This window comes from Nicotiana tomentosiformis, chromosome 7 (genome assembly GCF_000390325.3).
Source record: "Nicotiana tomentosiformis chromosome 7, ASM39032v3, whole genome shotgun sequence".
Taxonomy (NCBI): domain Eukaryota; kingdom Viridiplantae; phylum Streptophyta; class Magnoliopsida; order Solanales; family Solanaceae; genus Nicotiana; species Nicotiana tomentosiformis.
This window is the reverse complement of record NC_090818.1, coordinates 35,215,115-35,335,862: the sequence shown is the minus strand read 5'-3', so window position 1 is coordinate 35,335,862 and position 120,748 is coordinate 35,215,115. Positions and strand designations below refer to the sequence as shown.

The following is a 120,748-nucleotide window of genomic DNA, read 5'->3' as shown; positions in this document are numbered from 1 at the left end:
CTATCATATCATAACGCTCCACAAAGCAATCACTTCTTCAATTCATGCTGAGATAATAGATATTCATGAAGCAAGTAGGGAATGCGTATGGTTGAAATTAGTGATTCATATTATTCAAGAAAAATGTGGTTTGAAATGTGATAAAAGATACCATAATTTTATACGAAGACAATGCTGCATGCATAGCCCAATTGAATGGAGGGTTTATAAAAGGAGATAGAATGAAGCACATTTCACCAAATTTATTCTACACACACGATCTTCAGAAAAATGGTGACGTTGATGTGCAACAAATCCGTTCAAGTGACAATCCGGCAGATTTATTCACTAAATCTTTGCCAACTTCAACTTTTGAGAAGATGGTATACAAGATTGGAATGCAGAGACTCAAATATTTGAAATAAGGTTTAGATGAGGGGGAGTAAAACACGCGATGTACTCTTTTTTTTCTTACTAAGGTTTTTTCCCACAGGGTTTTCCTTATAAGGTTTTTAATGAGGCATCTAGCAATGCGTATCACTAAATATGTGTACTCTTTTTCCTTCACTAGGATTTTTTTCCTACGAGTTTTTTCCTAGTAAGGTTTTAATGAGGCACATTATCTTTTAATGAACATCCAAGGGAGAGTGTTATGAATATATTATATTATGGATGTTCATTTAGTACTCCGTTGTAAATAAACTTCCTAAATAAGTTTATCCATATGAGACTCCGACGTAAATATATTTATCTATTTAGTACTCTATTGAAAATAAGCCTCCTGAAGAAGCTTATCATTTTGGTACTCCGTTATGGATAAACATTACCCCCGGTAGAAGATTATCTATATCTGGTACAGTAGCAGCTTACAAGTAATTTACAAAGCAGCTTACACAGTAGCAACTTACAAGCAATTTACAAAGCAGCTTACACAGTAGCAACTTACAATAGAAGCTTACACAGCAGCTTGCAGTAGTAGCTTACAAGCAACTTACACATCAACTTCCTTTCTTCTATAAATAGAAGAGTTTTCAGTTCATTATGTACATAAGTTTGAAGTTTGAATAATTTATCAGTTTCTTTCTATACTTGTCTTTACTTTACAGTCTTTATTTTATAACAATTATCTAAATGTATTATTGTCAGGTAATATAATTTTTTTTTTTAAAAAAGAAGATATTTCCTGAACTTCTAATTAAAGAATAGCCATAATCTAAAAAGGTATTAGCTAATCTTTTAATACTAGGGAACTTTACATAACTATCACACTTTAAAAGAAATATAACAAATTCGTAGCATGAAATCCAATATTACAGTTGTGGCAGGAAAATATTTATATTTGTAGCACACAGTTCCATTAAAATAGGAATATTAATTATTAATCTCTAAACATAAGTAGTTTGAATGGAAAGTCAATAATTCTTTGTACAAAAATCATGCCTTTTTTCTCTTTATCTATTAGCTTTCCTTCTTTTTCTTCATTTTCTTAATTTTATTTTCTGCCGAAGCCAATATATTTTCTAAATTTGTTCCATTCGTTTTCTTTTTAATTATCTTTCTTAAGTTTTTCTCTTCCTTCTTTCTTCCTTTCTTAACATAAAGATCTTACTTCGATAATAATATACGTTAATATATACAAAGCGTATATAAAAAAATATATATTGAATTAACACATATAAAATATACAAAAATATACATAAAAATACATCTTCAATTAAGATGACATTTAGACATGTGAAATATACATAAAAAATATATCTTAAATTTAATTAAGATAGCATATAAACATACAAAAAACATATATAAAAAAAATACATCCTGAATTAAAATGGCACTTGACATATAAAATATATTTGAAATATACATTAAAAATATATCGTAAAATAAGATGGCACTTCACAAATAAATATACAAAAATTATATACATAAAAATATATTTTGAATTAAAGTGATACTTGATATATAAAGTATAAAAGACGTATAAATCAATACATCTTGAATTTAGGTGGCAATCACATATGCATCAGATTTTAAAAAATGGAGTGAAGAAGATGAATGTTGGACTTAATTTTTGTAATATGCTAATAATGAAAAAAAGTGCTCTTTATGGAATAAACAATAAATGATGCTATTTTTTTAAATAATAGTTAAAAAAGGATCAAATGTGTAAAAACTATCGTATAATATTTCAAAATCAAGATAGTATTATGAACTTTTCACTTGTTTATGTTCGAAATTCATGACGTCATCTGGTGTTTTCCCTTTAAAAATAGCTACTTTTCAACATATTTTCAGATAATGACTATTTTCCAAAAATTAATCCGAAGAGTGGCTAGTCTATGCTATTTTACTTCATTGTCCTAAATAAATCCACGAAGATGGGGCTATTGGACATAAACGTTACTAATGCTCGTTGATCCAGCCCAGATAGAAGAAGAAGGTTTACAAAGAAGTGGGCAGTTTTGCCCCACTGTAGAGGCATTCTGAGAAAGCTCAGTGGTTGGGCAAATTGGCTGTCGCCATGTCTTTAGTCTTGTCCCAACTGATTCAAGATTCAACAACAACAACCAAGTGTAAGTGGGGTTTGGGGAGAATAATGTGTATGCAGATCTTACCCCTACTCCAGAGAAGCAGAGATGTTGTTCTATCGGCTCAAGAAGATGAAAAGAGACAATAGATTAGTAATAACAACATAAGCCAGAAAGATAATACCAGCATCATAATAACCAGAAAATAGATGGAAAAACAATAACAATAACTAGTAACAATGACGGTACTATAAAAACAAAAAAATAGTTTGATCTGTTGGTAAAAAATAATATAAAGGGCTTTTAATACGTTTGGTCTGTTGGTAAAAAATAATTACAACTGCTATTTAAATATACAAAAAATATTAACAACAACAACAACAACAACAACAACAACAACAACAACAACAACAACCCAGTAAAATCCCACTAATGGGGTATGGGGAGGGTAATGTGTATGCAGACCTTACCCCTACCCCGAAAGAGTAGAGAGGCTATTTCCGAAAGACCCTCGACTCAAAAAACAAAAAAAACAAAAGGACAAAAAGGGAGACAATATTAGTATCACAACAACAATCATAGGATAAATATGAACACCGTGAAATCCATAAGAAAGATGCAAAGCAAAGGGAGACAATATTAGTAAATATTAGTTTCACCACAACAGTCATAAGAAAAATAGGAACACCATGAAATCTAGAAGAAAGATGCAAAACAAAAGCGATAGCTAGTAAATATGACATACACTGAAAAGTGAAATAGTAAGCCACAACATTCCCACTAGCTATCTTAGACAAACACCCTACATGGCTAGTCCCACCATGATACGAAGTAAGGCATGACTCAACTACCTCCTAACCTACAACCCTAATACTCGACCTCCACATCATCCTATCAAGTGTCATGTCCTCGGAAATCTGGAGCCTCGCCATATCCTGCCTGATCACCTCTCCCCAATACTTCTTAGGCCACCCTCCACCTCTTCTCGTGCCCTCCGCAACCAGCTGCTCACACCTCCGTACCGGAGCATCTGGGCTTCTCCTCTGAACATGTCCGAACCATCTAAGTCTCGCTTCACGCATCTTGTCATCAATGGGAGCCACATGCACCTTCTCCCAAATATCATCATTACTAATTTTATCTATCCTAGTGTGTCCGCACATCCACCGCACCATCCTTATTTCTGCTACTTTCATCTTCTGGATATGTGAGTTCTTAACGGGCCAACACTCAGCCCCATACATCATGGCCGGTCTAACCACCGCTTTATAAAACTTACCTTTGAGTATCGGTGGCACTCTCTTGTCACACGGGACTCCAGATGCTAACCTCCACTTCATCCATCCTACCCCAATACGGTGTGTGACATCCTCATCAATCTCCCCTGCCCCTGGATAACCGAACCAAGGTACTTAAAGCTGCCTCTACTCGGGATGACGTGCGAATCAAGCCTCACATCCACGCCCACTTCCCCTGGCTCAGCGCTGAACTTACACTCCAGGTATTCCGTCTTCGTCCTGCTCAGCTTGAAACTCTTAGACTCAAGAGCCTGTCTCCAAACCTCCAGCCTCTCGTTAACACCCGCTCGCGACTCATCAATCAGAACTATGTCATCGGCGAATAGCATGCACCATGGTACATCCCCTTGAATATGGTGTGTTAACACGTCCATCACCAGGGCGAATAAGAATGGACTGAGCGCAAAGCCTTGGTGTAACCCCATACAAAAAATATTAATTAAATATATATAATTTTTTTTCCAACTATTATTTCGGAGAGGAGAGATGATCACCCAAATATAAATAAAAATAGGGAGTAGTTTTCAGTTCTTGACAGAAAAAACTCTACACATTGTATATCAACTCAATTTGGGCCTAGAGAACAGACAGAGAAGTTAACTGAGATTTTAACACAAATAGCCGGTCAGATATATGGATTATACAATAATTATATAAATTTATATACATATAATATTTGAATTATATATATTATATATTAGCCGACTATTTTTAATTTAAGCGATTAGATGAGCAGCTATTTGAATTAATTTTTCAAGTGATCTTGATGACGGCCCGATTGAAAATTTACAACCAAAGACGTGGTTTTTTAGGCTGGGTGATTATGGGGCTGCCCACGTTTGGTCCATTTCTCAGCGCCGTTGATACATAACGTTTGGGACTTTCCAGAAAGCCCAGCTGATTACTTAGTTCATATAATAGCGTCATATTTATTCTGTTAAACTAGAACCTTCAGACATTTTAAAATCTACAAGAAGTTATATGAATCTTTATTTAGGTAACCTTTTTTTCTCTATAATAAGTTTTCTCTAATTTAACACTTTAAAGGGCAGCTCGGTGCACAAATATCCCGCATTCACGCAAGGTCCGGAAAAAGTCGTACCCCAAATGATATAATGTAGACTACCTAACGCAAGCATTAGTGGTTGCTCGAACTCGTGACCTATAGGTCACACGAAAACAACTTTACCGTTGTTTCGAGATTCCCTTCGTTTCTATAATTTAACACTAAATCAAATTTTTTCTTTTGTTAATATCTATAAAAATTCACGTCAAGACATTCATGTGATAAGAAAAATTATCATAAACTTGTAGACAAGACTATAAATTTTGACTTTAATTGCCAAACATAACTTAGCTGTCATTAGCAGAATTAGGCGCTTGTAAAGTATAGTAATCGTGTGCAAACAAAATTTCACCTAATGCTCATGACGATTAGGCAAGTCAAGGCAAACTCTCCACTAATGTGTAAATGTTCATGACAATTAGGTAAGTCAAGGCAAACTCTGCCCTAATTGTGTAAACTTTTACAATGATTTTATATTATATTTTCCTCCTAATTTCTTGCACTTTCTTTTTCTTGTTTTCCTTGAAAGATATATGAAGAAAAGCCAGGTACGCATCAGGAAAATAGCACTAATCGCACAACTAAAAGAAAATGCATAATGAGGTAATTGAATCACTTCAACCAATGGAAAACGATATGGATGTTCAGAATATAGCACATAAATACAAATCTAAGATGCAAGCAACTCTTACATTATATTATGTTAAAGCTTAGACGTGGTAAAAATACTTTGGGTGCATTTGATGGACATTGATTTTCCTAGATAAATTTTTAAAAAATAGTATGACTTTCGTTAATAGGTATCAACCTCTTACTCAAAATAATCACCAAATCACTAGTCTTATAAATTGTTTCTATATTTTTTGCTTATTAATCTATTATCGAGTTGTTGAAACTGCTTGTTGCTATTGCTTAATTATTTTTCATATTTTCTTGAGCAGAGGGTCTCTCGAAAACAGATTCTCTATTCTAACAACATAGGAATAAAGTCGGCGTACAATCAACTCCCCAGAACCTACTTGTGAGATTACATTGATTTTTTTTTATATCAATTACGCCGTATAGTGGCATGGCCCTATCATTCAACCAACAAAGAGTACAAAAATATGAAGGGGACCTATGTTGTTACCCCGCACAAAGGAGGCAACGGCTACCCCTATTTACTAACTATTTACTGTCCTTATGCATTACATACAAAAACAAAAGTGCGTTGTGCAGTTTGGCATATACACCATTGCATATACAATCACCTACCAATCAACAAAAATTCTTCACAAAAGTTTATGCCTTAGTGACACCATCCGGATGTAATCCAATGTGTAAGGTCCAACTGCAGAAGAAGTAAGAGCATGATGGGAGAAAATAAGAAGTTCTTCATTGTCAATGCTTCATTTTGCTAATGCATCCGCAACTTGAAATGAGGAAAAAAATACTTGTAAATTAAAATATATATGGAATAACTCGTAAATTTGGTTTATTTATATGCAGTACACTTTTATGTAATGTATAGTTAATTAAATGTATACTAGTGAAGCTTATTTAAGTTTTATCTATTAAGAAAGTTCAAGGAGTGTTAATAAAAATCCTAAAAAATTAAAATTACTAATGACACAAAAAATTAAGAGTTGTAAATTGAGAAGGTAAAAGAAATGTAGTTATTACAAAGACCACTTTCTCTTTGCCCATGCCACGCAAATTTGGAACTTTTTCTGAATTTTTAGTACATTATCCTGCCATTTAAAGCATGATTTTATGAGATATATTTTTCGTTGAGTAACAACAACATTACATTAGAGATTAAAACAGAATTTAAGAAAGAAAATTAGTAAGTATTCACGTAACATTTGAATTGAAAAACCAAAATAGTTAAAATCCTAAAAGCAAAAAAATAATTGTTGTACGACTTCACCATTGTACAAAACAGAACTTTCAAAATCATAGAAGCATTAGTTGACACATTAGACTTTAAAGATGATAAGGAACCAAAACCAATTTCATTTAAATCCTAACTATAAAAGAATATAATTACCATTTAATCTACAATTTTTATTTTATTTTTCCCTCATACTATTACTAAGGCGAGACTTCGTATCCTTCTAAATTGTTAGTAGATTTGGACCCCCTCTAAAATAGCTATTGCAAATTTACAATCTGTAGCACAAATAAAAATCTTAACTACTTCAAATTATCATACAAATTTACTGGACCTACTGGCGACCTTCTCAGAAGTTTTTATCGTCTCAAACTCATTTTAGTCATATAATAATAATTTTCTTATACTCAATCAAAATATTCACAAAGCTTACCATATAAAAAGAACTAACAATGCAAACCATTCTCAGTAAATGATTTCCTCGTTGTAAATCAGAATATTAATGAATTTAGTTAAGTAATGAGTGATGTTTTATTTTGTTAAAACTGTATTTAATTTATATACTTAGATACTGAAGGAAAATTTACTCTATAAATGACATGTAACCTATTGTAACATGTTATTTTGTTATAAATTTATGACATTATATGCCTTGTTAATTTACCTTCTAACTAGCTAATTGAATATTTAAATTTCTTGGCACAACCATCACAATGTAAGAGCCTTTTTGGCCAAGCTTCTAGGAGGCCAAAAGTATTTTTTCCCCTAAAAAAAGTACTTTTTTAAAAATTGAAGCTGTTTGGCCAAGACGGAGAAGCACTTTTGGCCAGCACCAGAAGCAGTTTTTCTGCTTTTGGGAAGAAGCAGAAAATTCTAGCTTATTCCAAGAAGCAGAAGCAGAAACAGAAAATTAATTTATTCAAGACAAAACTATTCTCACTATAAATTTATATTTTTCAAATTATTCTATCACGACCCAAAATCCCAACCTGTCGTGATGGCGCATATCTCGATACTAGGCAAGCCGATAATCTCGATAAAACACAATTTCTCTTTAAGTTTGAAAATACAATAATTTAATACAATACATGATCTCACAACTACTGACATGAACACTCCCCAAAATCTAGTGTCACTGAGTACATGAGCATCTAATATGAATACAAATCTGAAAAATACGGTTTATAATAGTCTGAGACCAAATACAGTAAACAAGGAGATAGAGAAGGAGAGACAAGGTCTACGGAACACGGCAACTATCTTCAAAATCTCCTGAAAATCAACTGCGTAAAATGATCAACACCCGCTATGTCCGAGAACACCTGGATCTGCACACGAAGTGCAGGGTGTAGTATGAGTACAACCAACTCAGCAAGTAACAATAATAACTAAGGAACTGAAGATAATGACGAGCTACACAGTTATAGTTCACTTTCAGTAATTCAAGCAAAGAATAGACATACTTTCAAATCCGGCAGTTTAAGTCAAATCAATTTTTTATACAGTTCAAGTTCATGTAATCCGGATATAAAATCTTTTAGAGATTTCACAACAATGACAGATAGCAACCAAGTGTAATAACAAATGCAAAGCAAGTACAACCTCTCAGACAACAATCACTCAACTCATCACCACAACTCAACCACTCGGCTCTCAGCCCTCAGCACTCACACTCAATGGGTATCCGCGCTCACTAGGGGTGTACAGACTCCGGAGGGGCTCCTACAGCCCAAGCGCCATAATCTGCACGGACAATTCACGTGCTATAATATCCTGCACGGACAACTCACGTGCCGTAATATTCTTACCTCACCGACAGGCCCTCGACCTTACTCAGTCCATAACCTCTCTAGTCTCTCGGGCTCTTAGAAATCACAAAGATCAGCCCAAGCAAAGATAACATAATGCATCAACAAATATCAAGAAAAACTGAGGTATGATACGCAAGTAAAATCATGACTGAGCATGAGATAGAAATTAGCAAATAATTCAATAAGTACGTGACCTCTGTGGTTCCCAACAGTACTATTACATAGCCTAAGCATGATTTGTAACATGATTTACAGTCAAATTTCTTCAACACATAGAGAGCATATAGCTAACAATACATTATTCAACTATACAGTTTCCACGGAACGGACCAAGTCCCAATCCCCTTGGTGCACGCCCACACGCCCGTCACCTAGCATGTGAGTCACCTCCAAAATAATCACATGACACAAAATTCAGGATTTCATACCCTCAAGACCAGATTTATAACAGTTATTTACCTCAAAACATGAAATTCTTTACTCTGCTATGCCTTTGCCTCGCAAATCGGCCTCCGAATGCCTCGAATCTAATCACAAATAATTCGTTTCAGTCAATAAAATTTATTGGAATTAATTCCATAAGAAAAACTAATTTTCCATAAAAATCCAAAATTTAGCTCAAAAATCGCCCGTGGGGCCCACGTCTCGAAACCCGACAAAAGTTATAAAATTCGGAAGCCCATTCAACTACGAGTCTAACCATACCAATTTTACCAAAATCCGACCTCAACTCAACCCTCAAATCTGCAAATCTTATTTCCAATTTTCTAAGTTCCAATCTCCGATTTACACCTCAAAATCATGTAATCTAGTTGGATTATTCAATGATAATTCAATATTATGGAGTAGAAATGATCACAAGGGACTTACCTCAAATTTTCCTTGAAAATCTATCAAAAATCGCCTCTCCTCAAGCTCCAATTTGTCAAAAATGGCGAATGAGACGAAGTCCCATGCTTTATAATTCTGCCCAGACAGCCTCGGTTTTGCCTCGATCTTGGCCTTCGATTTTGGCCTTCGATCGAGGTCCTCGATCTTGGGTCTCGATCCTGGGCCTCAATTCTGACCCTCGATCCTGGCTCTCGATCATGGCTCTCGACCCTGGCCTTCGACCCTGCCTTCGATTGTGGCCCACGATCCTGGTCTTTGATCGTGGCCCTCGACCCTGGTCTTCGATCGTGGCCCACGACCCTGGTCTTCAATTGTGGCTTCATTTTGGGCTCGATTCTAGGCTCGAATCTGGCAAAAGAAATTTCCAGCAAAAGGAAATTACAACAATTATTGTAGTTCAATTTTTGATTCGTTAACCATCCGAAACTCACCCGAGGCCCTCGGGACCTCAACCAAATATATCAACAAGTCCTAAAATATCATACGAACTTAGTCGAATCCTCAAATCACCTCAAACAACGCTAAAACCATGAATTACGCCCCAATTCAAGCCTATTAAACCTTGAAATTTCTAATTTCTACAAATGACTCCGGAACTTGTCAAATCACGCTCGATTGACCTCAAATTTTGCACACAAGTCATAAATGACATAACAAAGGTATTCAAATTTTCGAAATCAGATTTCGACCTCAATATCAAAAAGTCAACCCCCGGTCAAACTTTCCAAAAATTTAACTTTCGACATTTCAAGCCTAATTCCACTATGGACCTCCGAATAATTTTTCGGACACGCTCCTAAGTCCAAAATCACCATACGGAGCTATTGGAATCATCAAAATTCAAATTCGAGATCGTTTACATATAGGTCCATATCCGGTCAACTTTTTTAACTTAATTTTTTAATTATGAGACTAAGTATCTCATTTCACTCAGAATTTCTTCCGAACCCGAACCAACTAACCCGATAAGTCATAAATCAATTACAAGGCATAAATTGAGCAATAAATGGGGGAACAGGGTTATAATATTCAAAACGATCGGCCGGGTCGTTACATTCTCCTCCTCTTAAACAAACGTTCATCCTCGAACGGGTTTAGAATAATACCTAGAGTCTCAAATAGGTGTGGATATTTGCTCCACATCTTCTGCTCAATCTCCCAAGTAGCTTCTCCGGCTGGCTGGCCTCTCCACTGCACCTTCATTGATGCTATGCTCTTTGACCTCAACTTTCGAACCTGCCGGTCTAAAATAGCCACCGGCTCCACATCATAAGTCAAATTACTGCCCAGTTGTACTGTACTGAAATCCAGAATATAAGACGGATCCCCGACATACTTTCGGAGCATGGATACATGGAAGACTGGATGAACACTTAATAGACTAGGTGGCAAAGCAAGTTCATAAGCCACCTCTCCAATTTTTTTAGGTATCTCAAAAGGCCCAATATACCGAGAGTTCAATTTTCCCTTCTTCCCGAACCTCAACACACCCTTCATGGGTGAAATCTTGAGCAGAAACTTCTCCCCAACCATGTAATTAACATAGCGGACCTTCTTGTCGGCATAACTCTTCTATCTAGATTGCGCCGTGCGAAGCCGTTCCTGAATCACCTTGACCTTCTCTAAAGCATCCTGAACCAAGTCAGTACCCAATATTCTAACCTCACCAGGCTCAAACTAACCCACCGGAGACCGACATTGTCTCCGGTATAAAGCTTCATACGGAGCTATCTGAATGCTTGACTAGTAGCTATTATTGTAAGCAAACTCCGCAAGTGGCAGAAATTGATCCCAAGAACCCCCAAAATCAATGACACAAGCGCGTAGCATATCCTCCAATATCTGAATAGTGCGCTCGGACTGCCCGTCCATCTAAGGGTGAAATGTTGTACTTAACTGAAACTGTGTGCCCAATTCTCGCTGCACTGCCCTCCAAAATTGTGAGGTAAACTGCGTACCCCGATCTAAAATAATGGACACCAGCACACCGTGTAGGCGAACAATCTCGTGAATATAAATTCCAGCCAACCGCTCCGAAGAATAATTAGTACCGACTGGAATAAAATGCGCAGATTTGGTCAACCGATCTACTATCACCCAAACAACATCAAACTTTCTCAAAGTCCGTGGGAGTCCAACTACGAAGTCCATGGTAATACGCTCCCACTTCCACTTCGGAATTTCAAGTCTCTGTAGCAATCCGCCTGATCTCTGATGCTCGTACTTTACCTGTTGACAATTTAAACACCGAGATACAAACCCAACTATATCTTTCTTCATTCGCCTCCATCAATAGTGCTGCCTCAAATCCTGATACATCTTTGTGGCGCTTGGATGAATAGAGTACCGCGAACTGTGAGCTTCCTGGAGAATCAGCTCATGCAAACCATCTACATTAGGCACACATAGCCTGCCCTGCATCCGTAATACACCATCATCTCCGATAGTGACTTCCTTGGCATCACCGTGCCGAACCGTGTCCTTAAGGACAAGCAAATATGGATCATCAAACTGGCGCTCTCTGATGCGATCATATAAAGAAGACCGAGCTACCACACATGCCAAAACTCGATTCGGCTCGGGAACATCCAATCTAACAAACTGATTAGCCAAGGCCTGAACATCCAAGGCTAAAGGCCTCTCTACTACCGGTAAGTATGCTAAGCTACCTAAACTCTCTGCCTTAAGACTCAAGGCATCGGCCATGACATTGGCCTTTCCGGGATGATAGAGAATGGTGATATCATAGTCCTTAAGCAACTCCAACTACCTTCGCTGCCGCAAGTTAAGATCCTTCTATTTAAACAAATGTTGTAGACTCCGATGATCGGTATATACCTCACACTGGACACCATACAAGTAATGCCGCCAAATTTTCAAGGCATAAACAATAACTGTTAACTCAAGATCGTGGACTGGATAATTCTTCTCATGTACCTTTAACTGCCTGGATGTATAGTCAATCACTCTACCATCTTGCATCAACACTGCGCTGAGACCAATACGCGATGCATCACAATACACAGCATAAGACTCTGAACCTGTAGGCAACACCAATACTAAAGCTGTAGTCAAAGTTGTTTTGAGCTTCTGAAAGCTCTCTTCACACTCATCCGACCACCTGAATGGAGCACCTTTCTGGGTCAATTTAGTCATAGGCGATGCAATAGACGAGAATCCCTCCATGAAGCGACGATAATAACCGGCCAAGCCGAGAAAACTACGAATCTCAGTAACTGAAGACGGTTTGAGCCAATTCTGAACTGTCTCTATTTTCTACGGATCCACCTTAATTCCTTCACTGGAAACTACATGTCCCAAGAATGCCACCGAACTAAGCCAGAACTCACACTTAGAGAATTTGGCATAAAGTTTCTCCTCCCTCAGCCTCTGTAATACAATACCCAAGTGTTGTGCATGCTCCTCCTGGCTACGTGAATACATCAAAATATCGTCAATAAATACCACTACAAATAAATCAAGATATGGTTGGAATACACTATTCATCAAATGCATAAATGCTGTTGGGGCATTGGTTAGCCTAAAAGACATCATAAGAAATTCATAGTGGCCATAACGAGTTCTGAATGCCGTCTTTAGAATATCCGAATCCCGAATCTTCAACTGGTGATACCCAGATCTCAAATCAATTTTAGAGAACACCCTCGCTCCCTAAAGCTGGTCAAATAAATCATCAATACGTGGCAAGGGATATTTATTTTTGATTGTAACTTTGTTCAACTGCCTATAATCGATGCACATCCGCATAGTACCATCTTTCTTTTTCACAAACAGAACCGGTGCACCCCAAGGTGACACACTAGGCTTAATAAACCCCTTATTAAGGAGTTCCTAAAGTTGCTCCTTCAATTCTTTTAACTCAGCTGGTGCCATACGATACGGAGGAATAGAAATGGGCTGAGTGCCCTGTACCAAGTCAATACTAAAATCAATATCCCTGTCGGGTGGCATAAACGGCAGGTATGCAGGAAATATATCCGGAAAGTCTCGCACGACCGGAACTGAATTAATAATAGGAGTATCAACATCAAAATCTCTCACAAAGTCCAAATATGACAAACATCCATTTCCAACCATACGTTGGGCCTTCAAATAAGAAATTACCCTACTAGGAACAAAATCTAGAGAACCTCTCCATTCAACCTTTGGCAACCCCGGCATCGTCAATGCCACGATTTTTGCGTGCCAGTCCAGAATAGCATGACATGGAGACAGCCAATCCATACCCAGGATTACATCGAAATCAACCATACCGAGTAATAAGAGATCAACTCTAGTCTCCAGTTCCCCAATAGTTACCACACACGACCGATGCACACGATCCACAGTAATAATATCGCCCACCGGTATAGATACACAAACAAGTGAAACTAAGGACTCACATGGCATATCCATATAATGAGAAAAATATGATGATACATATGAATAAGTAGAACCAAGGTCAAATAATACAGAAGCCTCCATGTGGCACACTGAAACAATACATGTGATCACTGCATTTGAAGCAACAACATCTGGCATGGCAGGAAAATCATAGAATTGAGCATGCCCACCACCTGATCGGCCTCCCCCTCTTGGGCGACCCCTAATTGCCTGACCCCACCCCGAACTGGCTGGGCGGGTGATGTAACTGCTGGTACTGGTGCCATTGGTCGAGAACTCTGCTGTGGAGCCCCACTCAACAGCCTAGGACAATCTCTCTTAAAATGACCCAATCCTCCGCACTCGAAACAACCCCTCCTCTGACGGAACTGCTGCTCCTGATAACCCGAAGAATTACTTGTAGAAGCCTGAGCAGACGAGACATGATGAGAACTCTGCGTTAGTAGTGCACTGAATGAAGACTGGCCTGAGTGAGCATTGTAGAACCGTGGCTAGCTGATGCACCACGATGAGCTAGACGACCCGCCTGAGCATGTCTGTAAGAACGGCCCCTACAGCGGTAAAACTGATCCCTGAAGGAACACCGCTGAAATCACCGGAACTACGAGGCCTCTTAGCCTCCCTCTCAACCCGCTCCTGGTTGCGAACCATCTCAATCTGACGAGCAATGTCAACAACCTCATCGAAAGTAGAACCAGACACTCTTTCTCTAGTCATGAGTAATCGCAGCTGAAAAGTGAGTCCATATATGAATCTCATGATCCTTTCCCTGTCTGTGGGAATAAACTAGATAGCATGACGGGCCAATTCTGAAAATCTCATCTCATACGGTGTCACGGACATATCTCTCGGATGAAGCTGCTCGAACTGCCTGCACAGTTCCTCTCTGCAGGACTGAGGCACGAACTTCTCCAAGAATAGACCGGAGAACTGCTGCCAAGTAAGGGGTGCTGCACCGACCGGCCTACACCTCTCGTAAGACTCCCACCATCTGAAGGCAGCCCCAAAAAACTGAAAAGTAGTGAATAGACCCCACTGGTCTCTAGAATACCCGCTGTCCGAAGCATCCGCTGACACTTATCCAGAAAACCCTGGGCATCCTCTGACTCATCACTGCTAAAAGGTGGAGGTCGAAGCCTCTCAAATCTATCAAGTCTCCTCTGCTCATCATCTGCCATAACAGGAACTACCGGGGCCTGAGCGGCTGCAGCCGGCTGGGCTGGTAGTGCTCCCGGTATATGAAGTTCCTGTGCTACCTGATCTGCAGTACGGGCAACAGGGGTATGAGTACCTCCCCCGGTGTGAGAAGTGGCAGGTGCGGCCTGAGCCGAAACCACCTGAGCAAGACCAGTGCAGGCTGCCAATATCTGGGCCAAAGTCTCCTGAAGGCCTGGAATCTCAATGGGCACAGCTGGTGCCTGAGCTGATCCTGTCGGCTCAGCTATATCCGGAATCTGCTCCTGAGCTGGAGAAATTGGTGGTACTACAGGTGCTGGCTCAACTATGGTACGAGCTATACCTCGACCTCTACCTCGCCCCCGGCCTCTACCACGGTCCCGGCCTCTCGCGGCCCCAACTGGTGGCACTAGTGGCTGACCATCCGATCCGGTAGTACGTGTCCTCAGCATCTGTGAGAGAATAGAATAGCATAAATTTAGTTTTTAGAATCAACAATTTCGCACGACAGAATACAATGAAGTGAAATTTTCCTAAGGGTTCTGCAGCCTTTCGAAGATAAGTACAGACGTCTCTGTACCGATCTACAAGACTCTACTAAACCTGCTCATGACTCGTGAGACCTATGTAACCTAGGCTCTGATACTAACTTGTCACGATCAAAAATCCCAACCTGTCGTGATGGCGCATATCTCGATACTAGGCAAGCCGATAATCTCGATAAATCCCAACCAAGTGTAACAACAAATGCAAAGCAAGTACAAACTCTCAGACAACAATCACTCAACTCATCACCACAACTCAACCACTCGGCTCTCATCCCTCAGCACTCACACTCAATGGGTACCCGCACTCACTAGGGGTGTACAGACTCCGGAGGGGCTCCTACAGCCCAAGCGCCATAATCTGCACGGATAACTCACGTGCTATAATATACTGCACGGATAACTCACGTGCCATAATATTCTTACCTCACCGACAGGCCCTCGGCCTTACTCAGTCCTTAACCTCTCTAGTCTCTCGGGCTCTTAGAAATCACAAAGATCAGCCCAAACAAAGATAACATAATGCATCAACAAATATCAAGAAAAACTAAGGTATAATACGCAAGTAAAATCATGACTGAGCATAAGATAGAAATTAGCAAATAATTCAATAAGTACGTGATCTCTGTGGTTCCCAACAATACTATCGCATAGCCTAAGCATGATTTCTAACATAATTTACAGTCAAATTTTTTTAACACATAAAGAGCATATAGCTAACAATAAATTATTCAACTATACAGTTTCCACGGAACGGACCAAGTCCCAATCCCCTCGGTGTACGCCCACACGCCCGTCACCTAGCATGTGCGTCACCTCCAAAATAATCACATGACACAAAATCCGAGATTTCATACCCTCAGGACCAGATTTATAACTGTTACTTACCTCAAAACGTGAAATTCTTTACTCTGTTATGCCTTTGCCTCGTAAATCGGCCTCCGAATGCCTCGAATATAGTCACAAATAATTTGTTTCAGGCAATAATATTTATTAGAATTAATTACATAAGAAAATACTAATTTTTCATAAAAATCCAAAATTTAGCTCAAAAATCCCCCTTGGGGCCCACGTCTGGAACCCGACAAAAGTTACAAAATACGAAAGCCCATTCAACCACGAGTCTAACCATACCAATTTTACCAAAATCCAACCTCAACTCAACCCTCAAATCTGCAAATCTTATTTCTAAATTTCTAAGTTCCAATCTCCGATTTACACCTCAAAATCATGTAATCTAGTCGGATTATTCAATGATAATTCAATATTATGGAGTAGAAATGATCACAAGGGACTTACCTCAAGTTTTTCTTGAAAATCTATCAAAAATCGCCTCTCCTCAAGCTCCAATTTGTCAAAAATGGCGAATAGGACGAAGTCCCCTGCTTTATAATTTGGCCCAGACAGCCTCGGTTTTGCCTCGATCTTGGCCTTCGATTTTGGCCTTTGATTTTGGCCTTCGATCGAGGTCCTCGTTCTTGGGTCTTGATCCTGGGCCTCATTTTTGACCCTCGATCCTTGCCCTCGATCATGGCCCTCGGCCCTGGCCTTCGACCCTGCCTTCGATCGTGGCCCTCGACCTTGGTCTTCGACCCTGCCTTCGATCGTGGCCCTCGACCCTGGTCTTCGATCGTGGCTTGATTCTGGGCTCGATTCTGGCAGAAGAAATTTCCAGCAGAAGGAAATTGCAGGAGTTGTTGTAGTTTAATTTTTGATCCGTTAACCATCCGAAACTCACCCGAGGCCCTCAGGACCTCAACCAAATATACCAACAAGTCCTAAAACATCATACGAACTTAGTCGAATCCTCAAATCACCTCAAACAACGCTAAAACCATGAATTACGTCCCAATTCAAGCCTATTGAACTTTGAAATTTCTAATTTCTACAAATAATTTCGGAACCTGTCAAATCACGCCCGATTGACCTCCAATTTTGCACACAAGTCATAAATGACAAAATAGAGGTATTTAAATTTTCAGAATCGGATTCCGACCCCGATATCAAAAAGTCAACCCCCTGGTCAAACTTCCCAAAAATTCAACTTTCGGCATTTCAAGCCTAATTCCACTATGGATCTCCGAGTAATTTTCCGGACACACTCCTAAGTCCAAAATCACCATACGGAGCTATTGGAATCATCAAAATTTAAATCCGAGGTCGTTTACACATAGCTCCATATCCGGTTCACTTTTCTAACTTAATTTTTCAATTATGAGACTAAGTGTCTCATTTCACTCCGAATTCCTTCCGGACCTAAACCAACTAACCCGATAAGTCATAAATCAATTGTAAGGCATAAATTGAGCAGTAAATGGGGGAACGGGGTTATAATATTCAAAACGACCGGCCTGTCGTTACATATTCCTTATTGATTTAAGTTTTTTTTGTTTCTAGTTTTTGCCATTCGTTTAAATTTAATGATATCATATACATGAATCATATTGTAACTTTTCAAAAATTTTATTGACTTTTTTAATTTTTTAATTTTTTCTTTGTGTAATATCTTGTAACTTTCCAAATTATCTTCATATTTTCTCACACTAAAGCAAATTATCTACATCCTTCTTTGGATTATCAATTCTCTTCTTACAAATAATTATTTATAATTTTTTCTCTTATTGGCTATTAATTCCCCAATCTTTAAAACTATTATCAAATCTAATTTGTGAAAATTACCTACAAATAGGTAATAATTTTATAATTGCATCACATAATCTATATATTATTAAAAGAAGAAGAAAAAGTCTCCACATTAAGCCAAATGGCAGCCTCGCAATAGACCACTTGGCAATTCATGACAAAGTTAGTTAGGTTAGGTAATATTTTTTTTTGAATTTAAATTTAAAAAAAATTAAATTATGCATTATGTGTTGTTAATAATTAGTTACTCTAATTGAATTTGAATTTAAACATACTTAACTATTATTATTTTACGAAAATAATAATTTTTTATATATTTAAAATTATTTTTATTTTACGCTCAATGCCATATTTCAAGTTTGACACTCAAAATTATCTTGTTACAGCTACCATAGTTATACAAAATTTTATCCGACAAAATTCTTCTACCGATAAGGAATTAAACTATTATGCTAATGAAGACATTACTGTAGATATTGAGGAAGGAGATGGGCCTTCTGGTATTCCTTTAGAAATGCAAGGCAAGTATTCTACTAATATAGAAGCGTTGTGCGATAGAATTAAAGATAAAATTATTGAGAACTGTTATAATGTGTGAGTGACTTTGCTTATTATTTCATGGTTGATTATCAATACGTAGTAATTTGTGGAATAAACTTCTAATTCATACTGAATGATGTATTTTGATTATTCAAATCATCATGTAAACAATAAGTAATTATAGTAGATAATATTATATGCTTTGGTATAATTATATATGTTATATTGATTTAAATCTTTAATATGTATGTTTACTTTATATTTTATATTTTAATAAAATAAAATAAAAAATAATAAAAGTCTTTTACAATAAATATTTAAGTTTATTTTTCTCTTTAAAATAATTATAAGACCTTGATACTATCTTTTTTGGTAATTTGACACTCAAAAGTACTTTTTAGAAAGATCGACCAAACACAATTTGTTTACCAAATGTTGCAAAATGTACTTTTTAAATGAATTGGCCTAACACAAATTATTTTTTTTCAAAAGTACTTTTGGATAAAGCACTTCTTGAAAAAAGTATTTTTCAAAATAAGCAGTTTTTGGTAGTTTAGCCAAACGGGCTCTAAGTCAAGCTTTAAGACAATGGCGTGGTGGGGTTGTTATTCTTTATTTTTCCAAGAAAGTCACTACCAAACTTGTTCTCCTCGGAATTCTTCTTCTTTTCTCATCCTTATTTGCTTTTGCTTGTTTTTCTAAAACAAAAAGGGAAAAATAAATATTTGAGTATTATGAACCAAATGGAAACAAACTAAAATTTTAAGAAAGTGTTGGAGACAGATTTTGTTATGAATGTAAAAGAGTTATGAGTATTAGAAAAGAAATAGATTAAGACAAAGAAAAAAAAATCTAAGGTAAATAGAAGAACATATATAGTCGTGAACCCAAGATTAAAAGTAGAAAAGATCTTTGTGCATTTACCTTAGCTTGTTCAAAAATAAAGAAAGAATATTAAAACTTTATCCATTTCTTGATGGCGTTCTTCTTCTGCACTCTATAGCTTTGTCATAAAGGGAAAAAAGGCATAATAATTAGGTAGAATGAAGTTGTTGCAAGAGTAAGCCGCTCTAGTTTCTTCGTAAATTTTTCAAGAACTTCCTTAGATCTTGCTTTGTCCCTCTCCACTGCCATCAGAAACTATGATGATGTTGTATATAACCGCGCACATCAGTTTAGAAAATTATTTATTAATAATATAAAAAATTAATTTCTACCGTTACAATTTTAGGGCGAAGAACGGAGAAGACTTAATTAGGATTTGGAATAGAAATACAATATGAGATTAGAGAAAGAAGCGGAAAAGATACAGATGTAATTAAGAGATTGTGGAACAGGAAATTATTTTTGCTAATTATATTGCAAGCAAATGGGCGGTTGAACGTTCAGTTAGTAGTGACGTTTGGACTTTCAAACATTAAGAGGTGTTTGATACACAAATTACACAATAAGCTCAAGAACAGTTCGGCTCAATGCCACATCAGCTTGGTAGTTAAAAGTTAGTTAGGGGTTAGCTGAAGTTAGTTAGGCAATTAGAGAAAGCAGTTAGAGAAGGATTCTTTGAGTTGTAATAAATAGTAGTCAATTCTCAATTCTTATATAGCATTGTAATTCATAGTTACATATCATAATCAGAACTATTATACTTCTCTCTAAATTCTCTCTTTCTCTCTCTCTCTCTCTCTCTCTCTCTCTCTCTCTCTCTTTCTCTCTTTACATTTCTTCTTCTTTACAACTCCATAGCTGAACTCTCGAGTTTCTTGTAACTCCTAAAATAGCTGCTCGATCCTCGAATTCCTTGCTGAATTCCTGCAATTGAGTTAACAGTGGTATCAGAGCTGATCATCCTCGGCAGTCATGGCGAAAGGTGTTCGATCAAATGACACATCAACAGAAGAACCAGGGAATTTACGTGAATTGATACAGAAGTTAATTGCAAATGTTGGGGCTTTATTTGGAGAGGTCTCAAATCTGAAATGTCTGGACTAGAATGTTCTTGAACTAAAGGAACATTTGACTCATTCTGGAGAAAATCGAAGGGATAAAACTCCTATACAATATGAAGGCGAACCATCTGATAAAAGGTCACCAAGAAAAAAGAGTCCTGCCAGTTATAACCATCACAACTCCAATTTCTCGAGTCGATCAAGGATGAAATTCTTGAGGTTTAATGGGGAAGATCTGAAGTCGTGGCTATTCAAAATTGAGCAATTCTTCTCCACGGAGAAGGTTCCTGCTGAAGAAAGAGTGGAAGTGGTTGCAATGCAGTTAAAAGGTGAAGCTATACAGTGGCATTTAGCATTTATGAGGTATAGGCAATATCTCCAATCAGCTACATGGACTGAGTATGTGGTGGCATTGGTGGAAAAATTTGGAGTGGACTTTGATGATCCTATGGAAGAGATCAAGAAGATCAGACAAACAGGTACTGTCAAGGAGTACCAAGCTGTTTTTGAAAGGAATCTCACAGGAGTTAATCTGTCACAAGAAAATACCATTAGTTATTTTTTTGGTGGACTGAAACATGAGTTGAATATTGCAGTAAAACTCATCAATCCCACTACCTTATCTCAGGTGTACAAAACTGCTAGGATGCAAGAGGCTTATTTAGCTGCTATTAGACAACCTTCTTCAGTCAGCAATACACCAACCAGTGGCCCCAGAAGGATCATGGATCAAAGAAATAATAACAGACCATTATTGCCAACTCCTAGCCAAGGTAATGCTGGGACTTCTAAAGGATTTAACAGAAGGAGTTTGAGTCTAGATGAGATGAATGAAAAAAGGGCTAAAGGTCTATGCTACTTTTGCAATGAAAAATATGTAGTGGGGCATAAATGTAAGAATTTGAAACAGATATACTTACTTGAATTAGAAGAATCAGAAGAGGGGGTGTTTTCAGAGGAATCAGTGAATGAGTTAGAAGAGCACGAGATGGAATTGTCACAACCAATGGAGCAGATGGAAATTTCCATTCATGCTCTGAATGGATCCTTGGGGTACATGACACTAAGAGTGACTGGGTATCATTCTCAAAAACCTTTGCACATCTTAGTGGACACAGAAAGCTCTCACAATTTTATGGACCCTGAGTTAGTGGAGAGATTAAAATTATCTGTGAGAGCAATTACACCACAGCTAGTAGCAGCAGCCAATGGAAACATGTTAAAGGTGGATAAAGTTTGCAAAATCTCTTGGCTTCTACAGGGAGCTGAATTTTCTGCTGAATTCTTGCTACTGCCCTTGGGATCTTGTGGGGGTGGTACTAGGAGTTCAATGGTTATTAACATTGGGGGATATCAAAATAAACTTCAGAACACTCACCATGGAATTCTATTACAAAGGAAGGAAGCATGTACTTAGAGGATTAGGAAAGCAAATTCTAACTCCTGGAGCTGGAAAGTTGGCTAGAATTTCAGGTAAACAATATGAATTATGCATGATACAAGTAATGCCTCCTATGTGTAATGAAGTACAATGTTGTTCTTTCGAAACTAAAGAGACATTTGAACAAGATCCTAGTCTACTGAACTTGTTAAATGAGTTTAGGGAGTTGTTCAAAGAACCTACACAACTGCCACCATCTAGAGGAGTGTTTGATCTTAGAATTGTCCTTCAAGATAGAACTAAACCTATAAACAAAAGACCATACAGGTATCCCTCAGTCAAGAAGGATGTTATCGAAACCTTAGTAAAACAGATGCTAGATCAAGGTATTATCCAACCAAGTAGCAGCCATTTTGTTGCACGTGTAGTTTTGGTTAGAAAGAAAGATGGTACCAAGAGGCTGTGTGTCGATTATAGGGATTTGAACAAGCATACAGTAAAAAAATAAATTCCTTATTCTTATTGTAGAAGATTTACTGGATGAACTAGGGGGATCTGAAATCTTCTCAAAGATAGACTTGAGGTCTGACTATCATCAACTAAGAATGGAAGTTGAGGATGTACCAAAGACTGCTTTTAGAACCCATGCTAGCCATTATGAGTATTTAGTAATGCTCTTTGGGTTGTCAAATGCTCCCGCAACTTTTCAAGGATTAATGAACTCAGTTTTCCAGAAGTTCCTTAGGAAGTATGTCTTAGTCTTTTTTGATGACATACTGATATATAGCAGCAATATGGATGATCATCTATTGCACTTGAAGTCTATTTTTGGAGAAATGAAGAAGCATCAACTATTTGCTGAACAGAGCAAAATGTTTCTTTGGGGTTCAAAAGATAGAATATTTGGGGCATTTTATTACTGTTGAAGGAGTTTCAACAGACCCTCAAAAGGTAGAAGCTGTGAAGGAATGGCCCTTACCCACTAATGTTAAACAACTTAGAAGATTCCTTAGGCTAGCTGGTTACTATAGGAGGTTTATCAGAGGGTTTGGTTCCATTAGCAAACCATTAACCGACCTTCTCAAGAAAGATAATTTCAAATGGTCACTTGCTGCTTCAGAAGCCTTTGAACAGCTGAAGACTGCATTAATTCAGGCTCCCGTATTGGCATTACCTGATGCTCACAAGACCTTTATTGTTGAAACTGATGCAAGCGGACATGGTATAGGGGCTGTTTTAATGCAACAAGGGCATCATATTGCTTTTATCAGTAGAGCACTCTCTCCCAGACATGCTGCTCTTTCAGTTTATAAGAGAGAACTTTTAACTATTGTTCATGTTGTCACAAAATGGTCCCAGTACCTACTTGGTCAAAAATTTATTATAAGAACTGATCATAAGGCCCTTAAATTCCTAATTGAGCAAAAACTACACAAAAATTCTCAGCTTATGTGGCTAACAAAGTTGATGCCTTTTGACTATGTTATTGAATACAAGAGATGAGTGGAAAATCAAGTAGCAGATGACCTATTTAGGGTACCTAGAGCTGAGTTATTCTCTTTAGTAATCTCTACAACTAGTTCAGGGCTGCTGCAAGCTATCTTTGATAGTTGGAATACAAATGTTGATTTGAAGGCCCTCATTGAATAATTACAGACCAATCCAGACAGTAACAGTCAATTTACATGGACTCACAATCAGTTGAGAAGGAAGGGGATGCTAGTAGTTGGAAAGAACCCTCAACTTAGAAGGAGTATTATATCATTATGGCATTCTACCCCTTAAGGTGGTCACTCTGGCATAGAAGTAACACTTAAGAGGATTCTATCACTATTCAACTGGAAGGGGATCGGTGAAGATGTCAAGCTTTTTGTTTTGGCAGCCTACCCTGACTTTTTGCAACCACTCCCTATTCCTGAGGTAGTTTGGTCTCAAATCAGTATGGATTTCATAGATGGCCTTCCTAAATCCCATGGATATGAAGTCATCTTAGTCATAGTGGATAGATTGAGTAAATATAGTCATTTTATTCCTTTGAAATACCCCTATAATGCTCAGTCTGTGGCTAAGATATTCATAGAGATCATATACAAACTACATGGATTACCAAATTTCACAGTGAGTGACAGAGATGCAGTATTTTTAAGCACCTTTTGGCAGGAGTTATTTGCAATTCAGGGAGTTCAATTAAACACCTCGACAACTTATCATCCTCAATCAAATGGCCAAACTGAGGTCCTAAACAGGTGCTTAGAGACCTATCTAAGATGTTTCTACTCTGAAGAAGCCACAGATTGGTATTCCTATTTACACATGGTTGAGTATTGGTATAACACTTCCTTCCACACTGCCATAAAACTACACCTTATGAGGCACTTTATGGAAGGCCACCACCACTTCACTTACCCTATTTACCAGGAGAATCAGCTTTCACTGAGGTTGATAACACCTTACTTAATAGGGAGATGAAGCTCCAATTATTGCAGCATCACCTATTGAGAGCTCAACTCAGGATGAAACAACAAGCTGACAATCATAGAAGTGACATGAATTTTGAAGAGGGAGATTGGGTATACTTCAATGCTCAACCTTACAGACAAGTGACCATTACCTCACAACCTTTCCATAAATTGGCTTCCAAATATTATGGACCCTTCCAGATTGCTAAGAAAGTAGGCCCTGTGGCATATACCCTCTTATTCCCACTATCAGTTAAAATACACCCCACTGTGCATGTTTCTCTCCTGAAAAAATACTATGAGTTACCTACACAAGTTACTTACCCTCCTACCAATGACATTGCTAGTCCTCATTGGTCTGAGCCAGAAGCTATTTTGTAGAGAAGGATGATTAAGAAGGAAAATAAGGTTGTTGTTCAGGTTTTGGTTAAATGGGCTGGATTGCCAGCTGATAGTGCTACATGGGAGTTTTTTAATGCCTTGAAGATTAGGCGTTCCCTCACTTTGATCCTTGTGGTCAAGGATCTTCTCCAGGAGGGAGTATTGATACACAAATTATACAGTAAGCTCAAGAACAATTCAGTTCAATGCCACGTCAGCTTGGTAGTTAAAAGTTAGTTAGGGGTCAGCTGAATAAACAATAGTCAATTCTCAATTCTTATATAGCATTGTAATTCAAAGTTACATATCATAATCAGAACTATTACACTTCTCTCTAAACTTTCTCTCTCTCTCTCTCTCTCTCTCTCTCTCTCTCTCTCTCTCTCTCTACATTTCTTCTTCTTTACAACTCCATAGCTGAATTCTCGAGTTCCATGTAACTCCTCGAACAACTGCTTGATTCTCGAATTCCTTGCTGAATTCCTGCAATTGAGTTAACAATGTTATTTTCTTTCACCAAGAGGCGTTACTGTATGAGAGGAATAAATGCCAATAAGATTGTGAAAAAAGATAGGTGTAATTCCTTATTAGTTTTTAAAAATAGCATAAAATAAATGGGAATATAAGAAGAAACAGAAGGGAAAACCCCAAAAATTTGAGAATAATAGATAAATGTGATTCTTAGCCAAAGAGAGGTGCCAACTCATCTTTTTTATTTCCTCCTATATATATATATATATATATATATATATATATATATATATATATATATATATATATTATTTTTTTCTAAGGGATGATTTTCCACTCTAAAACATTTTCAACCTCATAAACTTATAAGTTTATTGCATATATTATCATTTAAAACGCCATTATTGTTTCATAACTATAACATCATAATTCACTATTATACACCACAAACCGTTACAATTCTCACCATGAAATATCTCTGTGAAAGAGAAAGCCAACTTTTTAAAAAACAAATTTTTGCAACATGTCAAATTCTTCTTCGTTCAATGAAATTTTCATTCATCCTACCAGACATAAAGAAAGATTCAGTGATATGCCTATCATTTTCATAAGCTATTACATAACCGTTGATTAATTGAAAGTGTGCAATATTGCTATGTTGGATCAATCTTTGGCAGCAAAAAAGAATGTCTTTTTCAATTACTTTGGGTGTCAAAAACGCGGAGAGGGACACGTACTCAGTTGACCAAATGGTTTTTCACCTTCAATTTTAATTAAACACGTTTTAGTGAAGGTTCCAAAAGAGAAGATTCTAAATTCCATACGTGTCAATTGTTGTAAGCTTGGCTTAAGCTTTGGGCAGTAGTTTTAACCGTTGTATTATTTGTTGCTTTTTCTAATATGTCTTTATTCCTTTAAAGAGAAAGATAAAGAGGAAGAAAATAGAAGTGCGTAGGGTTTGTCATTTTTGTATGATTATTATGGATGAATTTTCCTCGTTTTTCTCTCTTAGGTACTAACAATGAAGTCAATTTAATTCCTTTTAATTTCTATATTTGGTTTAATGATGATAATAAGTGCATTCATATGTTTTGATGATGGTCCATGTACAAAATCTATTTAAGAAAGTAGATTGTGTAGAATTAATTAAAGAGATAACGTATGCACACACCATAACGTAACTAATGGGAGATTCTAACACTCTCCTCCTCGACATCTCTAGCATAGTAAACAAAACATGAGGGCATCAAATATCAAGGATGAGTGTGACTCTAATATCATATTAAGTAGAAAATTGATTTTGGATTTAACTCAAAGCTAATTTACAGTCTCCAACTTCGTTTCTATTCATCAAACACCTTCAAAATTAATTGACCCGCCATCTCCTTCCTTCAATTGATGCCTCGTGAGAAGACAAAGATATGCGTATCATGACAACTAATTTGGTGAAGTTTGTGGTGTTATCTAATACAATTAGTGGTAACCACACTCTAAATTAATTATTTATCCCAGTCTGAACCCATGCGTGGCATGCGTTGATGAAACATAAGATTTGATAAAGTTTTGTTAGGTTAGATATGAGTATAAATCCAAAGATGCAAGCAAATGTTGGTTAAAGTTCGACTATAAAATATCAAGGTATATAAAGTTAAGTTATCAAAATAAATTAAGTGACGAGTCACATGCAAAATGTTTAAGTTAATGACTGTAATCAAACAACAACTAAATCAATACTAAAGTAAACTAAATATCGAGGTATCCGTTTGTATGTGCATTATTTATATAAACCGGGAGCCAGGTGCGAAGCTACATATCACCCATATAGTAGCTGCGAAATTTCCTAGATTTGGTGTGATATATAAAGGCAGTGTAGATCTTTCTCACTCATTCTAGAAGCTATCACCAACATCAAAATGCTCTCAAAACCCCTTTAGAACTCCCAGAAACAGTCTAAGGCAGTCGAAAGTGAATCTAGTAGGATCTAGCATGAAGGAGTTTGAAATCATCGCTATAACCAGAGGCGGACCCAGGATTTTTACGGGATGAGGGCACATTATTCTGCTCAACTAGTGCCCCTAAATACTTTTAGTGTTCAGGGTGCCAACTGCTTTAAATTAACCATTTTCAAAGTATATATATATATATATATACAGAATTTCGGCCGAAGTTTATGGGGTCCGATGACCCCTTACCCATACACATGGGTCCGTCTCTGGCTATAACACCCATTATCTTGTTGTATTGATTCTAGAGATCTCGTCGATAAATTATATTGCATATATAGGTAAAATATTAGGTTTTAAAGGTATATAGCATATATTGAACACTCTTTGTTAGAAAACTTTTTTTATTTTTTTCAATTTTGAACACCCTTGAGAAAATATCTGGCTTCGCCGCTGCTGGGAGCAAACAAAACTAGAAGAGCAGTGGGAGATCACTGAAGTGAAAAAAAATTAATGTTGTTGAGGATAATTGTTTATCCTTGACTTACCTACCATTACTAGACTAATTAAAAAGATCTTTTAATTTAATGACATGAGCCTAAGATTTAATTAGTTGAACAAAAGTTCCAATAGCAGAACGCGTTGTATCCAATTTTCGCAAGACTTGCAAAGTAGGAATGCAGGTAGCTGTCTATTTCCAAGCTTATCTTTCCTGGAAAAAACACTTTGTTTACTTAACTTGTCCTTCCAACCAAACTTTTAATGGTCAAAATATTCCTTTTAAGGTGGATAATATATGCAGAATTTAGCTACACAATCTTTGGTGATCTAGGAAAGATCTATCACTTACCTGAAACTTCTAAATACATGTAGTTATCTACACTGCACTAGACATAGTCTTACTCTTAATTATAATATGTTTTTAGGGAAAACTGTAGAATATATTTAGTTTCTTTTTTGACAATATATACTATAACTTGATTTCCAATATATTATACCTTAGTTTACCATGATAAGTTTTAGATTGAGAAGCGCTTTAAGTTTTTCTCTCCGTATTGTATACTATTCGTCTAACAAGTAAGATATTTTCCTTCCAAGCACAATCAAAAAGCCCTTACAATACAATGGGGCGGAGCGCTAAGAAATTTCTGCGTTAACACTCCCAAATCTAGAAATCCTAACCATCCCAATATTTTCACTCAAATTTCGTGAAGATAATCTTTTTTGTTTTTGTTTATGAGTTTTCATTATAAAAAAATTCCAAAAGATTATGAAAAGAACCCCATCTACATGTCAACACAAACATCGATCATGCTATGATTCTTATCTATTATCACTTCAAGTGACTGCATAGTACAGATCCAAGATTGGACTTTGAGTTATCCTCTAGTCATATCTTACTTTCTTATATTATGAATTATTGTAGGCACTAGGGAGTGTGTAACGGGTAAGATCGATGTAGTACAAATATTGAAGGAACACATGTACTATGGTACATTGAACGTGATTAAAAAATATATAATAAGTAATGTCAAACAATAAAATATCAAAGAGCACCAAGGTCTATATATCTGCGGTGAATGTAGAAATTAAATAGATAATATAGCACAACCGCATAAAAAGTTAAAAAAGCAATTCAACTCTCTTTTACTTGGTCCCTTGTGCTTCTTAAAATTGCATCCATTTCCAATAATCTACCCATTCGTACCCTGATTGCATCATATAATTGTTGTGCATCAATACAAAAACTTTCAAATGTACCTCACGTGGCTTCGATCTCTCTACGGTTCACACTTGCCCCTAAGCCTGGCTATTTGCTATATCAAGTTCCTATGCATTATGATATGATAGAAGATTTTTTTTTATGCTCATTTTGTTGTCATACTTTTAAATCTGTGTGTCGAAGGAAGCCTTGGAACAATGATAAAATTATTTTTATGTGACCTAAAATTAAGAGTTCAAACAGTGGATCAGCTAATAATATTTGTATTTGGGTATGTTGTCTACATCACACATTCTTGAGGTGCGACCCTTCCTTGAACCATGCGTGAACACAAAATGCTTCGTGCAACGGGTTGCTCTTCTTTTTTTACTTTTATTCCCCCTACTTAATAACCGTTAATGATATAATCGACCCAACTAATTATTTGAGACTGAGATGTTGTTATTGTCTTTGATCATCAATCTCTCTTTGGAAGCTCTGAGTCTCTAGAGGATACCTCACTCATAATTCATATGTATAGGGTTTAAGTGCTTAACCACTATATATATTAAGCATTTGTTAATTGGAAATAAACAAGAAGATGATCAATGTCAATTTCGATTGGTCCTTATTTCAACCAAAGCTCACTCGTTAATTATATAACATGATATCACAAGATAAACATTTTTTATTGTCAAAGATAAACTTCTCTTGCAAAACCATTGCTTATAGAAATATAATAATGTGTAAAAGATGGAGTCTTTTCAAAAAAAGGGAAAAAATTAATACTGCACGTCTTTAGTGTTAAGTCCCATCAGTATTGAAGAGGGGGAGCAATGGCATGTTTAAACTGTTGCAATTTGAGGTTGAGGTAAGAAGACATAAACTAGTTTTTGTGTACAAGTGTAATTAACGGCTGCAACCCAAGTGTCCCCTTTTTCTCAATCGACTAGAAAAGCATCAATTGGATATTCCCCTCTTGCAATTATTAAAGTTTTCTGATAATATTAACATAATCCTTAATTAATGGTTTTCTCCACCAAAAAGTTCCATTAATTTAGCATGTAAGAAGTGGAAAAGGGTTGAAAATTTTATAATTATTTTATACCCAACATATCTCTTGTCTTGTCCATGTGCATCATTCATTATGCAACAATAAAAGTAAGTCAGACCCTCATTTGATTAATGCTTTTAGGAAAAGTTTCTTTGCAGTTGTTATTATATTGAGTAACATTGTTCTTGATATACGTTATGCAATAATTTAAAATTGGAATTCCCTCATATGCTTGTCTATTTATCCTTTTAGGTAGTTTCAGAATATTAAAAATTCTATTCAAAAAAAAAAAAAAAAGGTTTCACACATTATAAATGCTAAAAAAGAATCATTTTTATTAATTTCAGAATAAAAGTATTATCTACAAAATGTTAAGGGATTTACTTTAAGTTTTGACTTTGAACTTTAAAATGTGTAGTTCAACAACAATAACTAACCCGGTGAAATCTCACAAGTAGAATCTGTGGAGGGTAGTGTGTACGCAAACCTTATCCCTACGTTATGTGTAGTTCAAGGAATTTAAATTCATAAAATTTGTAAAACTTGCATAGAAATATTTATATGAGAATATCTTCATTCATTTTTAGACATCTTTAAAATAAAATAGTGTATTAATAGTCATATGTTTGTTTCCATTGAGAAAGAATATCGTATATGTTGGGAGAGACTGCATGTTTTCATTCAAAGTCAGCTTGTATTGGCCAATACATTGGTGAAACCCAACATTTGTGGGTCAAATAATTATGGGGCCCAAGACATTTAACCGACAAACAAAAGACCTGTCTGTGAAGCCCACTTTGACCCACCAAAGATGGTAAGTTTCATTGCCACACTTTTCCGTCGCGGCTCCAGGATTAAAATTTAATAGATTCAATTTTGTATTGTACTAATTAAATCATTAAAATTATAGGTTAACTTTAATATTTATTAAAATTTTAATAGATTTTTATATATATATGAACTTTGTGTCAAAAATTATATGTTCAGATAAACCCATAGTCCAAAAGCTACATCCGCCCCGGATAGGGGGAGTCACCATTTTGTCAGCATGCATTTTGTAAATTCTAATTCCATTGTCCATGCCTCTGCGCATTGGCAAATGTCAATACCAAAAACCAGTACCAACTTGTTTTGAAATTGGCTACCTTAAGAGCTTACTATCACTCGACAAGAGTTTAAGTGGGTACTGTTTTTTTCTCATTGTCATTGTTCATGCATTGCCCTTAATATTTGGGTAAGAAAGAAAAAGATAGCATTGTCTCGTGTAGAGGTGATAAAATGGTTAAAATAAAATAGTTATCCGTTCATATTATCCACTAAAAAATGGGTTAGATAATAAACTTTTTAAAAACATGTCAAATATGGATAAGAATCATATTATCACTTAAAAAATGAATAACCAATGGATAACTAATGTGTTTAACTTTTATATTTGTAAAGCCTCAGATTGGGGGTTCCTCAAGTTTGGGAGACTATGAATTCTCCCAAGAGTGATCTTATTCAACAAGTCATGGATAATATGAATATTCATATTATCCGCCGGATAACCCATTTTTTATCCGCCTCAAATACGGGTCGGGTCGAATAATTTATCCGTTTTCGAGTCGCTCATATCCGACCCGCCCGTTTTTCACCCCAATCTCATGTCAGCTAGGGGTTATGGTGACATAGAAAGGGTGTGGCGATATGATAAATATTCCTTTACCTTTAATCAGAGATTAATTTTCGAGTCTTCTTCCGTAGGAATTGTTAAAATCTCTAATAATAAATCTTCTACGGTGCGAATCCGCTAATGTTTTATGAACACTGGATATTTGAAGCAGAAAAAAACACTTCAAGTAATGAGAGGATGCATGTAGTCATAGTAATTAAATGCAAACATGTTCATTAGTTTCTACTCAAATTATTCAAGTTATTAATTATTTTTGTTGTCATAAAGAATTAGTGACTGCGATATTGTCAAGGCGGAAGCTGCAGATTCAATTGATTCATCTTTATTCTAACGAATTTAATAAAGATATCAATTTCAATTTATTTCTCGATATAACTTTTCAGGAGTGGTAGATTGATTAGGAATTAGGGCTTGCCGGCTTAGTTTTGAAAATCCAAGTGGCTACTTTTGACCTGCTAATATGAAATACGATAATATGGGCTGTCCACGTAAGAGTACACCTGTTCTTGAAATGTCATGACGTGGCCAACTTGATTTGCTCCGTCCAAAAACTCCAATTTTTTCTCATTGGGGTGCCGTCCGTTAGCTTTCTTTTTCACATTTCCACCAAACAATCATTTTGCTCCCAATTATTTTCATTCATTCTCACAAAAGATGGAAAGAAGAGAAAAAGGAAATGAAAAGGGACATTGTATTTTACTCGTGGCTTACATGTAGAGGACCAGCAATTAATTAATTGGGTATAGTGTCCCCAAAGAAAGGTTGCTTAGCCTAATTATAATTATAACGATGACACTTGTTCGTCTTAATTAGTCTAAAATACGTACTTTTAAGAAACTTCGTCGACAATATTGCACACGATTGCCTTAGCCTAAACAAAATTCTTGCTGGGAGTTGACATACGATATTTTGCATATTCTATGCCAAGTATAGTAATTATCTTAATTAGTGCTGGATCAAAAGAGAAAATTGAGGTTCAGATATGGTTCTAACCTAATTAAGTAATTATCTTGTTTATCTTGATCAGCAGTCTTGTGAGTCATGGATTGTTTGATTGACACGCATAGTTAACAACTAAATACGGTATAATCAGAAAAGAACAAAAAATAATTAGCATCGGCATATGTTTTGGCACAATAGATTTTGTTTTTAAATGAGATGACATTTATCTGCACAGCTTATTGAGTATTTGTTTACTCGAAAAATCGGATAACGTTGAATTTATGTATGGTTCTAAGGGTAAGTAGATTCCTTTGATCTGAAGATAACAATACACGTATTTATGATGCAAGATAGAAAATGATGAACAAAGATACTTAGTGAGCTTTAGAAAGATAAACACAATGAATTCTTAATCCCAGGAAAGATGACTTCTATTACAATCTATCATGCCTTTTATAGCCAAGGATCACTACTTTATCTATAGCAACATAATGGAATAATATTACTAGTGGAGGACCCATGATGGTGTGTCTCCTCCTTAATTCCCGCCAAGATTCTCTTCTTTGGTGCGGTTGTAACAGCTTTTTGTCTGTGAGCTCGATACCGACTCGAGCTCGGTGTCGGATCAGAACCTCGGCCTTGGTTTCGAGCTTGGTGATCACTTTCGGACCTGTATCGGTCGATGTTACCTCGGTCGATTCGGACGCCCCGAGCTCGACGCCCCATCTCGGAATTCGTTCGGTTTCTCTATGAAGATACCCCTTGACTGAGATGCCATCCTCTATCGATCTTCATGATCGAGGATCGGTTTTAACCGTATACAGATAGCCCCCTCGTTTCTTGGAAAGGAGATGACGAGAAACGGTGTGATTTCCCTAAGGTTCGACCGAATCAATGATGACGTTTCTATCGACTTTGACTATGACGTGCGTGATAGCTATCCCATCGATTTGGTTTTATCGAGGCATTTAATGAGTGTCAGTCGGTGGTCGGCCACCGCTAGAAACGAATCGCCATGCCTTATAAATAGTTTTCCCATATAATGTTTTTCACTTTTGTGCTTCCTCTTTTTTCAAATTCCCTTTCATTATTTTCTCTACTTCGTTGCTTTAGTGCCGCTTATACCAGAGTTTTGGTGTTGTCCCCTCTTTCACCTTCCTTTGCAACTTTTTCTTCTCATATTGATGGCGAAAACTTCAAAAATCGTACCTCTCAAGGAGAAAGATTCCTCCTCACGGCCGTGTGACGATAAGGCGCTGGCGGAGCCGTCCGTTCAAGATTATATTCCCGGCCCGTGTATTTTAAAAACTAATTTTAGGGTGGAGAACCCTTCGTCCGTTCCAGGTCGGTGTGAGCACGTATCGCTGTATACGTGCTCTATAGCGGAGGTTCAAGCTAAGAAAATCGATGAGCTTGAGGTACGACTTGTTGAGTCTAAGGCGGAGGTTGAGTCATCGAAAGTTTTGGCGGATAAGTCTATTGCTGTATATCGAGCTGATACTGAGGCCGCTCAGGTGGAGGCCAGGGAAGCGGCGAAGATTGCCGATGCTCGAGCTCATTGGGTTGCCGAACTTGTTAAGTGTAGATCTCGGAGGGAGACCCTCGAGGAGATACATGCTCGAGGTTTCGACCTTACCGAAGAGGTAAAAAAGGCAAAAGAGCTTGAAGCGGAAGCTGAAGCCTTGGCTTCTGATGATGATGACGATGATAACGATGATGGTAGCAAAAACGGGTCCGAGGGTGGGGAAGACCCCGACCCAAAAGCTTAGAGTCTAATTCTCCATATCTATAAATTAATTACGTAGGCAATTTTGTATATATATGACAAGGTCAATTTTGATCGATCAGATTTGGAGTGACGTTTTGCTTGTTGAGTTGATGATAATGTGGTGGTTAACGTAAACTCTGAGTAAACGTAGATTTTTCAATGTTTCAAACTCGATTGGGTCCTTGTTCGAACTCGGCAGCCCGTAGGCTTTAACATTTGAGTGTTTATTTCGAACTCGATATAGAAGTAGCCCATGGGCTTAATATTCGAGTGTTTATTTCGAACTCGAGATAATGTGGTAGCCCGTAGGCTTAATATTCGAGTGATTATTTCGAACTCGAGATAATGTGGAAGCCCGCAGGCTTAATATTCGAGTGATTATTTCGAACTCGATGTTGAAGTAGCCCGTAGGCTCAACGGTCGACTTAGTATTTCGAACTCGATATAGAAGTAGCCTGTAGGCTTAATATTCGAGTGTTTATTTCGAACTCGAGATAACTCGATATGTCTGTAGGCTGGTTGCATAATAAATCTCAAGTCATTGTACATATGTTTTGGGGCAATCTATATGAGCATGGTTCATTTTGACCATTTTGGCTCTTATAATTTTTCCTCTATTGTTGTGAGAAGACTTTGTTGCATCTGAACTCGATGTATTTGAGGGCCTGGTGCCCCCCCGGTATATTCGAGGCCGTTCGGGCTAAGGGTCGAAAGCCTCAGATACTGTTTTAAAAGCGCAGCACGATCGATGGTTGCCTCATTAAAAACCTTGCCGCAAAAACCCATTTGGGAAGAAACCGGTCTAAGGAAAAAAGAGTGCAACACGTGCTTTTGAGTAAAAGAATACTTCTGTTCTTTGTTCGAACTTCTGTACGGGACAGTTGAATAAATATGGGAAAGGTCGGACCTTAGCAGTAGTACCGTTTTAGATGTGATACATTCCAACTGCTTGATAGCTGTTTGCCGTTTATGATGCCGAGCCTGTATGATCCTTTCCCAAAGTTCTCGAGCACCTGGTACGGTCCTTCCTAATTTGGTCCTAGTTTTCCTTCGTTTGGATTCCGAGTATTGATGGTGACTTTCCTTAACACCAAGTCCCCTGGCTTGAAGTGGCGAAGTTTATTTCTTCGATTGTAATACCTTTCGATTCGTTGCTTTTGTGCGGCCAACCGGATGAGGGCAGCTTCTCGTCCTTCGTCCGATAATTCAAGGCTGGTGTTCATAGCCTCGTTATTTGATTCTTCCGTCATGAATCGAAATCTGGGACTAGGCTCTCCGACTTCGACTGGTATCAATACCTCGGAGCCATATACCAAGGAGAATGGGTCGCCCCTGTACTAGATTTAGATGTTGTTCGGTATGTCCAAAGGACTTCGGGCAGGATTTCTCTCCATTTTCCCTTAGCGTCGTTCAATCTCTTCTTCAGGTTTTGAAGAATAGTTTTGTTTGTTGATTCGGCTTGTCCGTTTCCTTTGGGGTGGTATGGGGTTTCTAGTATCCTTCTTATTTTGTGGTCTTCGAAGAATTTTGTGATTTTGTTGCCAATGAATTGCTTCCCATTATCACATACTATTTCGGATGGTATCCCGAATCGGCATATGATATGATCCCACAAAAAGTCGATAACCTCTTTTTCTCTTACTTTCTCGAACGCCTGCGCTTCAACCCATTTAGAAAAATAGTCAGTCATAAACAAAATAAATCTGGCTTTACCTGGGGTCGATGGTAGGGGCCGACGATGTCCATTCCCCATTTCATGAATGGCCATGGGGATAGGACCGAGTGAAGTTGTTCTCCGGGTTGATGGATCATTGGAGCAAACCTTTGACATTTATCGCATTTACGAACAAATTCTTTTGCGTCTTTGCCCATATCGATCCAATAATACCCTGCTCTGATCACTTTTCGAACTAACATGTCGGCACCTGAGTAATTGCCACAAGTGCCCTCGTGTACTTCCCGGAGGATGTAATTGGTATCTCCCGGACCTATTCATACCGCCATCGGTCCATCGAATGTTCTTCGATATAACGTTCCGTCCGCAGTCAAAGTAAATTGAGCAGCTTTAGTTCGAAGGGTCCTAGATTCTTTGTGGTCTGAAGGGAGCTTTCCATTTTTTAAGTATTCAATATACTTGTTTCTCCAATCCTAGGTTAAGCTAATAGAATTTATTTCGGCGTGCCCTTCTTCGATTACAGATCTTGAAAGTTGAACGACAGTTTCCGAGTTCAAATCATTCACCTCGACCGATGATCCCAAATTAGCAAGCGCATCGGCCTCGTTATTCTGTTCTCGTGGAACATGTCGTAGACTCCATTGTTTGAAATGGTTCAAATTGACAAGTAGTTTGTCCAAATACCTTTGCATTCTGCCTTCTCGGACTTCGAAGGTTTTGTTTACGTGACTCACCACCAGCAAAGAGTTGCAACTGGCCTCAACGACCTCCGCTCCCAAATTTCTAGCTAGCTCGAGACCTGCAATTATGGCTTCATACTCAGCCTCGTTATTAGTTAACCTGATAGTTTTAATAGCTTGCCTAATAATGTTACCCGTGGGAGATTTTAAAACTATGCCTAGCCCGGACCCCTTTACGTTCGAAGCTCCGTCCGTAAAGAGGATCCATGCCCTCGTCGATAAATTTGATTTTAACAGTAGTTCTTTTTCGACTTCGGGTACGAGGGTCGGCGTGAAATCGGCCATGAAGTCTGCTAAAATTTGAGACTTGATGGCCGTTCGAGGTCGATATTCGATATCATACCCGCTGAGTTCGATGGCCCATTTGGCCAATCGGCCCGATAGTTCAGGCCTATGTAAAATATTATGAAGTGGGCAGGTGGTTAATATGCTTATGGGGTGGCATTGGAAGTACGGTCGTAACTTCCTAGAGGCGCTAATCAGCGCAAGCGCCAATTTTTCCAAGTGCGGATATCTAGTTTCCGCTTCCCCTAAGGTCCGACTTACATAGTAAACAGGAAATTGCGTGCCTTCCTCTTCTCGAACCAAGACACTGCTTATGGCGACTTCTGATACTGCTAAGTACAGGTAAAGTTTTTTGTCGATTTTTAGAGTGTGCAGCAGCGGTGGGTTCGATAGATATCATTTCAGTTCTTGTAACGCTAGTTGGCATTCCGGTGTCCAAGCGAAGTCGTTCTTCTTTTTGAGTAGAGAGAAAAATTTGTGGCTCCGATCTGATGATCTCGAAATGAATCGGCCTAAGGCCGCTATTCTTCCTGTTAACCTTTGTACAGCTTTCACGCTGTTCACGATGGTGATGTCTTCAATGGCCTTGAATTTGTCTGGGTTAATCTCGATTCCCCGATTTGACACCATGAAGCCGAGTAACTTACCCGAGCCGACTCCGAAAGCACATTTTTCGGGGTTGAGCCTCATATTGTATTTCCTCAGAATATCGAATGTTTCCTGCAAATGGGTCAAATGGTCCTCTGCGCGCAGGGACTTGACTAGCATGTCATCAATATAGACTTCCATTGATTTACCTATTTGTTCTTCGAACATTCTATTTACTAGGCATTGATAAGTAGCTCCTGCATTTTTTAGCCCGAAGGGCATTACGTTATAACAATATGTTCCATATCTGGTCACAAACGAAGTCTTTTCCTGGTCTTCCGGGTTCATCTGGATTTTATTATACCCGGAACAGTCATCGAGAAAAGTAAGGATCTCGTGGCCGGCCGTGGCATCGATCAAGTGATCGATGTTGGGCAGTGGATAAGAATATTTGGGGCATGCTTTGTTCAAGTCCTTGTAGTCTATACACATTCTAAGTTTGTTTCCCTTTTTAGGCACTACGACCACATTGGACAACTATTCGGAGTATTTTACCTCTCTAATGGATCCTATTTTGAGCAGTTTAGTTACCTCATCTTTTATGAATGTGTGCTTCACCTCCGATTGGTGTCTTCTTTTTTGCTTCACCGGTCTGAATCTAGGGGACACACTTAGTCGATGTGTCGTTATGTCTGGCGGGATTCCTGTTATATCTAAATGGGACCAAGCAAAGCAATCGATGTTATCGATAAGAAATTGAATGATTTTCTTCCTGAGTTCGGGGCTCAAACCCCTTCCTAGGTATACCTTTCGTTCGGGCCAGTGTTCGATCAAAATGATTTGCTCCAATTCCTCAATAGTTGATTTGGTGGCATCGGAGTCATCGGGGGTCATGAAGGATCGAGGGATCCACTGATCATTATCTTCTTCGATGCTCTGCTTATTTGGCTGGGTCGAGGCCGATGTCTTTGGTTGCTATTTGGCGTTCCGGTCTTCGACTGTGCCTCCTTTTGAACCCGATCCATTCACCGGCGAAGACGAAGATATTGGTTTTGCTTCCTCGACGGAGAACATTTCCTTTGCCGCTGGTTGTTCTCCGTACACTATTTTGACACCTGTCGGTGTTGGGAATTTGAGGACCTGGTGTAGGGTCGAAGGTATAGCTCTCATGTTGTGGATCCACGGCCTTCCGAAAAGGGCGTTATATCTCATATCGCCTTCGATCACGTGAAACTTTGTTTCCTGAATTGTTCTGGCGATGTTTATCGGTAGGGTTATCTCGCCTTTGGTGGTTTCGCATACCATATTGAATCCGTTTAAAACCAAAGTTGCGGATACGACCCGGTTTTGTAGGCCGAGCTATTTTACGACCTTCGATCTGATGATATTGGCCGAGCTACCTGGATCAATTAACACACGCTTATTTTTAATTTTATTCATGAGTACGAATATTATCAGTGCATCGTTATGGGGTTGGATGATTCCCTCTGCATCTTCATCATTGAACGATAAAGTCCCTGAGGGAGTGTAATCTTGAATTCGAGATCGTTTTTCTCTCACAATCGACGTTTTAGTGCATTTGAGCATAGGTTCCTGAGGGGTATCGACGTCGCCGATGATCATGTGAATGTTGTGCTGTGGTTCTTCTTCTTCGTTTTGCTTGCCGAAGTCCTTGTTTTTAAAATGGTTCTTCGCCCTATCACTCAAAAATTCCCTAAGGTGCCCTTTGTTGAACAAGCGGGCTACTTCCTCTCTTAGTTGTCTGCATTCTTCCGTTTTGTGACCATGGGTGCCATGATACTCGCATATTTGATTGGGATTCCTTTAGGCCGGATCGGTCTGCATGGGTCGAGGCCATCTGGTATCTTTGATGCGTCCGATAGCCGATACGATGGCGGATGCATCGATGTTGAAGTTATATTCCGATAATCGAGGAACTTCTATAGGATCGGCATATTTATCAAAGCCTCTCTTGCTCATAAGTCCCCGAGAATTTGGCCCCTGATCATACCTGTGGATATTCCTAACTGTCTCATGTGCCGAACTGTAGTTCACCCGATCTGTGACGTACGGCTGGTATCGGTCTCTGTTTGACCTTTGTTCTCTGTTGGTTTCCTTCAGAATTTTAGTGGTTGCGTGGTTCTGACGCGTGGGATCATACGGAAATCCCAATTGATCATCTTCGACCCTGATTTTCGATTGATACCGATTGTGTATATCCGCCCAAGTTATTGCAGGGTATTCGATCAAGCTTTGTTTCAGCCGACATGATGCTGTCGAACTCAGTCCGTTCAACCCTTGGGTGAAAGCTTGTATGGCCTAGTCGTCTGTGACTAGTGGCAAATCCATGCGTTCCATTTGAAATCGGGATACGAATTCCCTCAGTATTTCGTCACCCCTTTGTTTTACTTTGAATAGATCTGATTTCCTTGTTGCGACCTTTATGGCACCAGCATGTGCTTTTACGAACGAATCTGCTAACATGGCAAAAGAATCGATAGAATTTGGTGGCAAGTTGTGATACTAGATCATTGCTCCTTTTGCGAGGGTCTCTCAGAACTTTTTCAATAATACGGACTTGATCTCATCGTCTTCCAAATCGTTGCCTTTGATGGCACATGTATAGGAGGTGAGATGTTCGTTAGGATCGGTCGTACCGTTATATTTGGGAATTACGGGCATACGAAACTTTTTTGGGATCGGTTTCGGGGCCGCGCTCGATGGAAAAGGCTTTTGTATGAATTTCTTCGAATCGAGCCCTTTCATCATGGGCGGAGCCCCCGGGATCTGATCGATCCTAGCATCAGATGTTTCAAATTTTTTATCGTTGGCTTCGACTCGTTTTGTGAGTTTCTCGAGCAGTTTAGCAATTTCAGGAGCGGTTCCTGATTCTCGCTCGTTCGATTTCACTGTGTCGGGCTCCGTTCTGGGGGTTACTTCTCGAAGAAGTGGATTGGATTTTGGATTACTTTGCATATGAGTTTGGCTCTGTAACTGAGCTATCGCTACTTGTTGGGCTTGTAGCATTTTGAAAATCATACGCAAGCTGACCCCGATTTCCTCCGTGCTGTGGGTGTCTCGGGCTATGGGTCGAGCGCCACCCTGAACGCTTCTTTCCTGCCCGAAACGCTGATTCGCTTTTAGAGCTATTCGTGAATTAATATCTACTGTTACTTCGGCTCGAATTTCGGGTTCCTCGATTCGAGCCTCGTTGCCGTTGTTAGGTAGCATTTCGGCCACGGGCACCAAGTTGTTGGTTTCATCCTGAAGGCCGGCTTCGAGGTCGATTGGCAGAGCCATTGCTGGTATGAAGTTGTAAGCTGGAGTGTACTGTATATTTGTATCAAATAATCACTTGTTATCCTTAGCCCCACGGTGGGCGCCAAACTGTTTACCTGAAAAAGCGGATAACATTTAATTTATGTATGGTTCTAAGGGTAAGTAGATTCCTTTGATCTGAAGATAACAATACACGTATTTATGATGCAAGATAAAAAATGATGAACAAAGATACTTAGTGAGCTTTAGAAAGATAAACACAATGAATTCTTAATCCCAGGGAAGATGTCTTCTATTACAATCTATCTTGCCTTTTATAGCCAAGGATCACTACTTTATCTATAGCAACATAATGGAATAATATTACTAGTGGAGGACCCATGATGGTGTGTCTCCTCCTTAATTCCCGCCAAGATTCTCTCCTTTGGTGCGGTTGTAACAGCTTTTTGTCTGTGAGCTCGATACCGACTCGAGCTCGGTGTCGGATCGGAACCTCGGCCTTGGTTTCGATCTTGGTGATCACTTTCGGGCATCGATGTTCGGGACCTGTATCGGTCGATGTTACCTCGGTCGATTCGGACGCCCCGAGCTCGACGCCCCATCTCGGAATTCGTTCGGTTTCTCTATGAAGATACCCCTTGACTGAGATGCCATCCTCGATCGATCTTCATGATAGAGGATCACATATGTTTTGGCACAGTAGATTTTGTTTTTAAATGAGATGACATTTATCTGCACAGCTTATTGAGTATTCTTAGTTTGCCAGCTCAATGCTGTCATCATCCCAATCTCAGTCCTATTGTTGCTTATTTCTTCTTGTTTTGTTTTCTTTAGAATGAAATCCAAGATAATTTAGCTTCATTATATGTAAGGCCCGTAAAAGTTTTCCTGAAAATCCAAGTTCCGTGATGCTAAAGTAGGCATGGAGGTTATTAATCGTAGAAATTCTTGGTTCGGACTTTTTGAATTGAACAGTGCACTGGGAGTTAAAGGAAAATGTTGGACAGAAGTATGCATTTTTGCGGCCGCAGAGTGGGGAAGATTTCTGGAGCATTTTTTATGCCCAATTTCACGGCCATTATGCGACCGCATAACCGTTTCACGGGCCGTATTCTTGTCGCATATCCCGCCTTGGAATTTTTCGGAGGGAGGTTCTGCAGTGCACTATGAGATTGCAAAACCGTTCTGCGATGCATTATGCGACCACAGAACAGGTCTGCGGGCCGCATAGTGACCGCATACCAGATCAGTTTCTTTCCAGTTCTGGCCCCCATTTTCGCGGTCAATTCGCGGACCGCATAACCACTATGTGGTCGTATATGCGACCGCAGAATCTGTTCCGGAGCTTCAATTTGGGGGGTTTTTAAACCCGACCCTATTCCGTTAAAACACATCCCATTGATCATTTTGATCATATTTTCATATATTTTTAGAGTGAGAGAGGGGGTCCTAGAGGGAGAAGTGATCTTCACCTAATTGTTCTTCAATTCTCACATAAAACCTTGAGGATTATCAAGAGAGGCACCTAGGTCTTCTTCCTAAGAGGTAAGATTCTATCACCCAAACTCTTAATTTCAAAATGTGACTAGAATGGGCCATTAGTGAGGTAATTCATGGGGATAAGGGTGCTTACTTTGCATGCATGTGTTCCTAAGATATGTGGGAAGATTGTGAGCTAAAACAAATGATAGAGAATGGGTTGGGGAAAGATGGAATCTTCCACAAAAAGGGGCTTAAAATATTGATGCACACCTAGTATTTGATAATATGCTCAAATGAGCTAAAACCATGTTCATCTTCCTAATTTTGGTTCAATTTTGTTATATTGCTAAAATAGATTGAAGTGGTTAATATTCCGGAACATCTTAGAGTTTTAAGAAGCTCAATTGAGGTATGTTGGCTAAACCCCCCTTCTTCTTAGAATCGAATCCCACGATGTTCGTGTAATTGGAGTAAGCCCTTGATCATTATAGAATTGTCGATTTATAATGTGTTTGTATTGAAGGATGTAAGTTCAATATTTATTCTAAATGCTTCATCATATTATCTTGTTATTGAGGATGTGTTCAAAATTGTGGAATATGTGTTAGAAATGTTAAGACTTTATGTCAAGATCGAAATAAAGGTTGTTATGCCCAATTTGTATGAAAAGCCTCTATGTGCCTAAGATTCCCAAATTGCTCATATGTGAATTTAATGTCCTAAATGGGAAGCCTTTTTATTGTTGATGATGATAATGATATTGAATGTGGAAAAGGGGTCTGGAATTATGAAATACAGCCAAGTGCCAAGAATGACTTTGTAATCTTGATCACTAGTGCCAATGAATTGAAATATATGAAAGAAGTATGATGTGAGATGGTTGAGTGAAAATGGTAACGTCTTGGGTGAGACGGCCTAGCCGATCGGGCCGTGATCGGACGCCATGCCTCACACATGGTGGTACTGTGCTGGAAATGATAATTGAAATTGTGGTTATGGTTGATGTCTCAAATGAGACGACCTAGCCAATCGGATCGAGATCGGACTCCGTGTAAGAATACAGAGGCATTGTGAATTGTGGAATATCGCCACTAAAGATCACTCAACCTAATACTGTGGAAGTTGACTTGAAAACTTATGTAACCTTTGATGTTTTAATATTATTTGAAGGCTTTTATTGAATTTTTGTCTGTTCCTCTTATATTATTATTCATTCTATTGAGTTGGTGTTTAGCTATACATACTAGTGCTATTCGACGGTACTAACGTCCCTTTCGCCGGGGGCGCTGCATCTTTAAATGGATGCAGGTGGTTACATAGCAGATAGTGCTGATCACAGATAGTGCTGCATCCTCTTCTCAGCGGACTCGGTGAGCCCCATTTCATTCAGGGGTCAAGTATTGTACCTTTTGCTTATATTATGGTCACTTTTGAGGTATAGTCGGGGCCTTATTGTCGGCACTATCTTTACTCTCTTTTGTATCTTTAGAGGCTCCGTAGACACTATGTGGGTTGTATATGGGTGTTGGAAATGTTAAACAAGTTATGTTGTGTTTGATCACTTGTTCCTCTCGAACTATAAGAAATATGTATTTTGAGACTTAAAAGGCGCATTGACCAATGAAACGATTTAGGATTTGTATGAATGAGATTCCTACTGTATAATTAATGAAATCACGTCTTTTCTTTATCATGGGTTAATTGGGTAGAAAGTATCTAACAGGCTTGCTCGGCTGGGTTCGCTCGGTTGAGCATCGGTCGCTCTTCCCGAGGTTGGGGCATGACAAACTTGATATCAGAGCCTAAGGTTTTAAAGTGTCCTAGGATGTCTCGGAGCCGTTCGGTGTGTTGTCGACCACATCTATAAGTTGGAGGCTACTTGGACATTTAGGAACAATACCCTTCTTTGATATTCTGGATCGTGTGATGAAACTAATTGTGCAATTGTTCCTCCTCTAACTCGTGCATTCCTTTAAATTTCAGTATATGGCACCTAAGAAGAGATAAAGAACTGGCCAAGGAGCCAACGCCTCCTTAGGAGTGGCAGTTGACCCTTTATTCGATGATGCGGGTGAACACCCGAGGGGTGAGGATAATTCCCCGACTGCTACACTACCTGATTCCACTACACCGGCCAAGGCCACACCTGTTCCTACACCTACTGAGGGTGCATCGGTTCCCCCTACCGATATTCCGATTCCACCTCCAGCCCTAGCTTCCGGTTCTGGTATTTCTGATGGGGACCTTAGGAGAGCTATTCAGATGCTGACTCAGATAGTGGCCTCTCAGGCCCAAAGGTCGAATGTTGCACCCACATCTTATAGCCAACAAGGGGATTCTAGTGGTTCCAGGGTGAACAGGTTTCTGCAGCTGGATCCTCCGGTGTTCACGGGTGCTAATCCCAAGGAGGACCCACAAGACTTCATTGATGAGATGCATTAGACTCTTCGGGTTATGCGCGCTACTGAGACGGAGGGAGTGGAGTTGGCCGCCTACCGCCTGAAAGGGGTAGCCTATTCTTGGTTTGAGCTATGGGAGGACTCTTGGGAGGAGGGGAGTCCTCCAGCGAGATGGAGTGAGTTTGTTGATGCCTCTATAGACCATTTCTTACCTGCCGAGACTAGGGTAGCCTGTGCCGCAGAGTTTGAGAATCTTAAGCAAGGGAGTAGGAATGTGTGAGAGTATCACATGGAGTTCGCACGCCTGTCAAAATATGCCATTCTCATGTTGCCTACTATGGAGGCTAGAGTATGCCGGTTTGTGCAGGGCCTTAGCCCCTTGGTTGTCAATGAGGCCGCTACAGCTGCCTTGAATTCAGATATAAACTATGGGAGGATGGTAGTATTTGCTCAAGCTACAGAGAACCGTAAGTTGAAGAACAAAATGGAGCGAGAGGGTACCAGCAAGGCCCGGTCCGCGGGCAACTTTGGAGAGTTATTCGGTGGGAGGAGGTCAGCTTTTAAGGGAGGGTCATCAGGGCCATCCCAGTATATTGCTCAGTCTTCAACTAGTGCAACGCCAGTAGGGCCCAGTCACCAGCAGGGGAGTCATTTCAGGCCCAATCAGGGTAGTAGGGGACCTCACCAGCAGGGCCGATCAGGAGGGAGATTCCATCAGCAGCGGAGACCCTCATGCCCTAAGTATGGGAAGATGCACTTGGCGGTCTGCTACATGAACTTACCTATATGTTACGGGCGCGAATTAAGGGGCCATATTCAGAGGGAGTGTCGTTCATCCCGCCAGGGTGCGGGCAGGGGCACAACACAGCCATCCGGTTCTGCAGCTGCTACATCTTCAGCACACCCTCCAGCTCGAGGTACTCCAGTACCAGCGGGGTGTGGTGCAGCTAGGGGTGGTGCGCAGAGTTCAGGAGGACCCAGCCGTTTCTATGCTATGAGCGGTCGCCAGAATGCAGATGCTTCTCCAGATGTTGTCACATGCATATTGACGGTCCAAACTCATGATTTATATGCTCTTTTTGATCCTGGTTCCACCTTGTCCTATGTTACCCCTTATGTTGCTATGGAACTTAGGATAGAACCGGAGCAGCTTCCTGATCCGTTCTCTGTATCGACTCTGGTTGGCGAGTCTATTATGGCCGCACGGGTTTATAGGGGTTGTGTTGTCACGGTGCGTGGTTGGGACACCGTGGACGATCTCATTGAATTGGGGATGGTTGATTTTGATGTAATTATGGGAATGGATTGGCTTTATTCATGTTTTGCTAAGCTCGACTTCCGAACAAGAAATGTGAGGTTTGAATTTCCTAATGAGCTAGTTGTTGAAAGGAACGGGGATAATGTGGTGCCGAAGGGTAGGTTTATTTCTTTCCTTAAGGCCATAAAGATGATTAACAAGGGGTGTATTTACTATTTGGTCCGAGTTACGGATACCACTGCTGAGGCACCTACACTCGAGTCTGTGCTAGTTGTGAATGAATTTCCAGAGGTCTTTCCTGATGAGCTCCCTGGGATTCCGCCAGATAGGGAGATTGATTTTGGGATTGATGTGATGCCAGACACGCAACCTATATCTATTCCTCCCTACAAAATGGCACCAGCAGAATTGAAGAAGCTAAAGAAACAATTGAAGGATTTGTTAGAAAAGGGTTTCATCCGACCGAGTGTGTCGCCATGGGGCGCATCGATTCTCTTTGTGAGGAAGAAAGATGGATCACTGAGGATGTGTATTGACTACCGGCAGCTCAACAAAGTCATAATCAAAAACAAATACCCACTACCAAGAATAGATGATTTGTTTGATCAGTTACAGGGTGCTAGATACTTCTCCAAAATTGATTAACGATCCGAGTATTACCAATTGAAGATCAGGGAATAGAATATTTAGAAAATAGCTTTCAGAACCCGGTATGGGCACTTTGAATTTTTAGTAATGTCTTTTGGGCTAACAAATGCCCCGGCAGCTTTCATGAATCTTAATAATCGGGTTTTCAAGACTTTTCTTGATTCCTTTGTGATAGTGTTCATTGACGATATTCTTGTGTATTCACGAGGTCGGGAGGACTATGCCTATCATCTCAGGGCAGTTTTGCAGACTCTTCATCAGCACCAATTGTACGCGAAGTTTTCAAAGTGCTAATTTTGGCTAGAATCTGTCACATTCTTAGGTCATGTTGTCTCTAGAGAAGGACTCAAGGTGGATCCTCAAAAGATTTTAGTAGTAAAGAATTGGCCTAGGCCTACAACGCCAACTGTGATTCGCAGTTTCTTGGGCTTAGCAGGGTATTATAGGAAGTTTATAGAGGGATTCTCTACTCTTGCCTCTTCGTTGACTAAATTGACTCAGAAAGCAGTTAAGTTCCAATGGTCTGATACTTGTGAAAGGAGCTTCCAGGAGTTGAAATCGAGATTGACTACGACGCCGGTGTTGACCCTGCCAGAGGGTACAGATGGATTTTTTGTTTATTGTGATGCTTCAAGAATTGGGCTAGGTGTGTGTTAATGCAACACGACAAAGTTATAGCATATGCTTCTAGGCAACTCAAGAATCATGAAAAGAATTAACCAACACATGACTTAGAACTTGCGGCAGTGGTTTTTGCATTGAAATTTTGGCATCACTATTTGTATGGGGTCCATGTAGAGGTATTCACGGACCACAAGAGTCTTCAATATATTTTCAAATAAAAAGGAGTTGAATATGAGGCAAAGAAGGTGGCTTGAGTTACTCAAGGATTACGACATTAATATTCTGTATCACCCGGGGAAAGCCAATGTTGTGGCGGATGCGCTTAACCGGAAATCTATGGGTAGTTTGGCTCACTTTGAGGTATATCAAAGGCCATTGGCCAAGGAAGTCCATCGATTGGCTAGTTTGGGAGTTCGTCGTACGGACTCTAATAGAGGAGGGGTAAGTGTGCAAAATAGGGCTGAATCATCGCTTGTTGTGGAAGTCAAGGAAAAGCAATACAACGATCCATTTTTGGTGCAATTGAAGGAGGAGATTCAAAAACATAAAACTATGGCTTTTACTCTTGGCATGGATGATGGTACACTAAGGTACCAAGGGTGACTATGTGTTCTGAATGTAGATGGTCTCTGGGAAAGGATCATGACCGAGGCTCATGCTTCTAGGTATTCCATGCATCCAGGTTCTACAAAGATGTATCACGATCTCAAGGAAGTCTATTGGTGGAATGACATGAAAAGAAATGTGGCAGACTTTGTGGCAAGGTGTCCGAATTGTCAGCAAGTGAAGGTCGAACATCAACAGCCTGGTGGGTTGGCACAGAACATGGAAATTCCAATATGGAAGTGGGAGATTATTAATATGGATTTTGTGATAGGATTACCACGCACTCCGCGCAAGTTTGACTCAATTTGGGTGATCGTAGACCGACTCACGAAATCAGCACACTTCTTGTCAGTTAAATCTACCAACACAGCGGAATAGTATGCTCAGTCGTATATCAAGGAAATAGTCAGACTACATGGCACTCCACTTTCAATCATTTTCGATCGAGGGGCTCAGTTCACGGCCAATTTTTGGAAGAAATTTCAGCAAGGTCTGGGTACCCAGGTGAATCTTAGTACAGCTTTCAATCCACAGACCGACGGGCAAGCAGAGCAGACTATTCAGACACTTGAGGACATGTTGCGTGCTTGTGTTCTTGATTTCAAGGGTAGCTGGGATGATCATTTGCCACTCATAGAGTTTGCTTATAATAAGAGCATTCATGCTAGTATTCATATGGCACCATTTGAGGCATTATATGGTAGGAGATGTAGATCTCCTATTGGGTGGTTCGAGATTGGGGAAGTAGAGTTGATTGGGCTAAACCTTGTACATCAGGCTATAGAAAAAGTTAAGATCATAAAAGAGCGTTTGAAAACTGCTCAGAGTCGTCAAAATTCCTATTCGGATATTCGTCGCAGAGACTTGGAGTTCAAAGAAGAAGATTGGGTATTCTTGAAAATTTCCCCCATGAAAGGTGTAATGAGATTTGGTAAGAAAGGGAAATTGAGTCCGAGGTATGTCGGACCATAAAACATCATTCAGAGAATTGTCCAAGTGGCGTACAAACTTGAGCTACCACCTGAGATGTCATTAGTGCACCCGGTATTCCATGTGTCTATGTTGAAGAAGGTAATTGGAGATCCGTCAACTATTGTGCCGGTTGAGACCATCGGGGTTAATGAGGAATTGTCATATGAAGAGATTCTAGTTTCCATTCTTGATAGACAAGTCCGAAATTTGAGGAATAAAGAAATTGCCTCCGTAAAAGTGTTATGGCAAAACCAACGGGTTCAAGAGGCCACGTGGGAGTCCGGGAGGAGATGAAGAAAAAGTATCCTTACTTGTTTGAATAGCTGTGTAATCCTTTCTTTTATGAACCTGTCGCCTATGAATTTTGTATCACTTGTTCAGTTAATGTAAAAGTGTTCCTTTTAATTATATGTTGTTTACATGAGGCCACGATTGGTGTTATTATAAGTTATATTACATTGTTGGGTTCTGTACATGTTTGTAAGATGTGTTTATGGGGCTTTCTGACAGGTGGATAGGTCTAGTTACAAAGTAAACTCTGGCGACATTTTTTGGAGATTTGGAGAGTTAGTTAAATTTGAGGTTACTGGTGTAGGGTATGAAAAGCTGAGTTGTATAAGATGCTAATATTGAACCTTGACCCTCATTCGAGGATGAATGATCTTAAGTGGGGAAGGATGTAAGGCCACGTAAAACTTTTCCTGAAAACTCAGGTTCCGTGATGCCAAAGTAGGCGTAGAATTAGGAATTTCTACTGCCTATTCTGCGGCCGCAGAACCACTCTGCGGACCGCAGACTGGTCGCAGAGTGGGGCAGATTTCTGGGGCATTTTTAATGCCCAATTTCGCGGCTATTATGCGACTACATAATCGTTTCGCGGGGCGCATTCTTGTTGCATATCCCGCCTTGGGATCTTTTGGAGGGAGGTTCTGTAGTGCACTATGCGACCGCAGAACCGTTCTGCGGTGCATTATGTGACCGCAGAATAGGTCTGCGGGCCGCATAGTGATCGTAGACCAGATCAATTTCTTTCCAGTTCTGCCCCTATTTTCGCGGTCATTTTGCGGACCGCATAACCACTATGCGGTCGCATATGCGATCGCAGAATCTGTTCCAGAGCTTCAATTTTGGGGGTTTTAAACCCGACCCTATTCCGTTAAACACATCCCATGGACCATTTTGATCATATTTTCAGATATTTTTAGAGTGAGAGAGAGGGTCCTAGAGGAAGAAGTGCTCTTCACCAAATTGTTCTTCAATTCTCACCTAAAACCTTGAGGATTATCAAGAGAGGCACTTAGGTCTTCTTCCTAAGAGGTAAGATTCTATCACCCAAACTCTTAATTTCAAAATGTGACTAGAATGGGCCATTAGTGAGGTAATTCATGAGGATGGGGGTGCTTACTTTGCATGCATGTGTTCCTAAGGTATGTGGAAAGATTGCGAGCTAAAAATAATGATAGAGATTTGGTTGGGGAAAGATGGAATCTTTCACAAGAAGGGGCTTAAAATATTGATACACACCTAGTATTTGAAAATATGCTCAAATGAGCTAAAACCATATTCATCTTCCTAATATTGGTTCAATTTTGTTATATTGCTAAAATAGATTAAAGTGTCTCTGGAACATCTTAGAGTTTTAAGAAGCTCAATTGAGGTATGTTGGTTAAACCCCCTTCTTCATAGAATCGAATCCCACGATGTTCGTGTAATTGGAGTAAGCCCTTGATCATTATAGAATTAGCGATTTCTAATGTATTTGTGTTGAAGGATGTAAGTTCAATATTTATTCTAAATGCTTCATCATGTTATCTTATTATTGAGGATGTGTTCAAAATTGTGGAATGTGTGTTAGAAATGTTAAGACTTTATGTCAAGATCGAAATAAAGGTTGTTATGCCCAATTTGTATGAAAAAACTCTATGTACCTAAGATTCCCAAATTGCTCATATATGAATTTAATGTCCTAAATGGGAAGCCTTATTGTTGTTGATGATGATAATGATATTGAATGTGGAAAAGGGGTCTGAAATTATGAAATACGGCTAAGTGCCAAGAATGACTTTGTAATCGTGATCACTAGTGCCAAAGAATTGAAAGATGTGAAAGAAGTATGATGTGAGATAGTTGACTGAAAATGATAAAGTCTTGGGTGAGACGGCCTAGCCGATCGGGCCGTGATCGGACGCTATGTCGCACACATGGTGGTACTGTGTTGGAAATGATAATTGAAATTGTGGTTATGGTTGATGTCTCAAATGAGACGACCTAGCCGATCGGGTCGAGATCGGACTCCGTGTAAGAATACAGAGGCATTGTGAATTGTGGAATATCGGCAATAAAGATCACTCAACCTAATAACGTGAAAGTTGACTTGAAAACTTATGTGACCTTTAAATTGATGTTTTAATATTATTTGAAGGCTTTTATTGAATTTTTGACTGTTCCTCTTGTATTACTATTCATTCTATTGAGTTGGTGTTTAGCTATACATACTAGTGCTATTCGACGGTACTAACGTCCCTTTTGCCTGGGGCGCTGCATCTTTAAATGGATGCAGGTGGTTACATAGCAAATAGTGCTGATCACAGATAGTGTTATATGCTCTTCTCAGCGGACTCGGTGAGCCCCATTTCATTCCGGGGTCATGTATTGTACATTTTGCTTATATTATGGTCACTTTTGAGGTATAGTCGGGGCCTTATTATCGGCACCATCTTTACTCTCTCTTGTATCTTTAGAGGCTCCGTAGATACTATGTGGGTTGTATATGGGTGTTGGGAATGTTAAGCAAGTTATGTTGTGTTTGATCACTTGTTCCACTCGAACTATAAGAAATGTGTATTTTGAGACTTAAAGGCGCAATGACCAATGAAACGATTTAGGATTTGTATGAATAAGATTCCTACTGTATAATTAATGAAATCACGTCTTTTCTTGATCATGGGTTAATTGGGTAGAAAGTATCTAACATGCTTGCTCGGTCGGGTTCGTTCGGTTGAGCACCAGTCACGCTTCCTGAGGTTGGGGCGTGACAAACTTGGTATCATAGCATAAGATTTTATTGAGTCAGAGGTATGTCGGGCCGTACAAAATCATTCAGAGAATTGGCCAGGTGGCGTACAAATTTGAGCTACCACCCGAGATGTCATTAGTGCACCCGGTATTCCATGTGTCTATGTTGAAGAAGGTAGTTGGAGATCCATCAGCTATTGTGCCGGTTGAGACCATCGAGGTTAATGAGAAATTGTCATATGAAGAGATTCAAGTTTCCATTCTTGATAGACAAGTCCGAAATTTGAGGAATAAAGAAATTGCCTCCGTAAAAGTGTTATGGCGAAACCAACGGGTTGAAGAGGCCACGTGGGAGGCCGAGGAGGAAATGAAGAAAAAGTATCCTCACTTGTTTGAATAGCTGCGTAATCCTTTCTTTTATGAACCTGTCGCCTATGAATTTTATATCACTTGTTCAGTTAATGTAAAGGTTTTCCTTTTGATTATATGTTGTTTATATAAGGCCACGTTTGGTGTTGTTATGAGTTATATTACATCGTTGGGTTCTGTACATGTTTGTAAGATCTGTTTATGGGGCTCTATGACAGGTGGATAGGCCTAGTTACAAAGAAAACTCTGGCGACATTTTTTGGAGATTTGGAGAGTTAGTTAAATTTGAGGTCGCTGGTGTAGGGTATGAAAAGCTGAGTTGTATAAGATGCTAATAGGGAACCTTGACCCTCATTCGAGGACGAATGATCTTAAGTGGGAAAAGATGTAAGGCCCCGTAAAAATTTTCCTTAAAACTCGGGTTCCATGATGCCAAAGTAGGCATAGAAGTACGCATTACTGTGGCCCATTCTGCGGCCGCAGTACCACTCTGCGGACCGCAGATTGGTCGTTGAGTGGGGCAGATTTCTGGGACAATTTTTGATGCCCAATTTCGCGGCCTTTATGCGACCGCATAACCATTTCGCGGGCCGCATTCTTGTCGCATATCCTGCCTTGGAATTTTTCGGAGGGAGGTTCTATGGTGCACTATGCGACTACATAACCGTTTTGCGGTGCAATATGTGACCGCAAAACAGGTCTACGGGCCGCATAGTGACCGCAGACAGGATCAGTTTCTTTCTAGTTCTGCCCTCATTTTCGCGGTCATTTCGCGGACCGCATACCTGTTCCAGAGCTTTAATTTTGGGGGTTTTGAAACCCGACCCTATTCTGTTAAAACACATCCCATAGACCATTTTGATCATATTTTCAGATATTTTTAGAGTGAGAGAGAGGGTCCTAGAGGGAGAAATTATCTTCACCAAATTGTTCTTCAATTCTCACCTAAAACCTTGAGGATTATCAAGAGAGGCACTTAGGTCTTCTTCCTAAGAGGTAAGATTCTATCACCCAAACTCTTAATTTCAAAATGTGACTAGAATGTGCCATTAGTGAGGTAATTCATAGGGATGGGGATGCTTACTTTGCATGCATGTGTTCCTAAGGTATGTGGGAAGATTGCGAGCTAAAAAAAATGATAGAGAATGGGTTGGGGAAAGATGGAATCTTCCACAAAAGGGGGCTTAAAATATTGATGCACACCTAGTATTTGATAATATGCTCAAATGAGCTAAAACCATATTCATCTTCCTAATTTTGGTTCAATTTTATTATATTGCTAAAATAGATTAAAGTGGCTAATATTCTGGACATCTTAGAGTTTTAAGAAGCTCAATTGAGGTATATTGGCTAAACTCCCTTCTTCTTAGAATCGAATCCCACGATGTTCGTGTAATTGGAGTAAGCCCTTGATCATTATAGAATTGGCAATTTCTAATGTATTTGTGTTGAAGGATGTAAGTTCAATATTTATTCTAAATGTTTCATCATGTTATCTTGTTATTGAGGATATGTTCAAAATTATGGAATATGTGTTAGAAATGTTAAGACTTTATGTCAAGATCGAAATAAAGGTTGTTATGCCCAATTTGTATGAAAAGCCTCTATGTGCCTAAGATTCCCAAATTGCTCATATATGAATTTAATGTCCTAAATGGAAAGCCTTATTGTTGTTGATGATGATAATGATATTGATTGTGGAAAAGGGGTCTGGAATTATGAAATACGGCCAAGTGCCAAGAATGACTTTGTAATCGTGATCACTAGTGCCAATGAATTGAAAGATGTGAAAGAAGTATGATGTGAGATGGTTGGCTGAAAATGATAACGTCTTGGGTGAGACGGCCTAGCCGATCGGGCTGTGATCGGACGCCATGCCGCACACATAGTGGTACTGTGCTGGAAATGATAATTGAAATTGTGGTTATGGTTGATGTCTCAAATGAGACGACCTAGCCGATAGGGTCGAGATCGGACTCCGTGTTAGAATACGGAGGCATTGTAAATTGTGGAATATCTGCACTAAAGATCACCCAACCTAATAACGTGAAAGTTGACTTGAAAACTTATGTGACCTTTAAATTCATGTTTTAATATTATTTGAAGGTTTTTATTGAATTTTTGACTGTTACTCTTGTATTATTATTCATTCTATTGAGTTGGTGTTTAGCTATACATACTAGTGCTATTCGACGGTACTAACGTCCCTTTTGCCGGGGGCGTTGCATCTTTAAATGGATGTAGGTGGTTACATAGCAGACAATATTGATCACAGATAGTGCTGCATCCTCTTCTCAGCGGACTCGGTGAGCCCCATTTCATTGCGGGGTCATGTATTGTACCTTTTGCTTATATTATGGTCACTTTTGAGGTATAGTCGGTGCCTTATTTTCGGCACCATCTTTACTCTCTTTTGTATCTTTAGAGGCTCCGTAGATAATATGTGGGTTGTATATGGGTGTTGGGAATGTTAAACAAGTTATGTTGTGTTTGATCACTTGTTCCACTCGAACTATAAGAAATGTGTATTTTGAGACTTAAATGTGCAATGACCAATGAAACGATTTAGGATTTGTATGAATGAGATTCCTACTGTATAATTAATGAAATCACGTCTTTAGTTGATCATGGGTTAATTGGGTAGAAAGTATCTAACATGTTTACTCGACCGGGTTCGCTCGGTTGAACGCCGGTCGCGCTTCCCGACGTTGGGGCGTGACATTATACGCTCTAAATCTAACAAAATTTCATTTTGTTTTATTTTTAACTATTTATAAGATATTTGAAGTGGAAATGCAAATCATTAACACAAACTTGTTCAAGAGCACCATCACTTTAGGCAGGTTAGTTCGAATAATTGATCATCGATAGATCGATCAACATCACAGTACAATTGTATAAAGTTGGGAATACCAAATTTTCTTTTGACCTAACTATAAGACAAAAAGGGCTATTTGTGATTTTGTCCTTACCCCTGTCATTACTCAACTATATTCTGGAATTAATTAATAAAGGACCCCACATTCTTGGCTCAAATATCCAATTGCCTTTACTAGTTCCCCTGATTCTTAATCCCTCCATGTGCCCTTCCTATATAAATCCTCTTTAAAATGGGGCCATTTTAAGGTGTGGGGAATGGAGGCACTATCTGGTTCTGAGTCTACTGCTTTTTTTGTGTAGATAAAGTTTGAAAGGAAAGAAAGAAAGAATTGTCATATTCTTTGGAAGTATGGCTTTTGCTGTTGCACATTGGTTTACCATAAAAGCATTATCATGTTAAGTTGTCAACTCTAGCTAAAAAATTATTGTCATTGACCATCTTTAATACATGAACAATTGAACATGTATATGATTTAATTTGGCCTTTGAATGGGCATCTATTGTTTTAATTTCTTGAAGCATGTAGCCTACCTTTTTGCTTTTATTAAAACCGCGGCTTCGCATTAATGCTCTATTTGTAGTATTTTTTTAATTTAAAAATTGGTTCAGGTTCTTTTTCTTGCAGTTGGTAGTTTTTTCAGGTAAAGTCGGTTGCCTTTGCACATGTATTCTTTACTTATTGTCCAATATCACGACAAAGCAAAAATTATAATTAGGAAATCCCAAGTAGCACTATTATATTTTTTCGACCAGTTGCAATATTAGCAGCTTCAAAAGATGAACGTGAAATGGCCAATAAAATTTTACACAGTCATTCTGTCGTTGCATGATTATGAGCGTGCGCACCACTTGGAAGAAAAAATTACGATTCTAAAAGTAGGGTTAAGAACGAGACACGCATTGAACTTTAACATCAATGGAAAACGAAACAGAAACAAGAGACTTAATTAAGAATTTATTTATTTATTTTTGGTCCAAGTTGGGCTTATTTTTCATTGTAAGGCAATAGTAGGATTAAATGATGAATAGATAAAGTTAGCAGGAAAGAGGAAAGGGAGATGTGTAAATGATAATGAGGATATATATATATGCATGTGAGAACATGCCTATGCAACATGGAGCTGGGGATGGGAAGATACTACATTAAGAAGCCAAGTTGCGATCTTGTCACTGGCAATTGATCGTCCAAGTTTTGAAATTAATTGAGGAGCTACTGTCTTACTTCATTACATTGGTTGGTTTTGAACTTCCTAGTCAAAATCTGTGCAATCTTACTGTGGCTTTTCACATCTTTTAAAAGCTGTCTTGATCGTACATTCAAGTGGCATTACACCATCTTGTGAATAGGCCGCTTGAAATATCATACGTTAGTGCACATAACTTAAACTTGTTAGTATATTTTAATTAGGTTGCTAGGGCTTAGAGGAAAATGGCCTTAGAGTATCCTCGAACCTTGAAAATTTGTCCCTTGCAGCTATGATTCCATGTGCAAACTTTTGATCTTCTGACTTCTGCTCCTTATCACCAAAGGATGCACATTTAATTAGTTTCAGTCCCTTGACATTAAATTATGGAAGAGTTTAAGTTCTTTATAGTAACCGTGTAAAAAAAATATTTGCATAATCATGTAACTTCTTATTATGTAATTATAGGTGATTAAATTAATCCCTTGACATGTATTAATTGGTATCATGATAAAAATGTTAACTAACATGTTATCACACCTTAAAATTTATTAATATATAATTTTGTTTACACTATAGTACATAAAACTTAAGTAGTTAATCATGAAATTAATAAGTAGTAAATTAATGCCGTGCTACATTTGCATCTTTCAAAAACCTAAAGGACGAGAGAGCAAAATTAATACAAGGCTCATGATCACTATAAATGATAGTAGATGTCACAATTAATCCCTTAATTAAGTACGGAAAATGATGACGATATGGCACATATTTGTGTCTTGACACTAACAGAATAAAAGTGGTCCAATAACTTCAAGAAACAACGAATGAAGAAAGTAAGCTTGGATTACTAAACTTAGGAGTGCTACTATTTCAATCCATTTAATTAAAAAATAAATCTTTACTACCAAGATCATTGTTATCATAATTGAACACGTAGATAGCTTGAAATGGTAGAGTTTAATATTTTGTCATCAGGATCATATCTATCAAAATCAGCCGTTTAATTTATTTTCCTTTTAGTATGGTTGCTACTTTAAATATTTTTATTTATATCATACGCCTACTTTTTGTTTGTTTGTTGGAGTCATTCATGACAAGTAGAGGACTAATACCTGTCAATCGCATAAATCATTTATTAAATACCCAAAAAGATATGGCTGTTAGCCTATTATTTGAAATCAACTGAATACTCTTTTTAACGGTAAAACAGTGATCTCTTCAAGTTTTAAGTCTATGTCCAATGCCTGGATATCAAAGAAAAAGGAATCTTCAACTGCAATCCAATTAAATAATTAAAAAGAAATTGATTGCGGCCATAATAATTGTTTATAGTATAAAGTTTTCCCCTAATACTTTTGTTTAAGAGGCAAATCTTAATACAAAGATAACGTATATGCGTAGTAACAATTTAAATATTATTGGACCTAACCATCACTTGCATCCTTCGAGAAGTGATTAGTAGTTTCTTTTCTCTTCTTTTTTTTTTCGTCAACTTTTGGTTATTTTTATTTTTTCATAGGATATCATACCATCAAAATATTCTGTCTATTGTACATTTTAGGTAGAGATTTCAGACTCGATTTTTCTGCAAGAGCAAATCGGTTTTATTAATGCAGGTTAGTTGTTTCACGAGGGGAGAATTTATTTCCATAGTTAGAGTTTTAAATTATTAATGTGTTGAGCCTAAAGGGTAGATGTGAGTGCAATTTGGTCCACTGTGTGATTCAATTCTATTCCTCTCATGGGCATTAATTTAATTATTTTTATGAACCACTTCGTGGAATTCATCTCAATTCTATTGGATAGCCAGCTCTAATTAATTATCAAACGCTCTATGTACTAATGGAACATTTTCAGGTGTAAACTAGAAAATTCCTACACCAAGGGTGACAAATGAGTGACATTTATATATATATATATATATATATATATATATATATATATATATATATATATATATATATAGAAGGATAAGAGACTTAATTAACTATTAAGAAGATAACCTTAAGACCACCATCTCCATTAATCACCATGCACCTTCATCCATTTTCATTTCACCTTTTTCTCAAGATATTATTTTCTTTTCTTTATTTATTTTGTTAGTGTGTAGCAAACTTTAATAATGTAGTGAACTTCACTCGTTTTTTTGGATCTTGCAGCTTCTACTCTTCTACTCATGATCCTTCTTCTGAATTTTTTTTTCGGGGAGGAGGGAAAGAAATTGCAAACGAAGTAACTTAACTCTCAAAGATACAACATATATACGAGTAATAAAGCATAAATATTTACCGTGTGTATATATATACGTATTTCTTTTAATCGTATTCTCATAGAATATTTAATTTCTTGAATATCGTCCGAAATACAGTCCTTATTAATCATGTTTGTATATCGCACATCTTTAAACCAACTACTCAAATGCATGAGCTTACCTCATATTGACTTTTGATAAGTTTCTAACTTAAAAGCTTTATTAACTTGCTCAACTTGCCACTTGACTATATATTAGTGAAAAAGTATTTTCAAGATATCCATCTCCTGCATGATGTCAAGCATTTACATGGACATAAATTATCCTCAACACTTGAAGTGAAGTACTTTTTTTATATATACAAAAGCTTACATCATTCATTTATAAAAGGATTAAGAATGATAACAATAAAAATGATCTCTCTTGCCTTTATTTCTGTTAATAGTAAAATGTAGACATTTTCATTCAAAAGGGTGAAGATTGTAACATGTATTTATACTCTTAATAATGGATGAAAAACATGGTTATTGGGTGAATGTGAGAGTCCACAACACTAAAAGATAATAATTGAATGGAAAAAAAATAAAAATGATGGGGGCTAATTGGATGGGACACAAACGTGTGGGACATAATGATGTGACAGAGATTTAGATTAAGTGGAGAAATTAAACCGACACGTGTTAAGGAGGTGACCCTTGTTAATTGGGTCGAACGCGGGTTTTTAGCCGAGTGGAATGGACCAATTAACGCACCCAAAACACACCCTTCACTTTAACCGAAAGTTACTTGCTTGGTCCATTTACGAAACTTGGTCTAACTTGAAACAATCAAACCCTTTCGTATGTATATTTACGCTCGATATTTATACCAAATAAATACTCAAAACAAAATTCATATATTTTGTCTCTCAATTTTTATCATTTTAATATGAATAGGTTATGTTTTTACTTAATTTGTGATTTTTATAGTTAAATTGTCTAGTTCTTTCATAAAAACACCAGTAAATATTATTTTTTGCTAAATTTCTAAAAGAAAATTTGAACAGAAGATAGCTCTTTAATTTAAATTTACATCAAACTTAACTACCTTAGTACTTTTTCCATTTTCAAGCTTTCTTTTCACATTAAATGTTTATACTTTTTCCATTTTCAAGCTTTCTTTTTTTGATGACTTTGTCTTTCTTTCTTCTACTTTTCTTTATTTTGTCTTTCGGTGTTAAATTTCTTTTCACTCTTTAACAATAAACTTTTGACTCATTTGAAAAGACTTGTACCTTTTGCAGTTTTTCTATCTTATAACTAAGGATTAGATATACAGATTTACTTGCTGCTTGCATAAACTAAATACGACACTTAACATGTTCGATGCAGATTCTTCTTCCCCTTTTGAGAGGACCTTATATCTCAAGAAATTACGTTTAAGGGGCTTTTTTTAGAATTACCATTTATATTTTGATGCCATTAAGAAATATTTTTAGTAAAATAGCTCCCGTCCGAATTTTAAATTTCGTTAATTCTTATAGCGTGCTTCAAAATTCAGGCAATATGCGTTAGAATTCTGGCAGTATGCTTCAAAATTCTGACAACATATTTTAAAATTATGCCATCGAGCCGGATTATTTTTGGAACTTTTTTAACCGGGGTAAAAAATCAACAGTGACATAAAAGTATTCTATTTGTGTCATTCTCCCCTTAAACCTTCTCTGAGGTTGTCTATTACCATTACATTAAACTACAAATTTTTCCTTCACTCCTTAACAATCACTAAGATTTTGTTGAATGTTAGCTAATTGCCATTTAAAAGAACTTAAAACAAAGAGCTCTCTTATTTGTTGAGGTTGAGGCCGTTGGTAATGAGGATACTGTTACTTGGGAGGTGGAAAACAAGAAAATTCGTCGGGTCAACTTATGATTTTAATGACAATTAACTCTTTTATTTAATTAAAAGACAACCCAAATAAGATCAAAAAAATTCTGAAAATCATACATCAGGAAAACTTTTTAAAAAATGGCGTATGAGCAGCATGTATGTGTCAAAGAAAATTCGGCGATCAATGGTTTATATTTCGAACTATAGTATTATAAATTGTAAAAGAAAAAAACTATTACTATATTAAAAATTCAAATTGTGATATCTTGACATGTGTTAGCTAAATATCAGTAACAGCGTAAAGACCTTTTATAACGAGAGTCATCCATCCTATATTGGTTGGCAAAAAGTATTTACTATTTATATTTCTTTTAGAACAATAGGTGCATGTAAGTATAGTAGATTAGTGATGCTTAAAAAGCCTTAGAACGTCTATAACTCCATACTCAAATACAAATAGAAATATAATTTGATAAACTAATATTTCTTCCAAAAAGTCTTGCGTATATGTTTCTGATTTCTTATTAATTACGAAAGAAGGAAAATAGTGGCAAAAGTTTACTATATAAAAGCATACTAATAATGATGTAGAAACAATGTAGGGGACCCTCAATTAGGGGTGTCAATGGATATTTAAAAACCGACTAAATCGATCGATTCATATCGAACCGAACCGATTTTAGGTTTTTTTTTAATAATAAAATCGTACGTTTGTTTTAATAAAAACGCAGGTTTTTACATAAATCTATAACCGTACCGATAATTAGGGTAGAATTTTTATTTTACAAAAATAAATCGAAAAATTACCGAACCTTACCGAATAAATTTACATGTATATCTATACATTAAGTTTAAAAATAATAAAATATTAAATTTTTCCTTGGACGTTGGAATTATGAAAATAGTTACAAGCCACAAGTAATTAAACTCAAAATCCTAATATCCAAACATATTATGCTACTCCTATTGAAACTAAATTATTTCCATCATATTCACTAGCAAGATACAAGTTATTCTAGCAATTATGAGTAGTAAACTACAATATGTTAGAATATGTTTCCTTTCATATGATTTAGATTTATCTTTTTGAATATTAATCTTCTATAGACTTTATTTCTTGAATCTCAACTTGGTTAATATCTTTCCACTCGTATGATATATATTTGCTTAATTTCTTTTACGCTGTTGTAGAATAGTTGATGGATCTATTATCCGGTCATCTTTCATGTTTTCTTAATTTATCACTCTTTAAATAGTAAAAATATTTAGAGAGTTTGGTTAAATCCTATACAAGTACGTGTTTTATTGCATTCTACTTCTAATAGTGACTTTTATATGACATTAAAAAAGATACCAAAAATTAATCGAACCGTACCGATACCGAAGAGTAACCGATATGATTGAGACGGTTTCGAAGAGTCTAATTTTAATTATACATAATAGAATAATCAAAAAATTGGTATGATACAAAATTTATAAAATAACTGGCTGAACCGAACCATTGACACCCCTACCCTTAATGGGCCATTTTTTTTTTAAACCGCTCCCAAATTAAAAAAAATTTATAGTGTTTTCAAATTTCTCATCCAGCGTGATTCGACCCGTGGAGGTACTTTTAATCAATGGAGCAAGGCTTACTTGTCCAACGGATCATCTCATTTGTTAGTATTATTAGTGTTAGTAGTAAAGACAATTAAGCGTCCAAATATGCAATTTTCACATATCCAACACGTGGTCTTCTCCTACATGTTAGAAGGTGGACCCCATCCCACACTTTCCCCTACTCTATATATACAATTCTCCCTCTTCTCTCTCCCCCCACAACTTAACCAACTCACCTTAAAAAAAACTCTCATTTCCCACCTCTTTTCTCTCCAAAACTCTCACATTTTCCTTCACAATAACACACCCAAAAGCACTCAAATACAAACATCAAAAATAGGTAACTATGGCATCTACAACTCCTGCTTCAAATACATGGATTAAGCCCAAGTTATCAATGCCATCTTCAAGAGACTTGGCTTATTCTTCAAACTCCATTTCACTAGTTAAAAAACAGCCTAACAGACAACTTCCTAGTATTAATTCCTCACTCCAAGCTCCTCCAATTCTCCATTTTCCAAAACAATCTCCAAATTATCAAACACCCAAAACTACTACTATTCCCACTTCAAAACCAACCACAATTTCATATCCAAAACAAGAAAGTACTAATTCTTCTTCTTCTACAACAAGTCCTCAATGGAATTTAGTCCAAAAAGCAGCAGCAATGGCTTTAGATGCCGTGGAAAGTGTCTTAACAAAACACGAACTCGAACACCCTTTACCAAAAACAGCCGACCCACGTGTCCAAATTTCCGGGAATTTCGCTCCGGTACCGGAAAATCCCGTCTCTCACTCCCTTCCGGTCACCGGAAAAATACCCAAATGTGTTCAAGGCGTTTACGTTCGTAACGGCGCTAACCCGCTTTTCGAACCAACCGCCGGACACCATTTCTTTGACGGTGACGGCATGGTTCACGCCGTCCAATTCAAAAATGGCTCCGCAAGTTACGCTTGTCGTTTCACTGAAACTGAACGGCTCGTTCAAGAAAAAGCTTTGGGTCGTCCTGTTTTTCCTAAAGCCATTGGTGAATTACATGGCCACTCGGGAATTGCAAGGCTCATGCTTTTCTATGCACGTGGACTGTTTGGACTTGTTGATCACAGTAGAGGAACTGGAGTTGCAAACGCTGGTTTAGTTTATTTCAACAACCGTTTGCTTGCTATGTCCGAGGATGATTTACCGTACCATGTACGTGTAACACCAACTGGTGACCTTAAAACTGTCGGAAGATTCGATTTTGATGGTCAGTTGAAATCCACAATGATAGCTCACCCAAAACTCGACCCTGTTTCAGGGGAGTTATTTGCTTTGAGCTACGATGTGATTCAAAAACCGTACCTTAAGTATTTCAGGTTTTCGAAAAATGGGGAGAAATCCAATGATGTTGAAATCCCAGTTGAAGATCCAACAATGATGCATGATTTTGCTATTACTGAGAAGTTTGTTATTATTCCTGATCAGCAAGTGGTGTTTAAGATGTCTGAAATGATCCGGGGCGGGTCGCCTGTGGTTTACGATAAGAATAAAGTTTCAAGATTTGGTGTTTTGGACAAATATGCAAAAGATGGTGAAGGTTTGAAGTGGGTAGAAGTACCTGATTGTTTTTGTTTCCATTTATGGAATGCTTGGGAAGAGCCGGAAACTGATGAAATTGTGGTGATTGGTTCATGTATGACACCACCCGACTCGATTTTCAATGAATGTGATGAGGGATTAAAGAGTGTTTTATCAGAAATTCGGCTTAATTTGAAAACTGGAAAATCAACAAGAAGAGCAATTATTCAGAAGGAAGAAGATCAGGTGAATTTAGAAGCAGGAATGGTGAACAGGAACAAACTTGGAAGGAAAACAAGGTTTGCATATTTGGCCATTGCAGAACCATGGCCAAAAGTTTCTGGCTTTGCAAAAGTAGACCTTTTTACTGGTGAAGTAGAAAAGTTTATTTATGGAGATAACAAGTTTGGTGGGGAGCCTCTGTTTTTACCAAGAGACCCTAACAGCAAAGCCGAAGATGATGGTTATATTCTTGCTTTTGTGCACAATGAGAAAGAATGGAAATCAGAGCTACAAATTGTGAATGCAATGACCATGAAATTAGAGGCCACAGTTAAACTTCCAACAAGAGTGCCATATGGTTTTCATGGTACGTTCATAAATGCCAAAGACATGGCAAATCAGGCATAATTTGGGATGGTGAAATTAAGAGTTGAAGTTGTGGTAAATTTGGACTATTACAGAGGAGATTTACCAGAGGGATGGTTTAGATGATACGTCCCCGGAATTTCCTCTTTAATGGGGTTCTTATAGTTTTTTCATTTTTTTTACCTTTTCTTAAAATTGTGAGAGGTTTTCAGAGACCAGCTTGTAGCTTGGATGTAGTTAGAAATTGGAGCTCAGCTGGTTTTTCTGCTTATTCTTTCACATTTTTATGTGCATGTGAGGGAGTATATACATTATAGGAAACTATACAATGTTCCTGTACCTCTCTGTTCCTTGTATATGAATGGTGGCCTATACTATTTCTCACATTTTCTCACTTTCTCTACCTTTCTGCTTTTTATACATACTCTGTTTTATTTTATGAGATGATATTTTTTATTAATTTATTTTAAAAAGAATGGCTTTTATGTTTAAAAATTAAACTAAATCTCATACCATGTTTGTAAAATCACTAGTTTGAAAATTTTTATTAGTCAAATTACACTAATTGTTTTTTTTGGACAATTTCCAAGGAAATTTGCCGTCGCAATCCTTCAGGTGTGCACTGAGTAACCTGCTTATTGTGCAATAACTCGCAAACCACGCAGGAAAAAGAAGGCCGCTGGTGATGGAATCGATCCCAAGTCTTCCAACCAAATTAGTCAATTCTTCACGTTTTACCTTACTTTTTCTGGGTATAGAGAAAGGGAAAAAAATGAAACATGAAAATATTTTTCTTTGATCAGTATGTACTAATATTATTATAAACTATTAAATCAGTCAATTTTATTGCATATATGAGGTGAAAAGTACTACAACTCCGTGAAAAAGGTGACAATTGGTCCTTACGTTATATGCCGACAAGGAAGTCTATTTTTCCAGGAAGCCACAGCTGAAGTGAAAGGAAAAAGAAAGATAAAGAAAGTTTATTGCATCAATCACTGAGATAAAAAGTCTGCAGAAAATTGGAAGCTAATCAGTTGTCCCGAAATGATCGAAATAGCGAAAGACACAAATGTCTTAATCTTCCTAATTTCATGCAATTTAACAAGTTGGATTTGTGGCACTCTCTGATTAGTGGACTTGCAAATATTTTTGGTATCCTTAGCTAGCCAATCAAATGCTGCAACATCACAGTACACCTTTTGGGACTAGTCTGCATTTCTTTTCTTTATGCATCCATTTTCGAAACTCACTAACACGATTAATTTGAATATACTTAATATGTTGGTTCACTAAATGATAATGTATCATACTATTTCGTTTCTAATCGGTATCTTTTTTAGGACTCGTGGATGGGAGATCCTTAAGAGTGGACGTGAGGACAAGGGGCTCATCTTTTTGTCTAGAACAACTTAATATAGAAGAGCATAGCAAACAAAATCCGGTTTGGGGTGAATTTCCTCCCCTAAGTCGGTTCCCCCTCCGGCTGAGGAGGAAATTTTTAATTGATACACAATAGTTGTCCATAAGTTTTCCTCCGAAAATTAAAACTTTTAACTAAAAGTGAAGACAACACATTCATCTCATCACACTCTTGATTGTAATTATATATATTGCTTTAATCCCTAGAATATTGAGAGTTTGAGATAGTTTGGGGGACTCTTGTAAACTTTAACATATCCTACAAAAAGACCAAGATATTAAATAACTTTCTTTTCTTGATTTAATATGAGACATGCCCATTAGAGAATACTTATACGCAATCAATGTGATTATAATTAACATGAAGAAGAATTACAAGTTTTTTTATTTTGAAAATGAACGAGAAGATCACTTGGAATCAATAGTTTACTATAATGACCAATCATGTTGAAGTAGGATAGATAATTTAGACAGCAGCAATGATGAAATGGTATGCGTGAGCTGCTATCATTGGTTAAGGGAAATTGTATGAGCTTTTTATGCAATAATCTAAGGTTGATCACTTAATTGGTTAGTTAGTCAATAACTTTTAGTTATAAAAATTCTGCCTCCAACCATATCCTATATATTGTAGTCTATGTTTCACATTTTATTCTTCCATTTTCATATCATTTCGTGTGGCTATATAACTATATTAGTAACTAACTGCTATTATAGTTTTAGCAATATTGAACATGACAAGGAGTAATACATGGGTGTTCTTATTCAAGAATTTATAAAAAATTGACCCCTGATTTCTTTTTAGAAAAAAAAAGGACCACTGAGATAAATGTTGAAGAAGAAAGGTGAACTAAATTTAAAGATGTTAGGTACCAATCCTTGACCATTATCTTCCAAAAGAGGACTCAATTAATTAGATTTTAATTGTTCATATCACGCTTTGATTGAGTAATTTACGGTAGAAAGATAAAATATAAATTGTCATTTGTTTGGTCCTCGTAGATCATCAACAGCACCAATAACTAACTTTATTTGACGATTTAACACTTAATTAAAGTTTTGAGTATGGGTACGGATCATGAGGTATAAAAATGTGAAATATCGCATATTAGGTGCACCTTGGAAAAGGACGGTATAAATATAAAATTATCGAGCATGTTTTGGGGGAAAAGGGGAGGGGAAAAAAAGAGAAGAAAATGAATGAGGAAAAAGAAACAGGGCTGTCTTATACGGCAGAGAAAAATAAAATAAAGAAACAAAATAGAAGAAATCTTATTGGAAATATCATTTTAATACATTCCAAACAAGTGTATTTTGAAAATGATGGCTAATGAAACTTTATAGGAGGAGTGATAAAAGCACCTTTCAGAAGAAAATTATCATATTAATCAGCAGCAACATCAACACTTATGTCTTAATCAAAAATTAATTAGGATTGGCTATATTTAAGTCCGCCATATTCATTTTGCTAAACATATTGTATTTCATCGTAATACTCAAATTAGGACTATTTGAAAAAAATAAGGGCAGCCGGTGCACTAAGTTTCCGCTATGCGCGAGCTCCGGAGAAAGGCCAGATTCACAGGGGTATATTGTATGCAACCTAGCATTTTTGCAAGAGGCTGTTTCCACGACTCGAACCCTTGACCTCTCGTTCAGGTGACAACAACTTAAATAGTTATACCAAGGCTCGACTATTTAAAAAAATAGATGAAAAATATGGACGAGTCGGCTTAGGATATTATTTGAAAAACCTTTTAAACTCTTTGGAACTTTATTGCAATTACATGAAAAACCTCACACGTGCAAGACGTTTACGCTAATCTGATGAATATATGTCATGCGTCTTTACATACATTAACATTGTCATCACTTAATCATAGATAACTACATATTCTTTCTTCAAGTTTATTACCTAACCATGATAAATTAACACCTAGGCTGTATTTGGTATGAAGAATCCTAGAAAATATTTTTCTGAAAAATGAGTGATTTTATCACTTATTTTCTCTTATTTGGTAGGTTAGTTAAAAACTTTTTCCGGAAAATATTTTCTAGTGTTTGGTTAGAGAGTATAAAATAATTTTAGGAAAAAAAAACTTTTATGCTACTCTCCTCAATCCACATTCCCCAAAATTCCCATGTTTCCTATACTCCCCCCTCCCCGATTCTATTTTCTTTAATAATTTAATTATTCGTTTCAAAATTCACACATACCCAAAGGAACAAATGTGTTACTTTACTTTTTCACACAAAAACAACATTAAAATTCGAGCCTCATAACTTAAAAGGAATACTTTATTTTGTTGAAAAAGAAAGTACATTTCTACAACATGAAAAGAAATTACTCATTCTGTTTAATGAAAGAAAATACTTTTTCTACATCATGAGGAAAAAAAATAAAAGAAAATACTTTTTCTACATCATGTAAAAAAATATATTTATTTTGTTGGAATTTTTTTTTTCTATTTCAGGAAAAGAAAATACTTAGTTTATTTAAATGAAAGAAAATACTTTCTAGATCATGAATTAAAAATACTCAATTTGTTGAAATGAAAGAAAATATTTTTTCTACATCATGAAAAGAAAGTACTCATTCTGTTGGAAAAAATACTTTTTTTCTATTTCATAAAAGAAAATACTTAGTTTGTTGAAATGAAAGAAAATATTTTTTATACATCATGAAAAGAAAGTACTGGTTTTGTTGAAATTAAAGAAAATACTTTTATTACATCAAGAAAAGAATATACTCATTTTGTTGAAATAAAACAAAATATTCTATCTACGACATAAAAAAGGGTACTCTTAATAATAGTTCTATTTAGGGTGGATGGTGGGCGCGGTTGGGATGGGTTTGGTATGGTGGAGGTAGGGGTGGTTTGGGGATGGGTCGGTGAGGATGGGGAATAGGGAAAATATTTTTCCTTCTTTTGATAGGGAAAATATTTTTTTCCAATTAAAAAAAATAAATTCATAAAAAAAATATTTTTTAAAATATTTAAGACAACAAAACATCAAAAAATTAGAAACCAAAAGACACGCGTAGTGTTGTGTTGTAGAAAGTAAGCATTTTCCCTCAATAATACACTTTCTATCAACTTTGGAAAACGTTCGAAAGTTACTGGGACGGCTGCAACAAAATACTTTAAGTACTGTCCTTTCAAACAATAGTATATATGAGTACAATTTTGTGTGCTAGCTAGGTTTCAAATAGCAGCAGCTTTAATTTGTTTTGTAAGCTTCATGCAACTTCGTCCACTTGCTCACAAAAACAATCTTGAATTCAATTAAGTGCGGAGCTAGAGAGTGAATTACGGATTTATTTGAACTCAACAATTTCGATCAAAATTTAATATTTATTTTAAAAAATTTATTAAATATATATAAATTATTAACATATAACTCAATAACTTAAAATGATTATCACAAATATACAATTAAGCTTCGAATTATGACTATGTCTATGAATTTAATAGTCATTTGTATACTTCGTCCACTACTAGCACATCTCCTTTAATTTGTTTCGACATGATAATACCATTGACAATGAAATGCTTTTTCCTTATAACCACAAACATATCTTCTTGAGTACTTCATGTGTTTAATTTTTTTTTCACATTAGTCACGCGGATTTACAAACCAAGAAGATTCATGAAGGAATTCTTCATGAAAACGAAAGATATATGTGAAAATTAAGAGGGCATTTTACTCGTATAACTTTAAAAAATTTAAATTAATAGCATAATTTTAAGGGTCATTCTCTCAGAAAACTACACGACTGCTCGTGAAAGATAGATGAACGCATAAATAACTATTCAACATATGCGCTAGAGCGATTAAAACGAGAGCGTCCCTTTCACCGTAGTTTTGATCGAGAAAAAGGTTGAAATGAAGAGTTATTTGAGTGTATATTCAAAAAGAATATAAGTGCAGAATTTACGAATACCGTTCTTTAGAAATTCTGACAGTAACTTATCACCACGATTATGGAATTCTCATTCATGCTAGATTTGGGCAAAAGAAAATTAAGAAAAGAGAATAAGGACTAGCACTTCTTTTCGTGATTAAATAGCTCATGGACAAGAAAATTTTATTAATGAGCTCAAATACGGATTTAATTTTATTCACCGACAATATAAAGGTATTTGCACTATTTATTTTCTTTTGGAAAATTTTTAGGAAAATTCACGGTCGCTATCCTTTCGGGGGCGCAATGGCTAATGTGTGACCTTCTTAGAGTGCAATAGCCACACATGAGATGTAAACAAATTAAGATATTTACACTATTATTATAACTTAATCTATTGTAAAAGGCTATTTGTCTTCCACTAGGTTTACTTAATTTTATAAATATTTTTGAAGTGACCTGATAGTGTCACTACAAAAAAAAAAATGTTTAGCGACGGACGTATTCCGTTGCTATACATGTTATTTCCGTCGCTAACACAGTTTAGCGACGAATTAGCGACAAATTCAAGTTGGTCTCTAAAATGCTCGTAGCTAAGCTCATAGCGACGAAAAATACACAAATCGTCGCAGATCTAGCGACGGATTAGCGACACAATATATCTGTAGCAACGTTTAGCGACCGAAAAATCTGTCGTTATTTTGCTTGGTTACATCACTATTTTGACTAATTTTGTCGCTACAATTCATAACAAAATTCGTCGTTTATTCTTATTAGCAACGATAGAATCTGTCACTAGTTCTTCCTGGTTTCAGCGATAAAAATCTTTTGTCGCCAATCCGTCGCAATATTTAATTTAATGCGTTAATTTTAGCTACGAAAAATATTTGTCGCTATTTTTTTAGATTTTTTATTTATTTATTATTTTAAATATACCTTGTTCAAGCATATTGCATAAATGCTATTAAATACACTTAATTAAAAGTGACTGATATTAATATAAATTAACATTCAACAAGGTCCAAAATATATAGCATAATGCATATAATTGTATCGTTAAGTACAAAGCATCCACAAGAACCAACAATAAAGTCTAAACAAAATAGGCTAACTATGCGAGGCCAGAGAGTCATGGTCATCGTCAGAACCCAATGCATGAACCTCATTTATGTTAGCAGCAACAGAAGAAGTAGGAACTGTAGGTGCCACATCTGATGGGTGGTTGGTAAGATCAATATTTGGCTGATGCGATGGTAAAGAAACTAATTCGCATACCCGCTCAACGATTACACGAACTATATGATCTGTCAGTACATGAATCATCCGTGTCACTAACTCATCCATATTTCCTATCGGTGTTGATTGAGCATTTGAAGGTGTTGTTGAGGATGTTTCATCAGATCCAAAAGAGTCATGAAGATTCGGCCCGTAGTAGCATTTTGCTTGAGATCCAAGATCATATACTCTTCGTTTCTTTTCTCCTCCCGCAACTTCGTAATATAATTTACACTGGTCAATATCAGATTGACTCTGTATTTGTTGTTGTAATATTTTCTGATATTTTTTCTGTAGAAGAGTTAATAATTAGTGAAATTAAAACATTAAAGATTATTGAGTATTCAATTTACAAAATAAAAAAAGATATAAAAGTAAAGTCAATAAAATTATTTAAAAAGTTGACTTACATGTACAATTCGGGATTTCTCACCAATAAAAGATTTTATATCATTATCATGTGTATTCAATTCAAAAGATTGGCAAAAAGACGTTTGTAAAAAAATGATATTGAAAAATAACATAGAGAAAATGAAGCAACTTAAGTAGAACAGAGAAACTAAACACTAAACAAGTTCCCACCTTCAAAATCTTGTTAGTTTAAGGAAGCACCTAGAAAGAATATTTTAATTTGTTTCTTGAACTTCCATGTAAATTAAAGACTCTCCACACTTAATGTTTTGTAAGGAGTAGGTATTACTCACTATTGAAAAGTTTGTGTTACTATAAAATTAGGGATAATTTTTTTTTTTTCAATAATATTATTTTACCTCATTATTGAAAATTAGTATCTAATAACATCCTTGTACCTCATAAAACAAATATAATGTAATTACAGTAATATTACCTAACATTTTTCTTTTGTGATGATTGATAGGGAATAACGTGCAACGCATATTCGTAGAGACTAGTATAAAAATAAAGAAGGATATGATACAATGCATATATAATTGTATTATTCATCTAATATTAGCAAACAATAGATTCAATCACTTTCTTTCTATGCAAAGTCAATCTGCTAGATATTATTACAAGTAGTTTATGGCTACATGTCCCCTTCTCTTAATTTAAAAAATTGCATATAATCTTGAAGCATAGTAAAAACTTGAGTCCTAAAGTTTCCTCCTGTTTAATTTTAAAAGGAAAGGACATAGCTTTCAGACATGAACATCACTATAACAGAACATGAAACAATCTGAATAAGAGCAAAGAGAAATAAACGGTAAGGAACTCGCATTTCTTCAGGAAACAATCAGTTGTGAAGTTTTTGTTCTTCAGCTGAGTGTTTACATCAACTAAAAGGAACTCGCCTTTCTTCACACGAGATGAAGTAATGGCCTGAAAAGTGAGACAGAACAACAATATATTTATTTATGAATTTTAACCATCATTTAATAATAGTACTTATTGTAGAAATACCGTCGAGATAGCTAACAAAGAACTTCAAAGTGTGAATCCGTCTTTCACTTCCACTGAAAAATCCTAAAGGAATATTTCAAAAAAGTTGCATTCAATCTCATCATGTTTATGAGATAAAGCATAATAATTTCAGATACAATATCTAACTTGAAAGAGACTAGAATAACTGTGTATCAACAAGCCATTGAAGCATGAAAAGCATATCAATTTAATCTAAAATAATCAGAACAATAAAAGATTATAACAAAAAATAACTAAACATAAGCCATAAATAGAAGCTCAAATAATAACGCGATAATATATAGCACCTTTTAACACTCTATACTATGAGCATACTCAGAAATTAAAAAAACAAATAGAGGATTGACATAGTTAATTAATTTACGGATTAATTTTGTTAATATCATAACAACTGAAAAATATAAAATTGAAGCAAACTTACAGGACCGGTGGAGCCAAATCAAGAAAATAGGAGGAAGTATAAATTTACCTGCTATATATCACATAGCCTAAATCTAACTTAGAATTGAACTAAGATCTAAATTAACAAACAAAATACCAGATCTAGAAGATTAAAGCGGCATTATTACCTTATAAAAAAAAAGCATCGTTAAAAATAAATAAGCTGCTGTCAAATTCAACAAAATTGCTAGAACCAAAAAGTATTCCAACACATCCATACAACAACTACAACTTAATCCTAAAATAGTTGGGGTCTACTATGTAATCGTCCAAATCAAAAGATTAGCAAAGAGAATACTAGATCCAGAAGGTTAAAGCAGTATTCAAAGCAGCTATCAAATTCTGTACAAGTGGTAGAACTAAAAAGTGTATATAAAATCAAAAGACATTGGAAAAAAGTAATCTTGAACTCACCAAAAGACTCATTTGAAGAAATTAGTCAAACCCATTTGATGGCGTGTTAAAACAAAACGGAATAGCTATGAGCCAGCGAAATTAGAAAAAGTTATCAGGAATGCATGTTAATTTGAATTTCTCGGCAATTTCAGAAGTTATAAAGCAAAAACTTTTGCCCAATTTCGAAATTTCTTCTATTCTCCATTGGATATCTATGTTCCCATTGTATATGAGCCTTAGATTCACGCCCAATTTGTTGTATTGGAAGCAAGAATCTCACATTATTGAAGATGATAGAAAGTGGGCGAGTTTGATAGAGAGAGAGAATGTGAGTCTGTAAGCAGATTTGTGCCCTAGATAAACTTTAATTTTAAAAAGACACAACGACGGAAATCGCTACGAAAATAATTCTGTCGCTAATAATAACTTGGGCAAAATTGTTTTTACGAATCTTGCGACGGAATTTCCGTCGCAATTAAATTTGGAATGTTTTGATAAAGTAAAATAAAGGCAGCGACAAAGTTTTTTGTCGTTAAATCCGTCGCTATATTTTAATAATTTTTGTCGCCCCACTTTCGTTGCTAATTTTGTAGGTAAATAAAGGCGCCCATTTTTAGCGACAGGTGTAAATTTTTGTCGCTAATCCACCGCTATATTTGATACTAATTCTTTTGTAGCTTATTTGGCGACAAACAATAAAATCTGTCGCTAATCCGTCGTTATTTAGCTATGGAATATGGTTTGTCGCTAAATGCTGTTATTTTTGTAGTGTGTAAATATTTTTTCTGACTGTGTGTATATTGGGATGGGAAGAATTATTAGCAAAGATACCAACAAGGATTGTAGTAGACTCGTAAGTATTTCTATTATTTTTAACCAAAGGTCTTGAGTTCATATTTCCAATATGAAGTAGACTTTGTTAGAGAATGTCTTACCATTCAATGTGAAATTTTTTGGTACAAATTTAGATTTAGTCAAGTTTTATGGCAGATATCGAACATTCGACCACGAGAATTAAAAAAAAAATTGATGGCAAAGACAAGGCCACATGTGTGTCTCTTTCTAGTTTCCACTTGACTGTGGGCAAGTCTCTTTCTTCTTTGGGGAATTTACGGTTCTTCCACAACTCAAAAAGCAGCCTCTATTTATCTGCCACATACTATGTTCGGAAAGAAGAAGAAAAGATAGCACTACTTAAAAAGTAACGAAAGCATGCATAATGGCGGCGCCTAACGCAAATAATTTCCTTTAGAAAGTAGCTATGGGGGTTTTCATTTAATAACCAAAATCTCTTTCCTCTCAGTCAACGTATTTTAATTTGTAACTACATAAACTTCTGGAAATTCCCGTAAAATGAGCTAACAGATTACGTATAAGACACTACAATTAGTTAGGTTATTGTTTGACAAAACAAATGCAACTTTTGGTTAAAATAATTGAATTTGTACGATAATAGATTAAACCTAATTAATAATAATATTTTTAGATGTGAGTTTCGAAAGAGTGACTAATGTTAAACAGATCTGGTGGTAGATTGATAACAACGTGTATTAACTATTCCGAAAAGTATAAGCAATAATGTATCAATAAATAGTAATAAATAACAGTAAATGACATTTAAGTAAATAGGAGAAGTGATTCACCCAATAAAAGATGAACTAGATGATTGTCTTTCCCGACAATGACGAGTGACAGACAAATCGTAGAATGTTCGAATTATTCTCGGATCTGATGGAAAAGTATGGAATAATATGAACAATAATCTTGATGAAAAGATAATGTTTGTATCTTAGTGATTTTCTTTCTTTTTATGAATGCAGACCATGATGTTGGAGATTGAAATCGTCCGAAGGGAGGAGATATGTAAGGCAATATTTGCGAGGTTGTAACGCAAATATTTTAAGTACCGCGGCAACAACTGATAGTTTCGCAAGCGGTTTGGTGAGAGCGACAATTTGCAGACACTTCGCGATTAATTGAAGGAGAAGGATGACGAGCTGGTGAGAGTCATTGAGAAGTGCAGTGTCCTTGAGGGGACGTTGAGAAGTAAGGAGGAAGAGCTCGAGGTCAGCAGAACCGTAGATACCCAATGTTGACCTCTAAACGCAAGTGATCGAGTTGCGTAGGCAATTGGAAGAGTGTCGCCTACAGATGGAGGTCCTTCGTGGCGAGGTCTCCAAGAAACAAAACGAGCTTGAGAAGGCGGAGTCTTCCCGTCTGGAGGCTCGGAGAAAGTCGGAGATGTTAGAGCTGGCAAATAAGACTCTTGGCCGAGCGGGAAATTGACCTATCTACGACGAAGGCAAAAGAAGATATATTGGAGGAGAGGAGAGCTGGAAAAAGACAACTCCCTCTGCCAGGACCGGGTGGCTGCCTTAGAGGTTGAAAAGGCTCATCTGCTCGCGCAATCGTCATCCTCTCGCACTTCAATTTCCCATATGTTCCCTGGGACCTGTATGAGGAATGGACTCATGTTGAAACTCAATTGGATGTGTTCTGCAATTTGTATAAGGTGGGATCTGTTTCTACGGCCGCCCTTGAGGATGTTCGTGTTAAGGCCCGCCACGCCTAAGGCTGGTGACAATGAGGGGGACGGGGCGTGGACCAGCTTGAAGAGAACGCTTGGTATGATGTTTCATACCCTAAGGGCAATGGTAATGATGAAGGGGTAGATTTAGACGGCCCAGGTGGTAAGGGCGATGGTGTTGAAGGCCCCGATGGTAACGACCAATAATTTTTCTCCTTTTTTTTATTTTGTTGTAAGCTTGTGTATTTTTGTAGGCGTCTTCACGAGCCTTTGTAAAAAATGTTTAAGTATGAATATGGAATTCTCATATTGTGTTTCTGCTTCTGTTTCCTTTTTGTGGTTAGTTTTTCTATATTTGTGTGTTTTTTGCTTGTGTTTCTTGTTCGAGCGAGATCAAACATATTTGAACTTAGTTGCGGCCGAGGGCCGGTAAATTTTAGTTCGAGTGAGGTTGAATACATCCTCAGTTTAGTTATGGCTGAGGGCCGGTAGGAGTAAGTTAGAGCGAGGTCGAACATAACCTAACTTTAATTATAACCGAGGGTCGGTAGGTGTTGGTTCGAGCGAGGTCGAACATAACCTAACTTAATTATGGCTGGGGATGGGTAAGTGTTAGCTCGTGCGAGGTCGAACATAACCTAACTTAATTATGGCTGAGAGCCGGTAGGTACTAGCTCGAGTGAGGTCGAACATAACCTAAATTAATTATGGCCAAGGGCCGATAGGTGTTAGTTCGAGCGATGTCGAACATAACCTAACTTAATTATGGCCAAGGGCCGATAGGTGTTAGCTCGAGCGAGGTCGAACATAACCTAAATTATTTATGGCCGGTAGGTATTAGTTCGAGCGAGGTCAAACATAACCTAACTTTGAGAGAAATGCGTTGGTAAGTGTAAAGTTTATTGCCTTTACATTGTTGCATTTGTTACATACCTGGAGAAATCTACAGACTTTGGGTGTTAGCTGGCGTTCCAGTCCTAGTCCCCATTTACCTAGTCCCTTCATTGGTCGATCTGGAGAGTAGTGATAGGTCGAGCAATGAAATAGAAATCAGAGCCTTGCCTTTACGTACTTCGACTTGAGGTGTTCCCTTCGTCGTCTCGTTAAAAACCCTCTTGAGAAAACTCAATTGGGACAAAACTCAAGTAAGGGAAAAAAGAGTACGACTTGGGGGGAACTCATTCCTTTAGAAGTTGAAGTACTTGAGGTGGCTGATATTCCAGTTGTTTGGTAGTAGCTTTTCTTCAATTGTTTCTAGCTGAAATGATCCTTTATTTGCTTTTGCTGTGATTTTGTACGGACCGTCCCAATTTGTTCCCAGCTTACCTTCCATAGGATCATTGCTTGCTGTGGTTTTAGATTTTGATATGTAGTCTCCGAGTTTGAGCGGCCTGACCTTTGATTTCTTGTTATAATAACGCTCTGCTTGCTATTTTTGGGCGATCATTCTTATATAAGCCATATCTCTTCGTTCGTCGACTTCGTTGAGTTCATGTCTTCGGCCATCATCATTGATTGTGCCACTCTCATGGGAGTACCTTAGATTGGGTTCACCGACCTCGACTGGTATTACTGCTTCGGCCCATAGACCAAAGAGTAGGGTGTCTCTCATGTGCTCATTTTCGTAGTTGTTTGATAAGCCCATAGTACTTCTGGTAATATTTTCGACCAGAGTCCCTTGGTGTCTTCAAGCTTTTTCTTCATGATGTTCAGTATCGACTTGTTGGAGGACTTCGCTTGCCCGTTGCTTGTGGGTGGTATGGCATCGAGAGTATCCTTTTGATTTGTCATTTCTCAAATAACTCGGCGGTTTTCTTTCCCGTGAATTGGGATCCATTGATGCAGTTGATCTCTTTGGGGAGGCCGAACCGGTATATGATGTTCTTTCATATAAAGGTGTTTACTTCATGTTTCTGTATTTAGGCGAATGCTCCTGCTTCTACCCACTTAGAAAAGTAGTCAGTTAAAACCAAAAGGAATCGTACGTTACCCCGTCCTGATGGGAGGGGGCCCACGATGTCCATTCCCCATTTGATGAACACCAAGGTGAGGTGACCGAGTGGAGGTGATCGCCCGCCTGGTGAATCATTAGGGCGTATTTTTGACATTGCTCACAGCTTTTTACAAAATCTATGGTCTCCTTTTTCATGGTGGGCTAGTAGTATCCTGCCTGTATGAGGCATCTAATTAGAGCCCGGTTGCCGAAGGGAGCTCCGCAGTGGACCTCTTTAAGGACGCATCGAGTTTGGTTTGGGCCCCAAGCATTTTTCTAGAGGGCTGCCGTAAGTTCTCTTATACAGGTCGTTGGGGATGATACTGTATCTGGCCGCTTGCATTCTCAGTTTCTTTGCCTCTTTTTAATCATCTGGGAGTATGTCATCCTGCAAGTATGTAATAATATGATTGAGCTAGTCCCAAGTTAAGTTTATGGTTTTTACCTCGACTTGGTCTAGCGATGAGTTGAGGAGGTGGACCACGCTTCTGTCTCCGGTTGTAATGTTTTTGGTGGCTGCGACTAGCTTAGCGAGGTCGTCTGCCTCATCGTTCTGTGCTCGTGGAATTTGTTCAAGTTGACATTCGTCGAATTCGGGAAGTAACTTGCAAATTTCGGTCTCATACTTTTGAAATCTTTGTTCCTTCATTTGGAAAATCCCTATGACTTGGTTGACTACGAGTTGGGAATCACAGCGTAGTTTAAACCGTTTTGCCCCATACTTTAGTGCTAGCCGCAAACCTGCAATTGTGGCCTCATACTTAGTATCGTTGTTAGTCATATCTGGACACCTTATGGACTGGTGAATTACTTCGTTGGTCGGGACTTTGAGTACGAGTCCCAGTCCGGACCCTGACGCGTTGGATGCACCATCGGTGTACAGGACCCATAGGTCTTGTGTTTCGTGGGAAGTGTGGGCAACTTCTCTTTAAACTTCAGGCATTACATTTGCGCTGAAGTCGGCGACGAAGTCAGCGAGCACTTGTGACTTTATCGTTGTTCTCGGCTGGTACGTGATATCGTGCTCGATCAGCTCGATGGCCCATTTGGCCAGTCTTCCCAATAGCTCGGGTTTATGCAAAACGCTTCTTAGGGGAAAAGTCGTGACGACCGAGATGGGGTGGCACTGGAAATACGGTCTAAGTTTTCGTGAAGCTACGACTAAGGCCAGGGCCAGTTTTTCGAGGTGAAGGTACCTCATATAGGCATCGACTAATGTTTTCTTAATATAATAGATGGGGGGTTGCGTACCTTTATTTTATCGAACCAAGACTGCGCTCACAGCTACTTCAGATACAGCGAGGTAAACAAGGAGACGTTTCCCTGGCTCCGGTTTTGAAAGCATAAAAGCAATGGTGGCGACGACAAGTATGCTTTCAATTCTTTTAGGTCTTGGACGAGGCCATTATCCTTCTTAAGCACGCCGAAGAATCTGTGACACCTATGTGATAATCGTGAAAACAACCTTGATAGGGTGGTGATACGGCCAGTCAACCTTTGAACCTGCTTTTTGGTGGACAAGTGTTTCGGTATCCCTTCGATGGATTTGATTTGATCAGTATTGACTTCGAACCGTCGTTGTGATACCAGGAAACCTAAAAAGTTTCCTGAGGCCACGCCGAACGCATACTTTTCGGGGTTCAGTTTCATTCCGTATCGTCTAAGTATGTCGAAGGTTTCTCTCAGATGGTCGATGTGATCTTCTTTCCTTTTGGACTTGACCAGCATATCGTCTATATAATCTTCCATCGTTTTATAGAACTGGTCCTTGAACATCCTCGTCACCAACATTTGGTAAGTTTCCCCTGCGTTCTTAGCCCGAAAGGCATGACCCTATAGTAGTACGTCCCCTGATGGGTGATGAATATGGTTTTTTCCTGATCCTCTTCTTCCATAAGGATTTGATTATTACCTGAATAAGCATCTAAGAAGCTCGGTAATTCATGCCCAGCTGTTGCGTCGATGAGTTGGTCAATATGGGGTAATGAAAACGAATCCTTAGGGCATGCATTGTTCAAATCTATGAAATCCACGCACATCCGCCATTTCTCGTTCTTCTTTTTCACCATGACTACGTTAGCGACCCTCTGGGGTACTTTCACTCCCAGATGGAGCCATTTTCCAATAGTTTTTCCACCTCTTCACGTACCGCATCATTAATTATAGAATTGAACTTATGTCTGATCTATCTTACTTGGGGGTGGAATGGGTTGATGTTCAGTTTGTGCGTGTCAATTTCCTTTGGATACCTGGCATATCTGCATGGCTGAAGGCAAACAAATTTACATTAGTTTTTAAGAATTGACTGAATTTTCCTGGGTCATGTAGCTTGCAAGTGATATAGGCCTTTTTGATGTGGTCGTTGGAGTCTAATTGAACGGGGTCGAGGTCTTCTATGGTCAACCCTGCGGCTTCAACTACGTCGGGATCTCGGATACCTTCTACGATCTCGTCATGTCCCGACCTCGACACTGCTGATTGCTATGCCTCTTTTTCTTTGTCCTTCCTTTGCTAGGAGGTTGTGTTATCTAAAGCAATACAGTAGCATTCCCGGGATGTACGTTGCTCTCCTCGTATACTGAATATCCCTCATGGAGTTGGAAATTTGATGAGTTGGTATAAGCTGGAGGGGACGGCCTTCATGGGGTATATCCACGATTGACCTACTATTGCATTGTACGCAATGTCTTGGTTCATGACGTGGAATGTTGTTTCGATAGTTACGTCGTCGGCTAAAACGGGGAGTGTAATTTCTACGGATGCCCGTTCCACTACATAGTTAAAACCAGTTAGTGTGATGCAGCGTGGCACTATCCTATCCTCGAGCTTCATTTGGATAAGTACTCGGGGATGGATGATGCACGCGCCACTTCCGTCATCAATCATAATACGTTTAACATCAGTATCCAAAATTCACAGAGTAATGACGTGAGCGTCATGGTGAGGGAAGACCAATCCGTTTCCATATGACTTGTCGAAGATGATACTTTCTTCGAGCTCGTCATACCATTCATGCATGATGGATCGCTTGAGTTTGTGTGTAGTGGTGAACTTCACGCTATTGATAGAGGCATCGTCTCCGATGATCACGTTGATGGTACGGGCTGGTGAGGGTGATTTAGGTGGCCTTTGATGTTCGCGCCCTCTAGCGAAATTGGTTCTTTCCTTGTCGCTTAGTAGCTCTTTAAGATGTCCTTGACGTAGCATATTCACAGCTTCCTGCCTCAAGGCGATGCAGTCTTCCATTTTATGCCCTCGTTCTTAGGGGAACTCACAGAGGTCGTCAAATTTCTGATATTAGGGTCTGATCTCATAGTCGGCGGACACTTCACTTTTGGTCCGAACTTCTCCAGGATGTAGACTATCTGTGTGGGCGACAGAGATACTCTCGTAGACTATCTCCAATGAGTTACTGTCCTGGGTCTAGATGGACCTTCTTCATAACGAGGAGAGTAGGCGGTGGCCGTCCTGATCTATGGTTGGTGTCATTATATATTAGGCCGTGGGATCGGGTGATCTCTTCTGGCGTTGGTCTTTTCTTGACTCCGCTTGTACTGAGGTTAGCCGGTGGGTTGGCACGTTGAGGTCATCCTCATCTACATGGACTTCGGCACAATAAGCATTGTGGATCTCATCCCAAGTGGTTGGGGGACACTTCATCAACCGGATTAACAGTTTCCTCGTTGCTCTTGAGCCATCCCTGCTCAACCCGTTCTAAAAGGCCACGACCGCCATCCCTTTGGACACATTTGGCAAGGTCATCCTTACTCTATTGAACTGAATGAGGAAGTCCCTTAATCCCTTTCCCAGAGATTGTTTGATGGCAAATATGTAGTTCACTCTGGCTTCGGCCTTTTTGGCTCCCGCGTGGGCCGTTACAAACTTGTCGACCATTTTTTCCAAAGTTTCGATGGATCATGCCGGTAGCTGCAAATACCATGTTAATGCTCATTCAGTAAGGGTTTCTCCGAACCTTTTTAGCAAAATAGAAGACACATGTTCCTTGGCGAGGTCGTTGCCTTTTACGGCGGTGACGTAATAAGTCACATGATCTTCGAGGTCGGTTGTACCATATATCTTGAGGTAGGGTGGCATTTTAAAAGTTTTTTGTATAGCATGTGGGGCTGCATCATCACTATATGGTTGTTCGACGAACCGGTCAGCGTCTCTCTTTGGCAACAGCTTGGGGGCGCCCGGTATTTTATCGACCCTTTCCTGGTGTTCTTTCATTTGATCTCGGAGTACCTTGTTCTCATTCTCCATTTTCTCCATCCTTTTCAAAATGGTTGCGAGGGCATTGGCCACCTGCACTATTAATGACATTGTGAGTAATACCTGTCGTTGGATGAGGAGGGAGTTGGTTGCACTATTCGTCTCCTGGTTGCATAGTGCAAGTCCTTGCATTTTCTGTAGCCGCGTCCTGGGAGGGCTTGTTGAGGACGCTGGTTAGCGTGTCAATTAGCCATGCTTCGAGGAGCTTTTTTACAGCTGGGGGCGTCTCCTCCCCCACAGATGTGGAGGCTCCCTTACCAAGAGATTTTGTGATGCTGTAGTGAGGAGGTGGTGATCCATCTCGTCTAGGGGAGGCATTGGGCGTTGCGTCTTCGTCTATCGTTTCATAACTTTCGTTGATGACGTTCATGAGGTTAGTTGGGAGGTCACTTATTATTCTCGTCCTTTCTTTTCGGTTTCCTGCCATGTTGGGATTTTGTACGTACAAAGTTAGGAGGTCTTGTTTTTTGTTTTTTTTTTTTACGTTAGTGACCCGTGTTGGCTGTAGATCTAGAAGAATCTAAAAGTTTAACTAAGAAATTTCCACATATAGTGCCAAATTGTTTGACCAAAAAATACAACTTTTAGTTAAAATAATTGAATTTGTATGAGAATGGGTTAAACCTAGTTAATAATAATATTTCTAGATGTGAGTTTTGAAAGAGTGACTAATGTTAAACAGATCTGGTGGTAGATTGATAACAACGTGCATTAACTATCCCAAAAAGTATGAGCAATAATGTAGCAATAAATAACAGTAAATGGCATTTAAGTAAATAGGAGAAGTGATTCACCTAATAAAGTCTGAACTAGATGATTGTCTCTCCTCACAATGATGAGTGACAGACAAATTCTAGAATTTTCGAATTATTCTAGAATCTGATGGAAAAGTATGGAATAATATGAGCGAGAATATTGATGAAAAAAATAGTGTTTGTATCTTAGTGAGAAAGAGAGAATCTTTTGCCAAAAGTGTGTTCTTATCAAATGAATGTCACATACCCATATCATTGTCTCTTTTTCTATTTATATGAGATATTTTTCTAATAAACTTTAATAGTACAAGTGCAGAGAATATCCACTAGAATATTCTCTTTAATATCCTATTTCGAAAACTAGCCGTTACAGCTTCTTCAACGGTGCTCAACCTCGACCATTGTTGACATCTCGACCACGGATCTCGCTGCTTCCTAGTCGACCTCGACAGATGATGACTCGAGGATTCTTTATTTAGTGTTATCTTATCTTAAATATTCTGAGCAGATTTTGACTCATACAGTTATATTCATGAGTAGAGTTGTCTCGTTCTTATCAGATTCCAAGATGACTATCGGATCATGTGAAATTTCGAATTAATAAATAAATCTCTTTTCCAAAGAAGATTTAATTTACTTAACCTCTTTGAAATTGTTCGGAGGATTTTTCGAAGGACCTCTAATCTATTAGTGAAAGATTTTACGTGATATGATAAAAAAACTTGGAAAAAATTGATTAATTTAGACTTCCTCCACTGTCCACAAAGAGCTTCATTTACTTGTTCAAGGCATCAATTCTTGGTCACATGACGTTTACACTTAATTCGAGCACGGTCTGGAATAGGGCTGGGCCAATGTATAAGTTATGATTCGACCGAACTCAGTAAATTTAGTTCAAATTTTATATTTTATAAATTATTAATTTATAGGTTAATAACTTAAAATAACAAAAATCCTGAAACCATAAACTACACTTGGCTCCGCCTCTTACTCGAAAATAATGCAAGGCTTGAGGTAGCAAGAAAAAACACCAAATTGTATAGGCTCGAGGTGCCTTTCCTAATTCTTAAAAGAGGACAGGTGTTTAATTTAGTGGAAATTGATGATGCGTTTCAACTTTTGTTGGAGTTGCATTAAGAAAATCTCATTGGGTTATTAAACTAGGGAAAGATTATTCTTCTACATAGGAGACAAAAGACACAAAAATAATTTATACTAGTAAAAAGAAGACATCATTTTGCACTCTCAATATCACCCGCGACAAAGGATTTGTTTAATTTATATATATATTGTTACAAATTCTTATTGAGGTCAAAACGCGAAAACCATTACATTAATAGTCACTCCAATAAGTAAAGCGTTTAGGTTTAATGTGCTTCCCTTGATAACTAATTAGTCAACTAATGTTGCTTTTCAGATTCACGCCCATTCCATCCTTGTTTTATTTTTTTATTTTTTTTTGAACCACTTTGGAAATGAGACCCCTTAAAAAATCTAAATGTTAAGAACAATTTATAGTGTTTGCAGTGTTTAAGCAATAATTCAAGTTCAACCTTTTCAGGATTCGACCTTGTCATCATATTGGGTCATTAGTTAAAGAATAAGGGGTATCATCCAATAGCGTTTTGCCAAAGATATTCGCCAAATAATGTATATGTATATATAAACTTAATAAGCATTAATTTGAAGAAAAGAAAAGTAAAATCTTAGAACCTCTATAATCCCAAACCAAACTCACAAACGTCGAGTTGTGATAATAGATTGAATACGTTAAAAGCAAAAATTCTTGCATATGCCCCCCTAGACCAAAAAGAAAAAGAAATAAAGGGAAAGAAAATGAAAAAAAAAAAAAAAGATGGAGAAAGAAACATCATGAATTATTATTATTATGTGGGTCCTAAAAATAGTAAGCAATTTTGTGTGGCAAAAGAGGAAGGCAGGTGTCCATTGATCCAGAGTAGATGCCCAAAATGCCTGGAATATTTAGCTTATGATTGGTCACTCCACACCTAGTCTTTACCTGCATATCCACTGGATATACAACATTACAATGTATTCAAATTATTTTGACATTAAAATATGGGGAAAAGGAAGAAAAAGTTTAATATTCAACTCTTTATAATAGAATAAAAATGTCATTACCTTTGGCTTCTAAAACTATGGAGCATGACGGATATCATGATGTGTTCTTCTTCCTCACATTTAAAATAATCACAGTATTTGGTCCTAACCCAACTAACTATCGTCAAAATATTCATACCATTGCTATTTTGTATGTAAATGCATACATTAAACCTATTATTATAAGAGTAAGTGATAAAACTATTTCAGGATTTTAGTTGCACGATATAAAGTAGACAAGAACGTTCAAGGTTCAAATCGCAACATATTACTGTAATTTATAGCATATATTATCAACTTTTTGATGTGCTAAACATTCCAAAGATATCATTTTGTAAAGTGCATAGTTAGTTGAAGGGTAGTTAACTTGGACGATAATATGTTCATCCGAACTCAGTATTTTCAATGTGCATCATCGATATATATATATATATATATATGTGAAAACACACTAAAATCTCAACAAATACTACATTTGAACCCAGATTTTAAAAGCACAATGAGTTCAATACTAAAAATATTTAACTCGAACCAAATTTAAATTTTGAATCTGCTTCTGCCTAGACTCAACTTCTTGTTAATGGGAGTAAGAAGTAATAGAAAATAGTAGGCGTCACTTTTAAACATAAATGGTTTGATGTTTCCTCTTCATAAATGCTAATTCCACCAATGTTCTGAGACAATAACTTAGCTGAATAATTAAGTATCGTTCTTTTTTTAATCCCTTTTTTTTAAGTTTGTCTGCTGCTGTGGCATTATCTAAGTAACATTTTAAATAAAAGGGATAGAGCTTTTTTGCTGTATAACTAGATTTCCACCTTGTTATTATGCGCATATACTGAGTAATAAAGCTTCTGTTATGGCTTTTGAAACAGAATTTTTTGGACTAGAGGGATAAGCAGATAACAAAATTTATTCAGTCTCGCGTGTGCTCAATGCCCACTAACAAATAATAAAATGCACACCCTAATACACATGTCGACATTCTAAGGTTCAACAAAAGTTAGTTCATTGGATTAATACAATACAATTACATACTGCATAATTCATGAATCCTATTAAGTGACAAAATTTTCTCGTATAAACAAGATGTTTTTTCTCTTTTCCTAAATGAAATATGTATGCTGTCACTATCATGTACTTGGTACAAGTATACAGCCTATGGCTGGAGTCGGACATATGACCTAAAGCATTTTTAAGCTCCTGTTTTCACTAAAGTGGAAGCTTTTTCTAATGTTTTGAATCAAGATCACATTGCTTTAACAACATGTCATTAAGGTCTAAGATTTGCTTCCTTATATATATTTTTTCAATTTTTTTGTGGACGTAAGATTTGCCAATGATTTTACATTTCAGTACCCTCCCCTTTAGGGACTCGAGGTCCTTTGTGAGATTTACCCCATCATCATAATCTCTCAAATATGTGGTGTTTGCCTAAATCCATAATTGCCCCACCATCGGCCAAAGTTGCACACGAAATGACTCACATATCATCTATAATAGCCCAATTCACTTATGATATTGTCAGTTTTAGACTTCAACCCGCACATCACGCGTAACAAAGTTCTAATGGTTGATATCCCACATCTCATGTGTTTTGCCAAATTTCAGGTTTGCTTAGAATGTTATATATAATGAGATTCAACAATAAGTATATGTACGTAAAATGAGATATTGCTATCAACAACGATAATTTGACTTAGAGGATTTACTTGTTCACCTTTGTATAAATGTGTCCCACCACTGGCTGCTTAACGCCTAAGCTATTTGTTTGAATATGACAAAGAAGGTTCAAATACTTCTTTCACCACAAGAGAGAAATTTTAACGGGTAATATCTATTGTTGGGTTGGCAGTAAATAATCAGATCTTAGAAGTAACTAACTTTTTGCCCTTAGCTTGCTGAATTGGTGGCTGGTTTATCACCCTTCATAACTTATGTTTCAAAACAGATATGCTCATTTTCTACAATTTCTTTAGACCCAAATTAGAAAAGTATGCAAACATCATCTCTGCCTCTTCAATTCTACAAATCTTTCTGTAGTCAGCAATGACAATCAGAAGCTTGCATATACTGCATCTCACTACTTTGACATCATGACCAAATTTCAGGGATTTTGTCTGCAAATTATCAGCCAAGAGAAAGTCTTTGGCAATGCGCAAATTCTGCATTGCTACCAACCAAGGCATTGGCTGCAGAGCTACTGAAATGAAGTCACCAAAAGCAAATTTTCCTTTTCTTCAGTTTTATACAGCTCACAATTGCAAAGTTTGAACCAACTACAATCTATAAACCAAGAATCTTCAAACATGTACTTATGTCATACTTAAACAAGAAACTCCGGACTTTGCATATATGCTTTGACCTGCCGCAATGAAACTTTGCGACTCTTCTGGAACTTCCAGAACCAGTAGGGAAATTCCAGACTGGAAGATCCAGAATTTTCCCAGGAATTCCTATGAATAATGGAGTAGCTGACTTCATTACATAAAATCACTGTTTACATCATCTTGGCTTTTCAAGTTCCCAAAGAGGCCAAGATCTGTTAATTATTCATTCTTCTAAGTCAATTTATGAGTTAAAACTACTTTTGTCTGTTGGATACCTAGTTCAACATCAAGAAAAAGCACATGAACCAAAAGGAAAAATGAAAAAGAGAGTGTTGAGGCTAGGAATCAGATAAAAAAGCACCTTTTTTTGAAAATACTACTACTATCACGTAGTAAAAGATATTGATATGCTCTAAATCAGAATTCTCTAGCACCCACATAATACAGATTTTAAAATGGCCCACAAGAACCTATTTCACCCTTTTAATTAAGAAGGTTCCAAGAACTCCAAAATGCTAAAGGAAAAGACAGCATAGCTTGGATTTTGCGAAAACAGAATTTATGAAAGGCATTTTCAGCCGAAACAATTGAACCAACAAAACCAATATCCTTTCAAAAAGCCAGAAGAAGATTAAGTCAAGGGGTCAATAAAACGTGTCAACACCAATGAAGAAGGGTCCCAAAGGAACCAATGGTGACATAGAGTTTGATACAAATCTTAAAGGTAAAACTTTTGAGGGTCCCTTTCAGTAGAGAGGCTACTGATGTTTGTCGTCCTCTTATTGGTCCATCTCACTCACATAAACATCAGCTTTTTGGGGATACCATCCTACAATAATGTTTTGACATCATTGCATGCCTCACCCACATGACTGCCAACACTCACAATCCTGAACAAATATTCAATTATAGGAAGGGAAAAAATGATCTCTTTGAGCCACCAACCTTACACAGCTTAAAGAACAGATATAAAATGTTGCAAAGAAAGCAAACTAAGTCTTTGATGTGTCTATGTTTTATATGAGAAGACATGTGGATTGCACATGTGTACATCTGGATAGCGCCCATATTTAGATATGATAATATTGAGTAGGGAATAAAATCTTGGAAGTGGCATCTAACAAACCAGAGATATGAGATATGCCTGTTTCAATTGATAACTGAAGCAAAAAATGGAAAAGAATATCAGAAACCATGACCATATAGGGAATAATAAAGAATATTGCTATCAGAGGCGGACCAAAGAGACGGACCCAAAATTTCAGATAAGCGACCTCAAGGCTACCGTAAACACCTAAATATTCTTTATGATTTGTGTAGAAAACATACTGTATATTCTTAATAACTTGAAGGCAAGACTGTCATTTTAGTTTCCACCTAAGCAAATTCTTTTAGGCTCACACTATATGGGTCTGTCTTTTTGCTTTTGATAAGCTAAAACAAAAACGACTGCTTTGACTCAACTCAAATGAAAAATTTCAATTCCAAGTGATGTCATTTTTATTAATTATTGTATTAATCTTCACAAACTTCTCAGAAAAAATTTGTCTTAATCTTCAGGATAGAAGCTAGTCTCCCAAAACTTATATCTTGTTGCTATTAACGATTTAAACTTTGGCAAGACTTTACAAGATTCTACTAATTGATATTCTAAACACATACACAATTTAGCAAATTGAACTATTTATAGACTTTAGGTTAATGCAAATGCATACTTTCCGTTGAACTCCTAGACCTCGATTTAAGTACCAATCTGAGTCTCTAAATTCCTAGATGTCTAAAGTCCTTAAAGGTAAAGATACAGGCAAATAAATCCCGACACTTAAAAATTTCACCATTCATTTATTCCTTTCACTAGAAGAAATACAGCAGTAGGTAACATCTCAAAACTCAATAATCAGAAACAGACACAAAATCAATCAACTTCTCCAAAATCCCGTGTTAGAATATTTGAATGATAGCCTATGAAACAGTTCCCAAATCACTGGATTCAACAAAATCATGAAGGCATTCAAAAATTGGCTAAATATACCAAAGATAATGACCTAAGGACTACTAAGCTTTACCTATTCGATACTTCAGAAAAACAATGTCACTGCATAGCCGATGCTCGAAGCAGGGAGATGCGGTAGCAGACTGTTGAACTAAACATAACACAAAATTTGGACATCTGTGTTTTCTTTTCTTTCTTTTTCCTTTTTGAAAGTTTTAGATGCCTTAGAGAGAAAAGGGCCGGGGCCAGGGGGAGTGGGAGGGAGAAAGGCGGCTGGGGACATTAAAATTGAAAATGAAAAAACCAAAGGTTCCAATGTATTAGAATGCACGATATAAGCCCAACGGCTGAACTCCTTTGCCAGCATTTCGAAATCCGCCTGTGTTCAGTGGACCTTGTACAGAGTAAATTTTTTCCCAAAACGGATTAGATTAAACCTCCTTCGATACAACGAGGGTCCGATCTGATAGCTATACTATATGTTTTAAGCCAAACATATCATCCCAGACAAGACAATTGTTTTAGGTTTCATTTTTTCATCAGCAAACACAAGTTGTCGATGCAGAAACAAAAGCAAAGACACTACAGTACCAGGGGAATATGTCCGAATGAACAATATAGAACCTTACGAAGCCTATTCAATAAAACATTCCACATATACTACTAAACCCCTATGGAAAATGGTCATGAAAACAAGTTCCAGTAGCACATATATATCTAAACTACTTGTGAAGAATAAGAAAAAGACGTGTATTGATGACAAGAAATTTTGATGAATAAACCTACTTATAGGTCTCAAACAAAATACAATATAATATTCGTTCAATATAGGACGTTGCTAAATTAGAACTTAACACTTTGAACATTTTCAACATGCCTCCAACAAAACCAAAGCCAAGCTTCAGGTGCTGAGGCAACCGACAGAGCAGAATTGGCGCCTCACCAGACTTCAGTCGAGGTGCTGCATAAAAGCGATTAACAAGCGCACACCTGGGTTAAGGCACAAGGCCTTTAGCATGTGCATCTTTCAAGCCAAAAAGGGGGTTTGGGGGGGGGGGGGGGGGGAGGGGGGGATTAGGATCCAGGAAAGGAAAAGGAAATCTTCTGCAGGAGCAAAAGAGACAAACTCATGAGACTTGAGAAGACAATAGAGAACAAACAACTTGAGAAGATCATCAACGATCTCAAACGGAAGAAGTGCAGGAAAGAGAGATCTTCACAGAATTCTTCTTTCTTCTAATTCCTTTCTTTATTTTTTTCTTTTGGTAAACATTAGACTGCCTGCATCTTTTTTTTCCTCTATTTCTTTTCTTTTCTCTATTGGGGAAAATAGAGAATCAAGTTCTGCTGCTAAGCCTCCATTTCTTGTTTTCTTCTTCTCCTAGTGCGCTTCTTCTTTCTATGGCCTGTGGAAGCCTCTGTCATTTTTTTTTTCTTTTCGGGAAAGAGATAACTATTTATAGTTAAGAGACATAAAGTGATTTGTCTTTTGATGATAATCAGAAAACTCAAAAAACTTAATTAATATACACCAAGATGGTGTTAGGTTTATTATAAAAACATTAAATAGAAGGATGCATAAGCTCCCCAAGAACCAAGCTAATCGTCTATACAGTAAGGAACTTCCTGTTTAGACCAAAAGAGCACTAGGAAAAACAGAGGATTATAATTTAACAATGAATGTCCAGTTCCCTCAAACGTTATCATACTCCTCTCTCTGCATTTCTAGAAATTTATTGCACGGAGCGGTTCTCCATAACTTTCTCCTATCACATTTAGCTTATCCAATCTCCAACTCACCGGTACTCTTTTCTCGAGAAAAAAACAATGGATGTTGAAAATGAAGAACATCATGGCTCATAGTTTTGTTGCAGACTTACAATAGGTGATCCACGCGTTCATCATGATTTTTACACGTGAACACCAATTGACCACTATGCATCTCCTTCTTCTTGGGTTGTTAAAATTGGCTTTGAACTCAAGTAAGGTCGTTGAGTTGTTAAAATTGCTCTCGACATTGCATACCATGTAAAAAGTACCTCTTAGGTACCTCCATTTTCCATGTTGTTGACCAAATGGATATTGTACACCTTCATCAAGTAAGAAGTTATAGATGTCGTCATGTCGTTACTTAAAAACATTTTCATTAGGAGCTAAATTTGGATTAGTATATAAAAGATTTGGACTAGAGCAAGAAACTAGGTTAAAATAAGTATTAGGTTAGAGTGGAATGAGAATTTGAGAGTGAGCAGAGAAGTAGGATTCCAATCCTAAACCTAAACCTAATATAGGAGCAAGTGAAGAATTAGGATCCCAATTTAACCCAAACCATAGACGTAGTCCTTATTCTAATCTAAGTCCTAATCCAAGTCCTTGTAGTAACACAGGTCTAAATCCTAAACCTAATATTTGTTCCTAATTCTAGCACCCAGTTCTACTTCTAATTCTGATCCTACTACTATCATGGGAAACTTACTCTATTCATCAGCTTCAGCTTTAGAAAAGCAGCTATTTGGTCTGAATGGAGCTCCAAACAAACTTGGTTCCAAAAGACAGCATGACCCACAAATAATTACAGGACCAAAGCCGATAAAATCAGCACATGTGATACTATGTGTGACTAAAGATAAAAAAGTCAAATTTTCTGAAGATGGAATTTCTCTCATTCATAATGTTGTAACATAGCCATAGTTTCATTTGGAGGCAGAAGCCAATATGGTAACCAACTACCCATATGGCATTGTTTCATGGAATGTGATTCACTCAAGAATGAATATTAATCTTCAAAAAATGGAGTTTAGGCCTATCTTAACCCCAAAAGCTAGCTATGAGAATTGCCCAAGCCCATAAAAGGAGACAACAGTCCTTTCTCTCAACCAATATGGAAAATTCTGACACTGCACCCTCCACCTATGCCCCAGGCCTGAACATTGTGGATAACATAACATGGGGGCCCAACATTGAGAAACACAACAATAAAGATGAGTTTGGCTCTAATACCATGTAAAGAAAATGGACCTTGGGCCTAATTCAATCTCAAAAGCTAGCTCATGAGATGAGAATTGTCCCAAACCAAACAAGGAGAGAACAATGTACTCCTTCAACGAATATCTAACAGAAACAAGAAAAGCACATCTATTTAATGGCTTGTTAATATGAATCCTAATAGCAATTACAACGAAAGTGTGATGCGCCTCATGTATTAACAAATATTGACTAGAGCCATTTCAAACCTTAATTTCATATCATGTATATGAAAGGAGAAAGAAAAATATATATCTTTGTTTCTTTAGGAACAAGCTCTGAGTGAGGTGACATAACAAATGTTAAGATATTTGAAAGAAAAAAATTTAGTTGGGTGTTTGATATATAATCAAGTTATAGTATATCAAATATACTCAAAGGGAAAGAGTAGCATATTCTCTTTAAAAGATATTTGAAAGAGAAGGAAGACCAAAGAACATGAGGACCCATACCTCATGCATGCTAAAAAGGTCTAAGAACGTATATTAATAATATAGATAAATGAGAAAGTGAGGATGAAGAAGCAAAAGTCTATTTCTATCCTATGAGGCGGGGACAAGGGCACAATTGTTTAAGGAACAAAATAAAGCTGTAACAGATATAGGAATGTCATAATTATGAGACTGAGGTGGGATAGTCATTGTGAAGCGGTGTGCATGATTTAAAAAATGATGCAAAACAAAAGTAAAATGCACCCTTGCCTGACACCAAAAGATTTTTTAGCATCAAGAGGGGGATTTTTTCATTAACTTATTCTCCACCCCACCACTCCAATCTTCCATTAGTGAAATGCGGTAATTCAAACCACCCGACCTTTCCAATCTTCTATCCTGTGAACCATCACGTGGAATGGTACTATTACCTCAATCCTTGAAGGTCCAGATGCAGCAGCTCCTAACTCCCATCAGGGCTAACCACCTCCTATTAACACAGAAATTGTTAGCACTGTCACACCTACTCTGCAACTTCATAATACCATGGTAAAGAAGTTTTCAGCTGTAAACCCCTAGAGACAAAATTCTCAACCCCGTGGATTTGGCAATAAAATACTTTGAGATTCATCAAGTACCTAATACTATGAAGATAAGCTATATCCGGATAGATATAAAAGGGGGGATCCACCGATAGTTTGACAGTTCTATGATAGATTATGGTGGGTAATTTGTACGAAGACATCATTTGTGATGTTTATAGAAGGTCTGGAAACACTAGATTTCTGGATAGAGATTGACAAATTCAGTGAGCTCAGTAGGCCAATGACGTGGAAGCTTATCTATAGAAGTTTGAAGAACTGAGGTCTTACATGCTCATTAAAAGACCCTTCATTCATGTGAATCCAATTCCTGTTTCAATTAGAGACTAATGCCTAGGATATTTAACCTAATAGTACCTATAAAAAAGATAAGGATATCTAATCCAACAATTCTAACAGATCGTAAGAAGGAGCAAAGTAGCACGAGGAATCTATCAATGGGATTAACAAACTTCTACTCCATAGTCCAATTACCCTCCAATAACAAATCTGAACACCAAGCACCTACACAACGGTTCCTCAGCCATATTTCCATACTATCGAGTCTTCCACTTACAAACCTTTTCAACTTTCTGTAACCTTACATACAATCGACCAAGAGAATAGAAGTTAGAATACTTTATCGATGCAAGCAAAAACCCCTCAATGCCAATGAAGGAGGGGATAGCAGAAAATATTGGGGAGGTTGATGCAGAGGCAATTCAAGAGAGCGTGACACTGAATGGTGTCCACGGGTGTCAAATTCCCCCATGACCATCCAAATTGTTCGAACCACTAAGAGGTGGGCATAAAAGCAGCTCAAATTCAGGGTTATTCTTGGCAATATGGCCATGCAAGTTACTACGGGCAATGATCACATTCACAGGACCTTATGGTCAAAAATTCAGTAAATATGTGTCAATAATAGCTTTCTAGAAAACAATACGCACTTATACAAGAAGCTGACCCACTTGAAAATAATGCAAACTATACATCAACTTGGGAGAAGACGTAAAACCTTAGAACGCACACAGCCCTAGAGCCAAACCTAAACAGGCAATAGGCTGACACATGACTTATACCATCAGCTACAATCGAACTTGTTGAGATATGCAAGGTGAATCTTTCATTTTCAATTTCAGAATGCATAAGGTTAACCTCAAGTTAGAAATGGATTGATTGACCTCTATTCCCCGATTATGTTAGACTTGTGACGTAACCAAGTGTCCTTCTGGTGATGATAAGGGAGAATCAACGGGTACTAGGTGGGCTCACAGAAGGAAATGGCTGCTTAAACTTTTTCAGCAATGTGTTATTCAAGTGTTCTCCATTGCAACAGCCAACAAGTATATAAACTCTATGAACTGACGGAGTAAAAAAGATTTACACAATGAAGTCACTTAAAAGGCAACAGCAGGTAGCTCTCTACACAAACATAAATTAGTAACCTTAAGAAAATGGAAAGCAATCTTCTATAAGGTGAAAGTACACTGATAATGTAAAATATGTTTACACTGTAAGGGCATATAACTTAAACTCTTGCAACAAAGCTGAACAAAGAGAATCCCCTATAATCTGTTTGATTTCTAGTTTGTTAGAGTCAGTTAAAACTTAAAAAAGAATTTCTAGCTGGAGCATGTCAGCTCTCGGCTCCATAAATTGAGGTTACAATCACACGAACTTCCATTTTAGCTTCTTATAATTGTTCCTTATTTCTTTTACTCGCAATCAGTAATCACAAGTTCACAACAATCACGTATCCATATTGTTTCATAAATTCATCCATAAACATTAAACTAATGAGATAAAATAGAATTTACCATTTGTTGGTTCGGTTTCTGCTGATTGAGGAATTACAACTGAGGAACAACGACATCAGTTATCAACACTTTACCCCGTGTAAACACCTTAAAATTGTATCATTTGCTTCTTAGATTGCTCCAGTTTGGAGAGAGCGGCTGTTATTGAACAACTTTTTTGGCTTTTTTTCTCGTTTTCTGAACTAAAATGCGTTTTTCTTCGTTAATGGCATGAGGCCCATTGCCCAATTGTTGAGCGATTGATTCTGTTTTCATTTTTCCTTCTTTCTTTTTTTTTTAGCCGCCAACCCCATCGTTTGGTTTTAGGTATCAAAACTCACTCTAATGTCTGAACCATAGAAATATGACTCTGATTTAACTATCAAAATGCACATGAAATATCAGAAAAGTGAAATTCAAGTATTCTTATTCTACGTACTAGATATATAAAATATGATTAAAACTCAAGCATTTTTTAGTTGTAAAATTATCAGAAAATAGCAATCGAATTTCATAATTATATTTAATCCAATATCAGGGTGAAGAGAACTTTTGACTGTGTAAATTGGTTTGAAAATTATTTATCTTTTAGTAACAATTAATAAATAGATACTTTCTTTAAAGGGATATTGTTAATCTTGTGACTCAATAATTTTTTTGGTACTGTATAGTTGCCTAATTTTATTTATGACCATGAAATTTCTACGTACTAGAGATATTAAGTTGTGATCCATGTTAGAAACCATGTCCAGGCTACATACTTATTCTGTTGGGACCCACCGAGGTCATTGTTGTTGTTGAATTATTTGCTTACATTGCAATTACATACTCAGTCATACGCATTCATTTGTATATCATATCTTAGTCTCTGTCAACATTTATTGATACATCACATCATCATTTTTGGGATGATTTTGCATGACATTGTAAGCCCGTGAGACTGGAGAGATTGATGACTTAGTGAGGTCGAGGGCTTGATGGTGAGGATGTTTATAGGATCGGGCTGCACGCCGTATCATGTTTTATTGATTTATGCCAGGATTGGCTTGTTATAGCGCTTGGGCTGAAGGAGCCCCTTCGGAGTCTGTACACACCCCCAGTGAGCGTAGGTACCTACTGAGTGCGAGTGCCGAGTGATTGGGAGGATTGAGTGACTGTGAGGACTGAATGGTTGTGAGGACTGAGTGACTATGAGGACTAAGTGACTGGGAGGACTGAGTGAATTGATACTCTGAGAGTATGCTTATGGTTTTATCACTGAGTTGCATCACATTCGACATGCATACTTGACATACAGGCATAGAGATGCATTTTTCTTATGTTGTACGGTATCACGTCATTCATGACTTCTCATACATATTGACATATAGGCATAGAGATATATTTTTCTCATGCCATTTGAAAATGAAATATTTACCTGTTGAAAGATTTTGGGAAAAAACACAGTTTTACAAAACGTACTCATATTTTGGTGATTTTGGTAAAAGATTTGGGTTTTTGCTGATATACTTGGAAAGCGACCTATTTTTCTAGAACTATGAACGAGCTTAGATTTTTATCTCTAAGCTACTTCTTTTATTACTTCCATTATGTTGTTATGAATTGTTGATGGCTATTGGTGTTGGTCCCCGACCTGTGTTCCAGCTCGTCACTACTTTCAATTTAAGGTTAGGTTTGTTACTTATTGAGTATATGGGGTCGGTTGTACTCATACTACACTTCTGCACCTTGCGTGCATATATTGGATGTTGATATTGATGTGATCGACGGGAGCGAGATTTGAAGACGTACCTGCATTCTGGTTGTAGCTGCCTCTTGTTCACGGTAGCCTTAGATTTATAAAAATATGTTTATGTATATTTCGAACAGATGATGTATTTATTTCATACCAGCTTTGTAAATTCTAATCTTAGAAGCTCATGATTTGTACTACCAGTTCTTAGGAAATTCTTGTATAAAACCAGTTTTATTATCATTTCTTTTCTTAATAAATCTCATTTAAATTAGATAGTTGTTAATTGGCTTACCTGACGGGTTTGGTTAGGTGCCATCACGACTAGGTAGATTTTGGGTCATGACAGACAACCACTCCCATTATCACCCCTCCTAATTGGATTATCCCTTTTGAACTCATGTGTGATGCTAGTGACATAGCGATTGGAGTTGTTTTGGGGCAAAGCATCAACAAGATTTTTCATCCGGTCTACTATGCTAGTAAGACCATGAATGGTGCACAATTCAACTATATCGTTACGTATAAAGAACTCCTTGCCATTGTATTTGCAATTGAGAAGTTTCGCTCGTACTTAATGGGTGCAAAAATTATTGTCCATATTATGCGGCACTTCGTTATCTTATGAGCATGAAAGATTCTAAAGCTCAGTTGATGAGATGGGTGCTTTTGTTTTAAGAGTTTGACATTGACATCCAAGATTAAAAAAGGAAGTGAAAACCAAGTGGCGGACCATTTCTCTCGTTTGGTGGAGAAAGGGTGGCCGCATGATGGCCTTGAAATCAATGACTCCTTCCCTGATGAGCAACTTTTGGCTATTTCAATGAAGAAGGTGCCATGGTTTGCGGATCTAGCAAATTTCCTTGTGTGTGGAATCATCCCGGATGAGTTCTCTTCAAACCAAAGGTAGAAGCTCAAACGGGATTGTCAAGATTATTATTGGGATGAACCGTACCTTTTCCGGATTTGTACGGATGTGGTGATTAGAAGATGTGTACCAGAAGAAGAGCAAGGTGAAATTCTTGGGGCTTGTCATTCTTCTCCATATGGTGGTCATCATGGTGGAGCATGAACGACATCCAAAGTGCTAAGTTACGGTTTCTATTGGACCACTCTTTACAAAGATGCAAGGAATTTAGTGAAAAGATATGATGAATATCAAAGGGCCGGTGGAATCTCGAAGAAAAATGAAATGCCTCTCACTACCATTTTGGAGATTGATATCTTTGAAGTGTGGGGTATTGACTTCATGGGTCCTTTCGTGAGTTCTTGTGGAAATACTTATATCTTGGTCGCGGTTGATTATGTGTCTAAATGGGTTGAGGCCATTGCTCTACCCAACAATGAGGCAAGAAGTGTGGTAGCGTTCTTTAAGAAGAATATTTTCACAAGGTTTGGTACTCTGAGAGCTATCATAAGCGATGGGGGGTCGCATTTTTGCAACAAGGCTTTTGACACTTTACTTAGAAAGTATGGTGTTACTCATAAAGTCAAGACTCCTTATCATCCACAAGCAAGCGGTCAAGTGGAAGTCTCCAACCGGGAGATAAAGAGTATTTTGTCCAAAACAGTGAATGTTAACTGGACGGATTGCTCCAAGAAGCTTGATGATGCATTATGGGCTTATCGGACGGCTTACAAGACACCTATAGGAATATCGCCATACCAGTTGGTGTTTGCAAAAGCTTGTCATCTTCCAGTGGAACTTGAGCACAAAGCCATGTGGGCTCTAAAGAAGTTGAATCTTGATTAGGATGTAGCCGCTAACTTGAGGGTTGCACATTTGAATGAATTAGATGAGTTCTGGTATTATGCTTATGCAAGTTTGTCCTTGTACAAAGAAAAGATGAAATATCTTCATGACAAATACATTTTGAACAAAGAGTTCAAGGTGGGCGATCTCGTATTGTTGTTCAACTCGAGGTTGAGGATGTTTCCTGGAAAGCTAAAGTCTAAATGGAGTAGCCCTTTTGAAATTGTGGGTGTGACGCCCTTTGGTGCATTGGACTTGAAGAACAAAAACGATGAGGTATTCTGAGTCAATGGTCACCGGGTAAAGCACTATTTGGGAAAAGTTGGTGATGGCCACGTCGTGGCGGTGATTCATTTTAACTCATGGTATTTTGCGTCGTGTCGCGACATTAAATCAGACACTTCTTGGGAGGCAACCCATGTTTCTTTTTCTTTTCTTTGTTTATTTTGTAGTTAGGTGTTATTTTTGTGCTAAATTGATTTAAAGTGTGCTACAGGGATGAGTGTGCTTTACAGGAATTGTGGACAGAAATCTGGTTAAGTGTTGAAAGAATTGTAGACCGCAGTTGCATCGTGCGGACCACACAATTATGGTTTCTGCAACAAAAGTGCTTTGCGGTGGCACAATTAACTTGCGGTACGCACAACTGGAAGATGGAAAATGACAACTCTCTGAAGTTGGTCTGTCAGAAAAATGGCCGATCTTCGGCCGCAACACAAAATCTGCGGTCCGCAATAAGAATCTACGGCCGCACACAAAAATCTGCGGACCACAGACAAAATAATGTTTCAGCTTACCAGGTAAGAGAGTGCAGTCCGCAATTGAAATTATGTGGCCGCACTCACTCTTCTTTCCCTTAGAGACTCGATACGTATAAATAGAGGGTTAGGGTTACTGTTACCCTTTTCCCTCTATGAGCAAATACACGGCACTAAAATTGAAATTTGGTGACTCATCTGCACACAAGCCTAGAAATTGTTGATAACTCATCCCTTGCACTCATTCATATCTGGTATGCTTCAATTACTTGTTAGAAATTTTCATTTTTTTAGTTTAAATTATAGCTTTTTAAGTATTTTTTAGGTCATCTGTCATAGAACTCAATTGTACAACCATGTGGGGGTAAATCTGTAGTGGGTCAACTAGTACTGCTAATTGGCGACTAGCTAAATATATTTTCATGCTTTGAAGTTGTTACCATGTCAAAATATGTGCAAACAATTGCAAGCCCTAGATAAAAATACTCATTGTTCGTAATTGTTTGAATCTTGCGGCCGCAAAGAAATTTGTGCGGTCTGTAGAAGTTGAGTCTAGGGCAACTTTAGATAAGCATGAGTTTGTGGCTGCAAGGAAAATTTTGCGGACTATAGAATTTCGATTGCGGCCGCAAAATAGTTGTGCATAGTTGTGATTCAATGTTAGGCCGCAAGACAAAATATGTTGTCCACAGAAAACATGTTGTAGTCGCACATCAACCAATTCTCTGTCATCAGAGAGTTGGCATATTTTTGGTTTATGAGTTACGGTCACAATGAAAAATGTGCGGACCGCAATCCTCATCTGCGGCCGCAAAAGCAAACTGTGCGGTCCGCAAGGCCCTTTCTGCGGCCGCAATGAGAAATGTGCAGATCGCAGATCCCTACCCTGCAACCATGTTTCAATTGCGTTCCTCACTGTGTCTTCTAGTGTGTCCTTACATTCATTGTATGTCTGAACTTGAATTACAACTAACAATTGCCTTTGCTTGGTATAGAAAATGGTTTGATCTAGAGGCAGAGGCGACACTTCGAAAGGAAGGGGAAACCCTTCTCGGGGATGAGGGTAGAGACCCTTACCTTGTGCCCAACATCATGAAATCAAAAAGAAAATAGCTGCCGGGAGAGGGAGAGGTATAGACCTTTTTTAGACCAGTTCTTATGTCCCATCTAGGGACGTATCAGAGGTCAACTCAGCCTCTGTTCAAGAACAACCAGTAATGCAGTCCAGGCCTTCAGGGAGGTTTTAATTGAGGGATGAGTTGTCATCATCACATAGCCCTTCCGAGGGCTCGGAAAGTGCTAGTCAGGCTTATGAGCCTTCCACTACACCTATCCCCAAGGAACCAGAGACATCAGTTTAGGACATCCCCAATTATGGCAGAAGGGGAGATGCTACAGTTACCAGCCTTGAAAGGTCAAAGAAGAAAAAGATATGGGAGGACCGGTTTGTTAGCTTGGATGCCTTCTCCAGCTTCCGTGAATGATGGCCAGTGAGGTCACTCACTCTTGAGCTACAGTTTCAGTTGAAAGTTCTGGAGAGGTATAACCCTGTAGTATTGAGACAGTTTAGAGAATGCAATAGGTGGATGTTGTTTACTCAGAGCGTGGTAGATGCTAAGGAGTACCTTGTCCGGGAATTCTATGCCAATGTGGTGCATATCAAGAAAGGGAAAAGGGTGACGAAAGTGAGAAACCTCAAAGTGATATTTGATCAGCACACATTGAACACATAGGATTTGATGATATCGAGCCAACATAGTACTTAGAGAAGTGTGCACTTGGGTATGCAGCTCGTCCTTTGCTAGCATAGATTCTAGTAGCTCCTGGGCCGCCACCACCATGGATCACAGCGGGGGTTTCTATTCATAGGAGCACTTTGAGCTTTGAGGCAAAGGGGTGGCAAACCTTTATATGTAGCATACTAGACACGTGCCAAAATGAGACATATCTTTCGATACCTCGGGCAGTTCTAGTTGCCTCCATCATGGCCGAGTACCCTATCAATGTGGGTGTTGTGACATCTTTGTGATCACTCGGCAAACTGACACGTCCTACCCGTATCCCAACACTATTACAGAGTATCTCATGGATGCGAGGGTAAAGCCAAGGGACTTTGATACAAAGGTGCGGGCGAAGAAGCCTTTTTCATGGTACTCGCTGATGGATGCACACAACCCTAAGAGAAAGGGTCAGTTGTCTACTACCACACGCCAATCTGATGAGCCATCGGTGGTAGTTACAGAGGCAGTTGATGTTCCATCCACTTCGGTCAAGCCTTCATCTAGTGCCACAACTATTATGCCTCCACCACTATCTTCAGTTCCTACTGCAGTTCCTGCCACATGTTCCACCTCGGCTTTGAAGCAGGTGCCCATTCCTACTGCTCCACTTTCTACGTTGCGAGTCTCCTAGACATTGGCGAGCCTCAACAACTGGATGTGCAGACTGCCACTGCAAAGTTGTCTGACTTATCCAGTATTATTGCAACACAATCTTCTATTCAGGCACCTCAGATTCCCCCGACTGTGGAAGAAATATTGAAGAAGCTCCTAGAGAACCAGAACACCATCATAGCTACCCTGGTACAACACGGGTTAGTGATCAAAGAGTTGGGCAAAGAAGTCAAGAAATGAGAAAGTCCTAGGCCTCCAAGAAGTCAGTGGACAAGGTCCGGAGATAGGTTACCAAGCTTGTTCCAGCCAGAGATATCCCCTTCGACATGCTGATTGACCCACACCCTTCAGTCCCAAATGCTACATCACCATCAACACCGGTAAAACCAGCTGGCCAGTCTGAAGAGCCAGACTCTGCTGCCGACACTGCTGAGGAAGTACGTAGATGTTCACCAACCCAGTCACTCCCAGAATTGAGGATGATGAGATCCAGTTGGAAGAGACTGAGAGTGGTGACATTGTTGGGGGCACAGAGATGTCCAAGGAGCCATAGAGAGTCTTCCTCACTCTTTCCCTTCCTTTACTCTTATTTTGTTAAGCATTGGGGACAATGCTTATTTTTATTCGGGGGGGAGGGGAGTTTATTTGATCTTATTTGATGATTCTGATACATTTAGCTTGTAATAACTTGATACTATTTTGTTTTTCTTCTCTCATTATGTATATATCTTCTCTTTCTCTCTCATTATGTATATTCGTTATGTTGTCGATAGTTTTTTGCTTTTTAGCTTCCTTATGTTTGTTTTCTTATTAGTTAGTGTTTAATTTAGTAGCTTCTTTTTGAATTAGTATCTTCTTTTTGATTTAGTAGCTTCTTTTTATATTTTAGTAGATAATAATCCTTTGGTTTTCTTAATGCCACGGTTCTTTCCAAAGGTAGCGGGTGACTTGTCCCAATGATATATGGCGTGACAACCTTCTTAAGAAAATGAGTCTGTTTTGTGTTTAGGTAATAATAGTAGTAGTAATGAATAACAAGACCTAATTAAGTCATGCTCGAAGAGTCAAATATGTTTCATTTGGTACCAACATACTTAACTACGTGCTTATTGTTAGAAATAAGGTTTTTGAAAGAAATAGCTCTAGTTAGTGACTTTGTGACTCTTGTGTTGACTTAGGAAACCATCAAGTGGTTTAATCGAACCATAGTGATTTTCAGTCTTGAATGTGGTCATTGTGGGCCCTTGAATCTATCCTCTTTAACAATCCAGTTGCGTGTGAGGTGAGTTGTTTTGCTGTTAGTCCAAGTACCCGTGCAAAAGGTCTAGAACTTGCCCCAAATGTGTTTCAAGGTGAAATCCTAAGTTTTGCCTGGCTTGAAAACTGATTGTAGGCTTTCCATGGCCCGTTTAAGCTTTTTATTGCCTACCAATGATGTCATCCCTAGTCAACCTCTTCGAGCCGTTAGCCTTTCTCATTCGAAATCCATGTTACAAGCCTTTACCCATTCTATTGTGACCCTCTCTTGGCACCCGAGCTTTACATAACACTCATGTGAAACAAATGGCTAAAAACATAAGTTTGGGCGAGAGACGAGGAAATTGAAAAAAGGTATCAACGCACAAAAAGAGAAAAAAGAAATGATGAGAAGAAAAGGCAAAAAGTAAAGAAAAGAACTAAAAGAAAAATGCAACAAAATGAATAAGTAGAAGAGTTGAAGGGATTCAAAGAAAGGAAATGATCCCAAACATAGAGAAATATGAATGTAATGATCAAGAAAGAGTGATGTTATGTCTCTCTAATCTCCCAAGGAAAAGAAAGTGCCTTAAGGAATTGGCAAAGTGTGAGCCGAAAAATGAATGATGGAGTGCTTAAGGAAGGTGTAACTACTTTGTATCCAACCCTAATCCAAAAGCCTTCATTACATCCCGAAAGAAGTCATATTTGATCTCGAGCCGAGTGAGCTTACATTAGTGGCGATCTATATGAGGGGCAAGCCTATGGTACTTGAAGCCGTACTTGCGACATTCTCTTGAGAGAGATGAGTGAACCTTTCATAAATCTTTGGATTAAGTACTAAAATTCTTAAGTAAGCTAGGAAAATGGAGAGTAGAGGAGGAGGAGTTTGGGATCCACAATGACCTACATGAGAGAGCGAGTGTCCTTGATGAGTAAAGTCAACTCTTGATGCTCAAATGTCATTTTAGAACTATATGCGCATGAATGTTTAACTTGTCACCTTGTTGATAATACATAAGCAATGTGGATAATTGTTGGTCCCAACTGATGTGTGGATGGCTTACCTTCGACTCACTGAAATGACCCTTAATTTGTGGAGGTGGGAACTAATTTATTTGCTTGAGGACAAGCAAATACTTAAGTTTGGGGGAGTTGATAACTGGAAATTTTGACTTTTATTAACGCCTTTTAGCTTTTGTTTTAGTCTAAAAGCATTGAATTGTGTTCCCGAAACTAATAAAATATGAAAAATTGCAGGAATACTGGAAGTTGGACTCCCGAGATAAAACTCGACTCAAAAAGAAGTAATCTAAACACAAGGCAATAAAGGGCACAAAAGTATGCAATGTGCGGTCCGCAGAATTCCACCTACACCCGCAAACAAGGAAGCAAAATCCAGCAGACATTTGTGCAAATTGCGGACCGCACATGAATTATGTGACCGCAAGAGCTGGGCTAGGATCCAATATCAGAGAGTGTGAAAATTTTCAAGTCCCGGACCCCTGAGAATTGCAGACCGCACAAGAATTGTGCGGCCATAGAAGAAGCGCCTTGCGACCGTAGGCATAAATGTGCGGACCGCAGAAGAATGACTTGCGACCACAGACATAATTGTGTGGACAGCAAAAGATTGCCTCTTGGATGCAGTTCAGAAATGTGCGGCCTCAAAACTTCAATTCCTATCAAGATGAAGAAATCTGCGGACCGCACATGAAATTGTGCGGCCGTAGAACCTCCCGAGGGGCATATTTATCTGAGATTTTCATACAAGTATAAATAGAAAAGTTTCACAAAATTAGGTTAAGTTTTAACATCATAAATTATGGTAGCCGTTTTTCTTTGCTTCTTTTGGAAGTTTACTATATTTTGGTGTATTTTACAATAGATTTTATTATTTTAAGCTTACATTATGAGTTTAATTAGTCTTTCTTCTTGTTTTTCTTCAAACCCAAGCATGAGTAGATAGATGTTTACTAGGATTGTGACCCAACCCTAGTGTGTAAACCTTATGGGTATCTAATTTAGTTCTTGTTTATGATTGGGTATTTATTATTTAGCCTAGTTCATGCTTTAATTTGTGGAATTAATGGTTACAAATATTAGTTCATGCCTATTTGACTTAGTCTCTACTTAAGAAAGAAAGACTTAATCTAGAAAAACTTGGCTAACAAGAAATTGGGTCAATCGAGAGATTGATTAACCCAATTAAAGGGTTCAACCTAGAGATAGTAATAACCCGACTTGAACTTTTATCAACTATTTTGTGTGATACTCATTTGGTCTTGAGACAGCCAAATTGGGCAAAGCCACTCTCTGACCGAGAGGTATTGAGTAGGTAATTGCGAGTTTATAGCTATAATACACCCCGATCAACAAACCAAGCATTAAGGTCTTTATCCCATTAGGCAAACACCTAGGTAATGGTCACAGTCCTAGGCCTTTTACCCATTTGAAAAACCTCAAAAACAACTATTCCTGGTCTTCATTTTTTATTCTGCAATCGTTAGTGTAAATTTAAAAATAGAAACAAAACCTTTTTTGGTGAAGTGCAAATCAAGATAATTCAATCACGCGCATTAGAATATATATACCCCTAACTCATATCTTAACTCCTTGTGGATTCGACCCCGACTCTTAGTTGGGTTTTATTATTATAAACGGTCATTTCATACTTCGTTTGAGGTGTGCAATTGGACGCGATCAACACTCTACTTTGCGAACTTCTTCGTTATCTTCTACCACCTCAAAATGTTCCCAAATATTTAAGCGCACTTTAGGAGCACAAAGTATGATTGAACTTGAACCTAACAAAAATGATACCATACTTCACTTGATAATTGTAATTTTGTAGTGGCTACCGTAAATAATTGATAAAACTTGAAATAATAATTAATTGAAAACTTGAGAGCTATAATCAATTCAATAATCAAGAGGGAATTGAGAAAGAATTATAGTAGAAGAAGAGGGGGGCAATTTATAGTTTTTAGAAGGGTAAAGGTGTAATTTATCATTATTAGGTGTGGGGAAGGGGGATATTTTAGTAAAAGGTAGGTTGTAATAGCTAAAAGTGCAAAAACTGGTTGTTGCACAAGAGTCACTTTTTATTTTGACCGTTGGAAAAATAAATTGCAACGGTAACTGGGCTGGAAGTCGATTAAAACCCGTGAATGGGTTACCGGGCTAGTCGGGTTTCGGTGCACCGGTACCAAAACAAGGCCCGACCCCATATGGAACAACCCCTACCCTAGCCAACTCATCCCACCCTTACTAGACCCGGCTGACCCGGGTTGTTAGTGGGCCGGGATGATTAATACCTTTAACCAAACTTGGCTTTTAATTTTATTTATGTTAGTAAAATCACCAGAGACCTTAATGATTGTGTCATGTTCTTTCCCAATCATCATTAATTTTTAGATCTTTTAACGAAGCAAGTTATTCATGAATGATATGTATCTAGTGATCTCTACATCTTTGATGAATGAGAGTCACGGTCTGTTGTGTGCTCCAATATCGTGTCTCCTTTTCAAGCACATTATCGATTGAGATATCTCTCTTTACTTTTGTTGAAGAAGCTCTATCCTTAGTTTTAGAATATTTCTTCATTGGATTGTGAGTCATGCCGATTTGTAAAAGACCATCACATCTCGTTAGGTCCAAGAGTTGATAAGAGAAATGAGTCATATTTTTAGTTAGTTCATTATGATATTTGGGGACTATGTCTTGTTGTTTGTAAAACTGGACATAAGTACTTTGTCATTTTTGGATGATTTTTCTCAAATAACTTGGATTTACTTTATGAAGAATTGTTCTGAAGTGTTTACTCACTTTTTCCACTTCTATGCTGAAGTCAAAACTCAATTCAATATTTTAGTCCATATTTTAAGGAGTGATAATGCTAAAGAATACATGTTAGAGTTATTGCGGTCCTACAAGAGATAACATGGTATACTACATTAGTATTTGTGTGTTGAAACACACTCTTAAAATGGAGTTGTTGAGAGGAAGAATAGGCATCTACTTGAGACAGCTCGGGCACTTCTATTCCAAATGGAAGTTCATAAACAGTTCTGGGCCGATACAGTCTCTACAGCGTAATGTCCACGATGGAGGGAGGGAAGATAAGGGCGGGATGATAAGGGCATTGCAAGCAAGATTGGCAGACTTCTTGGCTAGCAAACTTCTGAAGAAGGCGTGTATATGTCACCTTAGGCGAATTCCACATCGATATGGAAGAGGAAAGTGAAGAGCTTTATAAAGCATGATATAAGTTCATATGGTGCAACGACCCGGCCGGTCATTTTGAGAGTTGTAGTCACGTTCCCCCAATTACTACTCATTTTGTACTTTATAGTTGTTATATGACTTGTCGGGGTAGTCAGTTCGGGTCCAGAGAGATTTCGGATTGAATTGAGACACTTAGTCTCAAGGTTAAAAGCTTAAGTTGAAATGGTTGACCGGATGTTGACTTATATGTAAACGACACCGGAATAGAGTTTGGATGATTCCAATAGCTCTATATGGTAATTTTGGACTTAGGAGCGTGTCCGAAATATTTTTTGGAAGTCCGTAGTAAAATTAGACTTAAAACGGCTAAAATATAAATTTAAGTTTGAAAATTTGACCGGGGAGTTGACTTTATGACTTGTGTGCAAAATTTGAGGTCAATCGGACTTGATTTGATAGGTTTCGGCATCGAATGTAAAAGTTGGAATTTCTTAGTTTCATTAAGCTTGAACTGGGGTATAATATGTATTTTTAGCGTTGTTTGATATGATTTGAGGTTTCGACTAAGTTCGTATCATGTTTTGGGATTTATTGGTATATTTGGTTGAGGTCCCGGGGGCCTTGGGTGAGTTTCGGATGGTTAACTAATCAAATTTGGACATTCTTTGCACATAAGAGAGAAGAGTGAGAAAAATGGGGAAAAAAGGTTGGTCTGCTCCTCTTTCTTCAACAAAAGGCAGACTTCTTCCTCCAAGAATAACCAGTCCAAAAGTCCCTCAAAATCCAGCTAAAAACGCACCAAACTCCAACTTGAAAACAACCCCAAAACAGCCCCTGTTTTCCATCACCAAAACCCAACAAAACCAGATAAAAAATCTGCAAATTCCATCCCGAAATCTCCCAAATAATGACCTCAAAAATAGCTTATTTTTCTAGCGAAAATCACCTGCAAAATCAGCTGAAAAACATCACCAAACCGCCCCAAACCAGCACCTGAAACGCTGAAAATAGCTCCCCAAAACACTGAAAAAATAGTCCCAAAATGTTCGAAAACATCAGCTCAAATCATTGCCATTTTCGGAGAGAAAACAGCTCCAAAATCTTCCATTAATCCCGTTAATCTCTGTGCTCGAGGTCGTCGCCGGCGAGCCTCCTATTCGAACGTCGGTCATGATTCAAGTTCGGGACAATTTTTGATCGGAGCTTACTGTTGCACGTTCATTTGGAACAAATCATTTGTTGTACCGTTGTTTGCTTTGGGGTGCTCCATTATTCAATTCTCAAAGAAATTTGCTACAGTGAAAGATTTGGGCCATTTGGAGTCGGAAAATCGAGGGAAAGGCATCTTATCGATTGATTGAGCGAGATTCGAGGCAAGTGACTTGTCTAACCTTGTGTGGTAGAAATTTCCCTTAGGATTGGTAATGTCATGAAAATTGTGATGTGTTGAAAGTCGTGTATGCGAGCTGATGAGGGTGTACACGAGCTAAATGTGGAAGATTATGTCTTTAAATTGTGTCGGACTATGTTACATATTAATTAAATTTTTATCGTATTATATTCATCATCATTTGTCCATTTTTATATTTTAAATTTGCCTTACATTTTTCCGACTAATTGTTTTACCTGTTTAGTTGAAACTTTATTTCTTTTATTCTGTGCTCGTTATTTGAAAGTTGAATTTATTAATTAAATTATTATTTATATGAAGTATTTGACATTAAAAATTTGTTATTGAGGCAAAGTGTTAAATTTGTTAAATATTATTTTTGTTGAGTTATTCACTCCCGAATATTTTGTGAGATTTTGTGTTCATTTTGATTGAGTCGTGAGCACCTTATTGTGGAAAATAATGTGTTGTTGATTTATTTTGGCAAGTTGAAATATTTGGGCACTTAAAGTGTAAATTATGATATATTGTGATACTGATACACATGTGGTGGTATAAGGTCTCGGTGTTGAAACACATGCGGTGAGATAAGGATGGCTTGATACGCGTAGCTAGTAGGGGAACTACTAGAAGTCATGCGGTGTGATAAGGGTGGCTAAAACGCGGGATGTTATTTCGAAAAAAATAATTTCTTTAAAATTTAATATGAAGGCTCCCGCGGTGATATAAGGAAAAGAATTATTGTGAATGTATTTATGATTTGGGACTACGAGACGGTACCTCGGGAGTCTCTTTGCTGATATTTTCTCATTTGTGTACTTGCCTTTGGTTATTTTGTGTTTTCCTTAAATATGTAAATTCATGTTTTCCTTCCGTGCGGTATTATTTGCCCTTATTCTGTATAGTTAAATTGTGACATACTCCTTACTTGATTCACTTCCATTGTCATTATTATAATATTGTTAAACTGTTCGCCCTGTCTTTTATTATTTCCTGTAGGGCTTTGACCTGACCTCGTCACTACTCTACAGAGGTTAGGCTTGGCACTTACTGGGTACCGTTGTGGTGTACTTATACTACGCTTTTGCACATCTTTTTGTGCAGATCCAGGTACTTTCTAGCAGACCAGGTATCAGTGAGCTCGTCAATATGCGGAGACTTCAAGGTACATCTGCCAGCGTCCGCAGAGCTCTGAGTGTCCATCTATCTTTATTATGTTGTTTTCCTTATCTTCATTAAACTCTGATGTTTAGAGACACTTAGTATTTCTCTTAGAAGCTTGTGACTTATTTTTACCGAGTTTTAGGAGTTGTAACTACTTTGAATTGCAGTTTTTAATTATTTCACATGTTGAGATTTGAGTTTCAAATTTAGATTCCGGTATTCCGCATAATTAATAGGCTTACCTAGTCTTAAAGATTATGTGCCATTAGGACATCCTACGGAGGGAATTTGGGGTCGTGACAAGTTGGTATCAGAGCTCTAGATTCATATGTGTTATGAGTCAAAAGCAGGTTTAGTAGAGTCTCGCGGATCGGTACGGAGACGTCTGTACTTATCTTTGGGAGGCTATGGAACTATTACGAAAATGTTCACTTCTTTGATTCCTTATCGCGTGCATTTGTTGACTTCGAAATTTTAAACCATTGTCTTTCTATTCTCTCACGGATGGTGAGGACGCGCACAGCTGGATCCGATGATCAGACACTCGCGCCCCATGTTGGAGCCGTAAGAGGCCGGGGAAGAGGTCGAGGAAGACCATGTGGTGCAGCCAGAGCACCTGCACGAGCTGTTGCAAAGGAGCCACCAATAGCTCCAGTTGGAGAACAGACACCTGAGACGCCAGTTACTACCCCTGCACTTCAGGAGACTCTTGCCCAGTTTTTGAGCATGTTTGGCACTCTAGCTCAAGCAGGGTTGATTCCACTTGCTCCTAACACATCTCGGGCCAGGGGAGGAGCACAGACTCCCGCCTTCTGTACCCTAGAGCCACGGGCCCAAGTTGACTATGCCCCAGAGGTTATACCAGTGCAGCCAGTTGTCCCAGTTCGGCCCGAGGTTAGGGCATCAGTTTTTGAGGGGGAGCAGCTCAGGCTTGAGAGGTACAAGAAGTAAAACCCTCCTACTTCCAGCAGTTTGGCTTCAGAGGATGCTCAGGGTTTTCTTGAGGAATGTCACCATATTCTCCGTACCATGGTTATTGCGGAGAATAGTGGGATTTCTTTCATGGCATTCCATCTTAGAAGAGCAGCCTACCAGTGGTGGCGAGCATACGAGTTGGATAGTCCGGATGAGGCACCTTCACTCACTTGGACTCAGTTTACATATATGTTCTTAAGGAAATATGTTCCTCAGAGTCTCAGAGATGCATGGCACGCAGAGTTTAAGCAGTTGCGCCAGGGCGCTATGACAGTATCGAAGTATGCAGTCCAGTTCAGTGATTTATCCAGGCATGCACATGCCCTGGTTGCTACTGTCAGAGAGCGTGTTCATCAATTTATTGAGGGGCTTCACCCTAGTATCAGATTCAGTATGGCCCGAGAACTAGAGATGGACATCACATACTAACATGTGGTGGAAATCGCTAGGAGATTGGAGGGTATGTGGACCCGGGAGAGAGAAGAGAGGGAAGCTAAGAGGCCTCAGGATTCTAGCACATAAAACAGTTCTCGTGCCCCAGTTGTAGCGCGTCATGGTAGAGGCTATGTGGGTCGTCCTATTAATTCAACACTTCCAACTTCCAGTGGTATTCCGGTTACTCCCATACCTCAGGTTCCCTATTATGCACCGCCGGTGTCTATTGTACCTCCTACACAGAGTGTTTTTAGCGGTCAGTCCAGCCGATCAGGCCCGAGCCAGTCCCAGCAGCCACATCCTATGATGGCTTGTATTGAGTGTGGTGACACTCGTCATATAATGAGGGATTGCCCCGGACTTAGGAGGGGTGCACCTCCACAGATTTCTCAAGGCACACCTATTCCACAGGGCCCTCAGGCTTCTCAGGCCATGATTACTGCACCAGTTGCCACTCCACCTGCATAGCCAGCTAGAGGTGGAGGTCGGACAGGTAGAGGTCGCCCTAGAGGGGGAGGCCAGGCCAGATGTTGCCCTTCCTGCTAGGACGGAGGTAGTTGCATCCGATTTTGTTATCAAATATATTATTCCGGTCTGTCATAGAGATGCATTAGTCTTATTTTATCCAGGATCCACTTATTCTTATGTGTCGTCTTATTTTGCCCTGTATTTGGGCGTATCCCGTGATTCTTTGAGTTCTTCTATTTATGTATCTACACTCATGGGTGATTCTATTATTGTTGATCGCGTGTATCAGTCGTGTTTGATTGTTATCAGTGGTTTTGAGACCAGAGCTGATTTATTATTGCTCAGTATGGTGGATTTCGATATTATTTTGGGCATGGACTAGTTGTCGCCCTATCACGCTATCCTTGATTATTATGCCAAGACGGTGACGTTGGCTATGCCAAGGCTACCGCGGCTAGAGTGGAGAGGTACTTTAGATTATATTACTAGCAGGGTTGTTTTATTTTTTAAGGCTCAACAAATGGTCGAGAAGGGGTGTAATGCGTATCTGGCCTATGTGAGAGATGTTAGTGTTGATACTCCTACTGTGGAGTCAGCTCCGGTAGTAAGGGATTTTCCAGATGTATTTCCAGCGGATCTTTTGGGTATGCCACCCGACAGGGATATTGACTTTGACATTGATTTGTTATCGGGCACTCAGCCCATTTCTATTCCACCATATCGTATGGCCCCAGCAGAATTGAAAGAATTAAAAGAGAAGTTACAGGAGCTGCTTGATAAGAGTTTTGTTCGGCCCAGTGTATCGCCTTAGGGAGCACCTGTCTTATTTGTGAAGAAGAAGGATGGTTCTATACGGATGTGTATTGATTACCGCTAGTTGAACAAGGCTACAGTGAAGAACATGTATCCATTGCCACATATTGATAACCTATTTGATCAGCTTCAGGGTGCCAGAGTGTTATCTAAGTATGACTTGCGTTCAGGCTATCATCAGTTGAATATTCGGGAGCCAGATATCCCAAAGACTACTTTTAGGACTCGGTATTGTCATTACGAGTTCCTTGTGATGTCTTTTGGGCTGACCAACGCCCCAACAACATTTATGCATTTGATGAACAATGTATTTCATCCCTATCTTGACTTATTCATCATTGTGTTTATTGACGACATTCTAGTGTACTCCAGGGGCCGAGAGGATCATGAGGAGCACCTGAGGACTATGCTTCATACTTTGAGAGAAAAGAGGTTATATGCAAAAATTTCAAAGTGTGAATTCTAGCTAGATTCAGTGGCATTCTTAGGTCATATAGTTTTGTGCGAAGGGATCAAGGTAGATCCGAAGAAGAATGAAGCAGTGCAGAGTTGGTCCAGACCGTCCTCAGCTACGGAGATCCGAAGTTTTCTTGGCTGGATATTATCGCCGATTTGTAGAGGGTTTCTCTTCTATTTGTGCACCTATGACCAAATTGACCCAGAAAGGTGTTTCGTTCATGTGGACAGAGGAATGTGAGGAAAGCTTTCAAAAGCTCAAGACAGCTTTGACTACTACCCCAATATTGGTGTTGCCTAAGTTCAGGGTCTTATACTGTGTATTGTGATGCGTCACGTATTGATCTTGGCGCAGTGTTGATGCAAGACGGTAGGGTGATTGCCTATGCATCCAGACAGTTAAAGGTACATGAGAAGAATTATCCAGTCCACGATCTTGAATTAGCAGCTATTGTTCATGCCTTGAAGATCTGGCGGCACTACTTGTATGGTGTCCCTTGTGAGGTCTACACCGATCACCGGAGTCTGCATCATCTGTTTAAACAGAAGGATCTTAACTTGCAGCAACGGAGGTGGTTGGAGTTGTTTAAGGATTACGATATCACTATTCTCTATCATCCCATGAAGGCTAATATAGTGGTCGATGCCTTGAGTCGTAAGGTGGAAAGTATGGGCAGCTTAGCATATCTATCGATAGCAAAGAGGCCTTTAGACTTGGATGTTCAGGCCTTGGCCAACCAGTTTATCAGATTGGATATTTCCGAGCCGAGTCAAGTTTTGGCTTGTGTGGTTTCTCAGTCTTCTTTTTATGATCGTATCAGAGAATGTCAGTATGATGACCCCCATCTGCTTGTCCTTAAGGACATTGTTCAGCACGATGATGCCAAGGAAGTCACTATTAGATATGACGGTGTATTACGAATGCAGGGCCGGCTATATATGCCCAATGTAGATTGTTTGCATGAGTTGATTCTCCAAGAGACTCATAGTTCGCGGTACTCCATTCATCCAAGTGTTGCAAAGATGTATCAAGACTTTAGGCAGCACTATTGGTGGAGGCAGAGGAAGAAAGACATAGTGGAATATATAGCTCGGTGCCTAAATTGTCAGCATGTGAAGTTTGAGCATCAGCGACCGGGTGGATTGCTTCAGAAGCTAGAGATTCCAGAATGGAAATGGGAGCGAATCACTATGAATTTTGTTATTGGACTCCCACGGACTAAGAGTAAGTTCGATGCAGTTTGGTGATTGTGGATAGATTGACCAAGTCAGCTCATTTTATTCTTGTGGTTACTACTTACTCTTCGGAGCAGCTAGCTCAGGTTTACATTCGCGAGATTGTTAAGCTTCATGGCGTACCGGTATCTATCATCTCTAGCTGGGGTACACAGTTTACATCACGGTTCTGGAGAGTCATACAATGAGAGTTGGGTAGTCATGTGGAGTTGAGTACAGCATTTCACCCTCGGATGGACGGACAGTCTGAGTGCACTATTTAGATATTGGAAGATATGCTTCGTGCGTGTGTGATAGAATTTGGGGGTGCTTGGGATCAGTTCTTGCTACTTGCGGAATTTTCCTACAACAATAGTTATCAGGCGAGCATTCAGATGGCTCTGTATGAGGCCTTATATGGGAGGCGGTGTCGGTCTCTAGTGGGTTGGTTTGAGTCAAGAGAGGCTAGGCTATTGGGTACAGACTTGGTTTAGGATGCCTTGGAAAAGGTTAAATTGATTCAGGATTGACTTCGTACATCCCAATCCAGGTAGAAGAGTTATGCGGATCGGAAGGTTCGTGATGTTGCATTCATGGTTGGGGAATGGTTCTTGCTCTGGGTTTCGCCTATGAAGAGTGTTATGAGATTCGGAAAGAAGGGTATGTTGAGCCCTAGGTATATCGGGCCTTTTGAGATTCTTGAGAGAGTTGGAGAGATGGCTTATAGACTTGCACTACCACCTAGTCTCTCTACAGTTCATCCAGTGTTCCATGTTTCCATGCTCCGAAAGTATCACAGCGATCCATCTCATATGTTAGACTTCAGCCCAGTCCAGTTGGATAAGGATCTGTCTTATGTTGAAGAGTCAGTGGCCATTTTGGACAAATAGGTTAGAAAGTTGAGATCAAAGAGCATTGCTTTAATAAAAGTACAGTGGAGGGGTCATCCAGTCGAGGACGCGACTTGGGAGACCGAGCATGATATACGCAGTTGTTATCCTCGTCTTTTCACCACTTCAGGTATGTCTCTATACCCGTTCGAGGACGAACGTTTGTTTAAGTGGAGGATGATGTGACGACCCGGACGATTTTGAGAGTTGTAGCCTCGTTCCCCTAATTACTACTCATTTTATACTTTATAGTTGTTATATGACTTGTCGGGGTAGTCAGTTCGAGTCCGGAGAGATTTCGAAATGAATTGAGACACTTAGTCTCAAGATTGAAAGCTTAAGTTGAAATGGCTGACCGGATGTTGACTTATGTGTAAACGACCTCGAAATAGAGTTTTGATGATTCCAATAGCTTCGTATGGTGATTTTGGACTTAGGAGCGTGTCCGAAAAATTATTTGAAAGTCTGTAGTTAAATTAGGCTTGAAATGGCTAAAATAGAAATTTAAGTTTGGAAGTTTGACCAGAGAGTTGACTTTTTGATATTGGGGCCGAAATTCAGTTTTTAAAATTTTCATAGGTCCGTTATGTCATTTATGACTTATGTGCAAAATTTGAGGTCAATCGGACTTGATTTGATAGGTTTCGGCATCGAATGTAGAAATTTGTTTTCTTAGTTTCATTAAACTTGAACTAGGGTATGATTCATGTTTTTAGCGTTGTTTGATATGATTTGAGGCATCGACTAAGTTCGTATCATATTTTGGGACTTATTGGTATATTTAGTTGAGGTCCTGGGGGCCTCGGGTAAGTTTCAGATGGTTAACTGATCAAATTTGGACACTCTTTGCACATAAGGGAGAAGAGTGAGAAAAACATGAAAAACAAAAGGTTGGTCTGCTCCGCTTTCTTCAACAAAAGGCAGACTTCTTCCTCCATGAATAACCAGTCCAAAAGTCCCTCAAAATACCATGGAAGGCTCTACAAAGAACACCCAAAAACAGCCCTTAAATCTCCATTAAAATATCTCAAAATCCAGCCAAAAATGCACCAAACTCCAACCTGAAAACAACCCCAAAACAGACCCAGTTTTCCATCACCAAAATCCAGCAAAACCAGATCTAAAATCTGCAAATTCCATCCCGAAATCTCCCAAAAAACGACCTCAAAAATAGCTTATTTCTCGAGCGAAAATCACCTGCAAAATCAACTGAAAAACAACACCAAACAGCCCCAAACCAGCCCCTGAAACGGTAAAAATAGCTCCCCAAAATACCGAAAAAATAGTACCAAAATGTTCAAAAACAGCAGCTCGAATCGCTGCCATTTTCGCTGAGAAAACAGCTCCAAAATCTTCCATTAATCCCGTGAAGCTCTGTGCTCGATGTCGTCGCCGACGAGTCTCCTATTCGAACTTCGGTCACGATTCAAGTTCGACACAATTTTTGATCGGAGCTTACTGTAGCACGTTCATTTGGAACATATCATTTGTTGTACCGTTGTTTGCTTTGGATTGCTCCATTATTCAATTCTCAAAGAAATTTGCTACAGTGAAAGATTTGGGTCATTCGGAGTCGAAAAATCGAGGGAAAGGTATCTTATCGATTGATTGAGCGAGATTCGAGGCAAGTAACTTGTTTAACCTTATGTGAGAGAAATTTTCCTTAAGATGGTAATGTCATGAAAATTGTGATGTGTTGAAAGTCGTGTACGCGAGGTGACGAGTGTGTACACGGGCTAAATGTGAAAGATTATGTTTTTAAATTGTGTAGGACTTTGTTACATATTAATTAAATTATTTTATTGTATTATATTCATCATCATTGGTCTATTTTTTTATTTTAAATATGTCTTACCTTTTTCCTACTAATTGTTTTACCTGTTTAGTTGAAGCTTTATTTCTTTTATTTTGTGCTCATTATTTGGAAGTTGAATTTATTAATTGAATTATTATTTATATGAAGTATTTGACATTAAAAATTGGTATTGAGGCAAAGTATTAAATTTGTGAAATATTATTTTTGTTGAGTTATTCACTCCCGAATATTTTGTGAGATTTTGTGTTCATTTTGATTGAGTCGTGAGCTCCTTATTGTGGAAAATAATATGTTGTTGATTTATTTTGGCAAGTTGAAATATTTGGGCACCTGAGGTGTAAATTGTGATATATTGTGATATTGATACGCATGCGATGGTATAAGGTCTGGGTGTTGAAACGCATGCGGTGAGATAAGGGTGGCTTGATACGCGTGGCTAGTAGGGGAACTACTAGAAGTCATGCGGTGTGATAAGGGTGGCTAAAACGCGGGATGCTATTTCGGAAAAAATATTTTCTTTAAATAAATTGTGAAGGCTCCCGCGGTGATATAAGGAAAAGAATTATTGTGAATTTATTTATGATTTGGAACTACGAGGTGGTACCTCGGGAGTCCCCTTGTTGATATTTTCTCATTTGTGTACTTGCCTTTGGTTATTTTGTGTTTTCCTTAAATATGTAAATTCTTGTTTTCCTTCCGTGCGGTATTATTTACCCTTATTCTGTATAGTTAAATTGTGACATACTCCTTACTTGATTCACTTTCATTATCATTATTATTATTATATTGTTAAACTGTTCGTCCTATTTTTTATTATTTTCAGTAAGGCCCTAACCTAACCTCGTCACTACTTTACAGAGGTTAGGCTTGGCACTTACTGGGTACCACTGTGGTGTACTCATACTATGCTTATGCACTTCTTTTTGTGCAGATTCAGGTACTTCCTACCATACCATGTATTAGTGAGCTAGTCAATACACAGAGACTTCAAGATACATCTGCCATCGTTCGCAGACCTCGGAGTCCCCATCTATCTTTATTATGTTATTTTCCTTATTTTCATTAGACTCTGATGTTTAGAGACACTTAGTATTTCTCTTAGAAGCTTGTGACTTATTCTTACCAAGTTTTGGGAGTTATAACTACTTTGAATTGCAGTTTTTAATTATTTCACATGTTGAGATTTGAGTTTCAGATTTAGATTCCGTTATTCCGCATAATTGATAGGCTTACCTAGTCTTAGAGACTAGGTGCTATCACGACAACCTACGGAGGAAATTTGGGGTCGTGACATATGGTACGCGCACTTTTGGGGCTCGAGGTGGCGTAACCCAAAAAGACAAATTCGTGCGAGCCTAGGCCCAAAGCGGACAATACGTGTCATGGGCTTGGATCGTGACAAATATAGTATCAAAGCTGAATCTCCCTCAGTATAATGGTGGGACAAACCTTAGCGAGGACGCTGAGTCCCAATAAGGAGTGAATGTGATGCCTATGACGGAGAGCAGACTGATAAGGGTAGGTTGATGAGAGCGGGTCAAGCAAGACTGACAAACTTCTAGGTTGGCAAACTTCGGAAGAAGGGGTTCACATGTCACCTTAGGCGAATCCTATAGCGGAATAGGAGAGGAAAGTGAAGAACTTTATAAGTCATGACACAAGTTCACATGATACACCCGCTTTTTGGGCTCGAGGCAGCGTAGTCCAAAAAGACAAATATGTGTGGTCTAGTCCCAAAACGGACAATACGTATCATGGGATTGGGTTGTAACAGCCTGTTTTCTGATTAATCGCATGCCATCTATTGTGCTTCGTGATAATATGCCTTATAGTGTATTTTTTAAACAATTCATTATTTTCTGTGGAACCTAAGGTATTTAGAGAAACATGTTATATTCGAGATGTTCGATCATCTGTTACCAAGTTGGATCCCAAAGCATTAAAATATATTTTCCTGAGCTATTATTGCCTCTCAGAAGGGGTATCGGATTCTAATGAACTTGACAAATATATGATGTCAATTGATGTGGTATTTTTATAGACTATACCATTCTTTTATACACCTTCCATTTCTACAAGTGAGGGAGAGGAAGATGGGTGTTTAGTATATCAGGTCACCAGTGCTTTGACATAACAACTAGATGATGTTCGTCCATAGCCTTGTTGTTATATTAAGCACTAAGCGATTATTGTGCCTTTAGCACATCCTACAACTATGTTAGTAATATGACTAATTATTCAAGTTTACTCGCAAAGGTGAGAGACAAATGATACATATCTCGCAATAGTTCCTTTGTCATCAGATCCTCCTCCGTCTAATCCTATAGAAAACCTTGACCTTCTCATTGCTTTTCGCAAAGGTACACGTACTTGTAAGTCCACATATTCTATTTCTATTTTGTTTCCTATGATCGCTTATCCTCTACGTCTAGATCTACGATTGTTTCTTTGGACTCCATCACGACACCCAAAATATTGAAGGACGCTTTGAATCGTCTCGGACGTTTTGATGCAATGCTTGAAAAAATACATGCCTTAGAGGATAACCACACATGGAATGTGATGGATTTACCCAAGGGAAAAAAATTAGTAGGATGTAAGTGGATCTTCACAACTAAAGTTAATCCATATGGTTCCATGGCAAGACTTAAGGCTATACTTGTGGCTAAAGGGTACGCTCAAACTTATGGGGTAGATTATCCAGATACCTTTTTCCCGGTTGTCAAATTCACTTATGTCTGCTTGTTATTTCTCTAGCTACTTATGAGAATTGGCTTTTACATTAGTTGGATATCAAGAATGTGTTCCTTCATCCGATATTATTACTTAAGAGGAGTACGGAAAAGTCTGTCATTTGAATAAGTTCTTGTATGGATTGAAGCAGAGTCCTCGAGTTTGGTTCGGTAAGTTTAATGAGGTAGTTGAAGAGTTTGGGCTGAAAATAAGCAATTGTGATTACTCAATCTTCTATTGGCAATCAACAACCAACATTGTTCTTTTGTTGTATATATTGATGACATTGTTATCGTATGAAGTGATTATGTGGGGATTCTTTCCTCGAGTCTTTCTTGCATATTAGGTTTCATACAAAGGACTTGGGCCTGTTGAAATACTTTTTGAGAGCAGAAGTAAATAGAAGCAAGAAGAAAATTCTTTTGTCTCAAAAAAAGTATATTCTTGACTTGCTTGCAGAAACGAGAAAGCTGGCGGCTAAACCCTGTAGTACTCCAATGATTTCTGATGTGCATTTTATGAAAGACAATTACGATCCTTTTGATAATCTAGAGAGATACAAGAGGTTAGATGAAAAATTAAACTAACTCACTGTGACTCGTTCATATATTACTTTTGCAATAAGTGTTGTTAGCCAATTCATGACCGCACCAGGGGTCAAACATTGGGCAACTTGGGAACAGATTTTATGTTACTTGAAAGCAGCTCATGAAATCATGGTCGTACTCGTATTGAGTGTTTTGCAAATGTTGACTAAGCTGGACCCAGAATTGATAGAAGATCTACTACATGCTATTGTGTCCTTATTGGAGGGAACTTGGTATCATGGAGGAGTAAAAATCAAAATGTTGTATCTCGGTCTAATGCAGAATCCGAGTGCAAAGCTATGTCATAGTCTACGTGTGAGATTATGTGGATACATTATCTTTTAGGCTGAAATTGGGTTGGAGCATTCAATACCAACAAAACTCTGGGTGTGATGATAAAGCTACCCTCCATATTGTATCAAATCTGATATATCATGAAAGAACAAAGTATATTGAGGTTGACTGTCATTTTATTCTTGAGAAGGTTTAGAAGAACTTGATCTCCATCGACTACATGAAGATAGGAGAGCAACCAGCTGGTTTATTCACAAAAGCATTGAATGGAATTCGAGTTGATTACCTTTGTGACAAGCTGAGCATGATCAATATATATGCTCCAACTTAAGAGTACGTATTATATAATGAATGTAGA

The 120,748-nt window shown here is 38.1% G+C and overlaps 4 protein-coding genes and 2 long non-coding RNA genes across 6 annotated transcripts; 4 read left to right on the top strand and 2 right to left on the bottom strand.

The window, feature by feature from the left end:
• The first annotated feature begins 20,611 nt into the window (after positions 1-20,611).
• Positions 20,612-23,584, top strand: LOC138895470 (uncharacterized). Its single transcript, XM_070180159.1, has 5 exons — positions 20,612-20,716; positions 20,762-22,109; positions 22,228-22,467; positions 22,610-22,829; positions 22,948-23,584. Exons 1-5 carry the CDS (start codon positions 20,612-20,614, stop codon positions 23,582-23,584), a joined length of 2,550 nt encoding a protein of 849 aa, XP_070036260.1.
• Positions 23,585-45,258: 21,674 nt separating this feature from the next.
• Positions 45,259-52,692, top strand: LOC138895469 (uncharacterized). Its single transcript, XM_070180158.1, has 3 exons — positions 45,259-46,336; positions 47,150-47,348; positions 52,632-52,692. Exons 1-3 carry the CDS (start codon positions 45,259-45,261, stop codon positions 52,690-52,692), a joined length of 1,338 nt encoding a protein of 445 aa, XP_070036259.1.
• A 9,712-nt stretch (positions 52,693-62,404) lies between these two features.
• Positions 62,405-64,742, top strand: LOC104108198 (9-cis-epoxycarotenoid dioxygenase NCED1, chloroplastic). Its single transcript, XM_009617181.4, has one exon. It carries the CDS (start codon positions 62,549-62,551, stop codon positions 64,388-64,390), a length of 1,842 nt encoding a protein of 613 aa, XP_009615476.1. The 5' UTR covers positions 62,405-62,548; the 3' UTR covers positions 64,391-64,742.
• Positions 64,743-70,651: 5,909 nt separating this feature from the next.
• On the bottom strand, positions 70,652-73,839 carry LOC104108199 (uncharacterized). Its single transcript, XR_688963.4, has 3 exons — positions 73,248-73,839; positions 72,372-72,434; positions 70,652-72,290 (listed from the first exon to the last, which is right to left on the bottom strand). It is a non-coding gene; the product is annotated as an uncharacterized lncRNA (long non-coding RNA).
• A 13,904-nt stretch (positions 73,840-87,743) lies between these two features.
• LOC104108200 (uncharacterized) lies at positions 87,744-95,470 on the bottom strand. The gene is made up of 2 exons (XR_688964.4): positions 95,077-95,470; positions 87,744-88,387 (listed from the first exon to the last, which is right to left on the bottom strand). It is a non-coding gene; the product is annotated as an uncharacterized lncRNA (long non-coding RNA).
• A 1,717-nt stretch (positions 95,471-97,187) lies between these two features.
• LOC138895468 (uncharacterized) lies at positions 97,188-98,540 on the top strand. Its single transcript, XM_070180157.1, has 3 exons — positions 97,188-97,382; positions 97,467-97,619; positions 98,391-98,540. Exons 1-3 carry the CDS (start codon positions 97,188-97,190, stop codon positions 98,538-98,540), a joined length of 498 nt encoding a protein of 165 aa, XP_070036258.1.
• The last annotated feature ends 22,208 nt before the right edge of the window (positions 98,541-120,748 follow it).

Excerpts from the sequence above, each read along its gene's own strand:
- LOC138895469 (XM_070180158.1), top strand. The coding sequence starts at position 45,259 with ATGGAGGCTAGAGTATGCCGGTTTGTGCAGGGCCTTAGCCCCTTGGTT. Across the intron at positions 46,337-47,149 it reads GGATAATGTGGTGCCGAAGG|GTCATGTTGTCTCTAGAGAA; the intron begins GTAGGTTTATTT and ends TCACATTCTTAG. Across the intron at positions 47,349-52,631 it reads AAAGCAGTTAAGTTCCAATG|GTGGATAGGCCTAGTTACAA; the intron begins GTCTGATACTTG and ends GCTCTATGACAG.
- LOC104108198 (XM_009617181.4), top strand. The coding sequence starts at position 62,549 with ATGGCATCTACAACTCCTGCTTCAAATACATGGATTAAGCCCAAGTTA.
- LOC138895468 (XM_070180157.1), top strand. The coding sequence starts at position 97,188 with ATGTGTGATGCTAGTGACATAGCGATTGGAGTTGTTTTGGGGCAAAGC. Across the intron at positions 97,383-97,466 it reads TAATGGGTGCAAAAATTATT|AGTTTGACATTGACATCCAA; the intron begins GTCCATATTATG and ends TTTTGTTTTAAG. Across the intron at positions 97,620-98,390 it reads TGGCTATTTCAATGAAGAAG|CTTGATGATGCATTATGGGC; the intron begins GTGCCATGGTTT and ends TGCTCCAAGAAG.
- LOC138895470 (XM_070180159.1), top strand. The coding sequence starts at position 20,612 with ATGGCGAAAGGTGTTCGATCAAATGACACATCAACAGAAGAACCAGGG. Across the intron at positions 20,717-20,761 it reads TTGGGGCTTTATTTGGAGAG|GAACATTTGACTCATTCTGG; the intron begins GTCTCAAATCTG and ends CTTGAACTAAAG. Across the intron at positions 22,110-22,227 it reads ATTACAAAGGAAGGAAGCAT|TACAATGTTGTTCTTTCGAA; the intron begins GTACTTAGAGGA and ends TGTGTAATGAAG.